Source organism: Pectinophora gossypiella, chromosome 5 (genome assembly GCF_024362695.1).
Source record: "Pectinophora gossypiella chromosome 5, ilPecGoss1.1, whole genome shotgun sequence".
Lineage (NCBI taxonomy): Eukaryota > Metazoa > Arthropoda > Insecta > Lepidoptera > Gelechiidae > Pectinophora > Pectinophora gossypiella.
Genome location: NC_065408.1, coordinates 10575448 through 10719626, shown reverse-complemented (window position 1 = coordinate 10719626; position 144179 = coordinate 10575448). Strand labels below are relative to the sequence as shown.

Below are 144179 nucleotides of genomic sequence, written 5' to 3'. Positions count from 1 at the left end.
CTTCATTATGATACCTAGCCAGAATTATGACGTGAAATTTAAATCTTGACACTTGTACGTTCTAATTTAGTACTTACCTATTTTGATGAGTAACTATTGAAGAACATTCTATGGTGATGGTTGACAGCCTGTCCATGTACCATAACTTGAGATCTTGCTGCTCATCATGCCTTAAACCTAAGTACTTACTTCAATATAGTTAGAACAAATTGTTTCCTTGTATTTTCAATTGTAAGTATTTTAGTAGCGCACGTAGTACCTATTATTGTTTATTCTATACGTATAGTAGTGGTTCCCTATAAAAAAAGGTTTAAGTAAGTACGTAATATTACAACCATGACGTTCCGCGGGGAGGCTCCCTTATCGCCCCGATAAAGTTGAAAGTGGAAAGAAAAACGCTTGTTTGCTACAAACCCCCTCCCACTTATTTGGGCAAACTACAAAATCATCTACACTGAATGGCGAATCCATTCACTAAGATGGGAAGACAAGTTCCAAACGTCATCAATATGAAGAAGAGCTATGGCGAAAAGCTTATGTGTCAAGTTAGCAAAAGAAGTACCAACTTGATAATAGTCTACTTACTTATAGGCATGTTACAGGCCATAAGTAGATGTTACTTGTTTATATGATTACACAGCTATGCGATGTTTGGAATGGTGTCGTAGCATCAAATGAAGTGAAGGGGTGCCGAAGGCTCATTAACGTTTTTATCATTGTCAGTACCTACTTATAAAAGTTCAAGGCGGCTCAGAATATTTTTACGAGCTTACAAAATGTACCTGTCCGCATTAGAATTATCTTGTTACTCGCATGCACTTTGACATCTAAATAGACTTGCCTTTTAGTTAGTGAGACAAGTAATAGGTACTTATAGATGTTAAAGTCATTACCTACTTAGAAATTTACTCAAGAAGGAAAACTTTCAAGGTTTTTTAGGGTTCCAAACCTCAAAACGGAACCCTTATTGAATCACTTTGTTGTACGTCTGTCAGTCTTTTCGGTCGCTCAAAACCGTTTTTCTTCTGAACGCGTGGAAGTATCAAGTTCAAATTAACATCTATGTAATACTTATTGTCTGCGGTTCCATGAAGCTGTAAAACTTATGTACCATCACCAATTCGTGTCGGGCGCGGACCTCTTCCCCTCTGAGTATTACTTTAGCCAAAAATTGTCTTAAGCCGTTAAGGAGTAAAGGGGAGAGCGCGCGGACAGGAATGTAGACGGACTTCAGAAGGGGGAGTTGCTCACCACTTCAAATTTCATGACAGACAAAACAACCTCAAACGCAGATAGCTCAGGTGGAAGCGCAAGCAGAATCGCAACTCCGACTGCCCAAAACAAAAGCACACGCCGGACACTTCATACAAAAAACCTCCTTTTACAGAGACAGTACAGATTGACGTCATCGTACACGCGCATCTGTGTGCGTGTGTCGTGTGAGGTAAACCTAGCTCAGCCGCTGGTGGGGAGCGGAGAGTTGCCGTTCTATACGTATTATTCCTTAGTCTATGACAAAATCAAAACGCATAGCGCCTGAGAAAAACATTCCCTTCTCTATTTCTGATACGCTTCGCTTAAAAGGTGTTAAGCCGGTAAGCGCAACAAGCGATCTCGATTCCCTAATGAGGCAGATAAAAAAGCATTTTCACTAAGCTTCTAAATATCTATATGCGCAACATAACAAAACAGCCTGTAACGCCCGACTGCTGTGTACAGGCCTCCCCTCAATCAAACGGAAGGGGATATGGTATACTGACAATCCACAATTATATCGATTACGTGCACACAGCACGTGGGGGCGCGCCTTAGCGTGCTTTAGCATGCGTAAGGCTTACCCTGCCGTAAACAAGCTATTGCCTCGTCGAGTTTGCTACATGCGGTCGCCGCCGGTTGAATCACCTGTATTGAGTGTAGAAAAAGAAAACAAAGCTGTTAGTTATTTTTAACCTTTTATTTACAATATATTATTATTCTCTTTTTATCTGTTTTCACGTCGCTTCAATCAGTCCAGGCACTGTATAGTCATCCCTATAGATAGCAGTCAGACCCCACTTTTTATAAATAATAATAAAAAAATAAACGAACGAATGAAGCCCGATTGCACTGAGACGAAATAGAATTTTGTCACAATTAAATATTTCATAGTAAACAATGTTTAAGACGCTTTACGAGTCTTCAGTCATTATGGCAAGATTCCGACGAGTCCAAATACCATAAATGTACCTAAACGAAAATAAATTTATTTTAATTTTATTATAACTAGAATCGTGAAAACCGTAAGCTTAATATTTTAAACGTAATAATAATAATTAATAGTTTTTTTGACACCGATTACTATGATTATTTTTATCGATATTGGTTGCATTTACATCAGTACGACCGGACTTAAATCTGTCTCTACTAAATACTTCTGCAATAAAGATACGCCTTTGGCGACAAGAGATCTTCCGCTCAGTAATCTCATTAACATATGGCTTAACTAAACAGTTAGTCTAGAATTATAACTAGAATATTCCATTGATCTACAGTTATTGCACAACAAAACAATGTAAGAATAATTTAGGGAAGTCAAAAGCGTTACTTTATAAGTAAGTTATCTCCATAAACCACTGCGCTCTCGCATTGGCTTATACAGGGTGTTAGTGACATCGTAACGAAAACTGAGAGGGATGATTCAGACCATGATTCTGAGTTGTCATCAAGTGGAATTTCCTGTCGCAAAAGTATGGATAGGAAAATAATTAAATAAAAACACAAAAATGAATTTTTTGACAGGAAATTCGACTTGATATCAACTCAGAATCATGGTCCGAATCATCCCCCTCAACATTCGTTACGATGTCACTAACATTCATACCTACTTGTATGGCTACCGTATGTACTTGTACGGGGTGTAAGTGACATCGTAACGAATACTGAGAGGGATGATTCAGCTGATTATTCTGAGTTAATATCAAGTGGAATTTTCCATCGCAAAAGTATAGAATTGAAAATAATTAAAAAAAACTAAAAAAAATACATGATTTTTGCGACGGAAAAATCCACTTGATATCGACTCAGAATCATGGTCTGAATCATCCCTCAAAGTTTTCGTTACGATGTTACTAACACCCTGTATAGTTATAAAAAAGTGCCTCCTAGGCACTGTATAAATAAGGGAATAGAAGAAAGAGGTTTGAAAGGTCCTAACGCGCATTTTGTATAAGAACCGCTGTCGCCGGTTCAACCCCATTCTCTTTTACTACTCATACAAATTAGGTTACTCGTCATCTGGAAAAGATGTATGAGGCCTGATGATCTCCATAAAATCGTCATGAGAGTACTAAATGGATGCTCTCACATACTAGCCGCGTTCAATACCGTTATAAATAAATATGTTTTCTTTCTTTCTTTCTTATAGAGATAACTTACTTTTCTTGTTTTAGTAGGTATGTTTCGTTCTACACACTACTCTGTAAACCTACGTCACATAAGCCGAGATTGACTCGCAAATACTTGAACATCAGTCTATTATTACTACAACTGGAAGATAAGTAGAGTGTTTCTGTAAACAACTATGTAAAAGCATGTGAAATATCCACGTATTTGAAAGTCAAGGTGTTCATCGCTCATAAAATCAACTGATTTATATTTTATTTCCACAACTAACATAGAGATTTTGAAACAAAACTATAGTCTAGTTTAAATGTTTATTCTATACTAAATATACAATAATTTCATCAAATTATATTTACTATAAAACGTAGCATTTGTAAAAAGTGAGGTCTATGCTGAGATGGATAGATAACTGATTATTATAATAGCCTTTAGGTTTCCCGTGAAAGTAATGCCATTGTCCTATTTTGACAATTCTAAGTTATGTCTCTATTCAGGTGGCAGGAATTTCTTAGTGCAACTACTTTGTTGATGTCGGTAGAAAAATATTGTACTGAAAACAGTGTGTCGTAACTATATATTTTGCATTAAAACACTTTAAAAAGCCGAAAGCAGAATCAGACTAAAGAAGGTAACTTTTGAATACTACCTTACTTTCAGGGATCAACGGTTCCGATACGACATTACCAAAGAAACCATAATGTCAAATCTAATTTTGCTGATTTGATGGCTCATTTTGTATCAAAATCTCAAAGATAATTCAAAAATAAAGTTTCTTGACCAATATTTTTCGGAAAAAATATTTTTAATGTACCCGACGCACTGTTTTAACATGTGCAATATTCTCTTACATAGTTTACACTAAAAACACGAACATTTTGACAATTATATAGCTTTAAACAAGACGCATATTCAAGATTGCCACAACTTGTACTTTACATTGATCTAACCACTAATTAAACAATCATATCCCAAGCGTCAAATTGCGGAAAATAACAAAGTAAGAAATATAATAGAACGAAAGTTTAGAAGAGCATCATTTTATTTTTTAGAATCAACATATTTTGTTCAATTTTCTACCATTTCAAGTTAGAAATAGGACACCTCGTGTAGAAAAATATGCTTACATTCGCAGCTCAAGTAATTTGAGAATATAATCATTCCGTTTCCGCGACATATTCAGTCCTGCATGCTTTAAATAGCTATCACAAAACAAAATATTTTATTATTATGTCTAATAATCACACTTTTAAATTGCAACGTCAACGGTATTGTCACGATCAACATTGAAACACATAAAGAACTATATAAAAATAGCTCCTTACGAATGTTATATGTATAGTGCAGAAACTAAATATTCATAAAATATGGTCTAAACAGACATAAATTATATTCTAAACAGCTATAGGACTTAAAAATGACATTAATTAATATTATTTGGCAAAATAACTGGCAACACTACGGCCAAATTAAAATAACCAATTAATTTGGAAACAAGCAACACTGAAAACATTTAATTGCAAAATCGATTAGTGTTAAAAAATCATATGCAGTATTAAGTAGTAGTTATAGTAAACCGCGACACATAATATATACAGTGATAATTTTGTTCAAAATGACATTAATTCACATCTGTCGAGGTAGTTCGGTGAGACAGCTATTCGAGAACAAATTTGTTGACACAAGGCACTCTCGGTGCCTCCTAATGTGTATTGCTTCAGGCACTTAAATGAAATATTATCTTTGTGCGTAACATACATAACAGGTACTGTATATTCCAATGCATAAACGAGAAATTGCTAGCAAAAGCTTCCTTATTCATATACTGGAACAATCACTAACTATCGGCGCAGGTTAACCTTCGAATACAAAAATCTCAATATTGCAGCTATAAGGCCCTGCCTTCTAAAGTGCCCAGCTTTCGTTGATAGACTATTATTAACAATTAACAATACATTAGTACTCAAACCGGAACCTATATATAATATTTGTTCAGCAACTAGCTTTGAATTTATTTTTAACAGATCTAGAAGATTCTATCACTTTAAACTTCAGTGTACCTGTCGTTTTATTCTCGGTGTGTAGCTATTTCTCAGAGAAGTATGATATAAATTATATATGACTAACAAAATTACAACATTCAAAGTACGCTTTCATCGAGTGTATAAAATTAATAAATGTTCTACGTAAATCATAGAATTTACATTACAATTTTCTCAAAAACGACAACCTATGTACATAAGTGACAGGTATATCAAGAAAATCTAAAGTTTAATCAATCTCGAGCATGAGCGTGAATTTCAGAGAACCACACAAACCAGTATTGTTTTGTTGTGGCACGAATTACATTGAGTTCCTGTGCTCTGAAATGAACCCATTATTGCTACGCTGTCGAAATAAAAAACTCCACTGTGATGCCATAAAAAATAACTTTGAATCCAGCCGAATTTTGTTGTTACTGTTACATAGTGGGAAGTACGTGATACCGAATGTCCGTTTGTCCAAAACCATCATGTGTGTGTGTCGCGGGCGGTGGTGGTGGCGGCGGGGCGCGCGGATCACGTGAGGCGGCACGACGGCAGGCGGCCGCACGACGAGTGCCAGCGCCGCTTGCGACGCGCAGACTCCGCGTCCGAAAGCTCGGCCGTGGACAGCGTGCGCGAACCATTGTCGCACAGCTCTGTAATATTGTGAAATACGCTACATTTATTACCCATTTATATTTTGGCTTGTAAGCACCGACATCCTATAAACAAATAGACTCACATTCGCTAAGTAGTTTTCTAAAAAACATCCAAACTCTGTTGTAACAACGTATACAATAAGTTATGTAGATAGGTAATAGTTATACATTATGTAAAAAGTTCGTTCCCTCAAATTAAAATGTTTATGCTGTTCAAATAAAGTGCAATATCGGTTGTACAGCTTGTCACAAGATGCGCCGCGGACACTTTTTTATAGAGATTGGTTGTCTATTTGTTATACGAGGTCTATGCTTGTAAGGGAATAACGATTCATAGTCTTCTGTTTCTATATATCACACATAAAACAGTCACCTAATTATTTTTTCAGCAAATCACTCGCACATAAGTACCGATACAAATACGCACCGAATGCAACCTACATTAATGCTTATTTGACATCCTAAAAAATATTTTATAACCTCCAAATTCATGCTAACGATTTCTACTTTAAAAACGTATAACAAACTATGTGTGTTATAGAAGCTTGTGTTAGTAAAATTACAGGAGTTAAAACAGAAGGAAACCAAGAAAAAAAATAAAGTTCTGGATATTGAAAACAAACGAATTAGGGGGTAAATTATTGTAGACTCATTTCTCGAGGTTAGTGAAAAAAACCAGCAGCATCTCATGCAACGAACCTAGCTCAAAGAGCATATGCGAGCACGGACGCGTCCGCACGCCCGGACCTCGACGATCTCTGCAAATATTGTAATTTAGTCAGCTGTAGGGGGAAAACCGGTGGTTTGCCTCTACAATCCTTGAGAGATACTTGAGAGATGAATAAGTGATACGCCATAAATAAATAGTGCTTCTTTGCATGATTTACAAAAACCTTGTCTACATGATCACTATATATAAACTTCTACAGAGTACACACCACGACTGAAGTCCCACAGATTTTAACGGAACTAATAGACAAGTAATAAGGCTGTACAGACACTATACCCTGTAAATATATGATTAGAATAACATAGATCTCTGTCATTCTGTTATTCTAAACATTTTACGGAGTATACGGAAACTGCGCCGCCGCGTCTATGGGTCTTGAGAGGTGGTGTGGAGTCTAATACACTACAGACGTAACACATGAAATCCAAAACTGTGGTAACTCAAAAAACACAGTTTCGAAGAAAAACGATTTTAATTGGGTGGTGTACTAGGTTCAAGATAAATTACAAAATTCTGATTACTAAAAAGCAGATCTACAAACAACTAACGAAAAACAATTTATTTTTTCTGTTTAACTTATTTATGAATTTTAATCAAGAAAAACATAATAATAAAAATAAATAAATAAAATAAAAATCTCCATTTTAAGATGATATGAATTTTAATCAAGAAAAACGTAATAACAAGTGCGACATTTTATCACGTTATTCTATGACGTCACAGTGTCCTTTTTAATACAAATTCAATTTTTAGATGTTTCGACATTTAGTAAAAAGTGACCGATTTGACTAGTTGGAAACCAGCCTATTAATTGAATTGAAATCCTTTATCATAGTTTTCCAAACGCGAAATTATTTGTTTGGATTTCATGTATATTCTTAGCCATTCTTACAAACAATAAATGACCGTACCGTGTCTTAGATCGCGCTCGGTGAAGTACTCCTGCGCGGAGGCGTAGTGTCGCTCCACGAGGTAGGGGATCACAGTGGAGCTGTGCAACTCGTCCGAGCGTCGCGACCGCACCGCTACTAACTTGTCACCCGATTCCAGTGGAGGGGTGGCCTTTACCCAACTGGAAAGCAGAAATCAAAGGTTATTAATTCATCTAGGTATCATCATCATCAGCCCATTAACGTCCCCACTGCTGGGGCACGGGCCTTCCCTATGGATGGATCGGGCCTTAAACCATCACGCGGGCCCAGTGCGGATTGATGGTTATTAACGACTGCTAATGCAGCCGGGACCAACGGCTTAACGTGCCTTCCGAAGCACGGAGGAGCTCGACATGAAAACTTGTTTTTTTGTGGTCACCCATCCTATGACCGGCCTTTCCGGAAGTTGCTTAAATTCAACAATCGTGGTGAAGATACTCGTATCCATACCTTTTATTCTAGCGGACACAAACTTAATTTTATTCTAATTTGACAGTTCTAAAAGTAGTAGTAGTAGTAGTTCTATCTCCTTCTCGCATGAAGTCAAATAATACCGTCGTTTTTCCGCTAGAATCGGCACCATTCACAGTATTTTATCAAAAGATGAGAAAAAATAAAAAAACAAGCGGTTTTTTGTTTTGAGTGGGAAAGAGATGTGATCTTATAGGTACGTGTGTCTGAGAAACCATATGATGCTCCCTTGCATTCATACTTAACTTCAGAAAATGTTATAGTATATTTACCGCCTGTGATTGGCCTAAACTCAGGGTTGGAACTCAGACCTAGACATACATACATTATAAGACAGAGGCGGATATTAACTGAGAGTGTTAGTCTAGCAAATAATGATATATCAGATACCAAAGATAAGCTAGCTAGTATCTCTTACATCATCATATCAAACGCGACGTGAAGACTAACTCGATTTTAACGACTTGCTAGCTACGATAAGCAGCATGATACATTCCAAGTTAATATATCTCAGACATTTTAATACTATTTTAATAGACACGATATTTAAACTTATTTATTCGGGTCTTTTTCTGTCATATGGGTTGTGAGGTGGATTACCAAGGTCATCAAGACTGGGCAGGGTTATTATTGAGTCACCAAAGGCCCCTGACATGCATCATGTATGGAATAAATACTTACATCAGTAACCGGTAATTCAGATCATACACCTACCTACACAATAGGTATAACTTTATTAAATATCATAGGTACGTAAACAACTTTAAAGTTTTTAAGTGCTTAGTGCAATAACATGGATAGTAAATTGTTCAGATGCAATAATAACTAATAACACACTTATCTATTCAAGTCTTTACAAGTGCGTGATAGAAATACGATATAAGTGGGCGAAATTATACCTATTCAGTTTATCAGTTTTATATGCAACCTAAACTGAAACTTGATCATTACTCATAAATCAATTATAATTTATTGTGCAACGCGTTATCGCAAGATCTAACGTTTGATGAAATAAAGTTACGAGTTACAACGCTACCTATTATAGATAGTTCATACATTAGTAAATTAACGAAAATCATACTCAATTATACAGAGTCAGCTAACAGCCTCCACGGTCTAGAGGTTGGACCGTTCGACTCACTGTCTAGAGGTCCGAATTCGATTCCCGATGGGGACATTGCAGTTGAATGAATTGTATCACTCGATTGCTGTTAAATGATCCACGTCGGGGGTTAATGGCGGCTCAATAATTCAAATTCAAAAACATCTTTATTCAGTAGGTAACATAGTTACACTTTGGATTCGTTATTTTACATGACGAACTTCTGGTCCGCCTAAAACTACTGCAGCTTCTCACAACCTGACCTAAATGTTCTTAAAAAAGTCATAAAGTATAAAAACAGAACGGTACGGTAATACAGGACGGAAGAGGCGAGTCACAGGGACTGTAACCTGAAACCTGAGAGAGAGCAGCAGTCACTGTCAGTACTACTCAGAGGCGGAAGATAGGTGTCCTAGTACGGGTTTGAAATAGACTACTCTGGGCGCCATATCTCTCGCGCCAGACAGAGTACTGAGGGGCAAGACGGAAACCACTGCCCTATTTTTCCCTAAAAAGTAGCATGAAGGATGCTATACCGACAAGAGCGTGATGAAATCAGTGATGATGATAAAAACAGAAAACCCTGACATCAAGGTTGGTGGGCTAGTACATTGATCGCGCAGCCCATCCGACAGAAGATATAATGTAGGCGCGCCGCGAATTATATCGAGGACTTCGATCAATAGCCGTACGACGTTTATCAACCTCGATAGGATTCGCTGCGTCTATTGGTCAAAGGACTCGATATAATACGCACCGGCCACCCGTTTAGGTGAATATACTGATTCGTAATCATCCATAGACAATAACAAAATAAATCTGTTTATGAATGAAACTTACAAAATTCACTGTCCGATAAAAAAACGCATTTAACAATAAAGATAAAGAAAGTAATAACCTTAAGGTAGGTATTTAACTTGTGACGTCGCAGTCATTACAGTATTGAAGCACATATACAAACATAATGAGTCACAGTTAATTTGTTTATTTATTCAGTGGAATATTTTTGAAATAAATAAAATGACGTCTGTTACGGAAAATAGGTATGTATAAATACCTAATTAAAATTAGAGCTCATAAGTTACTTTGGGTTTTGTAAACAACTCACAATGGACGCTACAGTCGTAAATGTGTATAAAATGTATTGTGTACAGAACTTTGTAGATCTTTATAGTTTATAACAATAACATTATATTCGCCCATAATCCTTCTTAAATAAAGTAGACAAAGATACAATTCGCAACAAGACCGCAGGGTTTTGTTGCAGAACCACTGCAACAAGATTTGTGCCTTGAAAATATCATACACTGTATTATACTTTTCCATGGTACGATTACCACGTTGTGCAGTGACAGAGCTGATGAGTAGAAGGTACCATTCCCAGTATTTCGTCCATACCATACCAGCACAGGACAAAGAGCCTTTAGAACAACAGCAAGTATTTTTTGTTTATAAAACATTTATTCCGCCTTAAGTCACCTTATGTAGTGGACATTCGTTGGTTTATTATTGTGTGGCAAATATTTGACTTATTATTACGAAGAAGGTTTAAAAGATTCAAAGGCTATATTTGGTTTAACAATATTTGTAGTCCAGCTGTCCTTGAGGTTGAGCGTTATCTAAGTAAATTCTAGAGTGAGACTAGAGCGATGTATATAGTGTAGATATAAACCTACTTATATCTACAATATACATCGCTCTAGTCTCACTTTACGTACCGACCTAGGTAGCTATTAAAATGCAATTTTATCATAACATAATAACACTTTATACAGTTTAGTATTCTATTTTAAAATATCTTGGAACCTATACATAGTCTATGTTTACTCCAGTGGGAAATAGGCGTATGTTACAACCTGTTTAGCCCATGCTGCTTTTCACCCTAAAGGAACACTAAAGGTACATTATGTTTAATAGGAACCTACTAATCAATTGTAATCTGGACGCACTATACCTAGTGCTTGGCGCCGTGATACAGGTCAATATTGATGCCTTTCCAAACATACAAATAAATAACTATGAGAGTTAGTTTATCTTGCGATGGATGTACTTCTGACCACTCCAAGGAATATAGTCGTGAATCTATGTTATGAACGTAATAAAGTAATACTCACGCATGTCTTCTGATTTCCTGTACATTTGGCCTAAGTTCTGGATCCCTCTTCAGCATGTGGGTTAGGAGCGCCCGTAGTGTTGGAGCTAATGATTCTGGCGGCGGCGCGGGCTCCCCCCGACCGATGGCTTCTAGAAGTCTATACACGTTGTCACCTTCAAATGGATATTTCCCTGTCGTCATATTGTATCTGCAAAAATCCACAAAGAAAAAAATCTATCTTGTATTCCATCTTTTCCAGAAACTTCACGAAATTTCGACGAAAAAGACATGACGACTCGACTGAATGACCAACACCTTGAAACATAAATTATTCAATTCAAATTTTACACTTTATATGTAAAAAGGATATAGGGCAATTGCATCATTGTATTGACTTCCCAAATTGACAATTGTTTGGTAAACATGAATCACCCACAACGAAATAATTAAATCGTGAAACTATATGAATTACACTATACTTAAACTATTATTTAACATAGAACAGTGAACAATAGCTAGAAATGTAATAGTTATTTTCCAGGCTTCTCTTCACAAATCTTGTTAACAAAGCGTTAAAAGTATCAGTTTGTAATCTTTTGCAAGGCATTATGAATAATTTATTAGCAAGAAAAATGTGTCTTTGTTGTATTCATATTGTGGGTTGAAAATCAGCTAACATGATATACAAATAAGCAGTAGGTCGGGAAATTTACAAGACTAAAATTATAATCACAATATGAGAAAGAAACTAAGGACTTACAATGTAACTCCACTGCTCCAAATGTCAACTTTGACACCGGAAAATGTTTCAGCACCATTAGCTATCTCAGGAGGCTGGAACGCAGGTGACCCTTGCCCCGTGTAACATGTATCTTCTGAAGAAAACAAATCTAGTGCCTGAAACAAATAACTTAGATGCAAGTTTCATCTAAAATAACATGTTGAGCATACAATTAAAAGGTTTTTCCTATTAGTAAAGCGCTTGCTTTTGCTTGCTTGCCAGTATTCATTTTATAGGTAAGGAATAAGTTATGTGAAAGCCACATAATTTGGAGTCAGTTCCTGTTTTTGTCCCTAGTATTTTATCTCTATACCTATCTAGTCTAGATACAAAATAATAATACTCTCACCTCGGCGACACCAAAGTCTGTAATCTTGAGTGTTTGGTCTAGTGTGAGGAGAAGGTTTCCAGGCTTTATGTCTTTGTGAACCACCCCCTGCCCATGCAGGTACTCCAAACCGTCCAGCAGCTGCGTGAAGTAATCATGGGCTTGTCTTTGTGGAAACTTCTTACCCGGACTTGCCTCTAACATATCCTGGAAATATACAAATCATTTCACACACACACTTCAACAGCCAATCCTGATCAACATATCTATGAATTTCAAATAGTCTATTCTTTAAGAGGCGTAGTAAATCTCTTTGGACTGGTGGGAGCCAAGGATATTGCTCAAAATGTTTTTGTTATACACTTAAGTACTCAATTATTACAATAATCATAACATCTACTGACACACTGTTTAAAGCCAAATGCCTAGCCAATAGAAACATCAATACTTTGAACAAAAATATCACTTCATTTCAATTGTAATTGAAAATAATATGTGGCAGGAATGCCATATTTCACTTTAGTATAAAACAACTATGTACATAATGTACTGTGAAGATATGAATTCAAATTACAAAGAGCTATAAGTCAGTAAAGATAAGAGCTGGATTGTTATTAAGAGTGTTTATAAAAAGTTGGAAGAATATCCACTGGATCCTGTGTGTTTTTAATTCATTAATAATAAATTATACCCCACACTGCCTCAAACCAGCAAAGTTTGTTTCTATTATAAATATAAAAATAGATTGTTATATTAGCACAATCTGTAGAAGTTTGGCCTTGATATAACACATGTACTAATATTAGCCAAGTGTCTAGAAGATCAATATTGTAAGTAATATATTTGTATACCATATGGTAGCCGAGAATGACTGAACTGTAAGTAGACATTCTAAGAAAAGAATATAAATAATGGAAATATGTCATGGACTTACCTGTAAGACCCCAACACAAAATTCCATAACTAGATACATTTTCTGTTTCTCATCATTATACATAACATCGACTAGTTCTATCACATTTTTATGTCTAAGTATTCGCAGCAACTGTATTTCCCGCTGAACATTTTGTTCACCATTGGGTATTCTCCTGAGTTTTCTCTTTTTGAGGATCTTGACCGCCCGCCGGCACAGTGATTCAGAGTCTAGCATTTCTTTCACCTTGCCATACGAGCCTTCGCCTAATACGTCTCCCATTACATATTTCCCTATCATTTTGCATTTTTTCTTCTTGCTCTTGTATATAATATCGGCGCTATCGACCCTCTGGAAGAAGGGTATGGTCTGGTCCAGGTCCTCGATCTGGTCGTCGTCGAGCCAGGTGACGGAGTGCAGCTCAGGGCTGCCGTCCAGCATCAGGTTCTCATCGCTCTCCTGCGGCGCGATCACCGTCGACACCTCCAATTCTAAATGGTCGGTATCTGGAAGACTTTCACTACTACTGATTTTCCTACACATTCTTGGATCCATTATCTGTCGAAACAACACATTTGGAAAACTGTCCGTGAATATTCTGCAAGGCCTTTTGTCATCAGATATTATCAACTATCACGAAAAAAATTTACTTGATTCTAAGTTGCACATTCCACAAAATTTATACAGTCCGCATATAGACAAAATAATTATATAAAATTACTCTCTTTATTTGCTAAACGAAGGTAAATAAATTAAAAATTCAAGCAATCCAACATCGCGCACCACAATACAGACAATGGATGACAGAAAGGAAAAAAAAATTATGAGATGAGCTTGACATTTATTATGCTACTATTTTTAAAATACATAATCACAGATAGCTGTTTAACCTAATTGAACAATAATGCTCATACACTAGCTCCACATAAGGTTGATTACCGTTCTTTTATAATTTGAAGGATTACAGTTGATATTCGGATACAAGCTAGTAATTGCAACATCATTATTTACTGTCAATTTGCATTAGCGTGTATCCGCACATGAAAATTCAAGTCTATGGAAAAGACAAGGCGCGCGAAAATTAAAATATTTTTAAGTTTTTATGTCGTCAACAATTAACTAATTTAATGATCCACGTATGGGGTATGAGGTCGTCATAAAGAAAAGTTAGTCGCTATATAATTGTTCTCGTATTTATTTCATATTTCATAGATTTTAACAGTACTAAGTAGTTTTTTAACATTCAAGAATGTATGTTTATTGCTTGTACTTTTGGTTCATTTCTTTCTTGAGGAGCGACAGTCGCGTTAGGCACGCGTCACGCCATGCTCTGCGTTCTTGGAGTTTATCCAAAGGCACCATTTGATTGAGTTGTTGGCAGATGGATTCGGCAGCGTTGCTTTTTGTCATACGAGGAATGGGGCCGAATGTGTTACTCACACTGTAAATTGTCTCACCATACCTGGGAAAATAATAATACTTTAGATTAATAACTTTTTAAAAGTAGACAACTTTATTTAAGAGTATAATAATAATAGTTGAATAGTGGTAGAGTATAGTAGAAATAAAGTCTCTGCGTAGCATCTGCGATGTTAAGTGATAGAGTGAGAAACAGTGTAATAAGAAAGAGATGTGGTGTAAAAGACGATAATTATTATAGTGACTGATTGAAATGGGAATGTTAAGTTGGTTTGGAAACGTAGAGCGGATGAAGGATAATAGTATTACGAAAGCGGTATGTACAACGAAGTTTGATGGTGGGACTGGCAGAGGAAGACCTAGAACGTACGTTGACCAATTTGGAGATGTTCATAGAAAAAGTTTAGTACGATCTACTCTGAACCGGCGTGCGTGTATGAAACGATTGATGATTGTGGATGAAGCAAGATAAGTGTGTCAGGATCAAAACAAATGGAATTCCATAGTCTCTGCTATAAGTAATCTGGTCGAATATAATACATATAAATTCTCGCCCGGAATCCGTAATACTGTAGGCAAAGTCTCTAGACCTTTGTTTGCAATGAGTTTTAGACCCACCTTTCAATGTACGACTTCATGCCCTCAGCGTTCAAGTGTGCAGTCTCCAAAGATCCAAGGAAGGCATACCGCATACCGAGTCCCTCCGACATGACCTTGTCAATGTCTTTGACGTCGACAATACCATCAGCTACAAGGCGCCAAGCCTCGTTCAAGATGGCGTATCTGAAAAATAAGTATATTAAAAACTAGGAAATTTAAAACATTCGCAACAGCTACTAATCCAGTAGGTATAGTATGTAAGTAGCAACTACCTAAAGTTGTTGGATATTGTAATAATGAAAGAAGGGACCAACTTTATGTGAATAACCATTTTTTAGTTTGGGGGGCAACGTGGTTATTTAGGACTCCCCGGGTGTCGCCACCCGGTATACCCACTAAAACCAACGGTGTTACGGTGTTCCTCCTTGCCGCCGTGTGGCAGGGATACGGGAACGCAATTGCACACAACCGCGTCCCCGCCGGCGGATGCCCTTTGGGGCCCAGCGCCCATGGGAGCGCGTCAAGCGACTCCCACTCCGCCGATGCCATGACCAACTCGACAGAGACAAGACTCTAAAATAAGTTGCCATTTACTTACTTATTACTGAACATTATTTTGTAACAAATTATACTATAGTTTCTGTAAGATCAACACACTCACGGTAAAAAATACTTACTGGATGCGATTAAGAACAAATCCGTCGACTTCCCTGGAAAGAGAGACAGGTTGCTGACCGATCTCCTCCATAATCTCCCTAGTCTTCTTGGCTACCTCTGGCTTTGTCCAAGGAGCAGGCACGATCTCCACCAACGGCACGTAGTATGGCGGATTTACAGGATGAGAAACGATTATCTAGAATTAATAACAACCAATGTAAATAACAGGATTTATAATATGACATTAAAAAATGTGAAAATATGTGGTGAGAGTGTCGCGAAGGATGACAAAGTCAAGAGTGAGTCGAAAACCATTCTTAATGTCAATCTTATGAATCGTAGTATGTATTCGCCTTGATAAATATGCCTTCAACAACTTTTATTTTTGATAATTACTTTGTATACTTAAATAAATTATCTGAATTTCATCATGCCATGTCATTTAGGTACTTAAGGTTTGTTTATTGTTTATATAAGTAGTGCTAAATATTCATTTCTTTAAGTAATATTTGAACTATCTAAATAGAGTCTATATTCAGGTAGGTACCTACGCTAGAGATAATTTAAAGTAACAAAAATACAGAATCATCTTTATAACATACTTTGAAGAAAACGAACATTAGTTATTCCTTAAAAAAAAAACTAAAATACTCATCTTTTATTCTGAAAGTCTTTCTAAACAGTATCTAATGTAAGTGGTTGGTGAACTAGTAACTAAACTCGGACCTAAGACCTGCTTTTGGTGGTAAATTCTTTACCTGTGACTTGTGTTTCAGTCCTTCGGAGAACAAAGAGGGTAACGTGGTACTAGTCGAACTAGACATGATGGTCTTATCGTTCACCACTTTGTCCAAATCCTGGAACACTTTCTTCTTCAGATTCAAGTCCTCTGGCACGCATTCTTGGACGAAGATGGCGTCTTTCATAGCCTCCGCAAGGTTTGTCGATCCTGTACGAAAAAAAATGATTCTCGAGTCATATCATCGTAAATGGCCAAAGCAACCGTAGTAGATGACTGTAGCAGCATTTCTAAGTCTACGGGTTACCCTAACGCCGCGGACAACTATATAGCCCTATAGCAATGCGGCATTTCTTGCCACACCCGTAGCATACAAAGTGAGTCCGCAGTCCGCAGGACCTACCTACTTTTATTTCAATTTCAATGTAAAACTTCTAGTTATGGACCCCTCAATAAATTGATAGTAAGTATGCAGCATTATTACAATACAATACAATACAAAAACTCTTTTTTGCACTTAAATCACATTAAAAATACACCACCACGTTAAAGACTTTTGATATTATCCATCATCATTATGATTTTCTTTACCGACTGCCTGACCGACCTTCCCACTCTCGAAGGGAAAACCAGCTCCCTAAACACCAAAACTCTTGATATTATTATCTTCTCGAAAATAAACTCATATACCTACGTAAACGATCAGCCTTATTGTTATAATGTTCCAGAATCAGGCACACACGTGCAAGTCCGTCGACCAAAGAGGTTGGTAGTAGTCTTTACGATACTGTCCCGCTGTTGGATTGTGAGGGTATCAGTAATAAGGGTCTATCTGCATGTCAGTTTTCAAGCTGTTGTACCATCTAAATTATGTAGAATAATTATGTCTATGATGACTATACGTTATTAATACTTATTCATTATTACACTGGACTCAGTGCATCCAGTTTTTCTTTTTTAACTAATGCTATTATAAGAAGCCGGACAAGGCGGCAAACGGTAATATTAACTCTATACGTATTATGTACTACATGTAGTTCCTATGTAGAATTTCCTATCTATACAAAGTACTTATCATATCATTAGTGTAAATACCTGTAAATTTAGTCGTAACGTAACTATTTAATTTACATTGTTTCATTTCATTCTTTACTTACATATCAGTTTTTCCTGCACATCAAATTAAATAAGCGAAATATATTATTCAAAACAGGTACCCCCTCCGGTTGATTGAGGGGAGGCCTGTGCCCAGCAGTGGGACGTAGGTATAAAGCCTGTTTATGTTAGTATGTTATTCAAAATGGATAGTGGAGATACCTATATACTTAGTCTACCACTGTAATTATAACACTATTATGTAATATAAACAAAGAATAAGTACTTGATTGTTATATACAAAAAAATCTTACATAATCTCGTAACAAGATAAATAATATAAGTAAGTACATTAAACTTTATTACATAATTTTTATCTGTTATCGGAAAGTTACCGCCATAAAAATGTAACTATTATTTATTCAAAAGTTATCTGAAATCACTATAAAAGAAAACATTGTTCGAAAACGTGCTCGAATTAATATTACTTTGTAGGCACCATTACACAGTGATAAGGAAAAACTTACTAAACTTTAGGTAGATTTCGGTCGACTTGAGACAAAAAATTCTCGTATTACTTAATACTACTACTTGTTATTATTACTGGTTGTCCGAAAAAGTAAGATGATTCCGTGCTTCGGAAGGACGTTTAGCCGTTGGTCCCGGGCTCTAGCCCAAACACCTCCACCAACCCGTAGTGCAGCAACGGAGTGACGTATGCGTATGCCCCAGTCCCGTTTCGTTTGAATGGAGGGAAGCCTATGCCCAGCAGAGTGATGCATATAGGCTATATTATATGTATGTTATGTTTTAACTTCATCATCATCAGCCCATTAACGTCGCCATTGCTGGGGCACGGGCCTTCCCTATGGATGGATAGGGAGATCGGCCCTTAAACCATCACGCGGGCCCAGTGCGGATTGATGGTTATTAACGACTGCTAATGCAGCCGGGACCAACAGCTTAACGTGCCTTCCGAAGCACGGAGGAGCTCGAGATGACAACTTTTTTTTTTGTGGTCACCCATCCTATGACCGGCCTTTGCGAAAGTTGCTTAAACTCAACAATCGCAGACCAAGCGCGTTTACCGCTGCGCCACCGAGCTCCTATGTTTTAACTTACTACCAAAATTAAATTCTATCTTGTCGCGGAGTGAATACACTCCGAAGTCTCCGGACAGTCATAATGCAAATTTTAGGGCTTATGCAACCTGTATAACATGTGAAAGGCTAAGTGCGATAATTTATAGCAACATGAACACCTAATCAATACTGGTCATGTGGCCATTCACTACTTTCTGCCAAGGTTTGCTCACGAAACCTTGCAGCTGCTAAGTAACTATACACAATTAATTAGTGGTTACTTGCGACCTTTGCATGCCTACTTTCCTTCCTTTTTTTGCTATTTATATCCCCAAGCGCTATACCGACAAACATATACATTCAGCTGCAGCTGCAAACAACACTTATGACGTAAGATCACGATTATATTCCCAACCGGGCTAGTCAGGGGTACCTACATTCATTACAAGATGAACTAAGTACCCACGCTTCACCTAGCCTTGTATTAGACTAACACCCGTGTTCTAAGATATTCGACTGATCCTCCATTCGACTCGGCATCAGCTGAGCATTTTGGTGTTTTATCCTTACTGATTGAGGCGCTGTTTAAGAATACCGATTTTGAGCTGAGTTTGAGGAAAATCTTGAGGTCGCCTTAGAAGACGAAGTGAAGGAAGGTTGGAGTTAACATCTTAGAATACGGGTGTAGCATGATGTACATCAAACGTTACCTTTAATGCACTGGAATTGCTGGTCAGCGTTCAGATGGCCACGAAGCAGACCGTCTTTCTCCAGAGTCTTCAGCTGGACTTTGATGTCGGCGAGGGCGTCGGCAACTTGTTGCGGGATGATGTCAAAGATGGTCACCTGGTACCCCACCGAGGCAAACAGCATCGCCCATGATCGCCCGATAAGTCCACTGAAATTGTGCAAATAGTTCTTATGAAAACAATGTAGCTAAAGGGTTATTCTTTATTACCTATAGGTACCTATACCTAGTCTAAAGTCTTAAGTTAACGATTCCCCTCAAACGCTTATCGCTGTCGGTCCACTACGATCAATTAATTGTTTAAAATATAAGTAATCTTATCTACACCCTGAGCCGGGGTACGTAGTATTATTCCTTATTCTATGGCCAGGGTTCGCGCCCAACTGGGCACCTTCAGGCCTGTTGTATTAAATCCTGTACCGGGTGGGAGCGCTCAGCGGTTCCCATTTTTCCTGCCATATACTTAATGCCATTTACGGTAAGCGGCTACAGTAATCACGTAAAAAAATCTAGTCTAAATAACAACGATTTTTTAATATTTAAATTCATGAAATAACTACAAACTGGAGATATAAGGCTTACAGACAAGAACATTAACATAAATTGAGAATTCCCAATTATGACTTTAAAGTAGATACAAAAAAAATGTGTATTGAGCTCTCAACATCATTAACCGCTCGTAATAAACGTTATTAATATTTTAAATCGTTTTGGAACAGGAAAATTTAAACTGATGCAGGCATGCGTTTTGCGGGTATTTCCTAGATAAATAGATACCTACTTACCTAATTTTCATAATGTTTAATTATATTATTGTTTATATTTAAAGTTTCACGGCGCATTGGCGCCTCTGCACTGTAAAGTCGTGAAATGTAAATAAATAAATAAAGGCCTCTGACATGTATGCCCGTAAAATTAACTTACCCACTCTCTTCTTTAAACTACTTACTTGTCTAAACGTTCACAACTAACTGTACTCAGATATTATATGTTATTACTCAGGAAATATTAGAAAGGTAAGCCCTCGAGCAATCGATAAAAATCATGTTTATGAGTTTTGTTGCTGTTATCAGATGATAATTAACCTCTTGTGTCTTGTTGATAACGCGTTATCTCAGTCTTCTCCATGATGTGACCATAGAAAAACAATGCGTTTCTTTACAAAACTATGTATAGTTAGATAATTATTTCGTTGTAATTATTATCTTAGTTACATAACTAATAAGTCATTTACAGGGATCATTGTAAATAGGTACCTATATCTTAATGCCTGTACAAGAAGAACTTAGATACATAATTTAAGTACGCAGGTAATACAGGTGCATTCAAGTTTTCAACTTAGGTACGTATAAGTATAGTATTATACACTATAGACTCAGACTCCGAATAATATAAGTTAAATAAAAATAAGTATATAAATATGTATTAGTTTACCTCTAAGACTTGTTGTCCAATTGTCTTAATAACAAACGTGAAAACTTTTCACTTTAAACATGCATGTAGATAAACAGAATAAATATATTTATAGGTACGAACCGGCGGCAGCCGGTCTATGTGTCAACAATCTCACTTAAATTGAATGTTAGTTCCTATAATTTTATATTTTTGAGTTGTCTAATCAAGTACACTAGTTACTGACTACGTACGAATAGTATCTATAAGTAATAATTTATTATATTTTACTTAATTATCATATTAAATTTTATCACTAACCTGCCAACGATACCAACTTTTTCTGTCTTGAAAGGTGCCATAGTGTTTCGAGCTCGCCGGCGTCCTACTGAATGACACTCCCGCGCACACTACGGTATGAAGTTATAAACTAGTTATCATTGTACCGATTGTACGTGACTGTACTCAGATCACAGATACACTATGCTAATGAAAATGCAGAGACACGGTCAAATAAATAAGGTCGAGTATTGGTCTCACCCTGTCAGAGAGTCGTGGTTGTTTACCTTAGAAGTGTATCAATAGCTGGTTTCATTGCGTCTTTAATCACTATGTCACTTTTTGACTTTTATATGTAGTAAGTACCTAAACTACTAATTATTATACTCTTGTGAATATACCTAATTTTCACGTTCAGTATTCACTTTCACTCTTTAAACCTCATTCTAAAGATTGACACACACGCAAACTTACGACCAAAAAAAACCGAAATTACCTACCCATTTTGAACTTCATGGGCTCGACCTACGAATAAATTCGTAGGGCTCGACAAAGCTCATTTTCGGCCATTACACGCTATATACTATTTTGCTTTTGGATGCAATGCAACGCCAGTTGGTCCGTAAATACAAAGCTCTTATTTTTTTTCTCACTTATCTACGCTCTTAACCCTGGGCAGGTAGAGCGACAAGCTATAGACATAGGTAGCTGCAGTTACTTTTAGTACCTACGTGTACTTTAAGATGATTAGTATTAACAACATCCATACTTACAGTAACAACTCCAAGAAGTAAGTAGGGTAAGTAGTTGGGCGAAGAGAAAATTTACAATTCAACATTTTATTATTCTTTAGAAGTAGGTATGTCTTATACAGAGCGTTAGTAACATCGTAACGAATACGGAGGATTCCTGTTAGAAAATACATGAAAATTATAGTTTATTTTAATTATTATCAGTTCCATACTTTTGCGACGGAAAATTCCACTTGATATCAAATCAGAATCATGCTCTAAATCATCCCTCAAAGTTTCCTCTAACACCCTGTATAAGACATACTTCTAAAGAATAATAAAATGTTGAATTGTAAGTTTTCTCTTCGCCCAAGCCAAATAATTAACGAAATGAATATATAAATAATTTCAAGATAAAAGCTAACGTAAAGAATGGGTCCCGCAAGCTACCTGCTTACTTCTTATTTTTGGATATAACTAAGTAGACATACCTACCTACGCTCAGTTAAATCGGGGAATAAGCCAAAAATACAACATTTATGTAATCTTTATTTATTTAAATCGTATTCTAACTTAGACAATTTATTTGTACTCTTATGTAAGTAATAACAAATGAAATCGTATAATATAGTTGCATACCTATAATATGCATAGGTAATTGTGTACATACGTAGTGTTTGTTAACTCTTATCTTAGTCAAGTCTGTTAATGTTACGGTCGATAAACAAAATATTATTATCGTAAGTACATTCTAATAATGGCTTGTACTTATTATGCAAATATAGTGTGTTATATGAACTTATATGTCGTTAGTTATAAATCACAATTACTTAACACAAATTCAGCTTCAAGAATTACTTGTTTATACATTTTTCGAGATCATTGTAGTCATGGATTAATATGAAATAATATAAGGAAATAAATGTAATTTCTCGTCGGCTTTTCATGGAATAAGTCAGGTTTCCTTTAGGAAGGCTACGCTGCATGATATATTTTAAAATTTTACAACAAAATTTAACAGTATATGCATACATTATATGTCTTTGTTTCGAAAGCTACAACTACCTACGTGCATTTAGTACGTGGACCGTACCATGAACCTTCTGCACGTGATAAGACAGACTACAAATTGCAAATTGGGGCTAATCGATAATCGTGTCCGGACAAACCTAACTAGATCGTTTTCATCACAAACTAGTTATGGTGAAACAACTACTACATCCTAGTTCAATGACATTGCATCACTGGTGCTTCAATGGCCCAGATTAATGTGGTAAATGTATCAATCCACTTTGCAAAAATATAACTCGTATCAGACTTCATATTACGTTAATGCGTAGATAAACAGAACAATGCCCCATAGTCCGCGACTGAAAAGAGTCTTTGTTAGACTCAAAAAATGCGCAATATCATGTTAGTACTCGATGATTAATGTAAAAGGACGGGTTTGACATAATACTATCAATCAAGGAAGTTACATAATATTTCAGCCATTGAGGGCTGCAATCGGTGCAAATCAGATTGAAGTGGTTTTTCGACTTTTCAATGCACACAGAGACGGTAGAATAGGGGGAAGTTTGTAATAGTTTGTATAAAACCGCGCCACATATCGTACGAACTTGTAAAAATACCGGCCGCCCCCAGAACCGCCTCTATGTGCATTTAGATTTGCTGTAGCATGCTTATTATTTGTATGTCGTTTCCATATCTCGGGCCTATGAAGTCCCGGACTTTTGGAAAGCGTGCGTGGGGCCGAAGCCAACACGCAGAGGCCCTTTAAGACAATGCTTATTATTATTTGTATGTTGTTTCCATATCTCGGGCCTATGGAGTCCCGGACTTTTGAAAGGCGTGCGAGGGGTTATTATTATTATTGTTGTACTATTGTATACATAGTAGCATACATAGTTGTGTGGGCTAGGACCCACACTCCCAACCAGGGTTTAGTCAGTAGAAAGAAATCTTACTGTTGTGATTGTACTGTAATTTGGTTGACTATTTAAGCTGGTATAAGAGATTAAATTAGGCCTGGCAAGCACTGCCGGCAATGGCATCAGTGGTGCTTATGCTGTATATCCTGTAGTTGACCTCGTTAGCGTCCAGGCCTTTGTAGATGAACCGAGGAAGCTTGTCTATCAGCAGCCACAGGGTGCCTTCGCTGTCCACCTGGAAATGAGAATAAAAACCATTGTATAAACCGTTAGAATTAAGTAGACACCTCGCGTCAAAGGGGCTACATACTATCGAGATGACTAGTCAATTCGCAATAGTTATCATTGGACTGACATTTCAGCTTTGGGGTTAAAATGGCCACATCGAAGCAATTCATCTAAGAAAGCAAAATTGCAATTTGACATTTTAACCCCTCTGTTCAATATCAGAGATATAGGTACTCAATAATAAACTTAGATATACAATACTAGTTATTCGCTCGCAACTTCATTGGCATCAACGCAACGTCATTCGGTTATTAAATTTTGCACTTAGGGATAATGTAGGTTTCGACTGGCAAAATAATTTTCAAAATCGGTTCAATAGTTCCTGAGATTGTCGTCTACAAACAAACTTACAAACTATACCTCTTTTAATATTAGTAAGATAACTTGTTTGACTTGATCTAATTTTTTTGCTTCATTTCCATTTCAAGTTTGTGACTTCGACGAAGCCGGTATGTAAAACACTAAAGCCAATAAACATGACAAACTTTTTTTAAATTATTTTAAATACTTATTAGTAATTATGTCGATATTTCATTGACACAACGTAAAAATATAAAAATATTGTGTTGATATCTCGACAGACGAGAAAGAATAGACAAATCGAGACAAAGTGCTAAAAATATATAAATTAAAGTGCAATTCGATTGCCAAACATTGAAATGTACTAAATTATAACACCAACAGTTTATTTTTTTAAATTTTATATTGAGAGTGCTTTATATCCACTAAGTCTAAGTAGTGAAATACTTGACATAGGAATCATTTATAAGAATAATTATAAACTTTATAATAACATAACATCATAAGCATCACGCCTGTATCTCAGACGTGGTAGTAATTTTTCGCCAGCTTTGTCTAAGTACCATAACAGGGGGCGAGCCTTATTGTCATTAACTGGCCAAAATGCCAAATTACATTTTATATTATCGTGCGTAATATGACACCTAAGTTAATAAAATGTTTATTTAAATCAAGAGATAAACAATAAATACAAGTACTTTGAACAGATAAAAGACACGTGTCTCTATATTTAGTTTAGATACTTACAGGGTACTTAGGTTAGAAGCTATTGTCAATAGAACAATTATTTACCTTCAAGTCGTTAGGGAACTCATAGAGCGATGCATCGCTGAACAGCAGGGCGTTGTTCTCCACAGTGAATGGTTTGTTCGTGTTCCAACACCCGACCCCGTCACGGTTGACCTTAGCAAAAACGACAATGTTTTAAACACGCACCAAAAAACGACAGTTTTAATTAGGTACTGCCTTCCAAAATGCAATTTTCTGCTTTAAATAAACGCGGATGCAATTTTTGGCGATGGCGGAAGTCTCTTGTGATTCAAATTGTTTTTTTTTTTATAAATTACCTACCTTAATTCAAGAATATTTTTTAAAACTTTTTTTAACTTTATTACGTATATATATTTTAACTTTTTATATTTGTACTAGTAATCGATTAAAAAGTTAGCTGTGTGAATTAAAATAATGACGAATTTTCATCAATATAATGATTGAGCACTTCGTCACTATCTACGTCTACTTTTTGACAACACGTCTTTTGTCCACTTCTTTAAATTGTTACGTAACATAAGCTCACAACTGTATCCCAAATGAGGTAGGCAGAGGTACATCTATCGAAAGATGAATCACATACCCAGACCTCACCGAGTTTTCTGTTATCGTATCGACGTCTATAATGTTAAAAATGTTATATATTTCAAATATATTTAAATACCTACCTGTGTGTAGAAAAGAACTTGAGTCTTCGGGTCGTAGTAGCTCGCAGATGCCTGGGTGCGTTCACCTTTGTCGCCCAACAACTGAAACACGTTTAACGGTTTAAGGGACCTCCATTAAGTATGAGGAAAAATAATTTAAAAAATCATCGATATTTTATGCACAGGAAAGATATCCAGGGGATCCGTTATCGACATCCAATATGTTATGTCCTCTAAAGAACGAGATTTTTTATTAACTTTTTTGGGGTACAATAAGCAGTAAATCAATAGTTTAAATGTATTTTTACATAAATCAACATGTAATGGAATAAGAGAGATAAAGAGGTCTTTCGTTATCGTAAGTTTAAGTAAGTAAATTTCCTAATGAGGAAAAACCCAAAAAGGACGCCAACCTTAAATGGGCATCTATCTAAGCTTCTTAATTTTTCTGTAAGTAGGTATAAAATAAACCCAAAAATGGCTCCACGAATTTTGTATTTTAAATTTTATTGGAACTTTTCTTTTCTTTGAATCTGGATTTTCAAATTCGATTCGATTTTCAACTCATTCGCTTTACAAGTTTAACTTATTATGCAACAAGAGTAATAATTTTTACAGTCCTAAGCGCAATAGTTGCTATGCAAATCAGATAGCAACGGTGTTAGTGTAACGAGATGCAATTCAAACCTTGAAGTCATGGAATGCCTCGTCTTTGTCGAGGTGAGTGTAGTTGCGTAGGAGTTCCGTGGATACGCAGAACTCTTTGGTGCTTGAGAATGCGTGGAAGAACATCGTCTTGTATCTGAAAAAAACATTTACTTAAATTAAAAAATAATATAATATTATAAAAGACATTTTATAAAAGTAGTACTTCGTAATGACCAATCAATCCTATCCACCCATCCCAAGTTAAATTCGTATATTTAGAATAGAATAGAATAACTTTAGCAAAAAACTTAAGCAATAAAAATAATAAACTCACAAGGACTCTACATTAAATTATACGTCAAATTAACTTGTTCTACATAATCTGACAAACATTACTTTTATAATACATAATTATAACTTCCAAAATTGCACAATACCTAGACTAATTAAACTTAAGGCCTATAAAATGCAATTGGTTTTATTAAAGCCTATCAAAGCAGTTCTTTGGCCTCGAGTACGATCTTTGCGGTACAGATCGTTGAACGTCTTGCTTTCGTTTACTACAGTAAAAAAGACGAGAGCATAACAACACTTAATGGGTACGCAGAGGATCACAAGAGCATGGAAGTATAATCCACAATGTTTCAATGCGCGAGAACAGTCTTTTTTGACGTTTTGAAGGTAAATTGAGCTATTGGGCAATGGTTGGCAGACCTATGTCAATGTGCAGATTTTCATTGCGAAGGAAACACGGAGCTCCCATGGCTTTCCGCATGAAACGATTTTGAGTTAAGTACCTGCAAACGATGGATTTGAGAGGGACGAGAAAAAGTCTATTCTGACGTTTTCGTAACGTTTTTCTTAACATCTTAGCTATACCCTGTAAAACTTTGCATTTTACTCAATGCATAGTACAATGGGATTGCGCTGTCAATAAAATGTTGGATACTCCTATGCATTGTATGTACATAAGTACCCAATATACACTGCCGGGCACACCCTCAATTAACCGGACGGGAAATTTATGGAAGCGACTGCGGGCAGATGGAGCTGTTTTATGGGTAATAGCCGAGACCAACGACTTAACGTGTCTTCCGGCAGAAACTTGTTATATATTTGGACTATTCGATTCTGTATGCAATGCTAAGCTTTTACATAAAATATTATGTATTATATTCTTTGACCATCGAAGATTGACCTCGGGTGCGATTGTGTGATGAAGTGTTGTTTGTTTTCGGGTCAGTGTCGTCAATAACTTGTATGCATTTGCATAAAGTTGTTGACCATTTAACATAATCATTCTCTAATCTTATATAGATAGTGTACATCAAATAAAGGATAATAAGGTGGATTTTCAATATGTGGTGAACGTAATATAGAACATGTTATTATTATTATTGTGTATGGCAAAAAATATCCTGCGTGGTTTATACCTCTATATCTAGTTTAAGCTCCACTCAACCAAGTCTCTAACACTTCCGTCACACAATGTAGCTGCTTATTACTCTCATCATCTGCGCAGAAATACTACTCAGATAATAACCAGACTTTATTTGCGTAATCATTTTTAATAAAATATTTTCTTTAAGAATTGATGGATACAATCTACACAATACAATTTACTTATATAAATAATCGTAACTCGAACATATACACATATTGATTATTGTTTATTTATGTATGTAATTCCGAATCGGAAGTGTCGGTGAATGCCCAAAAATACCATTTTTGTTTTATTCTTCTTCATTAGAGCTTGCATCTTCATAATGAAATGTAACATGAATGTTTAGTTAGTTCAGGGTTTGGTTTCGTTATGTGATGTGACAGAATCAAAGGCAATGGAATTCCGTGGTCTCTATTTACCCCAATGAGAAATAGCTTAGGCGTATAGTGAAAACCATATAAGCGCCTTTTTGAACGCCTTTGTTAACAAAACCTCGCAATAGAGACACTAGTTTCAATCCAAGAAATTAAGGATTAATTGAAGAAAATCACATTAGAATTGAGGGCCCGGTAGTGCTACAGCCAAGACAAGCAAAGCGAAACGCAAAGCAGGGCACTACCTTTTCCCGAAAAGTTTCGCCGATTTTTCGAACCCTCATGACCCCATATTTTTCCTAATGTGTAGAGTTTGGGAACTTAGGTTTGTATAGTTAGAGCGTATAGAATTATAAGCTTGGCTCTACATGAGATCTGATAACTTTTTGATATTGTGGCATGATCTCGTTTTGGTATAATTTTACATAAAATGTTTTTGTGGGGATGTGATTTTTCAAAAAGACGCTGCTCACCTGTGTTTCACTATATTACTATTAGATTACATATGAAACAATATTCATAACGAAACTCTTTATTACAGTTTAATTGCAATGTTACGTACGGAACTAAAAGTAACTTTTGTTCATTCATATGCATACCCCTACTAATGGTAAAGTTTATTGTCCATTACAACCTATATTTAAGTTTGTAGAGCTAGTGGAGAATGTCCCGGTTCAATATCAGATTGCGACATGACAAGGCTAAAATTCGTACGTGAGATATTCTCGTGTATACTTGTAGCAAACGCAAGAAAAAACTGTAAAAAAACGTTCGTATATTTTACGAATGTATATTCATCTAAAAAAGTTTTTTCCATATGAGAGCATTTTTTTTCAACTAGTAATTATCTTCTATCTATTATCTTGCATAATACGTATCTACGCTACGTTGGGAAAATTAGGTACGAGTAACAACTTTAATATATGATAAATTCAAGATAACTTATATTAACCTTGACCTTATTAAGATGAGAGAATCGATCGTCATCAAACATTGCACCTTGTCCCTTTATGGGTAAAGTGAAACATGAATTGGTAATTTATGAGCATCTGACCCTAATGTGTAAAGTGAGAAAAGGAAACTCAGGTTCTTCTCGAACATACTTAGAATTTACTCGCGATATTTTCAGTTCAATTCGATATACTTAATTCATAGAAGAACAATATAAAATAAAATAAACAGTTCAGACATCAATTTGAGAGATGATCTGCTTACGAGTATTCTACACATTATGTTTATTGATTTTGGGATAGAGACACATAATAGAAACCTTAGGTAATGTATTTATTACGAATTTATATAATGTTTGGACTTATTTATAATATTTGGAATAATTTGATCCAAATTAGATTAGAGGGCAAATGGTGTAGAGGAAAGCCAAGACGAAGTTACTTAGACCAGATTGAAAATAAAAAATAAAAAACCGACATCTCGTCATACAAGGTCAAAAAACTTCCAAAGGATCGACCAATCCAGAAAGAGCTCGAAGCTAAAATAAAAAAATAAATTGAATAGATGAATAACAACTTACCCATTCTCCCTAGGTTCGGACAACGCCAGTCCGAAGACTCCATCGGTCCACTGGAATTTGATACCGCCCACGTCGTACTGACCCGCTAGAGGATCGAAGTGGAAGTAATGGTGGGAAACACGCCAGGAGTCGTCTTTCTTCAAACTGTACACCACCACGCCATAACCACCCAGATCAGGGATGTATGCAAAAGCGTTGTCGCAGGTATCCTTGTCTACGTCTACCACCTGAAAGAAGAAGCGATGTGATGTGCTTATCCGTCTATCATTCGTACAAATACAATACACTTATATAGGTATATGGTGGTTGCTGGCCTTATCGCTTGGAGCGGTCTCTTCCATTAATAACTAAGTCATAACAAGACGGAATTTTCCAAGAAGGTTGGTAACTATCACTGAGTTGTGGCTGTCTGCAAAACTAGAGGATTTTACACTGTGATTGTACAATACAAATAAATACCTAGATTTTCATTTATTATGCTTGTCATTTTCGTCTTATCTGCTCTTATCAAAGTTTTCATACAGGCTCGTTGATTTAGAATACTCTTGACCAGGTTTTAATTGCAATACTCTCTTGCAATATTAGGAATCTTGTGAACATTTTAGCGCTGCTCGAGACTTCGATAGCAATATCTATTTTTTATGCTGCTTAACTTTACTTAGTTAATTACTAGACACGTGGCTCATCTAGCTGGAGGCATGAATAAACTTTTAAAGTCAGAACAAGGCGATTCACAGATTTTACGAAAACATTTTTAGCTAAACTTTCATTAAACACTTTTAACACGATCCAAGGATAAACTTGTCCAAATTCTCAACAATATTTTTTTCCTCGTGGATATACTTGGTCTTTTTTTGCAAAATACTTACTACTTAGTTGTTTTGGAAATGTCATCGGTCATGTAGTGAATGCTATCCAAGGCAAATACACAACAAACATTTAAAAGGAAGGCCTGAACTGGAAAATAATTTTACCTTGACTTCTTGTTTTGTTACGAAAAGATGCCAATAGCCGCTTATAATATTATGAAGCGAAGAAGATTCAATCACGGTTTTGATCGATATTATGACAATAGTGGAAGTAATACTTACGACATTGGCGAAGAATGAGTCTTCTTTCATGTCATCGACTTTGAAGAAATATCTGTGCACCAGCTGATCAGTGTTCAGATCGAAGATGGCTAGAGACGGTCCGGCCACTTGGTTGGGCGACCCTGAAGCAAAGAGAAGCCATTGACATTGAAACGTAAGTACCGTTGTGTAACGAACTTAGCCCTATACACCTGTTGCTGAGTTTTCGACTTGCGTATCAACATTTTTTTTATTAATAACTCGATTGGTAACTAAATTGCATACCCTAGTAAAACTTAAAAATACCCTAAAAGCATAATTTTACGAGTATTAATGAAGAAGTAAGATCTACTGCGTTTCAATAATTTCACTCAAAATTGTAACTAATTATAATTCTGTTTTGAACTATACAAACAAATGACAGACGTAGAGCCACTCGCCGTAAAGAGACTCGCCGTTCGCCGAAGCGGGAATCGTCATTTAGGGAGTCACTATCAACGCCATAATTCGACTGAAAGGAGTTAGTTACCTATACATTCTCTTCGCTAATAATAGGATGAACATGTTGATGAAAGTTCATCACGAGACATTTCGTTAGCTTATATCAATCCGCTAGAACATCTATGATATCTTCTATTATCTCTATTTCACTTTGGTTTCCTGACAGCTTACCTGAGTCAATAACGTACAAAATTCATGATACATTCAAACAGCAATGACACGATCTTCAAACATTCGTCCCTTTCAAACCATCGAGTCCTTATTAAGTTGCATCTGATGCGTTGCGCCATAGTACGCTATCGATTTATCTAACCAACCTAGAAAGTAGATCCGCAACATATGCGAAACGCATGTAATATCAAGATTTTGCGTACATTGTACGTCGCGAAATGATTAATGAATAGGACCTACTAATGCGATGAGGTAATCAGATAGTCGTTTTTAGCGTTTCATATCGTTCTAAGATCGTGGTAATGACTTACTATAGCTGAATCAACTGCAATTCAAAGATAAGGTGGAACTGATATCTTGATCCTGCATAGAATTCCTAACTTTGAATAATTCATCACAGTCAACAATTGTATATGAATACATAAAATCTCAGTTTCAGCATACAATTGCAATTTATCAGAGTTGGCACGATTTCACCTTCTTTTTCCTTGTTCGCATGTAGAACATGTTCTACTTGACTGAGAGACTTTCTCTGCTTCTGGAAGGAATAAGTATAAATCCCTGTCAAACGCCACATTTCCTTTCAAGCCTACGTGAGATAAGCCCTATCCATTCCATGCCCTGACATAAGCTGTATCTGTATGTGAGTTCGAACATAATTTATACAGGTATACAGTTTTATAGCGGCTATGAACTGAAATGTATCGTGAATACTGAGTACAGTATACCGTTCTAAAGCAGAGAATATAAACAACCGGTTATTGGGCCATTTTGCATGTTGCTATGATAAGAATGTAACTGATTAAAGTTCAATCAACTTACCCAGAATATCAGCCAGGCCGGAGTCCATAACCCACAGTCTATCACATGCGTCCACAAACACTCTGAACACAGAGATGATAGAGTTGTTTGAGGGTAGAGACTTCTCTGTGTCAGCCACGAGGTTGTCTTTCCACGATGGATATGGTTTCAAGGGCTGGTCCTGTGGTCCGTCGACATCTACATAGTTCAATGAAGAAGCTACTCCATTCTTCCATCTTGGCACTGTAATGAAGAGCTTGTTCTTCCACCGCGCCAGACCCAACGGCAAGTTGTGAGCAGAAACGAATTTTCCATCTTTGATAGCGTTCTCTTTGTCTGCCGGGGTGTCCCATGCGTAGTCGACTTCTTTCCACGCAAATCTAAGTTGTGGTTTTGCTTGTCCCCATACTGAAGTCACTGCTAGTACACACACTAAAATTATTGCCTTCATGCTGATTCTGTAACAAAAAACGCATACGTAATTAATCTTAATTTATTTTATCTCATACGACGAATAAAAAGTGATCTAATTATCATCACACTCACGCTCGTGGCATGTTGACAGGGTAGCGAGTTGATTTACATTACATGTTACTACTAGTTTTTTTCCCAATAACTATACTAGTTTTGGTTGGTGTCAAGTTACAACACGGGGCGTTGGTACTGTATTTTTTGTAACTCTGAGTTTTGTTGAGCAGCGGAAGCACGAATATTTTGAAATTTAAATGGTGTCTGTTGGAGTCGTGTAGTCGTCATCAGAGCAGTGCCAAGTCGAGGCGATGTTGTAACTTGGTAATGACTGCATTGTGAGCCGAGCGCCTCGAGCTCCATAATAAAGATGGCTGGCTCACGTTTTTGCGGATGGTTTGATCTTATTATTTTGAAACGACAAGTTGGTGCATCATCTCTTCCTTATCCGAGCAGATCAGGCTTGTTATGTATTCGGATGGCATGGGAACTGTGACGAACATTACACAACGCGAGATGCAGTGTTATAAAGCGATAATAAAGCGGTATCAATTCAGTTTAATGTAATCGATAACTGCAGTTAACAGCTATAAATTATCTGGGGCATGTTATTATTGGATATTGCTTTGAGGTTCGAGTTGTCGTGCGGTATGGATATTTGTGTTGGGTACACATAATTTACTTCCGATTCAGGTAGTCTGCAGGTATGTGGGAGCAATGTAAGGGAAGAGAATGTAGGCAAGTCACGAGTTTTTGCGGCAATCCACTCAAGGTCGGCGGGTGTTGCTGCTTGCTGCCATGAATTAAAATATCAAGTCATTTATCTCAGGAAACACTTGTTTACTTCATTGTAGTTCAATGTAGCAGATCGCCATGCGATTGCATGTTAATTTTATGTAGTTAGATATAACGTAACGAACATAGTCTATAGGTGTAGTCGGTCAACTGAGTTGGCTATGTTCTTCTTTTATCGTGTGGGTTGTGAAGTGGATTACCAACCTCAGCAACCCTGGTGTCAGGGTTATTATTGAGCCGCCAAAGGCCCCTGACATGACTCATGTAACGATTACGTACTTACATCAGTACGTAGTAAGTGAAACCAACAGCTTAACATGCCTTCTGAAGCACGGATCATTTTACTTTTTGACAATCAGGTGATCAGTGTCTGTAATGTCCTAACCAAACTAGGGATCACAAAGTGATTTTTTGTGATATGTCCCCACCGGAATTCGAACCCAGGGCCTTTGGATCGTGAGCACAACGCTCAACCACTGGACCACGGAGGCCGTTAGTTGGCTATTGAGTACCCACATTGTAATTGCACGCGTTACTATGTAACGCACGCAGAATTATAAAAGCCATGCCAAGCTTTGTAAAGACTGTAACCACACAATAATGTTTTGTTCGTCTATTATATAGATTCTATAGTAAATGACCTTTGTATGTTTCATTACACTATAGGCAAAATGCCTTCATGGGCAAGTAATACTACCATAATTATTTTTTTTGTCTTCTATCGCCTTCATGGCTTATTGAACAATACAAAACGTCACACAGTTATTACAACTCGGTAAAAATACCCTACTACGGTAACGACATGAATGGAAAGACGATTAAGCTGCTAAATTGGTTGTATGGGTATTTACTTATGTAGGTAAATGTGTTTTCCACAAACCCATACCAAACTGCTTTTCACGTTAAATATATGACAATGCAAGTCACATCAATTATAGTTACATTAATGAATAAATAAGATTTTCCTTATATGTCGTAATAATAGGTAAGATTTTTTTTAAGTAGGTATCTCCTTTTTTGCGTAGGTACATAGCAATGAATCAGTGAACAATTTATTTAATTACTCTACTGGATTGTCTACTTCTGCAAGTACAACTGTATAAACTATAAAAGAAAAAAGATATAAGTACCTACTAGTATTAGATGATAATAAAAATGTGTTATATAAAACAAGATCGACGTCGTATTGTAGCCAAATGATCACAGACTTTCAAGCTTATTCATTTTTACAAAATTTCATTATATTGCTTGTAATTTTCACCTCATTTGTTAAACCATAATGAGTATCAGACTGATTCACATCTGAACAATAACTGCTTTATGATAATAATTGGTACCGAGTAAGTTCCCAGCTAATTTATTAGATACACAATACAATACACAGTAAAATGTGTATATTGCACTTAGTTTAAGTATATGTCAAGGGCTTTGCGTTTTGTAGAGCATTTTTTAAAACCTACATACAGTTTACTGCATCCTAATTTAAAAGCTTTTAAACAGGTGTAGATGGTATCAGAATAAACAATTTACTCGTAAATAAACGATTGTTTGAATATATAGCAGATTCAGATTCAGATTCTTTATTTGATTCTTTTTTATATATTTTATATTTTACTATCAGAATTATTAAGTATTTCAATTATTTATTATATTTATTAACAAGTAAGTTCTTAATACCTGCTTAATTCTTCGTTCTTAATCAAAATAAAACATTGTGAAAATTTAAAAATAGTGAAACCAAACTTATTAAGGACTTAAGTAAATAGAAATTGTAAACATTTAAATCACTGAAACTTTAATCAAGCTCATAACAAGATAATTCAAAATAACAGTCAAAAGGTCCAAAAACTTTTGAAATATAGCTTTGTCAATGAAACAAAATAGGTAAAATATTATAAGAGTCTCAATTGACAGTCAATTCAAGTCAGAGTACTTTCGTTTGAATCGTTAGGTCTACTTAATAGACGAATCTATCACATTTTAAGTAGATACACTTACTTATGTTCTATAACTGTATGCAACTTACGTGTATGTGAAAGAGTGTGGCAGGGTCACGCGACCGGTTCACTGCGGCCCTCGTCTCAGACTAAACAGTTCGAGGTCTCCTCACTCTATATATATACACTACAACTTCTACATACTATTGTATTTTAAGCCCAATTGTTTAAGCACTTTTTTCTATTACCTGTTGTGGAGTAAACTCTGTTCTTAGAACTGTTTTTTCGACTAGCGTGCGTGTATATACGCACGCCTATAATTCTTCTTAGAGGTAGAAACACAAATCATAAATGTCTATGTAAAGCCTATTTTAGTATTTGTGTCCTATGATTAATATAATGAACTGTACCTATATATAGAAACAAGTTAGATGTTAGACACTGGCCCATGTAAATAATTCTACGACTTGTGGCATGCCACCATCACATCATACATCAATACATCATACATAGGTACTAAGTCAAGATTTATTAATTAGTATTGCGCTGGTTGCAGACCGCAAGTTAAGCTAAGTTAGTTTAAGCTTAGTTCGCGTAGCTGACGCTCAATACACGATCCTTTGACGTTCGAGAGTTATTTGCAAACACTATGGAAAATATCGTCAGCTGTGCGAGCTAAGCTAAATTAACTTCGCTTAGGTCTCAGTCTGCATATAACGCTAACGCTTTAAAACAACGCTTAGCTGAACAAAAACGAATGAAAATTTCTGGAATTGGCATAACATTAACTAACGACATGACACGTGGTTAGGTTACGTCGTCGTTAATCCCGTACATTTTAAATCGTTTCGTTTGGTTTTTGTACGGCTAAGTGCTGCAATAACGAAAGGGAGCAGCATCTTGGCTTGATCCTCAGGATTGCAGTCTCCGCAAAATTGAGTCGTGGCGAATTTATTTTATTTCTTTCGTTATCGAATGTTTGGAGTAGTAAATTAGAAATGTGCTCCCCGAGAGTAGTGAAAATATTCGAATTCTGAATTCTGCATTCGCTTCGCTGACTGGGCCCTTTAAGAGTGTTTGTCATTGTTTATGCTCGAACGTAGACTTTTCTTCCTTTACCATCCTTTCCTTAGAGGACAAATCCTGTTAGACCTATAGATCTTAACAACCATTCAGCAATTCAATAATAAAACTATTTATGTTCAGTTGAATTCTAGGAAATATAGCTTAAGGTTTACTTGGTAATAGGTATGCAGGATTAATTTAAATGCAGGTCATTCGATTATGTACAACTTGTAAAACTTGAACAATGGTATTAATTAACATAAAATGAATATGTTTCTATAAAATAATATTTAATGTTCTTCAATTATTTTATAAACAAATGCTTTGATTTGATTAAAGTAGTGCATGTACTTAGGTTGCTCTACATCCTGCATTTTGTGCAAAAATAACTTAATAGCATGATAAGTGCAAATGACAAAATAAACGACAATCAACAACAATTCAATTCCGATTGTAATGACCGCACATGAATTGTTGAAAACATATTTTTTAGTTAAGGCTTTCAATTTTTCCAACACTACTTACATAATGGTTATTAGTAGGTACTTAAGTACAAAATGATTTTGCGATGATTTAAAACACTCACATCAAGTCACAGAATTAATATTGTTCTGTCTCCGTCCTGATTTTCCATTTCAAAAAAGACATACTTACTTACCTACTTAATTTAAAAAGAAAATTCATGTTATGAAAAACAAAACTGAATTACTCCACTATACATGAAATGCAGGTGACTAAACAAATGACAATCAACAAGTCAATTATGGCGAATGAATAAACAAAAAATTCTAGGCAACCGAAGTCTTTGTCTAATTTTTAGCCTGGTGGTTTAACACCGGTGTTGTTTACAATAAATAGTCAGCAACAATACAGCCTGTCATGTTCGAAGTGGTTGCGCAGGCGCACTTCAATTCGCTTCGGATAAACCTGATAATTCAAGGCTCACCCCGTGACAGACGCATCCGTCGCCATTCATACGTTCAAATTGACATGCCCAGCGTAATTGAACATCGGATATGTGAATAATTTTGTGTCAAAATTAACAAGCTGCGCACAATTTATGTTCCATACCTATTTAGTTAGTTGTCAACCTTACATACCTCAAATCAAATCACGCTTACATACCTAGCTGTAAATATACTACCTGCTTGTACTGTAAGCGAATAGAACCTAACAGAATATTTTCATTTACTTGGCTTAGTTCAGCATGTTAACGAACATTTTCAGCCTCTAGGAATTTGATAGGTTCTTCAAAACTATATGTACATAAAATCTTTAGAATTATGCGACAGAATTCGCCAATATGCGTGTAATGCAGCCCACATTGAGACAGACGCAAAAAGAGTATTTATTGGAAGTGTACGAAGGAACTCCGCTTATCCTAGGCAATCAAAACATCCCACGCAGATTGATAGCTCATTTCACCAACGTAGCAATCAAGTTACGACGAATATTACAAGTTATCAGTGCGAAGATGAAGGCAGTTTACTTTCTTACACCCCTTTCCTAACAATAGTATTACATGCACGTGCCCGCATAGTTAAAACCTAGTGTAATAAAGTTCATTATTAATACAAACGACCTGAGAAGATTCTTGAAATTAATGTCAACAAAAGGTGAGCTCTTTACCGACTCTTGACGAGTATAGCTTAGCTTCTACGATTGCTTTTAATCGACTTACCTCCTTTTCTAAGTCTTGAATCAATATCCAGATCTGAATCAATATCCAGATCTGAATCAATGTAAACAAGTATTTTTGTTAGCTAGACATACCCATACGGACATAAAACCCGTAATCCTGATGGGGTGAACAGGGACAAGTAATAGACCAAGTTCTTCTTGAGGGTACAGCCGCTGTGTATACCTACGAGCATTCATTCTGGAGGATTTTCGGCCGAAGGGTGTTGTGTATCATCGCTTCCAAGGTATCTATCTACGCAGACATGCATGCTCCACCGATGCAGCACAACACGTGCCAGTATAATTTAACTTGATTGAAAATTATTTTATATATTAGTAGGTTGGTCAACAGGCTCCGTGGTCTAGTGGTTAGAGCGTTAGGCTCACGATCTGGAGGTCCGGGTTCGATTCCCGATGGGGAAATTGCCGAAATCACTTTGTGAGACTGTCCTTTGTTCGGTAAGGACTTTTCAGGCTTGGATCACCTGATTGTCCGAAAAAGTAAGATGATTCCTTGCTTCGGAGGGCACGTTAAGCGGAAAATTCCACTTGGTCTGAATCATATCTTAAAGTTGTCGTTACACCACCACCCTGTTAGCACCCTGTCATATTGTATGGCCATGTTGTCCGATTTAAATAAATAATACAATAGAATACAACGAGAAGCTACTTTTGATACAAAAACCTAGGATACATAATGATAATCGATATGGTTTTAGCGACTGGTATAAATATTAAATTCATAATCAATCTATACTGGGACAAGGTGTAGAGGCATATAAAACAGATATGCGGGGTTAAAAAGGCGACATCGAAGCAATTTTAATAAAAAGCAATATTGCAATTTGACATATGTGCATATAAAAGTAAGTGTGCAATGCAAACAAATTTCAAATAGCAATATTGCTTTTTGTTGATGTGGCCTTTTTAGCCCTCAAGGTCGGTGGAGGTTTTAGATATAAAAAAAAAATCTTATAAAAATCTCAAAAACAATCATATTATTAATATTTTATGCTACAATCGATTCCAGGTTCTAACCGCAAGCGCAACATTAAATATCTCATGAATACTGATCGAAGTCTTGACGTATTGAAACAATAATGCACTCGCAGCATGACAGGCACCTAGTCCGATTCTATTGGTTCTTTCTCTTTCCTTCCTGCCTGCTTCTTCATGCTTTATCCTGATGCATGACGTCTTTAAAAAAAAGCCGTCGCAGCCCAGTTGAAAGAACACTTGACTCTCGCTATGAGGTTGCAGGTTCGAATCCCAGGACGGACCTAAACCAATGATGCATGTAGAGCTTTAGGGGTGCAGAAAAGTGCATGCGTGCTATAAATAATGCTTGGTCCCAGGATAGTTGCAAACCTCTGTTTCAAAAATATAAAGTGTTGCCTTTACCTTGCATGTACATAAAAGATGCCTGCATTTTTGTAAAATCACAAAAAAAATATTTCAAAAAATGTAGTGAAGTAAGTGCAAGACAGAATTATATATTAGAAGACAATACACGAACGTACTATACCAGCCTCCTTGTCGTGCGTATATTTATAAAAAAAAATGTTTATAACACGTGTGTCATAATTTTTAACAATTTACCTGAAAATTTAAAGGAATTAAATATGATAGAATTTAAGCATGATTTAACGAAATGGTTATTACATATGTGTTTTTATAGTGTCAACGAATTCTTTAACTATAGGAATAAGTCTTAACAATGATATAATTAAGTATATGTATAAATATTTGCACACCTGCTTGCAGGTTGAATACATGCACTGTTTTACTTAGAATAAGATCTTTAACTTTGTGTTCTTGCAAATAAATATTTGATTGATTGATTGAATGATTTTCGAATTTGTTTTCGAATTTATGTTTGGGTCATAAATTCCCGAGAAATGCGTTTCGGAGGTATGTGGCCTAACCTGTATTGGGCTGGTTTTCCCTTCGGGTTGGAAGGTCATACAGGTAGCCGCTTCTATAAAAACCGGACTTGTTAAGTCTTCAGGTTAGGTAAACGGACCCTGTGAAAACGGGATAATGCCAGGGAGATGATGATGAAGAGCGTCTGTCGATTTACTATATGTGCAAAATGAAATTGTTTTTGATACAAACTCTTAGGCACATTTTAAAACGGATATAGTTAATAGTCCTTTGTTGTCTAATGGGCGTTGGGACTACTACAGCACACAGGTTATGAAACATACTTATACTTGGATACCTACAAATATACTTATACCTAGACAAACTATCATGTTGGAGATGATAATACTCCATAGAGAAAAGTATTTACATACAATATAATAATCAGTATAAGTACATAAGATCACGCATGTTTCTTATAAGGCTAGAGAGAGATCACGGAATACGATATTTCTTAAGATTTTCACGGTAATGAATCACTTCATTAAGCTTGAATGTTATAATAAATCACGAGCAATTACTACCAAAACCTTGGCTTGGTGGGAAAGGTGCCATCTGTCAAAAGTTTGAGTCGTGCGACGAAACTCGCGACCACCAACCGCTGGCCATGACCCGAACTAATTCATGTTATTATAACGACTTATTCAAAATACCAGAACGAATTGCCCAATTTTTTTTAGTGCCTGCTGAAAAAGCAAAAGCGTTTTGAAGCTTTAGTTCACAATTTCATCAGGCACTTTTCATGCATTAATATTTGTCCCCACATAGTAAGCAGGTTGATAGACATGTCACATTAGCTAAAACAATAAATAAACTACCTAATCCTAAAATGACGTACATTGACCAAATTGGAGATGTCCTTAGAAAAGGTATAGTACAATCTACTCTGAACCGGCGTGCGTGTATGAAACTATAGATGAATGTGGAGGAAGCAAGAGTATTAGGATCGAAGCAAATGGAATTCCATTGTCTCTGCTTACCCCGGAAATAGGTGTGAGTTTATGTATGTATGTATAAATAAACTAATAAATTATCTGAAATGTCAATTTTCAGATACTGGTGCACACAACAGAGATATGATTCATTATCCTGTCGTGATTGTTATTTATATGTACCTAGTAGTGAGCACAGTCAGGGTCAGGAACGAAAAGAATCTTAAAAAGAAACGAAAAGAGTCTGAAATGGTGGAAGAAACAAATACCAAAACTGGCTGCATTTTTGCCTTGTGATGGCTTTGTTACCTATGTTTTGGACATGTTTATATAACGTATGCATGTTCTATATTTTTCGCCTTGCCTATATTAGCAATAAATAACTTTAATGATAAACACTATCAGCAAAACAAAACGCGATTATCTCCGCGACTTCGCTTTTTTCCTTAATTCATTTAGCAGATATGAAAGTCGCCGACGGGCGGCGTTTATAATGAAATACATTAGTTTACACCTGCAATGTATGGCGAGATGGCGACTTTAATGATTGGACTGCACGTGTGAATTCGTAATGAAGTAAGATGCATTCTGTTAATCGGAGCGTTGGGAAAAGCGTGCATCGAAGCGCGGCGAGCGTTGATCCCGGTGCGTGCGGTTGTTACAACTCTGTAATTGTTGGTTGATGGTGTTGTATCCGTCCGTAGTTTCATACAGAACAATGATACATTGTCCATTAATACATAGGTTTAATTTAGTTCGTTTAGAGAGCTCTTTTCAGGGAGCATGGCGGCCATCTTGTTTTCCCGCCAGAATGCAAGTACAGTAAGCGCAACGTCGCAATCAAAACATGTGCCTAGTTAAATTAGAATAGCTAAATCTATTGTGTAGGAATTTAAAAAATAATACAAGAAACTAATTTCATAATTCCTTTAATTCTAAACTCATAATCATCACTTACAACTACTATACAATATACATTAAAATGCTTCATATTAAATCAGTCGATGTGAAATTACAAAGATAAAAGGACATTGGCACGTTTCTGAATACCAATTAAAATTAAACATAACTTTAGTAAAAAAAAGGCTTAAAACTATTAAACAAGACTTCTACAATATACGTAATAAAAAGGAAGAGACTATATTTTTTTCTACAAGGGAAGGTACTGACGAGCTACAAAACAATCTTAGCAACCGTTGCAATAACATGTTCGTATTACTGATGAGTGTAACTTATTCTATCTTATATGATGGGGCTAATTTAAAAACTTAAGTATCTACTTGCGAGCGTTCGATAGTGTTAATGACTAAGTATATTAAAAATGCAGAAACCTATACTTTACAAAAATATTTTAGATTCTAAGTTTTGTAAATTAAACGCCAATGATTTATTAATTATGTTACGACTAATAAAGCCTACATTTAAAGTCCATTTTAAGAGCTACACTCACCTAACAAACTTTTCTTTCCTTACATGGTTGAAGTTTTATAGGTTCTTTTCATATACTTTTTCTGCATTCTTTCAAGAACCTGCACCACTTGATTCGTCTTGATTCGACTGATCCACTTGATTCAGTTATCGTAATGCGCAATTTGGTACTGTCGAATGACAGTAAGATATATCTTACTAATTGTAAAAATGCGCGCTATCGTAATTAAGTTAAATAAAATACAAAAAAAAAACATGTCAGTACCACCCTTAAACCATTCAACAGTTGCCAGTTCTCTTACAATGCAGGATGTATTCACTATGCGTGTGTTCGAAGTCGTCGAATTCGCTGTCGTACTGCCTGTAGGGGGAGGGGAAGTCCGGTCGGCGGTTCCGAGGGTCGGATGGTCGGCGCACGGGCCACCGCCGTCGGTTGCGCTCCGAGTGCGTGCGCGTGGGCCGGCGCGGGCGAGGCCTTGTGCTGGGGAGGAAAGATTATAAAAATGATTATCTACAGCTTCCATAGTCTAGTGTAGATAGATATCCAAAGTGGAAAATAATTTCGTACAATGTAGTAACACTGAAGTCTTTGAATTTGGAAACGCGTCATCGTCACCCAAAGTGATTCACTCGTACGCACGTCACTTGCATACTTTTACATAACTAAGCTGTGCACGCAACTGTTATTATTTTCGCAATTCAAGTGTTTTTCCGATCGGTATGCTAATAACTTTCTTTTAAAATATATCATGTTTTTATTACCTATTATAATTTTTGATACATTACCTATTAGTATAATATTGATTAATTGTATTTTTTATTGTGTGAACGATCATTTTCTCAACTAAAAATCTATACTTATAATAAATCTGTAGAGAGGTCAATTCTGTACATTAAATATTTTTTCAAAATAACTATCAGGGGGTGATAAGTGATCGATACTGATGCCAAAAATGCAATCAGTAAAATTTTTGTCTGTCTGTCTGTCTGTCTGTCTGTCTGTCTGTCTGTCTGTCTGTCTGTATGTTCCTTATAGAAACAAAAACTACTGGACGGATTTTAATGAAACTTGGTACAATTATTCTTCACACTCCTGGACAGGTCATAGTATACTTTTCATCACGCTACAATCAATAGGAGCAGAGTAGTGAAGGGAAATCCTTTTGTATGAAAAACCTAAACCACTCAAGTTAGACTTTTGAAATTTGGCATGCAGGTACCTTAGATAACGTAGAGGTGCACTAAGAAAGGAATTCCCGAAATTCCCACGGGAACGGGAATTAGCGGGAAAATCCTTTTGTATGAAAAATCTAAACCACTCAAGTTAGACTTTTGAAATTTGGCATGCAGGTACCTTAGATAACGTAGAGGTGCACTAAGAAAGGAATTCCCGAAATTCCCACGGGAACGGGAATAAGCGGAAAAATATTTTTGTATGAAAAATCTAAACCATTCAAGTTAGATGTTTGAAATTTGTCATGCAGGTACCTTAGATACCGTAGAGGTGTACTAAGAAAGGAATTCCCGAAATTCCCACGGGAACGGGAATTAGCGGGAAAATCCTTTTGTATGAAAAATCTAAACCACTCAAGTTAGACGTTTGAAATTTGGCATGCAGGTACCATAGGTACCGTAGAGGTGCACTAAGAAAGGAATTCCCAAAATTCTCACGGGAACGGGAATTAGCGGGAAATACCTTTTGTATGAAAAATCTAAACCACTCAAGTTAGACATTTGAAATTTAGCATGCAGATACCTTAGGTACCGTGGAGGTGCACTAAGAAAGGAATTCCCGAAATTCTCACGAGAACGGGAATTAGCGGGAAAATCCTTTTGTATGAAAAATCTAAACCATTCAAGTTAGACGTTTGAAATTTGTCATGCAGGTACCTTAGGTACCGTGGAGGTGCACTAAGAAAGGAATTCCCGAAATTCCCACGGGAACGGGAATTAACGGGAAAATCCTTTTGTATGAAAAATCTAAACCATTCAAGTAAGATGTTTAAAATTTGGCACGCAGGTACCTTAGACACCGTAGAGGTGTACTAAGAAATGAATTCCCGAAATTCCCACGGGAACGGGAATTAGCGGGAAAATCCTTTTTTATGAAAAATCTAAACCACTCAAGTTAGACGTTTGAAATTTGGCATGCAGGTACTTTAGTAAACTTAAAGCTTAGTTGCAACAGAATATTACAAAATTCCCACGGGAACGGTAGTTAGCGGGAAAAAACATTTGTATGAAAAAATCAAATCTAAATAAAAGGAGAAACTGACTGACTCAGTGACTGACATATCAACGCATAGCCTGAACGGCTAAATGTAGGCATTTGAAATTTGGAAGGGACATAGCTTAGGTACCGTAGAGGTGCACTAAGAAAGGAATTCCCGGAATTCCCACGGGAACGGAAATTAGCGGGAAAATCCTTTTGTATGAAAAATCTAAACCGCTTAAGTTAGACGCTTGAAATTTGGCATGCAGGTACCTTAATTAACTTAAACCTTAGTTGCAACAGGATATTGCAAAATTCCCACGGAAACGGGAGTTAGCGGGAAAAAAACATTTGTATGAAAAAATCGAAACCGCGTAAGATAGATGTTTTCAATTCAATTCAATTAAATTATTTATTGCATTCCATGTAGTACAATGGGGTGTTACATAGGCATAGGAACTAAAACATGGACCCTGTAGGGCACAGCAACGTTGAAGGGAAGAGAGGAAGTGTGTATTAAAATTAAAACTCAATGAACAATCAATTAAAAAAAAATCAATTCAATCAATTGATTCAATCTAGCATGCATGCATACCTTAGTAAATATAAAGTTTATTTTTGGCTGTATTTTGAAAAATGGGAGTTATTGGGAAAAAAATTGTATGAAAAAATCTAAACTGCATAAGTTAGATGCTTGAAATTTGATATGCACTCCCACACACACAAAGATCTCTCTCTTATATAACACGCCACGCGGACGAAGTCGCGGGCAAAAGCTAGTACAATAATATAAGTAAAAAATGTCTAACTAGGATTTCATACAAAAGACATCAACGCGTGCGTATTTGGATTTCCAAATATCAACATTCTAACTTCCAGTAAGTACAAGTATACGTAGAAAGATAATAGACTATGTCTGTGTTAGCCCTGTCCGGGAGAACGCGTGACTTACATCGTAATGTCCTGGGTTCGAGTGCCGTCTCGGATTCTAAACCACTAAATTCGACTTTATAAGTTTGAATTCATTTTTGAATCATAGACTATTGATATAACGTTGTTTCCAGGATTTGTGCACAGTTGATGGCAATAGGCTCACCCCCTACACACCTCTTCCGGGATTCAGGCGTGAATGGTATAATGGTGGTGGTGGTGTAATGGTTAACACGCTCGACCCGGCTTGAGCTGCTTGTTCAAGTCCCGTCCGAGGCAGAATTTTTTTTTTGATGGTATGTTAAAATCGACAAAATATAATTTATTCATAAACCGATGATCTGGTGAAGTTCGCGGGAAGCCGCTGGATGCGGGCAGCGCAGGGCCGATCGTCGTGGATATCCTTGGGGAAGGCCTATGCCCAGCAGTGGGCGTCGTACGGCTGATGATAATGATGATGAAACCCTTACCTTCTAGGTCTCTTAGCGTAAGGAATCCTCTTGCTGGTCTCTGGGCGGGGAAGGTAGTCATCCTCTTCTTCCTCGTCCTCCTTGGAGCGCGTGTGGTGGAACACCGGACGGATGTGCGGGACAGGCACCGGGAACGGCTTTATTACTGGCACTTGAACCTGCCGAATATAGCAGCATAACCATAGATACAATCATGAGGGCAAACAATGACAAAACTATGATGATGATGATCTCTCTCTCTCCCTCTCTCTCTGATCGAGCCGATTTCAGCTTCGGCCTCCGCTTCAACCACAGATAAGCTAATAGTGACCACGTCTTCAACTCTGATGTTCTAGCGCTCGCATGTGGGTTATATACCCAATCCTATTCGGCAAGAATCCCACAAAATAGCGGGTATGTGAACAACCCAACAATAGATAGACACGCCCACAAACTACTTTCCTTATATAAGGTTGGTAGGTTGATTCCTTATATAAGCACAATTTAATCAGACTAGAAGAAGAAGACTTTCCAAAATTCCATGTTGCTGAAATTTCCGGGAGTTTATGTCATATCTATGTTAACATAGCGTACAAAATTGTCCAGTGATTCCGATCACTGTACATAACATGCTTTGACACGCCCACTCTTACATTACTATAGAGGTAGGCAGAACCACAAATAATCAGTACTTGAAGCCACTTTTAATACGAAGTTCTAACATAATAATGATAATAAGCTGATAGTACGTTTTAATGTGGGCATAGGCCTCCCCTCATAATATAGAGTTTACTTCATTTAACTAACCTTTATATTTAAATTAATGATTCAAAAATGTACGTCCCATTGCTGGGCACTCTCTCCAGTTGATTGAGAGGAGGCCTGTTCCCAGCAGAGAGAGTTATATAAAATGTTTTAAACTAGTAAATGATATAAGTATAAGTGATGTAAGTATGGCATATATGTATTGTTAATACTAGTACAAAAATGAGTAAGATATAAAATATGTTGTAGTCAACATTGTCGTGAACCATACATAATCATGTAAGGTCACGAATTATCTGAATTCTGAATCACATTCCAAAACTGAAATGTGTCATAGTTATATGAAATACCTATGGGGCAAAATACCCACAAATGGGCAACGTGCCCATAGCTGTCTAAATATAGGGTAAAAAACCAACGATGTTAGAATATGTGATTAGAATGTTTCATAGTTATGTGAATACCTATGGGGCAAAATACCCACAAATGGACAACGTGCCCATAGCCGTCTGAATATAGGGTAAAAAACCAACGATGTTGGAATATGGGGTGAAACCCCGCGAATGGCCTCCAACCGCCCCTTACAGCCATCCCTGTCCACTCAGATTGCCTTGATAAATTCATCTGATTACCTGATAAATCACCACAACGATATTACCTACTGCAATGTTTTACTGTTTGTTTTACTATCCGTTTTACTGTTTACTGTCTGTTGTTCTCTTTATCGATTTGTATCGGATAATACAAATATAGCATAACTGATATCTAAGTAATTAGGACAAATATATAAGTATTATAAGACTTAACTGAATATTCTTCCTGTTATACCTGAAAACACACTGTTTCTTCTCTAATCTGTTTCTGAATAATCTGAATATTCACTGACCTCTGTTCTCTCCTCTTAATGCAATTTCATTTGTTCCTTTGTCGACCTATACCAAACAATACAAATACCTATAACATAACCGATATCTAAGTAAGTAGGAAAATATATAAGTATCATAAGACCAAACCGAACACTCTTCCTGCGCATCGACAGGAAGCCTGGTAAAACCGTTGTTGACTGTTATATCCGAAAACACACTGTTACTTCTGCTCTGATCTGTTTCAGAATAATCTGAATGTTCACTGATTTCTGTTCTCTGTTCTAATGCACTTTCATTTGTTCTCTGAAAATTATTTAGTTTTTTCGTAATGACAGCCCGCCAAAAGCATCAACTTTTTTCTGGCCAGTATTGTTATGACATAAATAACCTACAAATCGATTACTCACTCGAGTAAAAATAAAATCGATATGATGTATTTTAATATTATTATGAATTTGATTATTTAAATTCGAGAACTGATTACAGTTCGAGACACTGCCTCGACGCGAGAATTATGAAATACACCTGTGTTTTGATTAAGTTTAGCATTCTAAACTCTGCTGTAGGTTTTGAGTAGACTGTGCAAGTTGCTGCTTTATGTTCGGAACAACTTGAGCAACGGCAGTTTGCTGAATTAGAAACTCTGGTTCATTTCTCTGTACTGTTAATTTAGCTGAAGCTGTTGTTGATTATGAGACAGCGCACTGACTGAAAATTTGGCTGATGTTTTTGATAAAAATAAGCAGATACGTCTATTCTGGGTAACTGGAAAGTAACAGTAACATCACAACTTAATATATCTAATATGACAACTTTCTCCAGATGATGTTGGTATGTTTGCTTTGTGCTGACAACTAACAACTGAAAAAGGTCTAAAAATCGGAGGCATTCCAATTTGTTGCTACTGAAGGTACGGCTTAATAGAGGGCAATTAGACTCTCACCTGAATATCCTGATCTGCGACTGAAGAGATCGAGGCTGCTGATATCATTGACAGCTCCCTGGTATGCGTCAGCGTATGGTTTACCTCATTGAACTGCTGCTTAATCTTCTCCAACTCCCGAAGCTCGTCAACAACAAAGAACTCTTAATTGTACTGAATAATAACATGGAAGGCATCCACTAGCTCTGGATAATGACTCCCGGATTGCTTCTGCGCCACTGATAGCACGATTGTTGATTCAAGTTCTATAACTGTTGTATATGAATTGGTTAATATATGATATTTAATTGAAAACTTGGTCTTAACTCTTAGCAACTGGTTGGTATTCCTTCTAATGACAATACTTACTGACTATTTCGAACATGTTTACTCTGAATTTTTGCAATATAAATTGAAGTAAAACATAATAAATTTTCTACCCCAAAAACATAAAATCAATGAATTAGTACTTTTCGAAACTCGTAAATGAACTGACTGACAACAAACTTAACAACTCAATTCAACTGATCTGATTTCATGATCTGATTTATGATTTGTTGATATCTGGTATAGTCAATCTGATTTTATGTTGATAACTGGTATAGTCAATCTGATTTAATGTTGATAACTGGTATAGTCTATCTGATTTAATGTTGATAACTAACATGGTCAATCCGATTTGATGTTGATAACTGTTATGGTCAACAGTTACATGGTCTATCCGATTTGATGTCGATAACATTAACAACTGGCTTCGTCCTTCAGATTTATCAACTGATTTGGTTGATCTGATTCGCAAATAATCTGGTCAATCTGCTTTGACAACTGATTTGGTCCATCTCATTTAACTACTATTATTGGCCTATCTGATTTGAGTCAACTGATTTAAGAACTGTTATTGGCCCATCTGATTTGAGCTAACTGATTTAACAACTGTTATTGGCCTACCTGATTTGAGCTAACTGATTTAACAACTGAATTGGTCCATCTAATTAGGTCCATCTGATTTAACAACTGAATTGGTCCATCTAATTAGGTCCATCTGTTTTAATTTCAACTGTTCTGTATCTACTGATTTTGTACTGGGTATCATAACACTAAATTACATGTTCAAGATATCCCAGCATCTCCACCATGTCGTGAACCATACATAATCATGTAAGGTCACGAATTATCTGAATTCTGAATCACATTCCAAAACTGAAATGTGTCATAGTTATATGAAATACCTATGGGGCAAAATACCCACAAATGGGCAACGTGCCCATAGCTGTCTAAATATAGGGTAAAAAACCAACGATGTTAGAATATGTGATTAGAATGTTTCATAGTTATGTGAATACCTATGGGGCAAAATACCCACAAATGGACAACGTGCCCATAGCCGTCTGAATATAGGGTAAAAAACCAACGATGTTGGAATATGGGGTGAAACCCCGCGAATGGCCTCCAACCGCCCCTTACAGCCATCCCTGTCCACTCAGATTGCCTTGATAAATTCATCTGATTACCTGATAAATCACCACAACGATATTACCTACTGCAATGTTTTACTGTTTGTTTTACTATCCGTTTTACTGTTTACTGTCTGTTGTTCTCTTTATCGATTTGTATCGGATAATACAAATATAGCATAACTGATATCTAAGTAATTAGGACAAATATATAAGTATTATAAGACTTAACTGAATATTCTTCCTGTTATACCTGAAAACACACTGTTTCTTCTCTAATCTGTTTCTGAATAATCTGAATATTCACTGACCTCTGTTCTCTCCTCTTAATGCAATTTCATTTGTTCCTTTGTCGACCTATACCAAACAATACAAATACCTATAACATAACCGATATCTAAGTAAGTAGGAAAATATATAAGTATCATAAGACCAAACCGAACACTCTTCCTGCGCATCGACAGGAAGCCTGGTAAAACCGTTGTTGACTGTTATATCCGAAAACACACTGTTACTTCTGCTCTGATCTGTTTCAGAATAATCTGAATGTTCACTGATTTCTGTTCTCTGTTCTAATGCACTTTCATTTGTTCTCTGAAAATTATTTAGTTTTTTCGTAATGACAGCCCGCCAAAAGCATCAACTTTTTTCTGGCCAGTATTGTTATGACATAAATAACCTACAAATCGATTACTCACTCGAGTAAAAATAAAATCGATATGATGTATTTTAATATTATTATGAATTTGATTATTTAAATTCGAGAACTGATTACAGTTCGAGACAAACATTGTATGTGACTGTTTATTATTTCGTGTTGACTTTTATTCTGTCCATTTCAATACGGATGATGTGTGGTATTTGTGCGCCTGTCTGTCCGTATTTATCATTTAAGTACTTCTATTTACGACTTCTCTATCATATCCTGTAGGGATAACAGAAGTAAATCTATGCGTAACTTTGTATTTTGTTTTTAAAATAATTATTTAAAAACATTACCCATAAATCTGAATTTGTATATAATTAAACCGTTTCACGATGTTATGTTTTGGAAGAACGACAAACGAAAAAAAAATATTGTAAACAAAATACAACACTTACTTGAAGTGTAGTTAAAATGATGTATCAAGTTTCGCTCTTAATTGAATCCAATAACATCAACGTGCATTGAATACTTGAATACCTACGTAACTTTGTGGTATTTCATTGCAATTTTAACTGCAGTCACGTGCGAAGCAATCATCTTCCAGACTAAATAAATGTTATCGAAATCAAGTGAAATCGCTATAGCATCACAATCATTATTTATAGTACTTAATGATTAACTCCATTGAATCATAAACATTATTTTATGGACACTATAAAGTAAAATATAAATTGCAAGTCACGGTATATATATCATTCGTTATTTCTATTTATGATTTTAATGTTTTAAGTATATTAGTGGAGATGTATAAATTACAAAGGCGAAAGATGCTCATACAAAGTTTCAACATGATAACTCGCCGTGATCAAATGCGTGTAATAGCTTTTTGTAAACTTTTCATCGAACTAATAAAACTTATTACGTATTATTATTTATACATACTGAATTCGACTTTATGAGTTTAAATTCATGTTTGAATCATAAATAATTGATATCACGCGGTGTCAGGTTTTATGCCCGGATAATAGCAACATATTCACCCCCTATTACAAGGGAAATACTTAACTAATAACATAGCTGGCGAGGAGTGGGTGTCAATAATGTACACCCCTGCCTACCCGTTTGGGGATACATGCGTGATACTATATGACGTTACAATAAGGTGCACATACTGACTGATAAAATATCATTGTTGATTCAGAGACAATCCACTTATTGACGCGTATAAGTGACAGGTACATTTGTTATACTGTACGAAGTAACGAGGTTTATACTTTACGTAGCCAATTATCTACTGCACGCTACTATGAAATAATTAGATAAATATCTTATCGACTTATAAAGCTACACAACCGTTATATCAGTAAAGTCCCAAGTATATGTACTAAAAGTGTGTTACGTCTAGCGATAATTAAAAAATAATGCTAAATATATATTTTTTTAAATTATCTACTTATTTTTAATTAATTTATCTAAATCTAAATACCCATGACCGTGCTTGTCCCAAAAACAAATTAACTAAGCTAACTACGTAAATAAAATACCCGTAACCAAAACTAAAATATCAAGCGTAAAATAAGTTTACTGGGCGAGCCCCCAGCGTTCCCCGTTTGGCACAAACCGTCTGGGGCAATTCTACAAGCGCACAAAAGCGCACTACAAACGAAAAGCTAAGCGCTAAGCTCTACTTTTTAACACGAACCTCTTTTTCAACAGGTACAGGTACGGGCTTTTCAACGGGGTATGGGACCTTTTTGTAGACCGGGTACGGCACGGGTTTCTCAATCGGCACGGTCAACTCGCGGATCACCGGCACGGCAACCGGTTTAGGAACCGGAACGCGAACCGGGTACGGTTGCGGCACCGGCACGATCACCGGGTGCGGGATTTCGATCTGTGAAGTTAAATTTTTCAACGCTGACATGGACGTATACACTATCATCTACTGCACTAACATCTAAAACCGGGTACGCTTACAGCCTTGTTCTTATCAGGCACAGAGCAACTCTGGCGGACCGTTATCAGATACAGCCAAGTCGAACGTTTCAGAATCAGTTTTATCGTCGAGTATGATTATTCTTCTTGTAAAATCTTCACAGTTATTGATTGTTGTATCTGGTTAATTCAATTTCAAGTTATTATTTTTTTCTTTTTATCTTTGCTGATGTTTGCTTCTAAAACGCAGTGAATTAATTATAAGTACTTATTCTCTTTCTTTGCTGCGCTGCGGATATTCGTTATAACCTACAGTTTAATTTCCATATTAGCTAAGAAATATTTTTAGCACTCGCAATGGGATACAGAATTTAAATCCGTGTCATCAAATTATGCACATTGCTGACAAAACGACGCAGAAAAAGAATATTAAGCTCAATAAAGTTTTATTACTATTATTATGTACTTACAGATTAATTATTCTTTTTACAACCTATTAGTATTATAACTATTGCGTGTTATAAAATAATTACAGCTAATACACAACAAACAAAAGTTTCACTAAGTTTTATTTTGCACTAAACAACATTTAACTAATAACATAGGCATTGGCAATTTCGCAATGGTATTTTTGTTTCTAACTCTAATTATTTCATGCTTACGCCTTCACGATTAGTATGTACAAGCTGTAAGTATATATATAACAGATTACTCTATGATCAGTTAGCAAACTGTTTTGCAATATCGATATCAGATTTAGCACCCATGCGAGAAAGTTATGCTTCTAGTAAGTTTTGTTTCGTATCACATAAATTGTAAAAAATCTTTAAAATGTGCATGAAATAAGTACCTACAGGTACTCATTTAATCACAACTTTACAAGACCACTTTCAGACGCTTTTGGTAAGAGGTCCAGCTCGGTCGGCTATTGCAGTATTAACGCGATTCTTTTCATAATTATTAATAAAAGATTTACTTATAGATTACCCGTTTTCTACTATTCATCAATTCTGACACCATTCTGTTTGATAGACGATTTATCAACAACTGTTTACTTATGCAGTTATTAACGATTTAGTCAGCTATTCAATTAAACTGAAAACTATTGTAATTTATAACCGACCGTGAATGTAGGAACTTGAAAATTGCATTAACATGTACACGCAATATACTTATATCGCTTGCATAATCTACTTTATATTGTGAATGAATAATTGCTTCTTATTAACAGTATTTCTCTTTGTTCACGACACTATGTGGCACGAATATCGAATAGTACTTATGCTATAAGACAGTTCTGGTTAAAAAAGCCTAGCTATTTAAAACTGCAGACTCTTAGGTGTTTACTTTCTCTATAGACAATGAACTTGAAGCGGCTATACCTAATCTACCGTAACGGATAGGTCGACGAGCTTATTACTGACGCCCAACCACTCGCTAGCCGTTGATTTGTCCTCGCAATTTGCTTTCATGGGTTTCACTTTCTATATCTGTTACAAAACATTGCCTTAGTGAAAAATCCCATGGTATGTGGAGTAGAAGTAAAGTTTACGGTTTCATGTGTAGTGTACAGTTTCGTGATTTCTCTCAGGTGCACGGGTGCGCAACATCTTACTGACCACGTGTGCCGAGAAAATCAGTGCGCGACGTGCTACTGCTTGATTTTCCGATCCGCATTCTTTCAGTTTTTTGCTGCCAGATAATTACATAAAATTACTAACTACTACATCATGAATGGACAACTTACCGGGTATGGCTTCGGAAGAGGCACATGGTGAGGCTTCGGCTCTGAAGCGTAGCTGTCGAAATCTTGCAGTCCTACGTCCTTATACTTTGCTTTTAAATACGACTGTCTCCATTTCTCTACCAATTTTTTGTAGTCGTAATCACTTGAAAGAGAGTTGAATCCAGGTTTGTATGTAGGTAAATATGATGGGTGTGACGTGTCGTGTGTTCTAAGCCCGAGTAAATCTTCTTCGGACTTGAATCTCGTTGATGCTTCCTTATTCCAATCACTTATTGGTTTTTTAGGTTTATAAGGTCTATGGCTAGTATAAGAGGACCATTCTGTAGGCTTGCTTTCAACATATTTCCCGAAGTTGTATTTATTGCTATACGGTCTCTTGGGTATGTGAACAACGTCGTCACCTATATCTTCTCCGTATTGAGGCTTCTTTCCAAGGTGTTTATAAGAAGAAAACTCTGGTAGCTTGTACATGCTGCCCCACAAACTTGACGTAGGAGCTGTACTGTATAAACTTTTCACATAGTCTTCTGGATCATACTTATATCCTTGCGGTTTTAAAGATTCAAATACGTTTCCTATGTCGTCTGTATCATGATTCTTTAATCCCGGAACCTTTTTTAAATTTGAATAATCCGTTTCTGGAAACTGATAACTAGTTAAATCAACCAAGTTGCTGCTAGCTGGGACAATTTCATCATTATTAGTGTTCACGGGTTTCTTGCCTCCACTAAAATCAAATTCGAAATTCATATTGCTGTAGTTAGTGGAGTATTGATATCCTTTTATTGGATTCTTCCAATTTTTAAAATCATTCGAATAATTTGTTGATGCCCAGTTGTTATTATGATACTTAAACTTATCCTTAAAATCAAAATTTAATTTTGCATCTTTAAATGCGTTTTTAGGATAATTCAGATAATTTTGGGTGAATTCATTATCTGAATAGGGACTTGGTTTTGGTGTGTCCTTTTCTGTTGCCTCTTCAGCATCTTTTTCTTTGTTATATGGATTTTTGAAAGTTGGCGGGGGAATTGGATATTTAGTACTAAATTCTTCGAAATATGAATTATCATTTTGGATGTTTAATACGGGCTTGTAAGTATTAGGAGATTTTGTAGTGGTAGTGGTGAATTTGGTTTCTAATTCTGACGGATAGTACTGTTTGTATTTTGTGAAGTCTACAACTTTCGGAAAGTTCACCGTGTTTTGCGTGTTACTCGGAGCAGATTTCAAAAAATCATCGTTTTCTGTCGAGGGATGAGTTGTTGCATAGTTAAAACTAAAATGATAATTTTTATTCGGTTCAGCAAAAGATGGTGTGTTGCCTTCGAATGTCGGCTGTACTTCGTGGAAGGACGAGTATTTACTTTCTTGAGGACTTGACGCACTACTGAATAAATTAAAATCGGAATTATTAAATTGACTGAATTGCTTGTTTTTGTTATTTTTAGAACTAGTACCAGAACTTAGTTTTGTTCCATATATCGGCGCGCCACTGTCGCCGTTATTGCGTCCATAAATTTCAGGTGCGTTATTTTGACTCTGTGCTTCGTTGTCAAGACTCGGTGTGTTCATAAAACTTACGGAACTTTGAGGATATTGTAGCATACTCGCCTGCGGGCCGGTGTCGTCTCCGAGACTGAACGTGTGGCTGTCCTGAGACGGGGACGGGTAATTGTCCAGAGCGGTCGGGAAGGCTGGGGCGTAAAGTCTCGTCGCCGAATCTTGGTTATAATTGTTCAGATAACTGACATACTCCGGAGAACTGGGCATGAATCCATCGTAGGACCCAACATCGTTAAAGCCGAAGGTCGAGTAGGTGACCACATTGGGTTGCGGGGTGGAATCTTCTTCAGCTTTTGGTCGTTTCCTTCTCGTTTTCTTCGCGTCAACCACATTTAAAATTAGATACGCTATGAGAACAAAATATAGTGTTTTCTTGCACATGTTGGTAATCACTGGTGTACGCGCTATTTACATCGTTCGAGACCGTGAGCAGCAGGCGGTGTCTGTGCGGCGACTGAGCAGCGGCGCCGGCTGCGGCGGCCGGCGGGCGGTGCAGGCTCGCCGCGCCCACCACCAGCCGACGTGACTCCCGGGCGTCCTATGAAAACGAAAGCGTTCACGCTTCGACGACCCGACAAATTTCCCCAGATCAATTAATTCACAAATGGCAAGTTACGTGTATGTCCACTGCATGATAATCATTCTCATAATTTAATGTGGTAATTGGCGTCTCATGTCGGTTTAGAGCATACCTTCCGTCATTAATGTGTTAATAACATTTCGATCATGCGATGAAGTAATAGTGTAGAATCGCTAAATCCGGACGTAGAATTTTAGATTACGTTTTAACTATTTATAACTTTCTAAGTCGAAAATTGTAGTTTGAAGCATTCCTTCTTCTTTATTTTTTGCAATATTTTACGAAGTTTAAAGCGATAAAATTGAAAAACGGCCGCTTAGAAAGTACATTCGCTGCTAAGTGGGTACTTAATGTGAAGGAATAAAACCACTAAATTGCTAAAACACTTTTATTTGTCTATGCAAATATTGATTTCCGATACAGTTTTTTTCGTCAAACTTTTATTACAAAGAGTAATTACTTAAAACTATGTTATCCACGTAATATCGAACATAAATGGCCACGATACTGACAGCTTCATAAGCTGAAGCGTAATACTTAATGCCTTCGATCATGAAGGAGCCACTTTGTACTAAATACCATAAATTAACAATAACTTAACATAAATATCAAGTACAAAGTAAAGTAGGAAAAGTGAAAGAATAACGAGTGGAATGATTTACATAATTTTGGTGTTTTTTGAGAATCGTCATCCTATTTATTTCTAATTTACAACCATAAGTAACTAATACTCTGAAAGTAAATAACAACATTGAATAGGCACAATGGAGAGAAATTAGTTATTAATTATAGTATAAATTGGGTTCGTTAATGTACAGATGAAACTGAAGGCGTAGTTGTATTCAATCAAGTTATAATTTTAAATACAATATGATGTCACCGCGCAGCGACTGAGTTCCAGAGATTCTACGGTGCTATTATGAGAGGAACTCGCGCTTCATTGGCACCAAATAAGCAATCATCGCTTATAATGGTAGGTGGCGACTCTACCTAATAACCAGTGATCGTGATAGGTAGTGCCATTTCCGAGATTTGTTTTAACATAGATATGCCTCCCAAATGTTAAATCACGAAACACAATATTCAAAACTTTAATTTTGTAAATTGTTTTATTAATTTGTATGCTTTGTATCGTTTTTTTTTTGTTTACTATTATTTATTTATGTATTTTTCTCTGAACCTTTTGTCTGGATCAACAGACTGTTACATTTATAATATTAGCAGGACTGTACTTATGATATCTCAAACACTTTACTTTTATTTAATATAAGAAGAAGACAGTATTATAACGTAACGTAATCTCGCAATCTCGAAAAACTCGTGTTCATATCCGTAATAACCACAATATTAGAATAGAATAGAATAGAATTTGACCCCAAATGGCACTACCTATCCCGATCACTGCTAATAACTATCATAGACAATCTATAGAAGAATCCTACCGCATATTATTTTATATTAATTATTAAACTTTGAAAGACTGCATGTAGCTACAGAGACATACATAAAATATACAAAAATATTTCTCATCTATCACTTTTTGAACACTTCGATTCAAATGTATGGTCAACTTGACATTGGTGCGTTACATGAAACCGTAGGGTAAATCACATACTTAGCTGTCATTGTTTCTGATCACTGCGGTTATACCAATAAACATTTACAAATGTAAGAAGGGTAAATACTCGGGTAAATATATCGCTATTTGGGTTGGGTCAATATCATTCGCTACTTTTCATAAGACCGCTACTCTGTCAATAAGTTATTTGAAACATTTAAATACGCATATGAATATAATATCTCTATGTCATACATCTAAAATTGTCAACATCTATCTACTTCTATAATATTATTGTTATAAAATAATGTAAGAATTTATTATTTGAATAGTTTCTAACCAACTATGTGTGACAGATATCTACGAGAGTTTAACAAGAACAGTAAATGTTTACAAATGAACACTACGACAATGTTTGTGACTTTAAAAAGTGTAGAAAAATATGTTATCTCTCCCTTGAAGTCGACGTTTACCCTTATTTATTACACCTCGCAGTCGATTCCTCAGTCAATGGTTGTTCGATACGATACCATTACAAGGAAAATGAAATATTGAAATGGTAACAAAACACACACAAAGTAAGAAGAGTTGAACACAATATTCAAATATTAAACCCATCTGGTTTATAATAATTAATATGAACCGCCCATAATACTTTTAAACAGTACACCATTATTTAAACAATAAAGGATTCTTTTTCGATGATAAAATTATTTATAATTCTTATCTACAAAGTAAAATAAGATAACCACGCAAGCTCCGCACACAAAGCGTACCATTCACACTACACTTGCTCAATGCTCACAAAATTATCTTTAATAATTATATTCAACATTTTTCAATTGATTTTCCTTCCGCTACACAACACCATAAAATGGTAAAATTATTCACTGGATGAAATATAGATGGCTCTATAATAGTACCACAACTTTGATAAAGATGGCTCTGTATGTTCAATGTAGAGTGCAAATTGTAGTTCTTTCGCTTACTACAACATAATAAGATGACTTAGCACAGACTCACATAAAACATTATTTATTTAGTAAATAATATCCTTTATTAGATATACTCTCCAAATACACATAATTCAATATTTTTGATGGAGATACTTTTAGTATTTAATCTCTAGCGTAGAATAAGGAATAACACTACTCTAGGTATCTTATCATGCGAAACATCTCATCAATACGACGATCTTCTTATCAATTTGTTATATACGTCATCATTCAAGTAAGATTCTATCGATATTATTTCGAGTGATGTGATGACAGGCATACTTATAGATACATCCGAGATAGACATGAGCCAGATATATAAATATTCATAGTATTAATTCTCCTGTAGAAATTGTGAATGATGAATGAATATTATTTCACTGGAACGACCATCTTAATAAGATACAACTTATTGTGAATCAATTACTTGCTTACGACTATAGTAAGCAAGTAATTGTTCACGATAAACGTAATTTCAAAGTTTCGATCTCGTAATTACAATTACACGAAGAGTATACTTGCATGAAGTTTAGGATACAGGAATTGGATAATGTGATACTCGGAGCTTAGACTTCTATAACCAAATGTTTCAACCTTAAGCCTCATTAGACATTTGAATCTCTCATTCTGTTTCAAAACGTTTCAAGAAGTTCAGACTGTCTATAGTGTCTATTGAGCTCAATTTACAAATGGAACCCATTCAAGTTCATTGAAACAATGGATCCGAAATCGAAACTATTAAGATCACGTAGCCATAACTCCAATTAGATTTAGTTTAAAACAGCACAGTCTTGAATAAGGGGTTAGATGATGAAGATGACTCACAATATGAAGAAGGAAGGGAAGGGCAGATCATTGAACAAATAGGTTTCCTCAATGCGCGGAAGCGGCGGGCGAGGCGGGCGCGGCATGTCGCAGGCGCGCGCGCACCTCCGTCAGCGTGGGGTTGGTGCCTTCCTCCGCCGGTGGCGGTTGCTCCGCTTGCTCCAGCCGCTTCGCTCGCTCCGCTATGGCTCTTTCTAATTCTGAAATGAAAACAATATGCTGTTTAGTTTTTCTGTTTTTTTATTGTTGGTGACGGCAAAGAAAGCAAAAAGAAAAGAGACAAGTGAGCAACTCGTTTTCGCTCGTCCCCTGTTCTCTCCGGTTTAGTTCTCCCCTTGGGTTCTCCCTTATGTTTGACAAGTTCACAGGTATATTAGATAAAACGTTTTTGGTTAACAAATCGTGTACCAATTGTGTACAATTTACGTGAAAACCGGTAGCTCCCTTCTGCATTATCTTTAAAACAAGATGTTATTTGTGATTGTGGTCATTGTGGAAAACAAGGCAAGATAAAGAACGTTCAACGAGTTGTTTTCCTTTCTGGGAACTGAAACTATACATTCCAGACAAATGGTACTAAGTATCTAATATTAGTCACACCTACACACTTACACTTTCGGATGATCGATTCATAAAGAATTTAGCGTGGGAAGTTGTATTCAACTTCGATGATCGATGATCAATATCTACTATCTTTTTTGGATTAGCTTATAATAATATGACGTCAGAGACGTATGCCAAAATCCATATTGATGATGCGTCTATTTTGATAAGCTAGTTATAACAACTCATTTTAGCTTGTACGATTTTCAATACAATGTGTTCAGAGCATCATAATTATAAAGATTAGGTGGGTATAAAGAAGTGGGAGGTAAGACGAATAAATAAAGTGGCTCCTGTGGGTTTAAAAGGCCACAAAGCAATACAATATACTATAAACAGAAATATTGCAATTTGATGTGTGCACATAACATTCAGTGCGCAAAGAAAACAAACTTCGAATAGCAATATTGCTTTTTAGAGAAATTGCTTCAACGTGGGCTTTGTAGAACCACTGTTATCATTTATCATAGACATGTATAAAGTTAGGGACTGTGTCAAAAACGTTTCGAAACTCATTTCCTACTTTAGGAATTTTGTTTATATGTATATATCATCGATCGCCATGAATATTTCATCATCGCGTCCAAGCCGTGTCCGGCGACGGCGACTCCTAAATATCTATCCCAGGTCGTTTTTATGATAGGCTCTAATGTGGCTAGCAAAACCGAACTTCGATTTGAAGGTTCGGCCACATGGCGCACAGAATAACTGGCCAGCAGAATTAAACGTATAGTTGTAGGAGGGCTTCTGTCGAGTCTTCCGTATTTGGCGTTTTACGTCAAGATCTTCTAAACGCTTCTTTTCGTACAGGTCCACGTTTTTGTGAACAGTATAACGCCAACATGCAGGAGTCATGAATATTTATATATTTACTAAAAAAAGGAAAACCGTGAAGTAGGAAAGATTCACGTATTGATAAATATATTACTTAGTAACGACACATATCACATAAATACCCTATATACATAAGAAACTAGACCACACGAAAATTACTTTGTATGTAAGACCTTCCTTGGTTTGGCTAGGACATTGTAGGCTAAGTCACCTGGTTGTCCGAAGAAGTAAGATGATTCGGAAGTTTGGTCCTGGCTATTTGCCGTAAAAATGCCTCCACAAAGCCGCAGTCGAGCAGCATAGTGGAGTATACCCCATACCCCCTCCGATTGATTAAGGTGAGGCCTGTGCCCAGCAATGTGACGTAAGTACTCGTATATAAGTGTTAGACGCTACAAGAGCCATGTCAGTAGCTTCACCTCACAACCGACATGACAGAAAAAGTGCAATTTGATAAATTAACAATTTGTAGGTAATATTAAAGCAAAACAGTAGGTATGTCTGTCTGTCCCAATTTAGTACACATTTCCGTCAGGCGTTGAAATTGTGCTTCGCACATAGCCAACATGTTGCAAACCCGGACGCGAAAAAGACAAAAATTAAAGATAAAACTTTTTAAATAAGACAAGTCATTGTACCTTGTTATGATTTGGTTGAGCCTTTATTTATAATGCTGAAGAGTGCTTATCTTATAATCTGCCAATTAAATACCTAAGTAGTGATATGATAACAGTAAAATATTTATTACGTTACATCTGTTATCGGTCTAGGTAGGTATGTCTATGACACAGTGACTTGTTGGTATGTCCGTGAACTATATTTATAGAAATCCGCATACCTGCGAATAACCTAGCTCCTACCTATTAAATTTTTATATTTTATTCCTACGGCATTGTATGATTATACAAATTAATACAATTTTGAAACAAATGAAAAGCGATACCGAAGATTATCAGAAAGCTATAGCGGTAACAGAAGCAGAATTTGACGTGTTAGCCTACATAGGTTAACACTACTCTATTATATATACTACACATTAGAAATGCTTCCTCAAATGGTAATATTAAACGGTATAGGTATTTAAGAACGAAAACACAAAGAATAATTCCATGCACATTTTATATTTCGGAAATATTTTCCGTAACGCTAAGTCCAATAAAATCCGCTTTTATCCCTTTAATTTCGTAAATCGTCACACAACGAATTGTAAAATGTCTTCGATATAAATAAGGTCGAGAAACCTGTGTAAATTATTGCAATTAATGTAAAATGGAGTCATGTAGCCGGGTACTGCAATAAACTTTATCGGCAATTTCTCCCACGAGAGCGTTCCGACGGGAAGCGTTGCAGTTTCACTTTCTTCTATCCATGGTCGTCGACAACCACAGACACTAATTAGAGAAAATTATCCCACTACCACACCTTTTTGCAATAATTCACAAATAAGGTGACTATATAGTTTGGAATGCGCAAAACCAGTTTCAAGATTTACAACTTGCAGACGCTTTTGTGTTTTAGATTTATTACAGTTTACATCAATTCCGGCGTGTGTGTATTTATAAAACGATTGATGAATGTGGAGTACACAAGAGAAGCGTGTCGGGATCGAAGCAAATGGAATTCCATAGTCTCTGCTTACCCCTGTGGGAAATAGGCGTGAGTTTATGAACAATTTTCATCATGATCCGAGATCAAGGTTCAATACGTAATAGATACCACGTGAAGATACTCACGTCAAATGTAATCGTTTGATAAGCGTGATTATGGATTATGATTGGATTATAATAAAAATCTATAATCCGTTGTTGTATAAAATCTAAAGCACATTTATTGCTCACTTTGTGTGTTTTATATACTTTTTGCCTAGTCGTAAAATGCTGGCACGCACTTCCACCTCGTGATCTAATCAAGCATAAGTATTATATTGTGCAGGCTACATGTTTTCGATTTTTCCAATTTATTTTACCAAGGAAGTTAGTTCCGTGCGTTCAAGCAGAAAATCTTGGAATGTGGCTTATATCATCCCGAGTAACCACGACTTTAGAAGTTGACTATAAGTATACTATAGTAGTCGTATAAGTATTAGCCGTTGTTTAGGCGACGATTGTAAGTTCGTTCGATTTGTGGTTGCCTGGATGAAATTGCTACTTAACAATAAGGTCGCAATTGTTCTACTTTGGGTTTCTTACTTCTGTTGTTGTTTTGTAATTGTTCTTTATGTTGTGTTTATGTGCAATAAAGCGTTTTGTATTCTGTAATGATTCGGGCACTCGTTCCATCGTATCAAAATGATACCGCAGTCACGATGGTAACATATCCCGTAAATTCTTATCCCAACAAAAACATTTTTATTTAAAATGTACCAAGACGAAATCATATCGATTACAATGTCAAAAAGTTATCAGATATCATGTAGAGCCAAGCTTCTAACTCTACACGGGCTAACTATACAAGCCCTAAGTTTATAAACTCTACATTTTAGGCAAAATATGGGGCTTGTCCTCAGTTTCGAGAAAAGGTAGGTAGTGCCCTGCCCTTTCGCTTCGCTTTGCTCGTCTTGGCTCGGTCTTTGCTCAGATTACCCCAGTCGATCGATAGACATAAACTTTACCTTTATCTAAGAAGAATAGACAGATTACAAAGACTACGAGTATATATTTATCTAGATAAGTATAAAAGAACCATAATGATCGGTGGAGGTGAATGTCCGTTGCACCTGCACCGTACGACCGGACGACCGCATACACCCTGCCAAATATGCGAACAAAAAGACTTATACCAAACGAGTTTACTTAATTATATTTATATTTACTGTGCGGCAAAAACTTTATCGTAAAACACGTTTTATTAAATAACGTAGGTATAAAGTATATTTACTAAGCGCACTTTATTGTATAACAAGTTGTAAAGTACCTTACCTATATTTACTACGCGTAAAAACTATCATAAAACACGTAATGAATCGTGGAAGATGAGCGAAATGGGGTTATACAGGCGGAAGATGACGCTGCAATGAAGTATATTATGTAAGCCGCAGTGTATTATTTTAATACATATAACTATACCTAGAGGAGATGTACAATAACTCTTTATACGCAAAGGTCCTAATCGGACCGATCGGGTCGATCGGATCGGTTAGATCGGACCTAATTTAATCATACCACTGACATACATAAATTAACAAAATATTTACTTCTTTTGTTGGGAACAGATTTCCGCTTATCGACTTAATTGGAGGGAGTTCTGAGCCCACAACCGCGGTTTGATAATTGCAGGCTCAATTTACCTGATTGTCCGAAAAATAAGATGATACCGTACTTGGAGGCACATCAAGCCGTACCGATGTAAGTACATCTTGACAGTACATCTCAACCTGACAGAAAATCGAACTCAGGGCCTCATTAAATCTCGCCACTACTTACGCTCACTACCATCTGAAAAATCATATTTATGATCAAACAATGTTTCTGTGTGACGAATTTTTTACCATATAAAATGGATTAGATAGTTAATGAAAGAACGAAGTGTGTCGTAAGATTATAGGAAAGGCGACGACCTAGACGGCACCGGACGCGAATGGCGCGTGCCCGTGTAGTCGGCCAAACGGGGCACGAATCCAGCACAATCGATTGCCTACATACTCGGTAGCATCCGATTCGGCCGCATGTTACTGCCGTTGACACATGTTTTGATATACTCGTCGAGCTTCAATTTCATATCGTCGAATTTTTTTTACAAAAGGTATATTTTGCCACAAATCCGCTTATGCACAGAATATTATCTAGAAGAAGAAGAATAAGAATAAAATAAATTATCTCTAACAAAAGTTATCTTGTGATGAAATGACTTGTGTCAATTTTGGCTTTATGTAAGTTTTTTAAACTTTAGATTTTAATAGCTTAGATAAAAGCTATCCTGACGCAGTGCTATCAAAAATTATCATAACAGCTTTACACATCGTAGCCACGTCGTAACATCTGAACTGGTTAAACGGTAAGTTTGCTAATAACAAACTTGAATCAAACGTTCAATATGTTTGCGAATGGAACTGACGTATCTTTCAACAGCTGATTTTTCTGAAGTCGACAGCACAATAAATACGGGCATCATTATATAGAGTTTATTATACAGATTGCTAAGTACGCGTACACTACTGGCCACAATTTACGTACGTAACGTAACTATCGTCGTGTGTTTACGCAACACTACCGTGTAACGATTAGGTATTTTATAAGTAATAGGAAAGACATTAAAACTCTATTAGTGGCAACAAAGAAATGACTATAAAATGTGTGAAGAAAACAGCGATAACTTTATCGCTAAAACTATTAAAATAATTATAGGAACAACACAATTTAGTAGTTCAAACAAGTATTGGAAGCAATGATATTACATTAGAAGTCAAAGGTTAATCCAGTACAAAGTTTAGCAATTTAAGTAACGATGACATTCAAAATTTTGCAATAGAAAAATATCGTATTGAATTATTTGACTTGGGCAATACAATGATTACTCTACCGTGGTAAATTGTTTGCGAACTTTGCGATCGATGGTAGATTTACTAATGTTTAAGAAAATGGTTTACTTTTCATGTCTTTTTCTTATAGAACACGTAATAAGAAGGAAAGGAAAACAACTAGCAACGCGGTATCGTATTGCCGATGCCGTTAGAAATAATACTTCCTCCTCACACCGCACATTTTGTTCTAAATGATATATTTACCTGGTGTTTCTCTGTGCTCCTTCACTTGGTTCATAATCTGCTTCTCTTTGTGTTTTGACAGCGCTTTCTGTAGTTCGCTCTTCTGGTTTAGCACGTTCTTGCCTCTGGAATAGTCGACAGAATACATAATTAGCCAACTGTTTAAACAAAACGGACTCCGCTACTTGAACGTTTTAGTTATGTCTAGTAGGTCGGATTTGATATGATTAAAAAACCAAGCAGAGAAAGAGGCGATAATATACTATCAGGAGTTGTATAAACTCTGCACGCTTATCGCTATAAAAATCCATTTACATTACCATATAAGGTAACGAGTGTGTTCCTGATAACAGACGAATTCAATGTTAGTGTACTACGTATTAGGTATTACTGACGAATACAGATAGCTGTAAAAATACGATAAGGATAAGCAAGTGATTGAAGTGAAGCATTCTTATTTACAAGTAACATCGTGATGTATGGATTCTACCAATAATACTTGTGACCTGTTTACATAAAATGCCTATAGAGGATCTTAACAGGCTTGTACGAGTATTTGTGTAGGATGGATGACTGCAGTTCTCTCATAGGTTTCTCACGCCGCTGCATACATGTGCACTTTACAATTATTCCAAGTGACGTCAGTGAGTGATTGTTTTAATCGTTTACTCACATAGCGATGCTGTAATTCATCCGTTTCGAACTGCCTCATTATATTTTTTGACTTGTAATATAAATCGACTGATATGGGAAAACAGCAACCGTTGCTGATACAAGCATACATTATTGTGTAATTTCTAGTCTAGACTCTAGATTAAACTGGACCAGCATACATGATCTCTCAAATCAACAGAAAACTGCTATGTACCGATCTTCTTCTTATCGTGTGGATTGTGAGGTGGAATACCAGCCTCATCAACCCTGGTGTCAGGGTTTAGATTGTGCCGACAAAGATCCCTGACATGGCTCATGTAACGATTACTCACTTACATCAGTAAATAGTAACCGGGATCAACGGCTTAACGTGCCTTCCGAAGCACGGATCATCTTACTTTCGGACAATCAGGTGATCAGCCAGTAATGTCCTAACCAAATTAGGGATCACAAAATGATTTTTGTGATATGTCCATACCGGGATTCGAACCCGGGGCCTCCGGATCGTGAGTGCAAAGCTCAACCACTGGACCACAGAGGCAGTTATTTATGTACCGATAAAAAGTTTAGACACTTAGTAATAATTAATTGTTTATTAATACGGCGGTCTTGCTGCTCGAAGTACCCAGTTACGAGAATTTCAAAAGGGTTTAAATAGGTCGCAATCAGAAAATTCACCGGAGCAAAACGTTCGAAGATTAGTCCTGGCGAGACTGACGAGAGCGAGCGCTGAAATCGAGTTGGCGCGCCATTACCGGCAGGTCGTCAACGCCATTTAATTCCAACTAATTAGCAATTACAGCCGCTGCTGCCGGCTTCACGGCACTTCGCTGCATCTCGTCCTACTGATGAAATGTAACTCTATTTACATATCCGATTCAGGCCACCCGACATGCTGCATCGCGTTCTAAATCAAGTTCGCAATCACCGAACTCCCCCAAGCGAGCAATAACAAATAACTCAGCCAATAGGCCGCTGCCGACTATTTTATCAGCAAATCTTTGCTCTTCGTATCTACTGTGACTGTGAACAATTCGATTGATTGATCGACGAACGAAATCTCACGAAGGAATTTTCACGACACTGATTACAATTTATAACGAGGAATTGCGTTACGGAATTTTGTTAACAACTTGAACGAGTAGATTGCATTCGCGCAGTAATCACAGGAGGGGCTTGTATCCGCGTTTATACTTCAGCCTTCCGGCCGTGGCTACTGACTGAAATGATTGCTAAATCAACCTTGATTTAAAATGTTTCAGATATCAAACTTTCAGAAACAAATTAGGGAATTCCCTTTGTTATCAAGATCATCAGCTTTGACCTTTCGATATACATGTTAGGTTCGTATCTCACATATCATATACATACCTACTTAAATAGGTAGTATATCACTGAAAGCAATACCCAATTTTGCATATCGCTGCACAGTATAGACATGGCCATTCAGGTTCAGCCACAGGCAAAAGCAATTTTCAGATAACTATGGGAGTGTTTGCAGTCAACAACGCTTACAGAATCGCATTCCCGTTAGTGCCGTGGGAATTGCTTCCTTCCGCCGGCCGCGGCGCAGACGCGCGGAAATGACGGGACGACGGTAATCGCATTCACTGGAAATAGACTGATCAACAGGTTACTTGACAGACTATTTATTATGCCTTTATTCTGTTAAATGGGCTGTATGGCAAATCACTTACAGCCAGGCTGTTGACGGATAGATAAGGTAACTCTCGAGACAGTCTGCCCCTGCAATGTGCTATGTGCTGTACGTGGTTGGTGATTACTTTAGTTTGTCCATTGTCATATATGACAATAAATTTTTAAATATTCTCATTCTTATTGTCTTAGATTTTTTATTTATTTACTCAATAGCTACAAAAACTTCCTCATTCTTCCCAAAATATTCAATGAATTGTCCCGGTTTGTTTACAGCGTTGTTATGAAAACTTCCAATGATTCATTGCTACCATAGTGACTCAATAATTAACTCGCGTCAAACTCGCATCATTCATTGAGCACATGTAAACAAGATGTGTTCAGAGATGGTGTCGGACAGATGTGCAGCAATTATATCGGGTTCACAGCCCGGCACAGGATGTCGTGCACCTGTGCGCCATCCCAATAGCAAAAACCCGACTTGTCTCGCAGGGCAGTACCTTGCCGCGAGAAAGTGAACAAGTAACCTAACCAGTACCTGCACTCGATATAGCTATACTTTCTTAGACATTTTCAATTACTTATCACTTATTACTTATCACTTTTTAACCATAATCTTTTCCAAATTTCAAAAGCAGCGATTATAACCGAAGCATCTTCCAAATTCCTCAATTACAAAAATTTAAAACAAAATGAAGTCAACAACAAATTATAGTGGTGGGTTCCATCAAAGCATTCCCGACTGTTCATAATCGCGTAGAGAATGCTTATAAAAAGTGCACCCTTCCCATCGGTTCCCAGGAGACAAAGAAATTCCGGCGCCTTTAGTAGTGGAATACACTCGGCGGCGTGAATGGGAGTGTTCCTACAATACGCACGACATCTGCATATTAATATAATTTAATCAAAATTTTTATATTAAACATAAATTTAATTTAAAGCCAAGATCACACTGACAACATTTATAACTTAAACACAAGACTACATATCCAATCGGGCTATTTAGAGGCACTTACGCAAGATGAACTAAGTGCCCACACTGATCAAATCACGCTGATAATCTAATCAATTTAAATTATTAGATTAGAGTTAATATCTAATATGCCTATTACGACGAATCACACCGATGCATTTTAGCTTGGAATGCAAAACTTCACCCTTCTTTTAAAAACTAAGACCGTTGTTTGCTTCCTTTGTGAAAGAAAGCTTATCGAGAAAGGCTTTTTGTAGTGTAAAGTGCTTTTGAGGACTCTCCTTGAGCTAACAATGGACAAAGGTGGCTCTGCGATAGAAAAGGCAGATACTTGAATTTCTCAAGGAAAATGTTATCTTCCGTCGGGATCTTAAGTATTCCATCCGCCTGTAAAGACATCGTAATTCCATCCTATTAAAAATATGATAGTGACCTGGCATACTAATTAATTCGATGTCAAATATCGTAAACTTAAAAATGGTAAATAACCTACCTATAGGTACTATTTCTTGAATGCAGTCCCCAGGAATAATTATATTCTTTATTGTTACTAATCTGGCGTAGAAAGAGAAATCGACTGTTACTACGTATTTGACAACAGGACAAACTGTTTCAAATCGAGTTATGAATCGCTGTATAATCGCAGGTAATAATCAGTATTGAAAAGTGTCCATCCCCTAGATTCCGCCTTCATCCATCTTATTTAACATAGCATCAATAAAGTCGTCGACGTAGCTCAAAGGATTAGCACGCTAAAGTGGGGGTGGGGTGAGAAGCAACTGAACCGATAAATAGCTGGAATTAACGTGTTCTTGGGTGAAGACTGCGACTTGATGAACGTAGCGTAAGATGCCCTCCGGCCTTAATACAATTACAATGTATGCAGTCATAATATGTGGTTGTCATGATCAACTAGCTAGAAAAAGTCAAGATCGTACTGTATCTCGTTACTCGCAAGCGCTAAGTCCGCGGCAGTGAACTTATACAAACTGAGAAAGATTGAATTCAGCAGTCTTAAGAAAACAAAAAAATCTTCAAGTTCTTCGTCGTGTAGAAGTTTATATATCGATTTATATACATGAGGAGCTCGGTGGCGCAGCGGTTCACGCGCTCGGTCTGCGATTGTTGAAGTTAAGCAACTTTCGCAAAGGCCGGTCATAGGATGGGTGACCACAAAAAAAAGTCTTCATCTCGAGCTCCTCCGTGCTTCGGAAGGCACGTTAAGCCGTTGGTCCCGGCTGCATTAGCAGTCTTTAATAACCATCAATCCGCACTGGGCCCGCGTGATGGTTTAAGACCCGATCTCCCTATCCATCCATAGGGAAGGCCCGTGCCCCAGCAGTGGGGACGTTAATGGGCTGATGATGATGATATATTGACTTGCCAACGTAGTTGAAAGATCATGTCAACAAACAAGAACAATACTTACATCCTCTGGTTGAAAAGAAGTTCGCGATGTAGATCCATTCTCTGCGGGCTCTCGAGGCAGGGGTTCGGTAGGCGACGGGGCGCGATGAGCCCCTCGGCCCCCGCCTCCCCCTGCACCATCTCCACGTCTGCACCCAGGGTTGCGTCTGATACCAGCGTGGGTACCCCCACGCTGCTGCAACCGCTCAACACGTTCGCTTGCAGAACTGTCAACAAAGATGGTTAAGGTAAGGAGACGGTTGATAAATTGGTAGAAAACTCGATTTAACTCAATATACTAGTAGTTTATATTTAAATTGAACGATTTGGAATAATATTTTCTGATTAAAAATCAGTGAAAATTATTGAAAGTCGAATTGTTATTTTTTATGAGAAAAATAGAAAATCGTATGACCAACATTCGTTCCTCATTTCTTTTTAAAGTGGCACAGTATCTAATAATACACCATTTTCTCTAGGTTGTTAAGTATTATGGTGTATAAGGCGATGCACTAAAAGGTAAGTAGAACCTTAAAACACTTTGATATTTCGAAAGTTTCTTCAGATTTTACTATTACGACGAACCGAAGTCGGTTACTCAATAGCGACTGCGCACAAAAACACATTAATATTTCGCGCACACGTACCGACTGGCTAGACTACTAATACGGGTGTAATTTTAATCTGAATCTGCCACGGAACTCCTCCATTTCTTTCATCGGAAAATTATAAAATAGTTTAATAATTCTTTCAAATCAAATGCTTAATAACCTACATATATAGGTATGTATACTGGTCAGGTAAACCGCATTATCTTATGTGGTTCTAATGAATCATTCTCTTGACTCGAGTGACGATGATGTCATCAATGGCACAGTCAAGCACTACTGGCAAACCATCGCCTTATACATATATCATTGCCACGCTAATGTCAATGAAATTTTAAAATATAATTATATGTTTGTCTCGTATACAGTTATAAAATTGAGAGTAATTATTATTAAAACAAGTTAATTGATCAGTTGTATTGCTTGCTACACAACACCCTGCCTCAGTAAACACTTATTAAGTCAATTAAAGTCGTACTCTACCAACAAGATTTCATTGTAAATTTCGTCATATTATTATCAAAACAAAAATGAGAGATTAATAAAACTATAATATTCTTTGCTTTAACTCAAAATTACGTCACGACACTTATATGTATAAGTGTAATTTGAGTTAATTACTACAATAATATAATATTATTTCGAAAACTATAATGTCACAATTCAAATATGCTTCTTCTTCTATTGTGTGGGTTATGAGGTGGATGACCAACCTCATCAACCCTGGTGTGAGGGTTATTATTGAGCCGCCAAAGGCCCTTGACGTGACTCATGTAACGACTACGTGCTTACATCAGTAAGTAGTAACCGGCACCAACGCCTTAACGTGCCTTCCGAAGCACGGATCATCTTACTTTCTGACATTCAGGTGATCAGCCTGAAATGTCCTAACCAAACTAGGGATCACGAAGTGATTTTTGTAATTTGTCCCCACCGGGATTCGAACCCGGGATCTCCGGATCGTGAGCACAAACCTCAGCCACTGGACCACAGAGGCCGTTATTCAAATATGCTAAATGCATTTTTATGTTAATCAAATAGAAACAATTCACTACGTTTATATTAATTAGGAATCTTACGAATGTTAGCTGACATTACAAGCTCCTTAATCACTGTCAGGAGTTATGTCACTGTAGAGTTCATTTAAAAAGTATTCAGACTATTTCCGACCCCCGTTGGATAAAAAAAGTATTTTTTTTAATCGACCCCGTTTTGTTTTCAGAAAATCTGTCGTGATTGCGAAGTCTCCTGAGCTCAGGTTAATAACTGTGACGAGGCTCACCTCGATCCCAGCGAAGTAGGTGGGCAATATTGGCGAATTTTACTGCCGTAACTAGGTCGATGGCAAAAATCCTCCTTCTTGGATACTGTTTGACTTAAAGGTGCTCTAGGTAGTTAGCATTTATGCGCATCATTTAAATTAGGGATTACCCCCGTTGGTCACGCGAGTATACCTAGTCGCATTGTTACCTACGTCCTTGAATTAAAATATAAGTTCAGAAGCCAATAAAACTACTAAGCGTTCTTGTATTGTTTCCATTGGCGTGGAAATCTCCCATGGCCTACAATACAACAATGTTAGTGTACAAAAATGTGTATGGGTAAACAAGGATAACAATACACGGAGGAGCGGACTGTCGAGAGAGTAATTATGGTCCGTTTGTCAACAGGAGTGCAATCCCAAGTCGACCTGGAGCGTAGTGCTCCTGCTCGTTATCGCACGCCCTCATTTCTGGCACTTTACACAAACGGAAACAGCCCAGTTATGAACTTTTAAAATTCATTTTGTTCACTTGCTCGGGTGAGTTCCAACTTCAGTTATACAGATTTTTTTCCCTCATTCAGCGAGATATGAACCGATTATTTTCAATGAGCAATTCATGGATATTTCTACACGGTATTATTTAAGCAACGTTTGGAGTATTGAAACAAAAACCAGGAGCGGATGTTCGAAGGAAACTAGGCTAACGCGCGAAATCGAACCGTTTCAACAGTAGTGCCGGCTTGGTGCCGGCTGTACTGCCATTACATTTTATTATCTGCTATTGAAACTGGCGGGGAAGCTACTGGTAATGAAGCAATACCAACTTACTTATAGATAGCCGCTATCGATTCATATTCGTACTCAAGTGTAAAACGGACAAAATCATAACGGCGTAAATTCTATTGCATTAACACATCTAATATACCTATCATATAGCATATAATAACCTCAGAATTACGTATTTTTCGGTAATTAGGTATGGCTAATTATGTAAATAACAAAGTCTTCGTGTAAACCTTATAACTAGTAAAAGTACAGGGCAAACCTTAAAACCAGGAAAAGTAATAACAAATCTAAAATCGATTGCATCTTAGAATGAAGTTATGGATTTTATTGGCCTTAATTCATTTCAAGTTAAGGAGGTCAAAATTGTATCGCTCAGATCGGTGCCGCCGGTGTCTCAAGTATGATATAACATACATAGATTAGTTTACATAATGCAAATCTTTTGATCACTAACGTCATACGTACACATTATTCAAATTGCAGTTTTTGCTCAACTAAGGCGAAACGTGATTTTTAGAATCGATTTAATATTTCTTTAATATTATTAGGAGACCTTGAATATAATTTTACGTGTAAAATACAAAAATAAGAGCGTAAAATAAAAACCATGATGTTTTTATATCGTTCATACACAGCCACAGCGATAACGATAAGGCAGAAACAAGATCTATGACATGCATTTGCGTGTTTTGAAATTGAGCACAGCTTTCAGAACAAAAATACATATATCTCACGAATGAATGGAATCGAGTCCGTGTGATTGCTATTAAATCGTGTAACACTAGCGTAAAAACACCCAATCGATACCTAACATGCAAACTTACGTTAAAACGTTTCTATTGTCGTATTTACTGTCATGAAATCATGCTGACTGTTCGATTCGGGGTCAAAAACCTGTTTGGTTTGGGGTTACATCATTACATGACAAATTACCTAAATCCACCGTATGTAACTGTGTTGCAAGAATAGAGCAAACACCATCGGTTACTGCGCACACACCATTACTCATTTTACGATGTTATAGCTGTTTCGAAACAGCAAATAGATAATGGATTATTTATATCCATCGTTTATGCTTTGAAATTAAGCGTAAACTGAGACCGACAAATACGTACATACTCGTATTTAATTAAGAATACTTACTTCAATTACCGCATTGCGGTAAATATTTAATTTTTTCTAATGTTCCATAAACTTTCGCGGTGTTAAATATTTAGAGATCATTAATACTCTGAATTATACCTATTAGACGTGTCACTTTCTACAAATAAAATTGCACAAACATACTAAATATTAGATAGATATACGTGACAGAAACTTTACAAGTAACGTTAATTTATGTGATAATAAAAGTTTTAAGTTATGAACACGTATATTAATAGCAGCAAAAGTAGTTTCACCTCCAGCAGACACCACCACATAATGATTTAGTGGTGAGCATCAGCGACTGAACTCATGAAGCATAAACAAATAAGCTATAGATTAGTTATTGGCTGTTTCGCTGGGATATAATTACGGCTATAAAGCAAGAAATGTTATTATGATAGCACGAGAGGTTTCGGTCGATAAGAGTACCTTGCATACAAACGTCTGGGTGGCTGACCTTGGAAGGATATATAAAGTTCCAAGTAGGGTCGCAGTTATTGAACCGATCCTGTGAAGGCCGCCCTTGCGCGTGCGAAGGGCAGATTCTTTTCAAGGTCGCCAGGATCGTGGAAATACGCAACATATGGCTTACCTTTATTCCTTACACAAAGAACATACCTATGCATCGTATCCATGGTTTTTTGAAACTAAACATACATACATACATAAACTCACGCCCGTAATCCCTAATGGGGTGGGCAGAGCCACAAGTAATCAAAGACAACTTGCAGCCACTGTTGATACGAAGTCCAAAGATGGATATGATGAACCTTATGGTGATAAGGGATCAGCCTATCGCCCATAACATTAGTCCATCATGTTAGAGGACACAATCCCTCTGTCGGTTTTTACGACATGCCCGGGAAGAGAAGCAGCTGAACGTGTTCTATGTTTTTTATATGCTCCCAGAACAGCATAGAAGCATTTGAAACTAAAAAGTATATGTTATTCAAAGTAATTCCTAATTCATCCAGTTATCTTCATCGGACTATAGATAACACGGCGACGCGACGCGTGGAATGTTCACAAATATTTAACACGTTGTCTACGAAGATAATAAGTTAAAATATTAGTTCGTAAAAGTTTTGTAATTACACATTTAATATACATTTCCATTTCCTATTCCTCTGTGTAGAAACGAATACCTGTACTTTTCAATATCTCACAACGATTAGCAAAACGTATCTGTAAAAACCTACGCAATTCATTCTATAAAATCGATCCGTTTCCATCGACTGACCTCTGACCTACGGATATTTTTAGCTTTCCATCTAGCTCTATTGCTTCTGAAGGTCGGCCTGGTGTTCATTTGCTGAAACAATTGACGTCATTCCTCGTTCGAAGGCTGCCGGCTCGTTAAATCCAGAACTTAATCCACGGGTTTTACAGCTCGTAACGTGTTAACAAACAATAAATCCGACTACAGCTTTTTCGTGATTAAGACACAATTTTACGATTGCGAAAATTCTCACGTCCTTCCTCAGAGCTGAAAGGCAAAATGTGCACGTGAGGTTCAGAAGCATGCACTTGTCGCTACCAGAGAAGGAGATTTCTTTGAATAGTTTGCCGGCAAGATTTCCTTTAGTTTTCTTGGCAGCGAGTTGTTGTGACGCATTTTCTATTCAGAACGAGGCTCTACGCCTCAGCTCTTCACTTCGTATTAAGTGTATTGCGCCTAGTAAGAGAACTATTGAAATCCGTTTTTTTGCATGCTTATTGCCCAAGCCAAGAGATAAAACGAATAATAGGTTATTTTATTCGGTTCATAATTTCGTTTTTCGTAAAACATCTCACATGCAGAATTTGTAAATACAAGTTGCAACGAACAATACATTTGCTAAGCCCATTGTTCTAACATTAATGATTTCCGACGAGTACCTCGTGTTTATTTATTGATACAAAGGAATAGTACAAAGTATAAATCGACACAATACCTTTTAAATTCTGACCTTAGTCAATGCGCAAACAAACACGTCACTGTATTATTCTCACAGGTGAAAAATCCGATGTAAAAATTGAGTAGGTACCTACATCCCCGCAAAGTTCATTAGCAAACACCCATGAACATGACACGGATTGGCTGCTCATCAGTCTTTCCAAACGAGATTACTAACTGCCCGGCTTTTAATTTTATTAACGACTCAACTGCGACGCTACGTGTACCCGTAATTTATTAAATCAGGCATCAACCTCGACATGTGTTGGAAAAAGCCATATAAAACACTACAAACTAGAAAAGTGACAGTTCAAACTCGATGATGTTTAGATAAAGCTTATGGATATAAAGCCTTAAGATAGGAATGCTGCTGCGGTTTGCCGATGCCTTTCATGTAGTGGTTTGCAATTAAGATAGAGCCGCAAGCCTTTAAGAGCTGCCTTCCTAATTAAGTATGCAGCTGAATTAAGAGTCCACTCAAACCTCTTTGATCTTAGCGGGAAACGAAAATAGAAAGCTGCTACTAGTAGAGTTCCTCATAAGACTGAAAGAAGCACTATTTCATTAGTAGAGGCTCTGTCAAAGTAGTCTGATGATTTTCCAGCCATTGGCATCGCTTGAATAGACTATTCATGCATACCTTTACATACCTACTGGTACAGCTTTGGCACCCGTCTATTCATTTTATCAACTAGGTGCAGTAATGAATTGTTAACATTCTTTAAAAAGTTACCGCGTCATTTCGAAATTAATCAGTTTGAGAGCTTTATTGTATTCAACAATCTACTGTAGTATTGTAAATTTTTCTATTAGTAATTAGACAACAGTAAACAAGCAGTGTACTAGGTACTTTATTATAAAGTAATTCGTAAGTACAAAAAGTACGTAAGTACATGAGCTACTTAAGCAACTTGCGCAAGAACCATGTGTCCATAAGCGAATGTCTTTTCTCGATGAGTCTCTAATTGAAGGCACATAAACCCACTCTCTTGCAATATCAGATTTTACCTACAAACATCGTTAGCCCATCGTTGTAAGAGATTGAATATTTCTTACGAAGTAAGCTAACATGCTTATTTTCTAAGAACATTTCATACGATGTGAAAATAAAATAAAAATATGTCCAAACACGCCATAATTTTAAAAGCAAAATTTAGATAGATAGATAGAATCTTTATTCTTTTAGCATGTTCGCAAATATTGTTAACATTAAAAAGAGGTTAAGCTTCAATCACTTTAGTACAGTAGTTAATATATTTAATGGGTATTCGGCTATCTAGTTTACGATTTCGGCAATGATTACGAAACAGGCGTGACTATTAGACAATAAACCAACGGGTTTATGTTCCTACAAAGAAAATGGTGCGAGAAATAAATGCTACAGTTATGTGATTCCCTAGACGCGTGTGGTAGTGGGGTCGGATGTTTATATCCCATAAATTATAAATGGATGGGGAGTGTTTTAGAAAATCACTTTGGAAATTTTAAACTAAAAGCATAGCGGCAGCTATATCGTTCCGGGCACGTATTTAAGTATCACGAAAGATTAGTTGAGGTGGAGAGAAAATGCTCGATGATGTACCTAATCTTACGCCATGAAATTATTCAGTAAACTGTACATTGTTTTAAGACAATGAACATAAACCCTATTTTAACTAACACAAAATATGAAAACACAACGACGGACCGAATAAAGCGGCAAAACATCCAAGAACAGGACACAAACAGTAAGATACGACAAAAATAACCAACATCAAGTTGTTATGTAACAGTTTTAGTTCTATGAAAGTCGTTGTCATATCTAAATCTGTAACCAGAAGTACTCAAGTGTTGACGTCCACAATCGTTTGAATGAAATCCCCTGCTGACGGGTCCCTCAATCAATAAACCACTTCCTCATGCGGGCGTGCACCGATCACTTATTATACATGATGACAGTTATGACTAGGATACATTTTCCCGTGTGCCTCGTTGCTGGAGGTTAAATAATTCGACCAAAGAGATGCAAGCAGCGGCTGCATTCATAGGCTTAATGAGACCAATAAAACTAATAGAACTTCATTGTTTTAATAGTTGGGCGCTGCGGTGTAGTTTTTGGGAACGTTGGCGCCGTTTGTCAAAAGCACAGATCATATAAAAGTAAGGGTAAGTATACTTTACTGTTATAAATCATACTGAGTCTGTACTCAAGTACCTATTTGATTTAAAAGTGTATGACTCACGCTTTTAATATGCAGATACAAGTGTGGTCTTTTCGTAGTTCCAATTATAGCGTGTCAGAACAGATTATCGTCCGGTTCAAAGTTACTGGGGTGTGACTAGAAGGGTTGACGAGGATTTAGGGGACCTCCCTGTGTTTGATTGCAAGGACGCTAATTGCAATTACTGACTGACAACGATATGATACGCAATGTCCTCTATCAGAAGGATCAAAAACTAGACTAGTGGACAGTGCACAGGATTAAAAAAGATTAAAAAACGTCCCCTTCGGACATCAAAGTGATTTGCATATATTAAATTTATCAAGATTTGAATTTGAATAAACCCATTTATCGGTAAATGCATGCAAAGCACAATGGCAAAAACTGGATGTCTTGTTAGCTACCTCTTCTGTCACACTTCACTTACTGCACTCATATATAAGAACCATATTAAACTACTTACTCCAGTTTATGAATATAAGTACTGCACAGTGCGTAGGTACTTTGCCATGTTGCCTACGTTCTTATTTTTTGCTCAAGAGGACAGGTGCGCGTTAATCCGTCAGCCCCTTGTGTTGTTATGAATGGTCCTTGGGTAGGAATATTACCTGGGCACTGAGCAGCAAGTAAGTACCCTTATGCTAATCATGGAATTCAGCGTTTTGGTATTCAAATGGCACAGCGGGACTAGTCGAACTGGTTGCCTGTCAATCCAGTGGGCTGCGATCGAGGCCAGCGAGTACCGGCGGTAGGGCTCATACTGATATGGTGTGACCATACCCATAAATACTTAATACAAGTACGACCTAAATGCCTTAGACGCTAAACTAGGCTAGGTAGTACCTATTAATGGAAATGCCAACGCATGATAGAAACACGAGATTGTTAAATTAGTTTCTTAATATCTTGGATATTGCAAGATATTAATGCATCTAACTCATTATATTGCCGAGTGGAATTTGAAAACCAAACACTAAACAAATGCGGCTTGACTCTTAGTAAAAGTTAAACTATGTACCCAGTAACACTTTTTACTCACTTGTGATAAGGCACTATCGGTACAAATATTGGTCTTATATCGCGCTTAAGCAAACGTATGATATCAATTCAATTCAATCTACCATAATTCCATATGATTCACTTACTTATTCCGGAATGAGAATTTCATCCATTTCCATTAAATTAATAAGTGTTCATATGTATTAATTTCATTTAAAAAATTCATAGATATTAATGAGGGATGTGAATAATCCTGTCATCTATCGACATATCGAATATTATGACAAAGAAATAGAGGCCCACACCTAAAACCAATTAGTAAAAACCCCAACCTTAATTGTTGACATTATCATTAGAGGATATAATGGACGGCAAACAAAAACTATACGGATATGAAACTGAGTAAAATACAGCAAAATAATAATTTCCGAAATGAAGGCGACACTGAGCATGTTTTGTTAGGAAGTGTATTCATTCAGTTGTACTCCAGCACCGGCGCCGTGTTTCGCCAGTTCCCGTTGCGTGACGAACTAGGGTGGTAATGTTCTAGAATATCGTTATGGTAAAACAGACACTTTTTTGACGTGGCCGGACAAATGGGGAGCGCTGAGGGTTCTCACGCGGTATAAAATTTTACGACAACAGACCTGAGAGTGCCGAGTTGGGCGCGAACCTCGGCTCAGGGCGTCGTCTGAGAGGAAGAATATTTGAAAAAATTAATCTACCCTAGTGGGCCGATAATGATAAGATAATGATAAGGTATCGGGGTTCTGAAGTATTTGGTGTCGCGAGATGATTAGCCGCCTCTATGGCTAGAGTAATCGAGTAATCGGTAAAACAGACACCAAACATAACATAGATAAAAATATATATAAAAAAAATATATCTGACTGATTTTTATAGTCCAACTCCCCGGACCTCTCCCAGCAGCTTTTCCAGACATCATGCCGGAACATGAGTGTCTTCGCTTGGCGGCAACCATCGGTAAATGTGTCATTCGATTAGCACCACCGAAGGGTCACAAGGAGAGTCTCGAGAATAAACCTACGGACATGGGCGACTTGAACCCCTAATGAGTAAATAAGGTAATTTGGAGTTTGATTTTAAATATGAATTCATCATGCAACCTCTGGTAGAGTTAATCTATACCTACAGGTGCGAAGTATAAGATTGTTACGTAAAAAATAAACGAGTAGGTACAGAGTCAAATGCAACTGCGCACTTATGCTTATAAGTCATTGGATCTTTTGAATGAACATTTTATATGCATGCGATTGTTACACCGAAATCATAAAACATTCAGGCGCTCAATGGTGGCCTTATCAACGCTGAGAGTATCGTTTGTCCTACATTTTGTTCTTTTTACGAGCTATGTTTTTGCGATTGTGTAAAGTATAGTTAGTTCGTTATTTTTTCATACATTATTCATAAGCTGACGCCCGGAATGCTCATTGGGGTTGCCAGAGATACAAGTTCGATAACTTGCAGTCAGTATTGATACAAATAGTATTTTATTTCACTTAAAACAAACATTTAAAATACACAGTTATAAACAATTAGGTAGTACAACAGGCGGCTATTGCTAAGGTAGCAATCTCTTCCAGGCAACCTTTAGATATAGAAAATGAATTTAATAAAAACGTAGCGGGATAGACTGAGCAAACTTAAAAGTTAAGAAATATAAGTACCTATACCTAGATAACCTATACTAAAAACTATACATAGAAGACGATAAATAATGATTATAATATAATAGTATATAAATACGTATTATATATATATATAATATATACACATTACTATGAAAGAGGAAACCATGACAGTACTATACCTACTTTATAAAGAAGAAGATGTAAGAAAAATGGAGTAGAAGAAGACGTTATAAAGAAGAGGAGAGAGGTTGATATATCTAATTATGACTTAATAGAGATATGATTGGTTTTTTTTATTATCGATTTAATAACCAATTATTTGTTTTCGATGGAGTGATTAGCAATATGCAATTACCGAGACAGATTGCTTTAATTTTATCGTTCAATTAATTAATGGAAAATTAAATAGATGGGAATGTATACAATGAAGAATTAAACGTCCTTGTCAATCATAAAACGTCCGTGAATAAAGGATTACATTGTGTTAAGTAGCACATAATTACTATTTACCGCTGTACCTTAACAAAATGGAAAACTATTTACCCAACCCACTTTAAGATTAATTTTACTCATTAACTTGTACCTGTAGAATAATGAAAATAAAACCAGTTACCTTGCATGCATTAAGTACCCACCTACTATTTTTATGCCGATAATCATGACAATCGTATCTTATTTTAGAAGCAATCCATCAAGTTAGCAAATAACAGGTTAGGGGTGAACCTTGCCGATCGCGACCCAGATTTCGGCAAAAGAGCAAGTAGTTTTCGCAAACGATATCGATAACTTCAGTAGGGACATCCCTTAGGGTGCGTTCAGGGGCAGGGCTCCGAGGGCGTTGACCCCTCGCGGCAGACGGAGCTTTCCCGTCGCGCCCTACTTGCTGCCGCCCGCCCAAGCTCGCTACACATAACTCCATTGCAATACTACCAAAATGTAGGCCTAATTCTATGGTCTTACAAACTTTAACAATTGTATGTGCGATATTATTTCACTTAAGACACTCGAGATTTCGGGTACTTAAGTACCTACCTATCACGGGCCGTGCTCAAGGACTTTTTCGTGGCCTACCGTCGTCACACCCTTAATTTTTGAGTGCCTCTTATAAAAAAGATACTTACTCGGTTTTATTCGTGGCAAATATAATAGTCTTTTTTAAACTGTGATTTTACACGTGCGTGGACGACTATCTTGAAAGCAGGAAGTGCTAAAATTCGCTGTTAAGTATCGAGTGTTAAATTAATATATTTGATCTAATAATTGCTTGAGCGGCTATAAACTAGTTGTAGAATTCCTCGGGCTCACAATACTGACTGCAGGTATTATTCCCGGACAAAGCGTCCAGGAGACAGAAGCATACGGATCAAAGCGCTGGCGCCGCACTCAATTGCACTTTCGCTTTCGACGCATCGACCGCAGCGCACTACTGTTTACGTTTGAGCCACGAGTAACACGGGGGCAGAATGCCAATACCATATTAGTTAGTGGACAAAAGAGCAAGCAAATGAGACGTGCATGTTACTCGCAGCACTGACAATAGGTTTTTTTTTAACTGGAAAGTGAATTTAATGCAACACACGCTTCATTTATGTTAGTACTATATTAATTGTATTTTAAAATACAGATCACTGTATTCAGATCCATATTGGTATCAAAAATTTCACACATAACCAGCAGGTGTAAAACATACCTATTTAAAGGATTACCTAGTCTGATCTAGTCTAGCCTAAAAAGTTCCACAATTGGACAGAGTCCTCCCCTTCCTCTTTACATTTTCCAGCCAGTCCCCAGCCTACTTAGGCTAAACGTTATTTTTTTCTAAGATGTGTAGGAATATATAGTAATAAACACACGCTCCAGTTGGCTATACTTACGTGACACAAGTAAGAAACTAAGAATAATATCGACATTAGCTGCCCCGCAGTAAATCATAAGAAATGGCAAGTTGAAATGTGTTTATGTCGGGTAGCAGGTTTGCTTCGCTCTCGTAAGGAATTACGACAAATGCGTAATGGCCGTGTCGCAAGGCGAGACGACAATTCCGCCACTTTCTTAAGAAGATGCTATTTGTACACATTGTCTCCTCGGTCCTAACTTTCTTTATGTTATACTCTATACTCATGTCATTACTGAGATAAAACGTTTGTTTAACTTTTGCTTACACGACAACTCAGCAGAAATAATAATGAACTCTACAGTAAAATATTACTTATAATTCCTGTGGTAGATATTTGTTACAAGTATTTACTATTAATTATACTCAATAATATTGTGTAGGTTAGTGCAAAAAATGATCGATATTTTCATCCCTTTGTCTAAAAGACAGTTTATAAATATTCATAGGGATATTCATAGATCTACGCAGTACGCATGCTCTTTCATACATGGAACCGAGTGACAGTCATGCATAAATTAAATACTAAAATAGAAACTGACCACCATTATCACATTTTCATCGAAGCCATAAATCAAAGGACATTTGGGAAAGTCGGTTTACAGTTACGGCACGCAAAAATAGCATCCTTGTATGCATACGGTACACGAACTATTTAGGTAATCGGATATCTTTATGTACATTCAACAATACCATTTTCAACGCGGCCACGTGTGGAAATAAACCTCCACAAATCGAACAATTGCATGGCGAACTATTTCTGTAGGGAACTTCCTTACTCTCCAATAACATGGGAGTGTAAGGTAAACTGTTGAACGTTACTAATAAATCATGCTTTACCAGCTGGCGTTTTGTTATCACCTCTGGCTAGTTTATGTGAAAGATTTAACACGAACTGTGGACTTTGAAATATGAATCATCGATACTCATTATACATACTATCCTGAGCTATTATGCCTTAAAAGTTAATGATCACGTAATTTTACGTCAGCTCTATATTTTATATCTTCCATTATCTAAGACATGGGTGCTTTTTAACTTTGATCCACATTCCCTAGCCATCTTCACACTATGATCTATCAGGAAACTCATCGCGCATACTAAAAGATAGTCGTATAATGATGTTATGGCAAGTTTGTTTGTCAGGAGCTCGCCACCCATGGCGCGGGCAGCTTATCCTCGCTCCCGATCCCCTTTGTCCGACTCCCGTGCCAAATGTCCCGCGCTGCATACCAAATGCACTCACATATTGTCATGCGATGCACAAAAGATAACTGTAGTGTCCGCATAGGCGCACGTTAACTATATTCCATGTTTACAACAAAATGTAAGGTGTATTAACGAGTCTTATTACACAAATGTGCATGTGCTAATGACGGTCTCATTGCATTGTAGACGTGCAGACAAATTATGCGGTGCAACACATCGGCCTTTTTTCTTTTAGTTTTTGCAATGCTTCGCCGTTATGCAATGCTTCTCTCAATGTCACAAAGTGGAGTGGCACACGGTTTTAAGAAAATGTATGCGGCTGTAACTATTGCGACGGAGCGCGTGTTCTTTGAATGATAAACGCTGTCGAGATAAAGAACTTAGTGTGATGGCCTGCCTGTATAGCACAAAGCGGGGCTAATCTCCTAGTTCATATTCAAACACCGACCTGAGAACAACGCGTCATTGTGTACAAACAACAACAAGACACTGACCGAGCGCACGTGGAATGAAAAATATTTTGAATAATTAACCTTCGTCAAAGGTCCGACGAAACAAATAACCCTTTTTGGAAGACAAAAAACAACGGAAGACTTCATAATCACACACTTGTTTCATAAATTGACATTCCAAACAGATAGTACGAGTATGGCACTTGATGTAGGTATTATATTATAAACTACCTACTTATTAGAGATTAACTCAAAAGTAATAAAATAAACATAATAGAACTATATTGCGTATTATCTCAGACTACTATTGCGCAATTGCTATGCAAACTGCAGACAAACGAAAAAAATACCCTAACAAAGGGATATCGGGTGACCAGCCCACAATCTCGCAGTATGTCACTGCGATCGGATATCGCAATCATGAGGCGTGAAAGCGGTGAACAGGTACAAGTGCTTTTGTCTAACCTGTGCTATTACTACGTGTGCCAAATGACAACAAGCCGTGGTGAAACATGAGGTACTACGCGTGGGGACATTATAAAATGCCCACTCCCAACAAAAAGTAGAGTTACTACGTAATGTTACGATTCTCAGTCATGAACCGTAAACTCTAATTGGTAATCGATTGATGTTACGGTGTTCATGCTTGGTGAAATGGTATACCGTTTTCATAAATGTCGAGCTTCTCCTGTATGGCGGGTGCTGTCTTGCGAGGTCTCGCGTCGCACATCATCGCGGGCACGGATGCGAGGCTACTGACGCTCTACACGAGCTAACTCGCCCAGAAGCCGGGCAACGTGTCACGGCCATCTAACAGGATTACCTGCCCTACTACGCAGGTAAACTGAACTACTGATACCGCCAACGTCTTACTTAACCCGCTTATAACCATATTGGACGGCTTTTGAACAGAGTCGAGCATGATCCTCCGACCTTTGAACAGGCTTAGCGTCAAATTACAAAACCACAATCAAGCAAGCCAGGATTGGATTCAAATGAATAATAATACCAGATTATGTTTGGTAACATGTTTGGTTTACGAAAGAAAGAAAAACAGCAAGGATGTCGTTAAGAAACCGACAGTAAACAAATGTGTTTTGGAATTCGGGCATTTGCCCGACATTCCTCCTGCTCCGATTTCATTCTGGAAAACAATGGCGGTTTCCACAATAAGTGTCACGTTTGTCATGACACATTCATGTTCACATTCATCAGAGTGGTTCATACATGCTTTTTGTTTTGTTTTCGTAATCATTCGAACTTGTTTGAATATTTCTCGAGGCATTCTTAATAAATTGCGTTATCAGTACAGGTATAAGTAAAGTACGCGTACCTATAGTTTTATGTATTCATAAATGTATGTACCCATCAGTTATGTACTGCTACGCTGGGTAGAGGTAAAATGTATGGTATTAAACATGAGCAACGTGAGTAAAGAATGTTGTTACTGGAGTATCGTGGAAGTATAATATTAGTTTACACATGCAATGCAGAAGTGTTCGACAAGATAAATACCATGTTACAGGTAACAAAGTGTATATTTACGTGTTAGTACATAGATATAGTGTAGGTAAGCAATAAACCCTCAAAGGAATTATATATTCCCTACAACGGTAGAAAGCTCTCCGTTGGTAATTTCAAGGATTTCTATTCCGAGGTAGACAGCTTAGTTTGCTAAACGAATTATGATTCTAAAACACGCAATTCAATTTATAACTAACAAGCATAGCGTGTGATCTATACAATGTGATGATAGTTACTGCCGTATAGGTACATTTCTTAATCTTAAAGATAATAGGTAGGTACCTACCTACCTACTTGCAAATACGAAATAATAGAGAATATTTGAATGCGCGTTTTTTGCGTCGAGTGGGTAGGTAATTAACAGACAATTCATCATTACTTCAGCCTGTCATACGATAAAAAAGTTGCTTAGTGTGTTTTGGGTTTCCCATGTAGATAATTATAAAATCATTGACCGTTGACGAATGCGTATATTTTATTTATTCAATACTTGTACGTTTTTTTTTGAGAAACACTTGACTAACACTACCTAGGTAAGTAATTAAGGACCTTATTAATATTCCCTCATTCAGCGCTTATCGCTATCGACCCACTAGAGTCGATTAATTCTTTCAAATATTTTTCCTCTCAGACGACGCCCTGAGCCGAGGTTCGCGCCCAACTGGGCACCCTCAGGCCTGTTGTCTTAAACGTTGTACCGGGTGAGAGTCTTCAGCGCTCCCCATTTGTCCGGCCAAGTAGTTAATGCCATCTGCGGCAAATCTACAATAAGTCACGTCAAAAAAAAAAAAAAAACCTTATTATTATAGGTAGGACAACCTACTAACAAACAATGACATAAAATTTCTCAAATCAATAAGTATTATACAATCAATAAGATATACGTACCTACTTACCTATAGGTAGATAAGTATAGGTAAGCAGGTTACTTAATCGCAAATAATTTGCCAGTAAACTTAGCTGCCTATACTCACGTTATGGTAGTCCTGAGAGTTGCATAGGCCAGTAAAGAACCTACCTAGTTGACTTGCGGAGAACATTATCTACTTACATACGTAAGATCACGCCTATTACCTGTGGGGGTAGGCAGAGACCGCGGTATTCCACTCCCTACTGACCCCGACACATCTAGTTAACTATGTACCTATACAGTGATTTTTGGACAGCTCCAAAGACAGTGTACAACCTACTTTTCCCGAAGATTTTTATTTACATAAGTACTCGTATTAGGTATAGGTACCTATCTACGTAATTTTAACATTATTGTAAAAATATTATCTTTTTGAATTAAATATCGAAAAGTAGTATTTAATGTGCTCCAAACTTTTCTATAGGTATTTAATTTTTTGCGACTAGAATGAAATAAAAACAGTACCTACCTATTGTCATATGAAACAAATTTGATTAAAGCATATTTATGCAAATTTCAAAGATAGGTATAATCGTACACAATAAAATATAACAAATTAACGAATGTTATGAAATAAATAAGGAATACCTACCTATAGGTACCTAAATAAAATACGTCTTACCTTTAAACAGAATTAGTATCTTCCAACGGCGTAACTCGATTACTGTGGGTCCTTCCTTGCCGGCTGATAAAAAACACGTGAGAGCAATTTTTTATTGATAAATGTTTGTAAATAAATATTTTGGCTGATTTTATTTCACATCGATTTACGTCGCGTGTTCGACAAGCACTATTCGGTACCGTCCGCGGCGCTACTCTGCTTCATTTGATTGGTGTAAACAAAACTTCCGCTTTTCGCAGCGCGCGCATTTTAATATTGCCATTTCAAAAAAAAAATGCACACAAATATTTTTTAGACAATGCTACTATAATAAATCTCCTTTCTCCTCGCTCGCTACTTTAGCCAAGGGCAAAGTATCCTTTCAAGCGATATATTTTTTGGCAAAAATCTTTTTTAATGCAAATAATACTTTTTCATTAAACTATTTCATTAAATTAGTCTTTGGTATAGTAACCCTGTCATAAAAAAGTAAAAAGTCATTGATGTCAATGTCAAATCTGACATTCGGTCGGCCGCCGATCTCGAGGGTTCTGATTTTGTAATAATTCCACTATTCCTAGCAATCGGTATATTTAGAACTAATAAGAATGAGTTACAAATTTGTAAAACTTGCCTCGACGCCGCTAATGGTAAGTGTATTCCTCTATTTTAGGTTACCCTGTTTAGACCCTAAATACGGTTCTAATTGTTATGCAATAGATGTCTGCCTTATACTGTACTGTGTCAATAAATTACAATTCGGCTCGCTTTCACCATTAATAAAACACTTTTGACTTAATTTATAACCAAACATTTCAACTATTCCACACCAAAATTAATTTATAAATATGCTGTATGAGTATTTTCTATTTGACCTTCAAGCATGTGACCAGCAGCTGTCAAATCAGTGCAAAAACTTATCAATAAAACTCACGAAATACATACAGCAATCTGCATGTATTAGCAGTTTAATTTGATTATAAGTCAATTATTATCATTTTTATTAGCATTATTTATTGGCAGCATTAAAGATACCTATCCTACTTTGGATACCGAAATGTACAACCTAACATTCTATGTAGGAAGTCTTCTCCTACAGTAAAAGTATGTAGTTTATAGTCAGATATGTTATAGACCTAATGCAACATAATAAAATGATGAAATTGAATCATCATCATTCAAATGATAACCTTTTGGTGTCAGAAATAATAAGTAGGTGTATAATAATATTGAAGAATTAATATACCTAATTGTTACGTTCCATGCATGATCATGATCAACAATAAAAAGTTATCTAAATAGAGATTGTCATACCAATCCTTTGTTTGTTTTATTATTTGTGTTTTATAAGATCTACCTATAACAATGTTATGTTATGTTTTATTAGCAGCTATATTTCATTATTTTCTATAGCTTTTGTAGATTCTTGTAAATTCTTCTCCTCAGTGATAACACCTTGCGAAATGATAGATTCAAAAATGTTGAATTGAACTTCAATAAGCTTATCTATGATTCATTCAATAAATGGTTCTGATTTGTGCATTGGGCGACAAATCGTCAGGCAAACTACATTTTCTGTTTTGTAAAGCAATCTGTTGTTTAACACAACTAATTTTACACAAGAATTTACACAGTAAACATACTTGTGACTTTACAATCTGTTATCTTAATTTCCAGAGTAGCAGTCTTCGGCTGACGTCCCGTGCTTATGCGACAACACATGATGCCGACCTTGTAGTCATAGGCTCGGGCCCTGGGGGTTACGTTGCTGCTATCAAGGCGGCTCAACTAGGTTTGAAGGTAAAACAGAATCTGTCTCTTAATAAGAAAATATAGAATTTTACAAAATGAAGTGTTGCTAAAGTGTCAGTGAAATGTGATTCAAATTTTTTCATAAAATAATGTTTCTTTTCCTTGACAGACAATTTCAGTAGAGAAGGACCCAACCCTCGGTGGAACATGTCTGAACGTCGGCTGCATCCCCTCCAAAGCGCTGCTTCACAACTCCCATCTGTACCATATGGCAAAACACGATTTCAAGAACCGAGGCATTGAAACTGGCCCGGTTAATTTTAACTTCCAAAAAATGATGGAATATAAGGTTAATGCTGTAAAACAGTTGACTGGAGGCATTGCCATGCTCTTCAACAAAAATAAGGTAATAATATTTTACAATGTCATCTCATAATGAAGAGAAAGACATACAGAAGATATGATTCATAGTTGAAATAAATTATTAAGTTTACATGCATAATTATTGCTTTTAGCATTAATTTAGTATATTTAATGCAATGCAATTGTTGTATTCTGAAATAATAAAATGTCCAGATAAATTATTTATATTCCATTAAACACTATTTACTCTAATGCTTACGTATTTACGGTTAGCAACATTCGTTTTCAAAAATTCTTGATCATTGGGCCATGGTTGGTCATAAAGTAAAGAAATATACTTAGATTTGTTCTTTCTCTTCCACTGAGACGTTGTTTATGGTAACAGGTGAAACTAGTAAAAGGCGTGGGGTCGATAGCAGCGCCAAACAAGGTGGAAGTGAAGGGTGAGAAGGGTGTGGAAACCATCAACACCAAGAACATTCTTATTGCGACCGGATCAGAAGTTACCCCGTTCCCTGGAGTCACGGTTAGTCAAATTAAGAATATTTTTTAAAGAATTGTATGGCATCAACTAAGCTTTTTCAGTCACATACAATTCCTAAGATTATTAATAGAATGCAGTTTTACCTTAGCAAAAAAATGTATTTGTTTAAGCAGAATGTTTCAAGATCTGCCTGAAATAAGTATTTGGGTTTTCTATTAACAGTAAATATTTTCTACAAACCAATACCAGTATTGCTAATTTATCAAAAACATACATTTCATACTGTTTACTTTAAAACTAAACAAGAATATAAAAAAGTAGACCATAAAAATATTGTTAATAAAATATATTTTTACCCCTAGTTTGACGAGAAGCAAATCATTACGTCAACGGGCGCTCTATCTTTGGAATCCGTGCCGAAGAAAATGTTGGTGATCGGTGCTGGAGTCATCGGTCTTGAACTTGGCTCAGTCTACTCAAGGCTGGGGGCCACCGTCACTTGCATCGAATTCCTAGGATCCATTGGAGGTATGTGCTAAATACATGTCATATGAGTCATGCTAATTACTGAACACTTTTCTTGTATCCAAAGCCTTTGGCACTACTAATGTATATAGTAGGCGTACGCCTAATTCTTGTCAGGGGCGAACCATAAGTCGTCAAAAGTCGTGTAAAAAATCATATAGGTTTAGCAACACTTAGTGTGAGAGTGTTGAATGTTTTCAAATCTACAAGAAAACTCACGTCGAAACCACGAATTAAAAGTCACAATAACATAAAAAGCAATTTTCAGTTGATATAATAATAACTATCTAATAAATAATATTTTTCAGGTGTGGGTATTGATCAGGAAGTGGCGAAGACACTTCAAAAGATACTGGTTAAGGAGGGAATGCAGTTTAAATTGAACACTAAGGTGATTAGTGTCAAGAAAGAGGGCGCCAACGTAAAAGTCGAAGTCGAAGCTTCTAAGGGAGGCTCCAAGGAGACTGTAAGTTTACACTTTTTTCTATTTTAATGGTATCTCTATATTGGTGTCGATTTTAGCAAGCATGTGATAGTCATAAATTAGTCATAAAATTTGACCCTTTTTAAACTACCGAAAAGGAAAGGGACGGAAAATCGTCATCCAACAAGTAAATAAAATTGTATGCAGAATTCATCACCATTCTCTTTATAATTTTATATTTATGGACTTCTTTATAATCCGTGCAAATCGCGTACCAAAAGCACTTCGCGACAAACGAGTTACATGTCATCGTGATATCTATATGTATACCTTTTAAAATTAACAGCTTTAATCACATACCCCTTTCATTGTGTTCATCAACTCAAAAAGGTATCAACTATTACTGTCCACTGTAGCTCATATCAGTCTGTTTATGTTTATACGTCTACTTAAAGTGATAACATGACAACTTGCAGTTGGAAGCGGACGTAGTACTTATCTCTATCGGTCGTCGACCGTACACCAAGGACCTTGGCCACGAGAAGGTCGGCATCGCGCTGGACGACCGCGGACGAGTGCCCGTCAATAACAAGTTCCAGACCACTGTTCCTGGGTGAGCAAAACGTACATACATAAACGTACCACTGCAATCTGTAATGGGGTGAACCATTGGTAAGAAGACAACTTGCAGCCACTCTGTACTGTCCTAAAGTAAACCGTTCTATAGCCCATTACTGTGGTCTATCACGTTAAAAATGTCGCAATCCCTCTTGTCAGTTATTACGACATGCACGGGAAAATTAGCAGCTAAACGTGTTATATGGTTTTGTTCGCCCCCGTCCAGCAGAGAAGCATAATCATCAAAGACAAATATGACTTTTGCTTCTTTCCTGTGGATTCAAATTACGAACCGCCCCCGCCAACCCTGACGTCAGTTATTTTGTTACTGAGCTGCCAAAGGCCTCTGACACGGGTCATGTAACAACTGCGTACTTATTTAACATCACAATCATCATCACTAATTTAAGAGCCACACTCTTGTCGGTGTAGCATTCTCCATGCTATTTTTTAGGGCACAATAGGGCAGTGGTTTCCCTCTTGCCTTCCGCTCTGCTCTCTGACGCGAGTGGGATAGCGACCAGAGTAGTCTATATCAAAGCCGTACTAGGACGCCTGTCCCATTACACACACATTACAAATAATAAAACACAAAACCATGTTTCCATTACAGAATTTACGCTATTGGTGATGTTATTCACGGGCCCATGTTGGCGCATAAAGCTGAAGACGAAGGCATTGTTTGCGTCGAAGGCATCAAGGTAACGTTTCAGATGTGGAACTATTATATTTTTGTCATCATTCTATATTAAGTACATTTAATTGAAATCGAAGGTTGGTATGAACCCACGCACTAATGCTTAGAGCAACGAAGACGTGGAATTGGTCGATCACATCGTGCGAGGAATCGTTAGAGTAGACATTCTGTCACTTTCTTCCTCGCGATGATTGGTCGATTCCTGCACAGATTAGATACAGAATAATGTAACAAGAACCGCCACCACCACCACCACCTAACAGAAAGCTCGGTGAGGTTTGGGTACTTAGTTCATCTTGCGATGGAAGAACCTCTGGTTACCCCAATTAGGATATAGTCGTGTGCTTATGTTATGTTGTTATGTAACAAGAACGTAACTGAATAAAATATCACCAGGGCTTACCAGTACACTTCAACTACGACGCCATTCCCTCCGTCATCTACACGAGTCCTGAAGTCGGCTGGGTGGGCAAATCAGAAGAGGACCTCAAGAAGGAGGTTAGTATTATCTAATACAACTCCATCGAGTAAGATATTTCTGAAAGCAGAGGTTAAAAAAGACAATAGTGAAGCATCGAACAGAGGGCTAAAAAGGTCACATTGTTACAATTCATATAAAAAAGCAATATTGCTATTTGACATATAAAAGTAAGTGCGCAATGTCAACAAATGTCAAATACGTATAGCAATATTGCTTTTTTAGATGAGTTGCAACATTGTGACCTTTTTAGCCTCCCACTAATTCATGATCTAATGTGAACTTACCTTGAAAAATTGCCCTCGTAATTTACTAAAATCTCCTAATCAGTTTGACGAATCCTTTTGCCACGATAGCAATAAGTGTCATCGACGTGAAGTAGATGAGTTCACACAATTGTACAACACCCATTCCCACATTTTGATATTCTTCTTCTCTCGTGTGCATCGTCAACCCTCTCATCTGACATTATTAATGTGGTATTAATTATTTTCCAGGGCATAGCATACAAAGTGGGCAAATTCCCCTTCCTGGCCAACTCGAGAGCGAAAACGAACGGCGAGCCGGAAGGCTTCGTCAAAGTACTAGCTGACAAAAAGACAGACGTTATTCTCGGCACACATATCATTGGACCCGTGAGTACATCATAAAGTTGTAAAGTAGTATTTACAGTTTATACCCTGTAAAACGTAACTTGATGGCATATCTCTTGTATCTAAGCTATATACCGTTAGCGCGAAAGAGATCTCTCAAAGAGACATCTTTCGTCTCTTTCGCACCAGACGATGTATTATAACTCTGTCCTGTTGTCATTCTAATCATACTATTTTTTAATAGGTATAAGCTTATATGCCTTCCAGGATCGTCCTTAAACTAGCTATACCTATTTCATTTCTTGCACGTATAGTAAGCGAAAGAATAGACTACAGAATTAGTACTACTATTAAAAAAATTGGACTATTTATTAATTTTTGAACAGGCAAGCTGCCGGAAAGAGTAACCTTGAACTTGACCGTCGGCTATTTATACACACAAACTCTTGCACAAAATTAATTTGGATAGCAATTTGAACTGTATGAATGTGTTTTATCAGGGTGGTGGTGAGCTGATCAACGAAGCTGTGTTGGCGCAAGAGTACGGCGCAGCGGCCGAGGATGTCGCGCGAGTGTGCCATGCACATCCCGTATGTTCTTCTATTTTTTTTAACATAAACATAACATAGTATCACACCTGTTTCCCCGAAAGGGTAGGCAAAGGTGCATAGTATATACACCTACTCCTCGCTAGCTATGTTTAATAGGGGGCAAGCTTGTCACCCGGACCCAAATCCGGCAAACCACGTGATATCAATTATCACTTATAACATCAAATTTAGTGGTTTAGAGCCCAGTAGTTTTCAATATTAGCTAAAAAAAAATATAAGTTACAATTGTTTTTTTGTAGTTTGCTTTGTTTACATTCGTTTTAACAGATACGCTAACGCTCATTAACGAACGTATAACCCGCACGAATCGAAATGCCTCGGCAATGCGTATTGTCCTTGACGCAAGGTGTTCATTTAAATCAGACGGATTATGGGTTACCCAGCGTAAGCGTTAGGAAATTTATTGTCTAGGACCTCAAGGGTGATAGACGGTGGAGTTTTGTACATAATACTAATAATTTATTTTTCAGACATGCGCGGAAGCCCTGCGTGAAGCGAATCTGGCGGCGTACTGTGGGAAACCCATCAACTTCTAAGACATCTAGGCTAGGCTTAACGCAGGTCCGACGTAAGGAATCTTGTATGAATCTGAAGCGAATTTTATTCGATAATTCATTAATGTCGTGTTGTAATTATCATTGACTCGTTCATAAAACAGTGTATTTGAGCAGAAAAGAATGTGGAACATTATTTATTACTAGTTTGTGATACGCATGTTTCTTTATAGCAAATTTATTTCTTAACAATGTTTTTTGTTATCGCAATTTCATTCCGTTCGTAAGGAGACCTAACAGCTCTTGCATTTACTGCAAGTTGTATACTCAATGTTCTTGGGATATTTATTTTCTTTTGTAAATAGATTTACATAATACAATTTCGTTATGTATAAAACTTATCGGGTGGTTTCATTTTTGGTATTATAAAGTATTTACACAGGAGGGCTTTATTATCAAAAACAGTAATTGAGTTTGTGATAATTGATTTATTATTATTATTAGCTCAGATTATTAGTGTGATGAATTTATAGGATTTCACAAAGGTTAATATCACAGCAAATAAAACGTTAACTTTGAATAATATTAATTCTTACATATTTCAACAAAATAACAGCATAAAACTAATGACTAGATTGACGTACAACAATATGACACTCGTAAAAAACAAAGAACAAGTTTCACAAAGCGAGAAGTTAAAACACCCGAAGACTAACCAATTGCAACAATCGTGCCGAATTTGCCGGCCTGATAGCACTAAAAATAGTGTCGTCCTTCACTTACGATAACTGTAAGACAGAGATAGAGCTAGCTTTAAAAGTCAAATTAATTTTGAGCTTCCATATTCGGCACCATTGCATTGTTAGTATTAATAAAAAAAAAAAAAACAGGAAACAACAGTAAAGTATATAGGTAAATAGCACGATATATCATAGGAAAATATGCTAAAGTTAAGAGAGAAATGGTCGGAAACAAAGTAAGCGTAAATCGTTGCGTAGTATTTAAGACTTGTAATGCTATGAGTAGGTGCAGTAGCAGATGAATATATGAATATTCAACTCTTGAGTCTCGATGAGTATTATAATTAACAGTAGCCCAATGAGATACTTTTTACGATATGTCCAGAGATACGCACTTATGACGTCATCAATAAACGTAGCCAAAAGTCATGCTCTGTTATAGAACTCTTAAATCATTCCAAAAGAAAAAGTTCACTGATTTATTAATTTCTAGATTATCATTTTATAATTATTGACCCAGTCATCTAGTTATTGATCATGTTCATGTAAGTTCTTTCCAATTTTCAGAGATAAGATCTCAATCAGTCACTAATTTTCTTAGGGTCTCCTACTCAACGGCTGGGATGAATTTAGGGCATTAGGGGCCACTACTTTGAAAATCCTAAGCCAATCTCAATGTTCTTACATCCCTTTAAAGACTAACTTTTTCAACCCCAAGTATCCATCACCTGACTGCACATATTCAGGTAAAATTTCGGCGAAAGTATTTCACTGTACTGCGCGCAGTCGTTAGAAAACATGATCGCCCCGGCCATAGTCGTCGCGTTCGACTCCATGTATTTACGTAGTACTGTTTCCAGTTCTAAAACAGACAAATTGTTTTCCAAGTAAAAGTTCTTGGACAGACGGAAACATATCTCCCACAATTCTGTGTCTACTGGAAAGATGCTGATGCATTTATCAATCAAATTCGCTGCCTTTAGAGAAAGGTTACACTCAGTTATGTTTGTCACAGACTTTAGAGAAGTATTAGGCAAGTACTCGAGTTCGTTACAACAACAAGGTAGTGTTCCATACGTCGCCGAATCGATCACAGGGTATGGCTCCTCATTCAGAATAGACAAAGACACGTCTTTGATTCTCTTGGACATAATATTCGTTATAACAATCTTCAGTTCATCCTTCTTCGAGGTGTAACTCTTGTTTTTGCCTATTTCTTCACAGTCTGCTACTTCAGTGTGTCGAAGATAAAGCTGCTCGTCTTCAGGTCCGGTTTTCAAATTGTCAAGGAGTAGTTTCAGGCATTCAGCGTGTTGTTTGTTGTGGTACGCGAGTTTGGCTGCCATATTGCGATTCGCGGAAAGATTATCGTCGTTTATCCAGGGCTTAAGCAGAAGAATCATATCATCGGCCCAGCTCTTCTTGTCAAAGTCCTCTAGAGAGTTCAGAGGATTAAGGCGAGGTTCAATGGGCTTTCGTTCAAAGCCCTCTATGTCGAATGGGAACATTATTTCAACTCTATCAATAGGCTGGAATAGGAACTTGTTGTTGTTCCTACTGGCCGGTATTTTGATGACACGTTTAGTAGTTTTCATCATTATGATACGATTGTTGGCCTTTTCCTTTTCGTTCGCAACCTGCAAGGCAAAGTTTATTGAAAATCTAGGTTAATTTTACATAATAAGGTCACGCCTATTTTCAGTTGGAAAAGGCATTAATTTACATGACTAAACTTCTTGTGCTGTAGAATGGCACGTAAGGCAGCTGTCAGAATAGTATATTTTCTTGCTATGTCTCTTTTGCACTACACTACACTCTATCTTTCTGTCCTGCCCTCATACACACCATGGTAGAGCGCAAAAACTGTAAATAGTTCCTTTATCGATTCGATCACAAGGGAAGAATGTTTTGTTATTGAATATACTTGTCATTTCTGAGTATAATTTTACTTACGGGTAGATGCATGTTCCCAGTGGTATAAACCCGTCCTTCGTCGTCTATGAAAACGGTAAAGTCGCCGCCACAAGCGACCAGCGCTCGCGTCTTCATACTCTCGATCTCTTTGTCTGGCGTCTTTGCGCTTTTATCGTTGTCCGGCTGAGAATTGTTGCGCAGACGTACCTCTGTCGGTATGTGTATCTGTTTTCTATCGCCACTTCCTATTTACGAAAAATAATAGGTATGTTTTATTTCGTACAGGATTGTTAAACTATTTAAAATTATATTCACAAAGTGCAAAGTAAATTACCGAGCTGTCCATCGAAGTTTAATCCCCAAGAGTATAAGATACCCAGATTGCTAACAATGCAGGAGTGATGCCAACCGGCTGCTAACTGTAAAAAGAATTAAATTGTTTACAATAAAATTTTGCTGCCGACCTATCATGTTAGAAAAGCCGGCCAAATAATTTGCTAGTATACAATAATCTGCTACAAACGCAACACCAGAGCTAGACGGCTCACGTCACGTTAACACGGCGTAATTATTGCTGGCCATACGTAAAAATAGACGCGTATGGGGTGTGCGTACCTGCAGGATGGTGCCGCGCACGTTGTGTGTGTCGAGGGTGTGCGGCGCCAGGTGCGGGTCGGGCGCGGCGTGCGGCGCGGGCGGCTCGCCGCGCCGCGCGTGCGCCGCGCGCACCTGCTGCGGGCTGGCGCCCCAGCACCACACCTGCGCCTTGCTGGACAGCGCCAGCTGCCGGTGCACGCGGTTGACAAACAACAGATTACAAACACCATCAAAGACTAAATGCAATATTTGAGCTAGAAAAAGAAATCGAGGATAATTTAAAGAAAGACCAGACCAAGAGTACTCTAAACCGGCGATCGTGCATTTAGTCTTTGATGAGAGTGGAACGAAAGTGGTGTGTCAGGATAATTGTAAGTGGAATTCCGTGGTATCTACCTACCCCAACGGGAAGTAGGCATGATCTTATGATTTTATTATTTATGTAAAAGAAAATCCATATAAACTTTTGCTAGTTGTGATACTACCAATAGATTGGTGTTTAACCAAAATGTATATCAGTGGACATAGCGTTTTTATTTTATTCTTATTCTTAATATTGTTAGGTTTTCTGTAATTTTGTGCGAATTTGTGTTGCCTTCATATGGCAACACTAGGAGAAAGGGTATAAAAAGGCGTGTTTGTCTTTCATTGGGGTTTTCTTTTAATTCGAGCACGCATCGAAGGCAGACGTACCGTTTTGAACACGTGTACACTTGTGTTTGAGCACGCGTGCGTTTTGGAAATTTAGAGTAAGTAACCAATATACTTATTATTTATTATTTCAATGGTTGTTTTATTTATAGAGCATGTACCTGAGGCAGCTTTATGTATATCCAGGTATCCGTATGTTAGTTAATGATCATGTTACCGTGGTCTTACTACATTTCAGAAGTGGGATCGTATCCATATGTGTTAATCAGGATACACCGTTTTTGAGATATTTTACTTTGGAAATATATCTGTATAAATATATACATACATATATATTCATCACATTCCAAAATAATATAGGGTTATCTGAAGAATATTTACATGTTCCAATGTTTTCGAGTTCCAGATTATGCCTCTTGAAGACGAGATCGTTCCACGAAGACGAGCCGAGCCGAGCCGAGCCGAGCCGAGCCGAGCCGAGCCGAGCCGAGCCGAGCCGAGCCGAGACGAGCCGAGACGAGCCGAGACGAGCCGAGACGAGCCGAGCCGAGCCGAGACGAGCCGAGACGTGCCGAGATGAGCCGAGACGAGCCGAGACGAGCCGAGCCGAGCCGAGACGAGCCGAGACGAGCCGAAACGAGCCGAGACGAGCCGAGCCGAGCCGAGCCGAGCCGAGCCGAGCCGAGCCGAGCCGAGCGCAGCCGAGCCGAGCCGATACAAGCCGGGAGCGCAGCCGAGCCGAGCTGATACAAGCCGGGAGCGCAGCCGGAGAGAGAGCCGGGAGTGCAGCCGGAGAGAGACGTCGCTTCACGCGTCGGCACAACGAGCGACACAGCCAACGACGTCGCGGCGAAGGGCAGGAGGTGCGACGTTCGTCGGCAGCTAAGGGAATAGAAAGGTCAGATAGCCCTACATTTTCATCTAAAGATGTTCTTAATATTGTTGAATCATTAGTTAACTTAAGATCTTAACCTAATCCGACAGCAGTCGCCACATCACATCCTTCCAGTAGTATTATGAACCATGTTACCCGAATTTGGACCCTCATCGAAAATTCAAAAGATTGATACTTGGTTAAAGAAAGTTAATGAGTGTGCCACTGTTTACGGATGGGATGAGAACAACCGTTATCCACTTCGCAATGCAGAAACTGCAGGAGTTGGCCAAAGTTTGGTATGAAAGCTTCAATTCTATTTTGTACAGCTGGGCAGAATGGCAGCAAAAGTGGTTAGACGCATTTCCTTTTGAACATGATTATGGCCAATCCCTGGAGGATACGCTTAGGCGAAAGAGTAGGTTTGGTGAACCGCTAGAGGTTTATTATTATGAAGAATTAGCCATCGTGAACCGGTGTGACATCGAAGGGAAACGAGCCGTGGACTGCATTATCCACGGATTAAGTGACAAGACAATTAGATCCAGCGATAAGCGTTACGATGTACGCAGCCTGATCAACTCCATTTTCTGATGAGTAATAAGGAGAACCAACCGCCGCCCGATCGCTTTCATTTTAATAAAACAAAGTAGTCGACTGAATCCACAGCGGGAAGTAATAATGACAATAGGGATAAATCAGTTAAGACTTCAAAAAAAATTCAAGTTACAAATTATTTTGTTTTAACTGTAGGGAAAAAGGTTACCCGTATCTTAAATGCCCCAAACCTCTGGTCCAATGTACAGGATGTCGTAGGTTCGGTCATAAAATGGAAACTTGCAGAGTCCCTTTTTTTTTGAAAACCGTGATAATCTAGGTAACATTCCTAAAATCATGCACATACTTACCTCTAAGTCGGGCTCAAAATATTTCAATACAGTTAGGGTAAATGACACCTCTATGATATCGTTTATAGATTTCGGTAGCGAAGTTTCGCTCATAAAACAAACAACGACACTGATTTTGGGGTAGACTTGTGATCAACCCCCGACTCCACTAAAAGTTTTGGTAGTGATTTTATTTTGTCCATGGGCAGGACACAGGTTAATTTATGCATCGACGGTGTTAGTGCGGATGTTTTGTGTCACGTGGTTGACAGTAATCTGCTCAATTGTCCGATATTAGTAGGACAGTCCTTCACCGAACAGAAGCAGGTGCTGGTATTCAAGAATGCCAACGAATTGAGGTTTTATTATGATGATGAATTCCCTTTTGCTAACGGTGGTAGTGGTGATACTGCGAGTGTAAAGGTCGTCTCCGCTTCATGCGCAAGATTGAGTGGAGAGGCGATTATCAGAGCTCGTACTGATGTTGTGATTAATTGATATGTTAGGCTTAGCGGAAGAGTCGTGGGGAAGCCAAACCGAGAATTCACGATAGCCGGCGGGTTATACAAAGTAGAGGAAGGTCAGCTCTTTGTTCATATTACCCCATTGTCAGCTTTTGTTATATTGATGAAGGTGATATTATAGGTAGATGAAATAGAGTTCAGATTGTCAATCATATTTGTACATCACCCACAGACCTCGTTGGCGAGCATTTAGGTATAGAACCTAAAGATGTTAACTTTAGCAAAAACGCTTGAAGAGCCACATAAACGACGTCTATTTTAACATTTTGAACGAATACAAGCATTGCTTCGCGCAATCATTAGAGGAGTTGGGATGTACAAATATGACTGAAATGAAAATTGAATTGAATATTGAGCGTCCTGTGGTTTACCGGCCTTACATATTGTCGCACAAGGAACGACAACAAGTAAGAGAAATGGTTGGTGAGATGATGAATGCGGGGATTGTACGAGAAATTGTATCGGAATATGCGAGTCCAATTATGTTGGTTCGTAAGAAGGACGGTAAACAGAGGCTCTGTGTTGATTATAGGTTTCTGAATTCAATGACAGTTAAGATAAGGTACCTGATGGCAGTGATTGAAGACGAGATTGCTCGATTAGTGGGGCAGGCCTACTTTATAACTTTGGATCTGGCATCTGGATACTACCAGGTGCCTATTGCAGAAGAATCGAAACCCTTAACTTCCTTTATCACCCCAGACGACCAATATGAATTTAATCGTATGCCGTTTGGGTTGGCTAACGAACCAGCTGTATTTCAAAGGCTGATGAATAAGGTATTGGTTTCCGCTAGGTTCTCAGAAGCTACCGCTTACATCGATGACGTATTAACTTACGAAAAGGATGTAGAAGAGTGTTTGGATAGGTAAGAAAGGGCTTTACAGTTGATAGAAAAGGCAAGCCTAACTCTGAATTTGGCAAAATGTAATTTCTTACAGCAGAATTATTAACTATTTGGGTTATGATATTAGCGCTGCTGGGGTGCGGCCGGCTGACAAAAAGACACAGTCAGTGTTTGATGTTCCTCGTCCCACCAGTCCACATTCCGTCCGCCAATTTCTGGGACTAGTAGGATATTTTCGGAAAATTTATAAGGAATTACGCGTCTTTATCACATCCGTTGAATAAGTTGCTCAAGAAGGATGTGGAATGGTGTTGGACTGAGGAACAAGAAGCCGCATTTGTTGATCTCAAGAGTAGTCTGATAGATAGGCCAATCTTAGCCATTTACGACCCGACCGCCGAAACACAGTTGCACACTGACGCCAGTGAAGTGGGCGTCAGTGGAATATTGATGCAGCGACGTAATGGAAACGACACCTACCATCCCGTAGCGTACTATAGTCGCCAGACATCTCCAGAAGAGAAAAGGTTTATAAACTTGAGACTCTTGCTATAGTAAGTTCGCTCAAAAGTTTCGGGTTTATCTTCTGGGTCAGAATTTCAAAATCATGACCGATTGTAGTGCGTTGCGCTCCATGCTTTCCAAACGTGATTTGGTTAGACGTATTGCCCGCTGGTGGCTGTTTTTGCTTTTTGAATATCGTGCTGGCACGAAAATGTCGCACGTGGACCTTCTATTTCGGAACCCAATTGAGGATCTTAGTTCAATGGAAATTGACGCTGGTCTTTACCCGACGGTTATGTCAATCAATGAGGGGGACAGGTTGTAGACTCTTCAATTAGGTGATAGTGAACTGGGTCGCATTCGGGAATTTCTTACCACTGATATTGATGCAGATGGGTTAAAGTACATAACAGAAAACTAATTCAAATGAGGGCCTATTCCACGTAAACGAAAAGTCGAGGTGCCTTTTCACACCCTGTACATCAATCACCTTGGACCTTTTTGTGCGATCAAAGAGAGGAAAACTCTTACCTATTGGTAGTCGTAGATGCCTTTACGAAATCTAAATTTATCAGGCCAGTCAGAAATACCAAAAACAGTTACAACAACGCGAGAATTAGAAGATATTTTCTATACATTCAGAAACCCAGATCGAATGATTAGCGACCGCAGTACTTGCTTCACATCGTACGTGTTCAAACGTTTTGCTCGGATAAAGGTATTAGACACGTGTTGAACGCAGTTGCAAGTCCTAGGTCCAATGGACAAGTAGAGCAGTGTAATCGCACGATGTTAGGGTCGTTAACTGCGCAAAATCTTAATTTTGACAAGAACGTCTGGGATGACAAGATAGGTAGAGTCCAATGGGGCATGAACAACACCCGTCGGAAGACAACGGGACGGACTGAGGTAATGTTTGGACTTCAGATGGATGCGGAAATTAATCCTATGTTGAACGAAATAGTATGCGAAACGCAAAATTATACTTTATTGTCAGTTCGGGAATCCCTTAAAGATGTAAAAATTGACGATTCAAAGTGTAACAATGTTACCTACTGAATAAACATATTTTTGAGTTTGAATTTGTTGGGATTGATGACTACTTCACTTAACAAATCGAATGTCACCCTGGATTCACGTTAATGATGATAAAGAAAGTAGTGATGAAGATGACTGATTGTGTCATTATTATATACAATCAAAAGAAAGTAAGTAGAGGTACTGTTTGTTGGATGAAACTGTAAGATGTGTATTTAGTAATAGCTTGAGAAGGAGGGCTCATAGCTATTTAATTAAGGTAACTTTCAATTTTGTGAGGAGGGTTCACAATTATTTTAATTATCGTATATAAGAAGGAAGGGTTTGTATACGATAGTTACAAGTGTGAGAAAGAAGGTTCACACTTAATTGCTTTGCAATAGTTCGTGAGAAAGAAGGGTTTGCGAACTATTGCCAACTTGAATAGCTTTATAATGTTATGATTATTTTAATTATCGTATATAAGAAGGAAGGGTTTGTATACGATAGTTACAAGTGTGAGAAAGAAGGTTCACACTCAATTGCTTTGCAATAGTTCGTGAGAAAGAAGGGTTTGCGAACTATTGCCAACTTGAATAGCTTTATAATATTATGATTATTTTAATTATCGTATATAAGAAGGAAGGGTTTGTATACGATAGTTACAAGTGTGAGAAAGAAGGTTCACACTCAATTGCTTTGCAATAGTTCGTGAGAAAGAAAGGTTTGCGAACTATTGCCAACTTGAATAGCTTTGTAATATTATGATTATTTCAATTATCGTATATAAGAAGAAAAGGTTTGTATACGATAGTTACAAGTGTGAGAAAGAAGGTTCACACTCAATTGCTTTGCAATAGTTCGTGAGAAGGAAGGGTTTGCGAACTATTGACAACTTGAGTAGCTTTATATTATGATTATTTTAATTATCGTATATAAGAAGGAAGGTTTGTATACGATAATTACAAGTGTGAGAAAGAAGGTTCACACTCAATTGCTTTGCAATAGTTCGTGAGAAGAAAGGGTTTGCGAACTATTGACAACTTGAATAGCTTTATATTATGATTAGAAAGAAGAGCTGATGTTTCACCCCGTAAATGTGATTATATGTCGTTGTACTTTTAGATTTTAAGTGAAGCTTTGTAACTGTTCTCGATGAGTGTGGAATCACTTGGCCCGCCGAATGTTAGGTTTGAACATTAGACGTTTTGTCTACGTGCATGAGGACATGCACGACGTCAGGATGGTCGAATGTTAGGTTTTCTGTAATTTTGTGCGAATTTGTGTTGCCTTCATATGGCAACACTAGGAGAAAGGGTATAAAAAGGCGTGTTTGTCTTTCATTGGGGTTTTCTTTTAATTCGAGCACGCATCGAAGGCAGACGTACCGTTTTGAACACGTGTACACTTGTGTTTGAGCACGCGTGCGTTTTGGAAATTTAGAGTAAGTAACCAATATACTTATTATTTATTATTTCAATGGTTGTTTTATTTATAGAGCATGTACCTGAGGCAGCTTTATGTATATCCAGGTATCCGTATGTTAGTTAATGATCATGTTACCGTGGTCTTACTACATTATCTACACTAGATCTAACCATACTGAATCATAATAGATCAGTTGGAAACCCATCTGATGGCATATAGAACTTTAGTACTAAACATATGAACGTGATATAAAGTCATCATCATCCTTCATCATCCCACTAGGTGTGGTGTGCACAACTTGTATTCCTCTTTCATTCATTCCTGTCAGTCATCATCTCAGTACTCACACCAGAACATGGTATATAGCATGGCATAAGAAAACCAGGTTAGCCCAGCTGACGTCATCCCACCCTGCGTTGCCATTTCGTAACGACCAATGTTTTTATATTCATTTTGCAAAGCAATTTTGAACTTTTAGTAAAAGATTTAATTACAGTTTTGACGATTTTTATATATGTGAAAAGTAATAGTACTCGTAATTACCTAGTAATTCACTTAATTTTCAATAACAAAATTTACGTCCTTGAAATGTTGGAGATACCAATTTTTTGGTAACACAGTGGTACCACTTACGTCATCAAACGCCTAGCAATGGCGGCTTCTCATAGGGTTGAGCATACCTGGTTTTCTTATACTATGGTATAAAGTATACGTACAATTAACAAAACCTGCATTGCAACACTTACATTATGAAAATATCCAACGGCAATCATATCAATAGGGTCGGGTAGAGCGACTCGTACGGGCACCGAACTCTTCTCCCGCGTGCCGACGCCGAGTTGTCCAAACACCCCGGCGCCACAAGCCCACACCTCCCCGTTCTTCATTAGTACCACAGTATGACAGGCGCCGCAACCCACGCTTAACACCTGCATACATCAACAGTATTCAAAACACATACTTAATGCGCCAATAAAATTGCAGAGGTACACTCAAAGCAGGCATCATCGGCATTCCCGATCGTCAAATCAAAAAATTGGCGTAAATTCATTTATTTATTTTCATAGGCATTAGCCAAACAATTTATACATGATATATGTTAATAATAGGTGTAGGATATTTTCACGTACTTAAGTACATGTACAACTCCATTATCCACGTATTAACCGGAGCTATTATTCGAAATTTTTAGCAAGGATAGGTTCTGGCGTTACGGCTTTTTTCAGTTGTTAACAATTTACGGTTACGGTTCATGTTTACAAAGTGATTAGCTAAATGAATATTGGATATACAAATACAACACACAAGGGACTCGGGAATAAGTATCACGACACTCCTGTTGGTATAAAGTAGCATGACCAACGACCATTTTTAAAAGAAATCATAAGTTTTCGAACTTACATCGGTTCGCTGTTAGGAATACAAACAATTTATTATCTCCCATACGATATTTAAATTATATTTTTAAATAAACTAGCACAATTAATAAATTGTTTCATCTTTGGGAACTTACATTGCGTCTCCGCTGAGAATAACAAAAACAAAAATAGTTTATAATCTGTTATTACAATACAATACAAAAACTCTTCACTGTACTTCAAATATTAAAAAATAAACAATTGGGTAGTCTCCTAGGTCAAAAATAAATTATGAAATTCTGATGACTAAATAAAGACAGATCTAAAAGGTGACAAAAAAAAGTTGTACTTTTTCTATTTAACTAATTTATGAATTTTAATAAAGAAAAATGTAATAATGAGTGCGACATTTTGTCACATTTTTCTATGATGTCACAGGTTGCTTTTTCATACAAATTCCATAGTAATTTAGTGTTTTGACGTAAAAAGTTACTGATTTGACTATTGTCATTTCGATAATTTATCCTTCATCGGTCCATTTTTGCACCAAAGACCTTTCAGTAATGAAATATTCCCTTACTTTTCTGCCTTGAAACTTGGTGACCAACTGCGGGGACCACTGGTCGTCGATGCTTCCAAGACCGAGTTGACCGTGAACGCCCCAACTGATAAACACAATATAACATCATTATCATACAAACTTGTTATTTGCAGTATATATTATGTGATGGAGCAATAAAAACCAGGAGTGTATGAATATCCTGTTACAAAGGAGCCAGGCTGAGGCACTTCTCTATTCTGATTTGCTAGTATTATCCCAAAATAACGGCGGTGGTACAGTGGTTGACTTGTTTCGGGAGTTCCATGTTCAATATATCATAAACATTACTTTGTGATCTCTAGTTTGGTTAGGACATTACAGGCTGATTACTATTTAAAATGATTCGTGCGTCTTTATTTACTGATGTAATCCGTAGTCGGTTACATGAGCCATGTCAGGGGGCTTTTGACGGCTCAATAATAACCCTGTCACCAGGGTTACTGAGGTTGGTAATCCACCTCACAATCCAAACTATAGAAGTCATAATACATTAACGAAATAAAAAAAATAAGGTCGCCTATTGAGCTTATTTTATTCGTTTGTACATGTCCTTTACTTATGTCTTCGTGCAATAAAGAATTATTGATTGATTTGATTAACACCTTCATTGTCTTCAGAGGAACAACATTATCTATATCTCTCTCTTTCTCTCTCTATCTCTCTCAATCTCACCCCCACGTGTAGAGTCGTCCGCCGGCGTCGAGCGCCGCGCTGTGGTAGTGTCCGGCAGCCACGGCCACGAGCGGCGCGGTCCACGCGGCCGCCACGTACATCAACGCGCCTGACGCCTTCGCCGCGTCCCCTATAGCGCCCGCCCAGCATGAGCCCACACCCAGCTGACCGTAGCTGTTGTCGCCCGCTGAGTATATCTACAAGATAGATAGATTTATTAGACACATTCAAAACGCAACAATCCCCCTTTTCATGAATTGACATGATATGGCGACGAATCCGGCGAAAATAACAAATGTTTGTTGTTGTTCCTTTATGTTTCTTTTGTGTGCAATAAAACACGTTATAATGGTAGCGATTTCTGTAAACACCCATCTAATTTTATAATGAATAAACAGTCATGGATGTAAATCATCCAGTCTCTTTTCTTTTCGACGAATAAGAAAACGACAGGTATAATTTAAAATAGAATAACTTAATTTTATTTTACTTTGACAGTTTTCAAAGTTCTTCCCTTACAATAAGTGCATGAACGAAATGCAGTTAATTTTAGAATCGTCAAAATATCCAGAATAAAAATAAGTTCTAGAATAAAACAACAAGGTGGTCAGAATTTTTCTGTAAGCAATGAACTCTAACTCGAAATGACACATGAACATTTTTACACTTAATAATAAAGATCTTAGTAAACTTACTCCATTTTCCGTCAAAACCAAAGTGTGATGTCTTCCGCAGGCCACGTCTGTGACTCTGCCTATAACTTCAGTATTGACCGGTGTGTCCGTCATTATTATCTTGGCATTTCCGTCGTCGACTACTGCCCAATGCGCGAGACCACAACTCAGAGCCCTTTTCGGTACAAACTGGCTCTTCCAAGTTTCAGCTGTTTGCGTTATATTCAGATGTATTTCTGGACATGGCTCTCTCGCTTCTATTTCACTTGCTACGTGTATGAATGTCGTTATAAGGTTGAGCATTCGTGTCGTCTAAAATAAGAGAAAAATATAAACTACATCTCTGTGTATTGAACGAAGTCAAAAATTAAGTTTGGGAACTAAAGTCACTTGTATGTTGGTGGACGTCTACCATAAGTTGGCAGAACATGGCGGGCTGGCTGGCGGCCCCACTTATTGTCATGACAATTTTAGTTCGGCTTTCAGCAATTGGCAAAAAGACACGCCATATTAAACTTTACCTTCACTATGAATAAACCATCACAAAAACGATCTCATACTTACATAGAGTGTCGTCATTCCCTGTTTCAAATCGCGCATCACAGGCCGTAACTGATCTTGTAGAGGATTCATCCATATACACAAATTCTGTAAAAAAAGTAACTCATTACTTTTTAAACAAGTTCGCACGTACAAGTTGGTAACCCATAATTACATTTCTAAACTAAAGAACTCACCTTTAAAACAGTCGTATCAAATTTCCCACAATTTCCAGTAACGAAATGGAACAACCACTGAGCGTTTTCCTCCAGCAACAGCGGTATAAGACAACTTTGCGTCAATAGGCAGCTCACGGCACCCCGGCAGATCTCTTTGCGAGACTTTATTGCCGATAGCAGTAAACTGGGGTGACCACGGTGTGTGCTGAACACAGGCAATACATCCCAAAGTCCAATAGCTGCTGATATCGAAGACAACTCTGACAGTTCCACCGACGACATTGTCGTGAACTTTACGTCCCTAAAAAGTTTTACATTGTTAGGCGTTTCGGAATAGTGTGGTCTGGCGAATAAATATACAACTTTTCGCTTACAATTGCTTTTTTAAAGGTATATAATGGTGCCGATTCCAGCAGACGACGATGAATTATTTTATTTTGTCTGTTCTAAAAATCAGGCATGTTAATGATATGAAGTTTCTGATCTGGCAATATTTTACCAAATTCCACCAAATATAGTTTGTGTCTACCAGAATCGGTTACTTTTCCAAAATATTATCTAAAAATTAAGACTCACATATCAAACTTCTCTTCGCTATTGGTGCCCATTTTGAGTAAAGTTGCCAACAGTTTGATAGTAATAGCTGCATTGCCGAGACTGCCTATGTTTCCTGTTTGTTTATACATTGACAGTTCATGGAGTCTCCCGAATACGCCCAGACGCGCAACCCAGCCGTCTGGTTGACTCTGAAATGATGACGATAATAATTAATGAAGTAAAAACAGTTACCTAACAAATGTAATTTTCCGTTTGATCACAATGATACCAGATTATGACGGTAAATGACGACGTGGCTGAAGATGAACCACGCTTACCTAGCAAATGCCTAAATCTAGCTTGCTAGAGTAAGTAGTAGTCTAATGACAACTAGAAAAAAACTAGCTAACGTGAGAGCTACGCTCTTGTCGGTAAAACATTTTCCATCTACCTCTATCCAAAGCCACTTTGTTGATTTCTAAAACTCCACGACCTCATAGTGTGTACAATGTATCTCGTATCTATACCTATTTATACCTAGATAGTACCACAAAAACTAATACTAAGGTATCATAAGCATAGTCAGCATTGAATATCAAACCTGCGATAAAGAGTAGAGGTACTGGGCCGGCGCGATCTTGCCGCGTGACATCAGCATATCGGCGGCGGCGCGTAGCAGGGTGGGCACAGGCGCGCCCAGCGCTGCGGCCGATTGCTCCGCACCCACGCCACCGCGCATTATCAGGCCCACCAGCCATTCACACGGTTCGCAGCTGGGGTACGATGAAATAGAGAGTATTATCATTCATGTTACTGCTAAATATCTCAGAATTTATTCGCAAATATTCAGATACAACTTGCATTTTAGATTTTTAAGAATAAGAAATACCCGTATATGTTGTATTCATTGCTATTTCGGTTTGAAATAAGCACCGATGGTGATTCAATAAAGAAGACATATTAACAATTAGCCTATAAGTAAAATCCAGTTAAAAAAAACTAACTTACACAGTATTCAAAACATAAGCCCCATGGGATGTAACAATAAGACAAGACTCGAGGTTAAACCGTGGCAGTTGCAGGTCACACAGGAAGGTAGGTTCGCGCCATCCGCCGGCCAGGGCTGGAGGCTCCTTGGTAGACATTACGTACGCTCGCCGGACCTCGCCTATGAGCTCCGCGGACCACAGTTCTGAGAACTCTCTCTTAGCGCCAAGAAGACCATCGCCCTGGAATAAAAAAATCATTTGCATTTATCGCGTGACTAAAGCTACTTTAGTGGCGTCTGTATGGTTACGTTTTCGCTTGCGGCGCGACTTATATCGCAGACTTTAGCGGTATTCACCTCACCGCGCGCAACAGCGCGAACCCGTACAGACCCCGCTGTTACTAACCTTGTTTCGCCATGCTGCGAAACTGTCTGATAACTGCTGAATAAGTATCTGACATGCCTGCTGGTTAAGTTCTGCTTAGACTACCAGAGAGTTATCTGCACATGGTGAGAGACCAATAAAGGTCAATTAAGTCTCTTTGAGAACCCAGTTGACTTAACTTCATAGAAGTCTTAGTTCGGTCAATGCTTTGCATTGCATTTCTAGGTAAATCATACATACAAATTAGCTTCATACCCACTTGTGAAATTCATTAGTCATTATACATTTTTCAAATGCTTACTCACCTGTATAACAGAAAAACTTGCACTATGCACTTCCAACTCATTTTTCCTCAATAAATACACAAGTCTCTGTGACCACAGACCTTGGATATAAAGTCCATCTTTCTTTATCCGAGGCCTTAGAGTTCGAGAGGGAGTGTCTTCATCCGGGCTTTCAAGCTGAAACAGAAGTAACATTTATAGCAGACTTTTCATATTGACAATTATCAACATTCTGTACTAACTTGTCCAAAGATACTTAAATGTTTTAATTATTATTCCAAAAGTATGTATTTCACTCACAATAACTTCTTAGCATAAAAAATGTTGCAATAACTTTACTCACTATTAAAGTACCCTCATTTAACTCAAAAGCAGTAAGAAAATGTCGTCCATTCACATACTGAGAAGTCAAAGCCCAGTTATTTGAGCCTTTTCTGAACATTGGCAGATAGTCAATTGGTTTTAGCATATATTCCACAGTGCACTTGTTGTCATCTGTAATTAAAAATTAAATTATAATAATTATTTTTTGCTATGATATAGGGAATAGAGAGAATTTATACATTAATACAACCAATACTTATTAGGTACAAAGAGCCAGAAATCTATCTACCTGCTCTATCCTATTGTATTTTTCATCCATCCTCTTCTCTTCTAATTGTATTTTTTACTATGCTGACTGAATGTCAAAAAAGTAATGAATCATAGGTAGGTACAATAGGTACCTACCCAATTTTCTGGTCTGTGTTTAATCAAGTATAACACTGTACGTAAAGGTCACAATCTCGTCACAATGAATGAACATTGTGATCATTAACATTGTGAAACTGCTAAAGCTAACTGAATTCAAACATTCTTAATAAAGATTAAACAGATAAATATATGAACAACATAGAAATAAGTGATGTGATAAAATAGCTACCTCAGCACTAATGCTGCTTGTGATTTTTAAATAATAATCATTATTATTAGTAGATACAGTTTAACTTTTGCAATTCAGTAAATTAAAAGGCCTAAGGTAAGTCTGAAGTAAATGAATACTCAAATAAATAAATACCTTTTGATCCTTGTGCAAAAAGGGTAATTTTGTCTTTAGAGAGTTGTTTTATATAGGACATGAAACCATCTCTCTTGTTGTCTGTTTGTGATCTTGTTTGCTGCAGCCAGTTGTAGCCTACTGATCGGTGCTCCAGGACTAACTTCCATTGCTGGGTTTTACTACTAGAAATCTAGAAAACATCATTTAGAAACAATTGTACTCTACTACCTAACTTAACACCAAGATGATTTGAATGGACGGGAAGGTTATATAATATGTTTGTAGACAAATATATTATAGTGCTAATTAAATAATTCAAAATCAATTAGATTTACTAATAAAGTATAAGAAAGCTTACCAAAAGTGTAAGTAGATCTAAAGAATCATCAAAACATATTTGTAATTCAGATATTTCTCCAGAAACTTTAGTTTCCCCAACTATACTTTGTGACTCTAGACAGTAGAAAGTAATTACACCACTCTGAAAAAGAATAACATAAACTTACATCGAAAAAACTGTAGTTTTGTTCCAAAAACTGAAAAAAAATATTAACTTACCTTTGATCCAATGATTAATATATTATCCGATTCTTTTGTCAACCACCATACTACGGAAGAAGGCTTTGGTATATTCCCTAGTGGGAGGACAGTCACACCAGTAAGTGACCACTTGAGGTCGAATTTGCTTTTTGAGTCAAATAAAGGAAGATATGGCACAAGTAACAATTTCTGCTCACTCACAATGAGTAACCAAGTTCCGCTTGGTTCAAAGCACATGCAGTAAATAGGATTATCCAGAAAATCCCAATCATAATTGTGATCAAATCGTTCTGACTGAGGGTCTATGTAAATGAATACCAATTCCTTGTCACTGGAAAAAGCCAAGAACTTTTTCAAGCCTACTTCGTAAAAACTGTAAGTTACAATGTCAAGATGAACTAAAACATCTAATTTTAATAAACCAGAAAAATCTAAATTTTCACTTTGTTGAGCCATTTTCCTGTTTTGGTTTCGGGTTATGTTTGTGTATTAATTTTTTTTTTGACTTTTCGTGAAATGTTTGCCATATAATAAATTAAATTATCTACCATCCTTTTTTCATTTGTTTTTTCACTACACTCCTTACTTAGTGCTTATCATGTGCTTATTCGTCTGTGTTATTCGTGGAAGGCGTGCAAGGTGCGTGCAAGCCGCTCAGTCAATAAGTGAGCTAAAGATGTATAAAAAAAATTTGGGGAGCTGAGTTTTATACTCATGAGGTATCTACTGAAAGGTTAATGTTACTCATTATTGTGATAGAAACAGCACCAAAATTAAAATATGACCTAGGTCTTTGCATCCAGACCAAAATATTAAAAAAAAAATTGTCAGTGTGACTGTCACCTGACCTGTCACGTTGACAGTGTCACCGTAATTAATTTTTCGTCAGATTTGTCAGCTAAATGTGGATCATGTGGGGAGGGTGCGCGCAAATTTTATGATATGGATAAAATGATAACCGTATATTTAACAAGCTTTTCTTGAAATCTATAGAATAAGATATTCCTATAGGTACTATTTTTCATATTTATATTATTTCTTGAATTTTATTTACGCTTGGGTTGGGTTGAAATGGAAAGTAAATAGAATTCAGAAAATAACCTGAAAATATGTCTTTTCAGGTTTACATCATGTTTTCCTTACACTGCAGGAACGCAAGGAAAACTTCCTATATGTTTTTTCAAAGGATGAAATCGATGTCCCTGTACAGACGTAGTATTAACTACTTTTTTAAAGAAAACTTATTACTTACGAACAGTTTATCATCAGGAGGATTCATGGCCCTTGGAGACATGATTCAGCAAGAATATGAGTATCGACAGAATCAAATACCTAAGAGATATGATTGGGCACGTATGAGTAAGTAAACAATTATAATAGACAAATATCTACACATAAGAAGTACATTATCACAGCAGTATCTATATATAAATGCAAACCAAAATGTACACAACATCACCAAACTGTATTAAATAAGTAATTATAAATATATATTTAACATTTTTTCATGTTTTTTTTATTCACAGAGAGAATGTTTATCGTAGGATCGTTACTTGGTTGGGGACATCACCACTATTATTTACATTTAGATGTGTTACTGCCAAAAACAAATATGAAGACAGTATTCTTAAAAGTTGCAGCTGATCAATTTTTTTGTGCACCTATTACTATTGTATGTTTCTTTTATGGAATGGGATATTTAGAAAATAAGTCAGTGACTCAATGTACTGATGAATTGACAAAAAAATTCAAGTATGTTTACTTGGTAAGTTGCTTTTAATTTTGTTTGATTAACCCATGACTTTAAAGGATATTCATTGCATCAGTAAAATGTTTACATATTACGATCAGTCTATAGACCAATCTTTTTGTATATTTTGTGTGATCATGACTTGTAACATTTGTAACCAAACCTAAAAAAGGTTTATAGGTAGGTGGAGTACCTACTTATAAGAATGTATAATGCAATATTGGCCCAACTCTTTAGTTGCATTCTCACTCACCTCTATCCTGCAAAGAAAATATTATTAAAATATAAATATTATGAAAACTATAATAAAAACAATAATAATGATTAATATTTGTCTTTTTTATTTCAGGGTGACTGGATATTTTGGCCTCCTGTACAATGTATAAATTTTTATTTTTTACCATCTAAATATAGAGTGTTTTACATAAATATTGCAACAATGATATTTGATGTGTATTTATCTTTAATGAAACATTATGATCAAAATGACTAATGTTTCTAGATATAGGGTAGCTTAAATTGCAAAATTGTGTGCAATATAGTTTTATTTAGTCAGCTTCATAGTGCAACTGCATAACAAACTTATAAATGATAAATATTGCATTTATTAGTTTTGAGTCCAATTTTACAGAAGGTGGAAACATATTTTTTAATTATGTTACTAAATGGTGATATTATATTATGACAAATCTTCACCTTTTGTAAAACTTCATTCAAGCTAACTATACTTGGTGTAACTAAATACCTGTGCTTCTTATATAGTGTAGTTAATTAAATATTTTCTTCTTCATTTGTGTTACTATAACAGCTTATTGTACCCATTACATAAGATTTTAAAGCCCTTAAAGCAGGCTAGGAAAAGATGCAAATGGTAATGATTTAATGGTCTTCAGATTTACCAAAAATAGAATATTTGGTAAAGCTAAAATACGTGATAATATATAAGCAGCATCATTTGCAATTTTGCTGTAGTTCTCAAAAATTAGGGATCCAGAACAGTCCTTTCTAAATCTTAACAATTATCACTAGCTTTTATGGTAACATAAGTTTTAATGTGATCTGTGATGTTTTTGTAGTGCAATGATTTTGTTAAAACTGGTATACTTCAAAGTACCTAAACTAAGTAAAACACGATATTTAAATAACAAGAGTTTTATTTAACTTCTAAATGATAATAAAATACAATCGAGGGTTGAAAGGCAAATGGGTTTAAGCGACATTTTGTGAACTTTACAGGAGAGCCATTTAAAGTTTTATTTTTTCGAAAAAAATTCATATAAAAAAAACTACTGAATCAAAAGTGTTCAAAATGCTAAGAATTATTTTAAATTAAACGTTGCACAATTCTGTATTTATTTGATTCGAAAAACACATCAGTTATAGATTTTAGAAGTCGCTTAATACAAAATGGCTCAATTGAACTAAATTACAGTTGAAGGAAAAACGGTTGATATCCACTAGAGCCAAATATTGGCTAAAAGCAAAATGCTTTAAGAGACCTCTCACTTATTAGTTTCACTAAAGCTAAATGAGTTAAACGACTTCTTAAAAAAAGAAGACTAGAGGCAAATCAGCTTAACCTCCATAAAAGGTTATATGACAGGGAAGGAAAATATCTTAAGTGACCATCCGCTACTAATTTCAATTGTATGAAATCCAAATATTAGTAAGATCGGAAATAAAGTCGGTCGTTAAGCCGTTTTTCCTGGGAGAGATTTTAGTCGGGCAAGGCATTTACAGATATTTGTACCTTACAATATTAGGAAAAATCACGGCGGATATAATGAGTAAATCGATTTAATTAAGAAACAGGATCTAGAATATAACCATAAAGATTGTTACACATGCTTAATTCGACTTTTTAAGTATATGGTAAACCGCGTATGATGGCGGATGACAGATGCCTGTCACCAACTGAATGCGGGCAATAAAAGAAACAAATAGCTTTGAAAAAGACTTAATATGCTTATACTCTGTGCTGAGTTTAATCTCACTATCACAACCTGTTTCCGATTTACTGTATGAAAAATTTTATATGAAAAATTTAAGACCACGTGGCTGGATGCAAGTTTCAAGCACTGGCTCCTACTAGATGGTACGCGGTACTAGGACAGACTGCAGTGAAGTACTGATTGCTCTCATATTAAGAGGCGGCCAGGGGTGGGTAGATCAGCGACTTGTTTGATCAAAATTTCTGTTACATTTGCGCCTAAAACCTCCACTTCGAGCTGGCCATAAGATACCGTCGAAGTTGACAAACAATAACAGAACTCGATCATGCTTTTAAAGCCGAGATACGTCAGACATCGCAGCAGACACATCTGTCGATGAGATAATATATAGTTGATAATAATAATAAATAGATGGTGTTCCTTTGCCGAGCATTTTTATAGTTGTGCTCTGCTCTACCGAAGTTATTGGTTGGTAAACCAGACCGCAAAACTAAGATTGGTGCGATGGTTCTAACGTGAAAATCAGCTCGTGGGGAACTACAGGCGGGCTTTTCTGTCACCATATGTCTCAAAAACAAATGCCAGGTGGAATAAAAATTCAGCTCTATGCTGATTCCTATCAATCCAGTTCCGGTAGATTTTCGACAGCTTCAAGACTGTTTTCGGCCACAAACTTTGAAGAGAGTTTCAATCTACAACAAGGAAAAGACCCAACGCCTCACTGATCAGAAAGACTTATTAGCAGCGCTTTGGACACATTTTAACGATGTCTTAAATCCCAATAGTAATCCCAATAGTGACTTGTTTGTTACAACATATCGGTCGAGTTTGTTACAACAAGGTCGGGGGTTTCGCTTAAGATCTAGCGGCACCCCCGACCTTTGAAGAACTTCTTACCGCGCTAAGAAGGATGACGAATACCAACACATCAAAAATACCATCTGAACTGTATAATATGCCTACACATTAATAACTGGTTATACAAACTCATCCTGAAGATATGGGAGTCAGCTGCTGGAATGATTTTAGCCTTCTTCCTCTTTGCGAGTCGATGGCGATCGATATTAAATTTTAGCCTTAACGTTATTCTATCCCGTGATGCAGAAATGGTACTTCCGGAAACCCAATGATGATTTTGTCCGGACAGAGATATGGGGGTACGGTTTTGTTATTAAACAGATTCAGGCCAAAAGGCTTGAACAACATCGGCCTTTGTTATCAAATCAAATCAAATCAAATATACTTTATTGCACACAACACACACACTACATATACTTTGTTATGTGCTGCGTGAGGCTTCACGCGGCTTGTGGATTGCTCTAAAGAAAACAGATTGTCCTGAAAAGTTATGACTTATCCTGATACGACAATATCATGACGACATGATGACGACAGTTTGATTTCAGAACAGAACTTTCAGAACTTTTCAGAGCTATTCGTCGTTACCTACGGCGCGAAACAAGGCTATGTCATAACACATGGAGCCATGGTTCCTAGTCTATTTTCTTTATATATCGCTTCTGTATCACGCATAAGTGGGATAGTCTGTGGAATTGTTATTTATAGCTTAATTGAAATTAAGGCTAAAATGAATAAGATCATTTTTGATCTCTCACGTCTCACATCTATGCGTCAGTTAACCAAACTGGCCGAGGAATGGCCGATTCAATTAAGTCATACACCAGAATATTTATAGTTTTGTGCAAAACCCTTTTAAAATAACCATCCAGAGGATGCTTCGGGGATGTAGCTACTTCCAATGTTGCTTTAAATGGCGCTGAGCTGGAGGAAGTTTCAAAATTAAAATATTTGGGTTCTCAAATATGAAATGACTCCAAAGTCATCGAAGTTGCCAGCCCGGATAACAGGTGCGGTTGCAGCCTTTGGAAAACTTAAAATATTAGTGTACAAAGTCTCAGCGGCGTACTTGATACGTAACACTTTAAATGTCCATCCTTCGCATAAAGCGGCAAGATGGTTTTCCAATAACAGAAGTATTACGTCGTTCTGGCATATTCGGAATAGAAGCTCTCATCATAAAAGATCACCTACGATGGTGCGATCACGTCATGCGAATGGATGACAGAAAGGTTTTCTATTTCGAGGTGTCTAGAAGGAACTGTAAACAAGGTGGACAATACCTGCGGTACAAAGACGTACTCAAGCGCAAACATGTGGCTTTCAACATGCCAACTGATAGTTGGGATGAGTGTGTCTGAACCTGGAATAGCGCGTGATATAGTCCTCGAAAATCTTATTCCAAGACGCCAAATACGGAAAACTCAACGGAAACCTTCCTACAATTACACGGTAAACTCGGCTGGCCAGCTTGATTGTATGCCATGTTACCAGATCTTCAATTCGAAGTTCGGTTCCGCTAGCCACGTCAAAGTCTACCACAACAACGACTTGGGATAGACACAAATAGAAGTCACCATCAACGAATACGGCTTGGGTGACATGATGACACGCACACTCCCGGTCTTCCCAATCGTAATTTTTAGCTGTGTGAACCGCCCAACCAGGACCTGCCCATACTTATTTTGATATGTTGAAGTGATGCGGGCACAAGGTTTCATACAAAATTGCGATGACTGAAATGTTAACATTATTTATTTTTCGTTTTGGAAAAACGTTTTAAGTCCTTTCAAAAGAAAATAATAGTTGTTTTATACGACAAAAAATTTAAAAAAATGTAGCATAAATAGCTGAAGTCAAATTCTATGAATATTTTCGGTAAAGGCAAAACAGTTCAAGTGCCAATTTTACTTTTAAACTGTCGAAGGCAAAACGGTTGAAGCGACAATATTTATAAAATCTGGATTAAAGCAAAAAGATTTAAGCGCCAAATCTATTTTCGTTTCGTCTAAGGACAAATGATTTAACCGACTTATCTATAACAAAACACTGTCAGGGAAAACGCTTTAACAGACTTCAAATCATGAAAATGAAAAGACATAACAACTTATGTGACCGACTCATATCCCGGAATACGACTGATTTGCCACCCGCCCAGAATTTTGTGCATTTTTTTGTCGGTTGAAACACGGGTTTTTAAAAATGTACCCAAAGTGCTAATTGGTTGAAGCGCCAAAAAGTAGCTTCGATTGATCTGAAACCAAGATCAGTCGACGCGGAAAAAATCGCTGATTCCGAATATATATATAAGTCAATTTCGCCCAAAATGTCGCTTAAACCCATTTGGCTTTCAACCCTCGAAATATTGAGATGCAAAACCTAAAGTAAATAGCACTGTTATTAGAAATAACCACTAGCAAAATGTTTACATTTTTAATCTAGGGACGTTGTGTAAAAATCTTACTTTTTATTGACACAATAGTTCATAATAAGCAAAAATTATCTCTTAACTGAATCACACTGAAACAACTTTCTGCAAACTTTCAATACAATACAAATGTGCTTTATTGCACCAAAATAAAGGAAAATTGTTACAAAAGAGACTTAAGTAGGTACATGACACATGGTGGTCTTATAGCGATTTCTTCCAGACAACCATAAGGCGAGGAAATATGTAATATTCCAAAGATTGCGGGTGCAAACTAAGTACAACTACTTACCAACAAAATATATGGAATATATGGTTGTAAGGCCCAAATGCCTTTTAAAATCCAAATCCCATTGTTTAACTATTGTGTCTGGAAATCCGGGCGTTACGAGGATATAATATATACACTTATAAATACATACATACAAAAATAAATAATATTGGTACCTATATGAATAATACATATAAAATACTTAATAATAAGCAAGTCAAGATCCACAGAATATAAACAACACCACCACACACTTCATTACAAAAACAGAACCATCTACAATTTAAAAAAGTGATGAGTAGCCATACGGACTTTAGTAATAAAGATTACGAAAATGATGCAAGGATTTGGCTTGCCTAATAGAGGGTTGGTAGAGAATTCCACAGTCTCACAGAGTACCCATGTACTCTGGCATGTAATTCCATGTAATTCTCTTAATCTTTTAATGAAATACTTACTTTTACTCCATAGTAAAAGATTAAAAGATTTGGTGTAAAAATCAAACTTTCAATGTTGTTTTCAACCCCAACACATTGTCCAGTCATCTTTCTGTGTTTGTAGTTTTACTACAATTCTGTACAAAGCCAGTGCTGGTCCTAGAGGGAGTCCCAATCCTCTAACAATATCTGCTCTCCGTGCCATTGCTATTGCTTGTCCATCAAATTCCTGAAAATAACAAAATATATCTCATATAACTTTGCAAAGTGTTTGACTATGTGAGACTTACTTTATAAATGGTAAACAATGTTTTTATTGGGAAATGGAACATTTACCTGTTCTTTCAATATAGGAGCAGCTTCAGGATGATGTTCTTTGAAATATTCATATACATCATCAGCAGACCAATCTGATATGTCGGGTATACTGGGATCTATAGGTGTGTCCTCTCCTAGTTTTGATGGTGCCCTGTCTAACTCATGTGGCTTTAAGAATGGGTCCTCAACAGGGTTACTTGGAGTTGGAGATTTCTGGGAACTATATTCCATGTTGCTGGGAATGATGGCAGGTGATCCTACAACAGTAGGGCGTGACTCGAGACAATTATTACATTCCCATTGGTCCCATGCCTTTAATCTCTCAGGTATGCGCGGCGCGTGACATAGCGCATGATACGCATCTGAACAAATACTGCAAACTGTTAAAATACCCTGAAAAATAATAGATAAATGAATAATCTACACCAAAAAGAGTTGAAGTATTTAAAACAGTTTTAAAATTTAACTTACAGCATCATTGGTTTCACAGCAAACAACACATGTTTTACAATGTGGACACTGCCATGTATTATCAGGTCGTGGTTTAAGAATTCCAGATCCTGATTGAAGACAACTAAGATGAGCTTTGTTGCTACAATCACGACATTCCACTAGTCTGTCATTAGATCCTCTTGGTTTTTGCACAAGGCATACAGAACACACTCCTCCTGAAGTCTCATGTGGGACAGGCTCGTCTTGTTCCATTTCATCTGCGCTACCATCAGAGACTTGGCCCTCAGATCCAGAGCCATCTTTTTCAGACTTGCTTAAAGTAGTACTTATTAATCTTTTCTTAAGAGTGCTTTTATTCAAGGACCCAACTGGGCGACCTCTTTTTCTTTTACTCGGCATGTTGTTGTCAGAGGGGTCAAATACTTTTTTTGCCATTTTGCGTCTCTCACCAACACGTACCCCTGCATTACGGACTGTGTTACTGCTGGAGTTGTTAACGGCTCCACCTCTTTTCTTTGGACGCCCTCGGGTCCTTTGTGGAGATGATCTACACGATGAATTTGCTGAAGATGTCATCTAAAAAATAGTTTAATAAAGGATGAATATTTTTTAAATAAAAGCATTTTTTGAAATATGCTGTCATCTAGATAGTTATCAAAAGTTGCATTACATTGTTTCAAATTAGTATTTAGCACTACTAAAGATGAGAAGGTATTACAGAACATATTAAGTTGGTATTTAAATACTTACCTTTGTATTTGAGTCAGCATTATCAAATTTGAAACTGTCAGAACTATCTCCGTCATGATCAGCGGGTCCTAAGGCCAAATTCCCATTTGGCAACTTCACAAGGCTTCCTGATGCCAACTCTTTGTTAATAATTGTTTCTAACTGTTTTTTTGAATATTTAGACTCCTGTGCAGCTGCTGCCTTTACAAGTTCCTCAAAGGCTATCCCATTTTCAAGGAAAGTTTGATCTTGGTAAATAAGTGTTGCAATAGCAGATGTAATTATTCTTCTTTCACCAGACGCAACCGACGAAGCCATCTCTGTAAATAGCACAGCAAGAGAAATTAACTTAATCCTAACAGTGTTTATGTTTATCTAATGAATGGAATAATTAAACTCACTGTTATTCATAGATGATTTTTTTCTCCACGTAGCAGCGTTTCTGTAACTTACATTATCTTTATAATCAACTTTGTATATGCTCTTCTCATTCAAACAACGTTTTAGGTCAGCTTTCGTGTCTTTCGGTGCGACTTTGTAACACTTTAGCATAAACTTACAAATTCTGTTTATGTCTGGTCTAGATTTTCTAGCGCGTAAATGATCTATGGCAGCCAATATTTGATTTTTATGCTTTATCTCTGACATTTCTGAAAAATAATTGTGCTAATCATACTTTAAAATTATCAACAAAACTCTAAGGAAAATGAAAGAAAAACTTACCTGGGTAAAATCATGCCGGTGAATTTTTAATCACTCAGCCTTTTAAACTTAAGAATTGCATAAATACATAGCTTTTGGTCTTTATATTGTTATATCGCATTAATTTATATTTAACAAATATTTTTTTGTGAAAATAAAATATACTCGACGCGGGGATCACCGAATTCGTCTCCGAGTGAGTCGCATTGTTCGTTTCATTAATAAATTATATGCTACATAAAAATTTTGATATGGGAACATTCGTTTCATTCATCATTGTTAAATGTAAAATTTCGTCAAACCTGTATCCGAACATAGTAGAAAGATTTTTTTTTTATTTTTGGCCTGGTTTCTATACCTTTAGGCCAAGAAAGAAACAAAATATTTTTGTAAGCGTGTCTTACACGGAGCAATTTTAATTTCCTGGGAATGTGTTTTTTTTCAAATAATATAGCAACTTACTTTTTTTAATGAAATCACGCGAGGCCGCTTAGCGAGGGATGGTACCACGAGATTGTGACTTATTGTAAACTTCCCGCAAATAACATTAACTACTTGCTACTTGACTAGACAAGGGGAGCACTGAGGGTTCTAAGCACAGAACACTATTACTCCTAAGCGTTGTGAGCGATTCCTATAAGGGCAAAGACCAAGTATAGAACTTTATTTAATTTTAGTATTTGTATAAGGGACTTAAGACTTACCAGGCGACGTTCCCCAAAAAATTGGTAGCGCTGTAGGTATACCTTTAACGTGATAATTACCTATCTTCTCATTGCTCGGGTACTTAGTTATTCAAAAATATACTGTAATGGCAGAAGCGCACCTAATTACATAAAATAATTATTGCTTGATATTTGGATCAGTTATGTATGTGTTGTGTGTTATGTTACTATCTATATTGCTTCTATATTTCTTAATAATGAGTGGAAGACAAGTGGAAGATGTGTTGTGACTGGGTGTCAAACCAAAGGTCATCATATTTTATACCTTTAAGTATGTTTTCCATGAAATGAGAAAGTTAAACTATGACAACGATGTATAGCGCCATCTATATATTTTTGGGGAACGTGGCCTAAAAGGTCCCTCTATCAACCCTCAATGAAACGTATAGGCGGTGCCACAAAGGAAATCGGTCAGTAATTTGATTGATCTGAGTATACGGCCCAAAGACCAAGTATTAGATTGATAAGGCAAGGCCCTAGGAAATTATGCACTGCTTGCCTACTATAAAACCAGGCCAAAAACTTTGACACGAACACCCTAAAAAAATACTTTGAAGTTGACATTGTGACATTTGTACATGCACGCATGTATTTGTTATTGTTTTATTTTGCAAATTAATTGAAATAACATGTTTTATTTATTCTTGTTCTAGCCTTGAATGTTTCTTATATTCTTAGGACACCATGTTGACTTTAATATCCTTTTCAAATCGGATACCCCTTTGCAAAACACAACTTTTACGAGCAGTGTTCTTGTCTTCTCAACCAGAACAAGCACCTAAAAAGAATCTAGGAAAATTAGTAAACGTGGCTATTATTGGGGCGCCGAATTCTGGAAAAAGTACTCTTATTAATAAGATCGTAGAAAGAAAAGTAAGTATAATGCTGCGAGATTTTTTATTTTATAAACATAACCCCAAATGTGATTTCTTACTGATGGTTTCAGACTTGTGCCGCTTCTAATAAAGTGCATACTACAACGAGGCTTGCAAGAGCTATATGTTATTCGAATGACACACAAATAGTTTTCCTGGATACACCTGGTGTCGTTAGTAGTAAAGAGCAGAAAAAGTGAGTACACAATGCCCATTTCCATTTGTAATATTTTGGTTCTATCCTTGTTTTTTACGAATATAAATCTTTCAGATACAAACTTCCGGATTCTATGCTAGCAGCATGCCATAAAAGCCTCAGATGTGCCGATGTGATAGGTGTTCTGCATGATGTGTCAAATCGCTACACCAAAGATAGTCTCCACCAGAATGTTGTTACGATGTTGAACTTAGCTGAGGGAATACCTAGCTTCCTTGTACTGAATAAGGTAAGCTTGAGGAGGATTGTGTTGGGCAATGTCTAGATAGAGAAAGGGGATTCTTTTCCTCAGCAGTGAAGCACATAGCTATGAAATAATAAATCAAAGTGAAGGACGGATATTATTGCTTTTGATTGTAAAAGTTATCCTTGCACTTACATTACAGGACATATAAATTAACCTCTCATATGCCGAGATACCAGACACAATAGATTTTACATTGTGTCTGGTCGAGATCCGCGTTCCGGCGTTCGAAAGGTTAAGTCTGTTAGCTATAGATACAGGAGTAATAATAATATGTTAGGTCCACCATTCCATCCATTCCATCCATCCATCCAAATCCATTTCCATTTCCTTTTTAGGACTACTTATCAAAGTTTTCTGACTACTTGTGGCACTGCCTCCTCCTTTCTGATAAATCTATGTAAATTCTTGTTTACTTCAGTAAATACATTTAGTTTAAAACATATTTTTTTAGAATATATTATAATGATAATAATAATTTGTGTTATTTTAGGTGGATAAATTAAATTCAAAAAAACAATTGTTGGCCATAATTAGGAATATAACAAATGGTTTTATTGCTGGCAATCCAATACCTGGAGCTGAGAAAAACATTAAGAAAAAGCAGGAGAGAGGATATAGTCACTTTTCTGATGTCTTTATAATTTCTGCTTTAAATGGTGATGGTGTTAAGGAAATCAAGGTATGTGCACTATTTATGTATCAATAATAGTAACATTAATTACTTATTAAATTAACGGAAATACTAGTTAGTTACAATCATACACCTTAGAGCTGCCTGAAAGGAATTGTTTGTCAAGAAATTAGTACACCATCCTTTTTGTCTACCTTTACAAATTGACAGACATCTACACAGACATACACATGTTTTGGCGTCACTGTTTATATGTATACTTATTGGTATTTTTGAGGTTGATGTAAGTATAACACATCACCACCGCCACCTCTATCGCGATTCACCAATTTACGTGTGAATTTGCTTGTTTTCGTAGATTAGGGTGCGCGGACGTAAAGTAGGTCACTATAAATTGAGTAACGTATCAATAAAACTACTACTATATTAAAATAATGCCATTAATAAACCTAACTTTATTTTAGGATTACCTAATCACAAATGCCAAACCGGCCGCCCTGCACTTCCAGCCAACAGAGTTTACTGATCAATCTCATAAGACTCTTATAGAAGAGGCAGTGAGAGCGAAATTCCTCGATTTCTTAGCACAGGAGATTCCCTATAATTTAAATATCCTTTTGGAATATTATGAGGAGGATGAAGAAGATAAAATTATCTGCTCAGTGATTGTGGAATGTCCTACGGAGAGAATAATGAGGTTAATAAGCGGCGCGGGAGGCGGTCGCTTGCAGCAAATCAAATCGAGCGCAAGAAACGATCTAATGGAGCTATTCAAAAAAACAGTAATAATGGATTTGCAGTTGAAAGTAAAATCGAAACCAGTGTCTGATATGATCTAGTTTTAAATTAGTTATATGTAATTGTAGATAAACTGTATTTATAACCGAAATTGTATAATAAAAATCGTAATTTTACTTTTTTGTTTATTGAACACCACCGCATTTTTTTATCTTTACGAAATATTAGGTATTTTTATTATATAAGTTTTTGTTTTAAAATTAAAATTGCAAGTCCTGCACAAAAGTACATTACTTACGTTAACTTTCAAGTTTTTATCAATTGCCTACATCTCCATTTTAAAAAGTTTAATAAATTAAGGCACATTATTTCGTCGCTAAGCTATTCATGTTTAACAATAGAATTGTACGGAACACTAAGAGACTGTCTACAACTTCACCGCACAACTTTGTTAAGACTTGTTTACGGACAGTTACAGTTTCAGTTTATGTGACGGTGGTTCCTAACTTGCTTAGTAGTAAGTACCTACATTAAATAGTTTCACATGTATACGATTTAAACGATCTTAGTTTCAGACAGAATTGCTACAATTATATTGATATACTTATGTGTGTACACGGGTTTGCTCAGTCCTAATGACGGGAATGTACCTATGTCGAAGTTGCCAAACAAACCGGACATAGTGTTATGTAGGAAATGCACTTCTTTAATTAAAATTCATTTTCTAACGATGGTTGCCTCTAGTTTTTTGCATTCTATTTTCAGTTAGAGTCACGTCTATCTTTTAAAAAGAAACTATTCTTTAACGTTTTTCGTTGTTTTCGCAAACTTCCTAGAGACCATTGAATTCAAAATACCTAGCGTGTTGATTTCTTTGTTTGGCGAGCGATAATGGTTCTTATATAGCCGCCTGAAGGTTTCAAGTAACGGAGATTATCTTTCAGTGGAATAGCACGAGTTTTCAGGCAATAAATAAGGTGGAGAGTCGCGGCGGTACTTTGCTCTCCCCTTATACCGTTTTCTTTGTCGTCACTTCCTTATTCTTTCATTGTGTCACGACGAGCGTTTAGTTAAATCTTCATAATTTGGCTGATTTAGTGCCTCTTTCAAATGCTAATACGAAAGAATAATGTAGCCACACCGTTATTTTTTCAACTTTTATTTGCTAATTCAGTGAGCGCTGTTTCGTACGGAATTAATGTCTCCTGGTGGAGGAAGTGCTGTTCGAGAAAAACAGGAAGGGAGTTAAATAAAACACATTTGTCAAAGCTCAGTTATTAATTCTTTTCGACAAAATGATATCTCAATTGGGGACTTACTTATTTCTAAGATGTTTTTGTCTGTGTAAGAATTTAATTAAAGAATATACCTACTTAAATAACTGGTCACAGAACAAGTGAGTTACCTACATCATGGTTTCATGGGTTCTAAACCACGGAATAGAAGAAAGAGGTTGGAAAGGCCCTAACGCGCATTTTGTATGAGAACTGTGTCGCCGGTTCAACCCCAGTCTCTTTTACTACTACTCCTGCAAACAGATAACTACAATAGCTCTTCTGCTACTCAAATTCTATATCTAGCCACTTTACCGGCAATGTATATATTGTATATGATATGCTGCAATTTTATCATTTTCGTAAGCAAAATTTCATAGCAAAGTATTTTTTTGATAAATAGCCGAACATTATTAAGGTTTTTAGCTTTCCTGTGCTCAGGAGGGATCTCTTTGCATGATAGTCGATAGGTATTTATTTTTTTGCCCTGCAGGTAATAATGCACAAGACGACTCTTTAATATACGATCGCGGTGCTCCGTGTGTCGTAAAGTTTGCGGACGAATGGAGTGCAAAGTTGAAGTATGAACTATTTGCTCATACTTGCATGGCGCGCGTTTCATGCTCAGTTGGCCCTTCCAACCTCTTTCTTGTATTCCGTGGTGTAAACCACTGAATTCGACTATTATGAGTTTGAATTCATGTTTAAATCATAAATGATTACAAGTGACTCGAAATCATTTAGTTTCCAGAATTTGTGCCCAGGCAATAGGCTCGCCCCCTGTTACAATGGAACTTAAAATAACGAGGAGTGGGAGTATTATTTCATCACTACTTTGTCTACCCTTTCGTAGATATAAGCGTGACGCTATCTTATAATATATACTTAGCTATTTTCGTACCCTGAACTATAATGTTTAGGAGTAGGAAGTATGATTGACAGATCTTTTATTTCATTTTAGACAGATTCCTTGTTGGGCGACAATAAGTTATGTAAGTATTTGAACTATTGTGTGGGCGAAGTGAAGACACAAAGGGATTCAACATACACATGTCATAGCCGTTTGGCATTTGTTCATTGTTGTTCTGACTGTTCACTCGAGTTGCTATGGGAAAACATTTGGAGGGCGTGTCGACAACAATCCGAGACGAAAGCTCTTATACGATTGTATTGTAACGTTAGTATCGATGAGGGACCCTCGAGAGACCCCAGTTTCGAGGACGCCCAACAAACCGCCCCGCAAATTTTGGCGTTGGAAATAATGCGCTTTTATACTCTGCCTAAGTAGAGTTGTTTGTTTCTTGCCGAGTATTGATATGACTTTAGATTAGATAAGTAAGTATTCCTAAATGGAAAGCAGATACCTACATTTTATCTTTTACCTGTTCAGTGGTCGCGTGACTTGCATCGCAGTGTCACGGGTTCTCACCCGGTACAACGTTTAAGACAACAGGCCTGAGGGTGCCCAGTTGGGCGCGAACCTCCGCTCAGAGCGTCGTCTGAGAGGAAAAATATTTGAAAGAATTAATCGACCCTAGTGGGCGATAAGCGCTGATTGAGGGAAAAAGAGAACTAAACCACTGTTTAGATAATTGATATCACGTGGTTTCCAGGATTTGTGCCAGGTTATAGGTTAGGTTTGCTTCTATGCTGTTCTGGGAGCATATAAAAAACATAGAACACGTTCAGCTGCTTCTCTTCCCGGGCATGTCGTAAAAACCGACAGAGGGATTGTGTCCTCTAACATGATGGACTAATGTTATGGGCGATAGGCTGATCCCTTATCACCATAAGGTTCATCATATCCATCTTTGGACTTCGTATCAACAGTGGCTGCAAGTTGTCTTTGATTACTTGTGGCTCTGCCCACCCCATTAGGGATTACGGGCGTGAGTTTATGTATGTATGTATGTGCCAGGTTATTGGACATGGTTCATGGGACTTAAACATAACTGGCGAGGAGTCTGCTTACCCCTTTGGGTATAAGTACAGGCGTTTTACGTTATGTGTACAATTACATTTTAGGTACAATTCGGAGTTCGTGTGGAGGTTGAACATAAATATTTTGTAGCTTCATAGTAGCGGCGCAATGAAAAGCTAAATGTAATTGTATTTTAAAATTTTACATGAATAGTGACTACATAGTAGCTACTGGTCCATCTATCAAGTCACTAAACTTAGCGAAGGTGGTGCATATAAAAGAAGCGATATTTTACACTAAAGTTTCAGTTAGCTTTCCGACCGCTTACATTCAATGTGATATCGAGCTCCATTTTCTTTGTTCTCGTGCTAGGTTCATTAGGTTTGCAATGCGAGTCCACCTCAATTTCTGAGTATCTACGTAAATGCACAATGCATTTAGTTACAGACTATTAAACCATAATGGCTTTGAATGTTGCAAGCAGGTGCCTTCGTGTATACCTACGGAGTATATGTATAGAGCACTGCATCTATCAAGTTGTAGCTCGGTCAAAGTTTACAAGCTAAGTGGGTTTGTACATAACTATAATCGTTTAAACCCAAGTCTGCTCCTCCGGATATGTTGAAATCGTTCCAAAGTAAAGCTTTTAAGCACTCGAGCCACAATTACTCGCGTGCCTCTAAAAATTCACGCCGACCGCATTTTAGTCGAGGGAGTTCAAACGGACAAAAGTTTCATCCGCGTATGTAGATGAGGTTCGCGTTCGATTGGCACAACTGAATTGCTTTGGAATTATAAAGGGTCGGCTTGTGCATAAATTGCATCGGGGAGATGGTTCGCTTCGTTTAAGGCGTAGGTCCTTCTTTATTCCACCTTTTCCATTCTTCGCCTTGCTACACACTGAGCGCATTACCTTTTGAGCGTCTAATCTAAAACGAGAAAACCAATTTCGCACTGATTGAGTGGCGTTACGGGAAGTTCTACGAAGGGAAATGTATTATTTTGGAGAAAATGCGTGGCGGAGTAACACTTGTATTGTAGTAAACTCAAGGCGTGTCATTATGGTTGTCTCGCGTTTGTATATAGGTGCATCTACGTAGTTCCATGCAATGCAGTGCACTTAGCTGAGCGAGCCGAAAATTCGGGCGCTTGTGCGCAGGCACGCTTGCCAACTTAAGGTATACTTAGCGACGTGTTAAAGCTCCTCAACTTTATCGCTATCAGCCTGAGGAATCGTCAGGAACATGTTGCACTCTCGCCTACATAATTCAGAGCGTTTTGTGGCACGTTTTTCTATTGGTCTTACTCGTCGTCGTAGACCTTTATTGCTAATGTATGGACTTTTAAGTATTTAAACTAAGATATCTCTTAACTATTTATGGCAAAGCTGCCTATATTGGAAAAATATGTAGGTAGTGCATTTAGGTTGGTGAGGTAGCGGTCTGTTGGTTATTAAACTGTGGTAACATATTATCCACCAAAGTTATTAATACTTGAATTAATTATTTAGTACGTAAGTTAGTTAGTCAGTGGTATATTCAGAGACGCAACATTAACAAACTAATATAATAATACTCGTACAGCTACTACTAATTATATCATTGGCTACAAAATAAGCGTCATCTATTTTATGACAGTAGGTATCTAGTAATTGTATTGGAACAGAATCCTAGACAAGTAATATTTATTTTATAGGAACTCCGCATTTGACGCTATTGTTCGATTTTGTATCCTGAAAGAGATTTATCGCCGAAGAACTTTCGATAGCGAACATTCAGCGAACACTCCCTCAGAACTTGTATAATCAAAACTTTGGATTTGATTCCCACAAACGTACTTATCTACTTGTGGACGATACCTAATAAAAACTTAAGAATGGCAATCGTAAAAATGCGAAATATAAGTGAAGCGTGGTCGAAATAATAATTTCGTATTTTAAAATGAGTTTGAGAAGTTCGTAAAACCGAAGATGCGAAAACGTGGGTAATTGGATAGCGGAGCTGCATTACCGGCTTGAATATGCTGCAATTCCTAACTGTAAACATCCGTAGTTTGCCGACGGGCGATTCAGCTGAATTAGTGAAATAAAAAACCGCCGAATGCCAGTTCAAATGGCTTGCCATTTCATACTGCAAAAATATTTTCGTAGTTCTTATTATAAGATATTGTATAACCGGACACAATCTTCCAACTATCTGTAAACTTGACGTTATGCCGTCGTGAGTTTTGAAATACTTAAGTAAGATTCCACTTTCGCAGTGATGAGATGTAAATTTTCGTGACTTGTTCAGATTACCATTGATCAAAAACATCAAATCATTAATCATTTACTTTGATTGTCCTCAAAAGCCACCTCGATGTGTAGGTAAAGTACCCACTTAAATAAGACACATAATACCGGGTTCTTACCGTGTTAAAATAAGGGATACGAGACTTCCGATACGTATTATCCCGTTTTATTGGAAGGCACTGGTGTTGTTTCCAGTACATACCATCTAAGTTTATAAGTACTGTTAAGTTATACCTGTCATTTTCTTATTCGCCGAAAAGGAACGGGACGGGTAATCGACGGCCATACAATTTTTGTAAAACACGTCAAATTTAGGCAGAAATTTAAAAAAACCCTTCCAAAATTTTATATTAGCCAATAACCCGACAGAATTAAGTAGACAGCACAGGTCAAACGGAATGCATATGAGCGAGATGCCTATTTTATTTGCCGGGGTTATCATTTTCGGCGAATAAGAAAATGACGGGTATAACTTAAAATAAAATTAAATGGTGTCTACAGGAATCAGCACCTTCATGTCTTTTAATTAAGTATTTATTATAATAACCGCGTAAACCTCAAACAATGTAGAAATACGAGTACTTATTAGAAAATGGGATGTTGAAAATAGTTGTTGAATCATTGGGTTTTCTAGGAATAACTATGTAACATTAGGTACATAATTTAAGTTCACGATAATATACCCAATTGGGCTAATCAGAGTACCTATATCCATCTCAAAATAAACTGAGTGCCCATAGAGTACCTAATTTCAATTATAATTAAACCGATATAGATACCAAGAAAGTATGTGGGACTTTCGTAACCTATTTGTTCTGGTTAAGTCCCCCTTTATTTTCATATTTTTTTGCTTAGGCTTTGCCATGTGTGCTGTTTAATATTGCTGTACGATATCTCATTGCTATTCCGTCTGGTTCCCAGTACTTGCGGAGCAGTTAGCATGGTGCGTGTTAAAGGGTATGCCGTGTACATAAGTATTTAGGGTCGCAATATTGTACGACATTTATTTCTTCTTCTCGTACTTACGCTACTGGCCACTGATACCTGTAGACTCTAGAGTACTTATAATAAAACAAAACATAAACTTAGTCTTAGGTATATCCATCGCAAGATGTAGGTACTAAGTACCCACACCAGATAGGTCGAGCCAATTAGGTGTTAGTGAATATTCAACTGTTTTAAGATAGTGGTTAAACAGAAACTTTGCAATAAAGGTTATTATAAAGTTAGTGATTATTTAGAAAATATGAATGCATGGGATTAACTGTCTGAGAACTGATATTAGGCAGCTAAATTACTCAATTGTATAACAGTATTTTATGTTTTTTTTTAAAGAACGTCTAGGGCTCTGTACCGAGGTTTTTCTTGCAGCTTCGTTTCCCCGGCTATACAGGTTGTGAGATGCTGCAGTAGTTTTAGGCGGATGAGACTTTGGTTATGTAAAAATTTACGATTCAAAGTGTAACTACGAGTATGTTACCTACTGAATAAAGATATTTTTGAATTTGAATAAGTCTAAATATATCAAGGTGAGCAGGTACAGTGTGTACTGTTCTTGAAAGTCATAATTAAGTCATAAAGATCGTCAAATTCGATTACGCCGTATTTAGTAAGAAAAAAGGAAACTCGGGAGTCGGGAAATATTTGAATATCCACTACGAGTGGGCGCGTGCGCTGACATAAAGACTTCTTGCTTCAAAATTCTTGTGCACTATTACGAAAGACAATAAAGTCGGAGCCTTCTAACTAACATCTAGTTTGCCAGGAACACGTCCGATTTTGATGATTTTTTCTTTTGCAGAGTTGGTTTTTTTTAATTTAAAATCAGAAACATCTTGAGTGGCACAAATAAATATTTAGGACAAATTAAAAAAAAAATAAAGTTTTTTATTCGTACAAAAATTGATTTAAAGTACCTACTTTTCTATTTAAGGTACTTTTAAGCTTCCGATTAGTAGCCCTAAACCGTATTTTCGTCTGTCCGTTTGTCTGTCAAAAGGTCTCTCGGGTCTGATTTTAATGATAATAAAAAACTACCCCTGCAAAAGAAAAAACATCAACATCGGTCCTGTCCCTGGAAAGTAAGATGGGAAACCCCTTCATTGAGTCCACTAATAGAATTCACACCATTTCATGAGAAGATTTAAATTCTACACCAGCTCATTTAAAAAAAAAATAAGTAGGTAAGTATATTCTAGATTTCTAACCTATATATTCTATCAGTCGAATAAAGATGAAGCTATGTCATAGTGATAAATATTTGATGGAATATTGGTATAACGCGCGTCGATCTCCGCGAATGACGATTGATATCGCTACGACAATAAATTACGCTCGAACAGAAACACATGAGCTCATTTTCACGATCACCCGACGATATTTTCACATAATGTGCTCCCGAGGACCTCTATCTACAAGATTTATCTTGATGGCCGAGACCTGGAGAGGAACATTTTTACACTGCCTTATGTTAACATACATACATCCATATTAGGTGACTATATTCATACGCGGTTGAGTGCGAACGTAAATTATTCCGGAACGTACCAGTAAGGTGATTAGTTCACCGCTGTTTTACGATTACGATGGCAGTGTGATGTTCCGCACATGTTTCTTACAAAACTATATGGTTTTAAACAGGTAAGATACATTATACCACGTTTCAAGTTTTATCCAGCACCTCGAAAGTTTCGATTGATTTACTCGACACTTTTCGAAAAAGTCTCAAAGTAGGGGCACGGGAAAGTTTAAGCATGAGTAAAGGGTATTCAATTTCTTTAACGACCATCATTTTTGCCGGGGCTCGCCATGAATCTTGAAGATAAGCGTTTTAATGGAAATAACAGCTCGCTGGAGAACATAATGGTCATACATGAAACTATCGCCAGGCCATAACCTCAAAGGGGAAATGCTTCTGCATAAATATTAAACTTTTTGTTTCACGTAACTGCTTTTTAGATGACGGGAATAAAATTTGTTTCATGAAATTGTTTGCATCGTATGATATATTATGGTAAACGACCCACAACAATTTTTAAACTGAAGTGGCACCTACATTGGGTTTTTATTTGTGACAGCGTATACGTATAGATAGATAATTTGATTTTATTATATAACAGTTACAAAAATATAGTGAATAATTATAACGAACTACCTAGTTGGTAAATTCAAATTCAAAAATATCTTTATTCAGTAGGTAACATAGTTACACTTTGCATCGTCAATTTTTACATAACGAACGTCTCATGCGCCTAAGACTACTGCAGCTTCTTACAACTTGTATAGCCGGGGAAAAGAAGCTGCAAGAAAACCTCGGCACAGGTTCTTTGAAATACAATATATACATATATATTGTTATACAATTGAGTAATTTAGCTGCCTAATATCAGTTCTCAGACAGTTAATCCCATGCATTCATATCTTCTAAATAATCACTAACTTTATAATAACCTTTATTGCAAAGTTTCTGTTTAAGCACTGTCTTAAAACAGTTGAATATTCACTAACACCTAATTGGCTCGACCTCGACCTATCTGGTGTGGGTACTTAGTACATCTTGCGATGGATGTACCTAAGACTATGTTTATGTTTTTTTTATTACACTCTAGAGTCTAGAGTTATCGGTGGCCAGTATCGTAGGTACGAGAAGACGAAATAAATGTCGTACAATATTGCGACCCTAAATACTTATGTAGACGGCACCCGTTAACATGCACCATGCTAACTGCTCCGCAAGTACTGGGAACCAGACGGAATAATCACAAAAAAATCCATAGGTACCTACAGGACATGATATTATTATCTGATCTCATTATTATTGGATCGTGTCTTGAGGCTTGCTGGACCAGATACACAGCTGTCTTGCAGATGATGTACTAGAAGTCTAACCCTGGTCGACTAGACCCAAATTGTATAGTAATGGTATCAAATAACCGGGATTGAGCAATATCGATTGATGTGAGCTTTAAGTCTATTAGACTGTCTATTCCAAACGTTATAACAGTTACTCAGATAACGTGTTGAATTTGGATGTGGCTCTATCCAGATTGCACATGCGTAGGTAATAAAATCAGACAGGTTATAAACTTATCCTGGTATGTATGTCGGAGGCGATACGTTTTCATTGGCAGTATAATAGCAAAGATTAGGTAGGCACTACGATCATCACTAACTTAAAAGCCAGGCTCTTGTCGGCGTAGCATCCTCCATTCTTATTCATCAAAGACCAATTCCTTCACTTCCTTATAAGACACGACGTTCGCCTTCTCTTTAATCTGTTCCATGTAAGCTCTTCTTGGTCTTCCCCTTCCTCTCTTTCCTTGTAGCTTCCCTTCTATAATGTTTTAATAAATTCGTCGTGTCTTATTAAGCGTCCAATCATCTTGCCTCTTCTGTCCTCAATAACTCTCAATATTTGCCTCTTTTCCTTTACTCTTACTAGCACTTCCTCATTAGTAACTCTTTCAGTCCAAGTTATTCTTTCCATCTTCCTCCAACACCACATTGCAAAGGCCTCGAGTCTCTCTCTGTCTTTCTAAGTCAGTGTCCACGTTACTACGATAATATTCCTTAAAGGGAACATTTTTGTACACACACAATTCTTTAATTGGCGGACATCAATGACGCTTTGTATATCTCATTCTTATTGTAATAAGATTTATTCTAAATAATATTAATAATATTTGATATGAATATAATATCATAAGTAATTATATTAATTCTTACTTGATTAAGAATTCTAAAAATTAATATATAAGTGTTTCTAGGTAGAGCTACAGCGTGGTATCGCGCTTGAGAATGTTTATTTATATTCTTAAGTAACTGTTTCAACGCCCCCCTAGTTTCATTAATGCGAGAGCATGTAGGATCTACTGTTTCTTTTATTTATTAAATTTAAATCTGTAGGGGCGTCGATCCAATAATAAAACGGAAGAACTAAGGTAAACGCTCCTATTACCGCCAGGTTAAGCTATGCTCTGATTACCGCTCAGAAATTAAGTACTTCTGTATTTGCTAGTGCAGCTTATTTATTTTATTTGTATTGTTATGACTGTCTTCTGCTAAATACATCAAGAATTTTTAATTTTGAGTGAATATTTTGGATAAAAAATAATTTTATGTCCGAAAACTCACTTTCCTCTATTACCGCCACATAAATTGCGGTTTCTTTCTATTACCGCCTTTGCTGCATCGAATACCGCCAACGAGATATCTAACCAACTATTCAGGTACAATAAAATACTTTATTTTAAAAAAAAGTTGTTTTTACCACTGTTAATGTAGTTAATAGATACATAAATTGGGAAGGCACTGTCTATTAAAATACAGGTTCACCTAGTTTGAAAGACAGCGTTCCAACAAAAACTGTAAACGAATTGTTTTCAATAATCATCATCATCAACAGCCGTATGACGCCCACTGCTGGACATAGGCCTCCCCCAAGGATCTCCACAACGATCGGTCCTGCGCTGCCCGCATCCAGCGGCTTCCCGCCACCTTCACCAGATCGTCGGTCCACCTTGTAGCGGGCCTACCCACTGAGCGTCGTCCGACACGTGGTCGCCACTCCAGAACCTTACCGCCCCAGCGGCCATCGGTTCTCCTCGCTATGTGTCCTGCCCACTGCCACTTGAGTTTTGCAATTTTCCGAGCTATGTCGGTGACTTTAGTTCTCCTGCGGATCTCCTCATTTCTGATTCGATCAAGCAGGGAAATACCGAGCATAGCTCTCTCCATTGCCCGCTGAGCGACACCGAGCCTCCTCACGAGACCCATAGTATGCGGCCACGTCTCACTGCCGTAGGTCATCACTGGCAACACGCGCTGGTCAAAGACTTTCGTCTTGAGACACTGGTATTTTGGACGAGAAGATGTTCCGCAGCTTCCCGAACGCTGCCCATCCGAGTTGGATCCGACGAGAGATCTCTTTCTCGAAGTTGGACTTACCTAACTGGATTATTTGTCCTAGGTAAATGTACTGGTCTACAACCTCGAGTGTAACGTTCCCAACCTGAACTGGAGTGGGTGCGACATGGTCGTTGGACATAATTTTTGTTTTTGCCATGTTCATGCTAAGACCCACTCGTTGGGATGCGTTACTGAGATGCTCGAGCATGGTGTTCAGTTCTTCCAGGGTCTCAGCCATTAGGACTATATCATCGGCAAATCGAAGGTGCGTCGGGAACTCACCGTTGATGTTGTTGCCAAATCCTTTCCAGTCCAGAAGCTTAAAAATATCCTCCAATGCAGCAGTGAACAGTTTCGGAGAGATGACATCTCCCTGTCTCACTCCTCGCTGCAGTTGGATCGGATTAGAGCTCTGGTTCTGTACTCGAACTGACATAGTGGCATTTTGGTAGAGGTTCCTTAGCTTTTCGATATACCTATGGTCCACTTGGCACCTCTGAAGAGACTGCAACACCGCTCAGGTCTCGATCGAATCAAAGGCTTTCTCATAGTCCACAAACGCCAAGCAAAGTGGCAGATTATACTCTTCGGTCTTCTGTATAACCTGCCGCAGCGTATGGATGTGGGCTATGGTGCTAAAGCCTTTTCAGAAACCGGCTTGTTCGGGAAGTCGTCAAATCTGCAAGCGAGACGATTCGTAATGACCTTCGAAAACAACTTGTAGACATGGCTCAGAAGCGAGATAGGTCTGTAGTTCTTCAGTAGGGCTTTATCACCTTTCTTGAAGAACAGGATCACCTCGCTTCCGCTCTATGCCCTCTGCGTTTTGCCCTGAAATTTGACGGAATTGAAGAGCCTCTGGAGGGCTTTGAGTATTGGCGTTCCGCCCGCTCTCAGAAGTTCTGCTGTGATTCTGTCATCTCCTGCCGCTTTGTTGTTTTTGAGCTGTTTGAGGGCCATCCTAATCTCGTACAGGCTGACGTCCGGGATATCTTCAGTGTAGTGTCGGGTAAGCTTGGCTCGAGGGTCTCGAGCCATGCTTTCGCCTGATGTTTTCGTGGAATATAGCTGTCTATAGAAACTCCCAATCTCCCTCAGGATTTCGGGAGTCGAGGAAATGATTCTGTATGAGGAGTTTTCAATAAACTTTATTATTATTGTTATTTTTTTATTAAATGAATTATGACATAAACTACAGAAAAATCTTTTGGTTTCATAGATTTATATACATAATTGACGTCTGTCTCTGTCCATCCGTCTGTCTCTGTCCGTCCGTCTGTCCATCCGTCTGTCTCTGCCGGTCCGTCTGTCTCTGTCTATCCGTCTGTCTCTGCCGGTCCGTCTGTCTCTGTCTATCCGTCTGTCTCTGTCCGTCCGTCTGTCCATCCGTCTGTCTCTGTCCGTCCGTCTCTGTCCGTCCGTCTGTCTCTGTCCGTCCGCCTGTCTCTGTCTGTCCTTCTGTCTCTGTCTATCCGTCTGTCTCTGTCCGTCCGTCTGTCTCTGCCTGTCCTTCTGTCTCTGTCTGTTCTTCTGTCTCTATCTGTCCGTCCGTTTCGGTCTGTCCGTCCGTCTGTCTCTATCTGACCGTCCGTTTCGGTCTGTCCGTCCGTCTCTGTCAGTACGAAGAATAATGCATCACCCTGTCTATAAATCATAAGAGGAAATCTATGGTGGCGGTAATAGATACATGTATGTAATTTCTGTGTTTCAATTTCCGCCACATAAAAATTAGCCTTAAGAAAACAAATAAATATTCAAAATGAGAGCTACGTATGTAATAACCAGTTTCAAAGCATATTTTAATAAATATCTAAAGTATTTAAATTAGAAATTCATAATTACTTCAACTACTTGTTCATACATTTCTTAAAAAAATACATTAACTTATATGCAGCACAGGATACTTGAATTCCACCAAATGTGTGGCGTTAATAGATTTTAATATAGTTCATGAACCATACTATAAAATAAGATGATAACATTATGAATGATTGGGCATGTTACCTTAAATAACTAAAAAATACAAATATCATACAAATATCGATCGCCGCCATAGGTGGCGGTAATAGTAACCAAACTGCAAATGTATGCTTCTATCACCGCCACATTTTAAAACTCAAATTAATCATTTAAAACTAACACAAATATCAAATATAGCATGCTTTCTCAGTTCTTAAACGTATTAACAAGTAGTTATAATTACTAAAATGAAGAAAAATTATGTTTCATCGGACACAAAACCTTAAGAAAAAAATGTTGTATGCTTATGCATTTCAGTAGTGGCTTGTATGGAGCGCGTTGCTTGCGCGGACACTGCACACTTACAGACCAATCACAAATTAGACTGTTGTTGCCCACGCTCAGGGGTATGTTCGTTTCATAGTCAATTAATACATGTATCTTTTGACATTTGAATCAATTTTCTATCTCGGACACAATTCAAAATATCCGCAATTTAAAAAAGGTGGCGGTAAACGATGTCGATTTTTGGGTGGCGTTAATAGGAGCGTTTACCTTAAGATACCTACATAAGAACAAAGTTCAAAAGCACCAATGTAAACAATGTCGAATCAATACGATGAATTTATCTGAAGGGAAATCTCCCAGACGAAATCAAACACGCTTCAAGCAAAGACTACTGAGGGATGAGTGATTCACTGGGTTAGAAAATGTTACTTGATTTTTGAATTTCACCCGTGAGCGCACGCTTTAACACGAGGGCGGGCCAACTGCCGATTGTGTTTACTTGTATCTAATCATATACCTATGGATGTTTACTTAGGAGTATAGGGAAGAAAAGTAACAAATTGTTTATATATTTGCTTCTATGCTGGACGGAAGGGAGCGAATAAAATACTTACATACAGGGTGTTAGTGACATCGCAACGAATACTGAGGGGAATGATTCAGACGATGATTTTGAGCTAATATCAAGTGCAATTTTCCGTCGCAAAATTCATGATTTTGTGTGTTTTTTTAATTATTTTAAATTCTATTCTTTTGCGATGGACAATTCCACGTGATAATAATTCAGAATAATGAGCTAAATTATCTCTTTCAGTACTCGTTACGATGTCACTTCACCTCCTAAAAATACGTACATGTAGCCATACAAGTACGTATGGGTGTAAGTGACATCGTAACGAATACTGAGGGGAATCATTCAGTCCATAATTCTGAGTTGATAACAAGTGAAATTTTCGGTCGGAAAATTCATGAAAAATGTAGTGCTTTTTAATATTATTTTCAGTTGCATACTTTTGCGACGGAAAATTCCACTTGATATTAATTCAGAGTCATGGTCTGAATCACCCCTCAAAGTTTTCGTTACAGTCTCACTAACATTCTCTAGAACCAAACCGGCGAGCATGTATGAAGTTTTTAATGACAGTGGCAGAAGTGAAATAGTGGTGTGTCAGAATCGCAGTAAGTGGAATTCCGTGGTCTTTGCCTTCAGAACATCTTCAGTTGATATTGTCTTTCCAGGCACGACTTGATGGTTATATAAAAACTGACAACGAGATTGTGTCCTCTCAAACACGATGAACCGTATATGGGATAATTACCATACGTTTCAGCATTCCATTATCCAATTTTGAATGAAAACTGACTGTAAGTTGTCTTCTGGGGAGTTAAAAACGCCACATCAAAGCAATTCATCTAAAAAAGCAATATTCCTATTTGACATTTGTTTGCATTGCGCACTTTTATATGCGTAAATGTCAAATTGTAATATTGCTTTTTCTAGATGAGTTACGTCGATGTGGTCTTTTAACCCCCCTGATTTCTTGAGCTTGCTAGCTTATTAGGGATTGCAGACGTTAGTTTATTATATATGTGATTATATAATAATAATAATCTTTATTGCATAAACTTACCTTATATATTTACTTACTTTTAAATGTATGTCAATAAACGTATCTAATAAGCGCTGCTATTCCTGGGCACAGGCTATTTCATGGAACAAGTTCTGCATCACTGCTTACTGCGGATTGGTCGTAAAATTCCTAATATTAGACAATTTATAAAAAGTCAGTTTTGCTTTAACAGGAATTCAACTCAGCATACTCGTAAGTAAGTACTTTGAATTAGTCTTCGAGGTGTTTAATCGCTATATTGTTATAAGGACGTGTTCGTTATATAAACTATACAGGACACTAACGCAACAATGTTGTGCCAATGTACTAAGTATTTATGAACTAAATAACGTAATATAATATTGCTAGCTGCCGCTATAAAATAACTACTATAAAACTATAATCTGTCCCTACTTCAGTCACTTAACTGCGACGTAACTAACTTTACTGCAGTCATAAGCTTCCTCATCAATCTTTAACAAAAATAAACTGGCAAGCATTATGTTAAAAATGGGGTTTTAACAAAAGCCAAATGCCTACATTGTTGGTAACCATCACCGCTTAAACTCTCAAAGAAAAAAAAAGCGAAGAATTGAAGTGGAGCCAATTTGTGCGGACGACAGGAAACTTTGTTAAATGTTATAACAGTGGAATTTATAATTACAAGTAGCCGGTGTAGTGCAGTCGGCTTCAACTTCGGAATTCAATTACCATCGGTTATCAAATGCTCCTACTTTTTCTTTTGAGCATGAGCTCAACCAATTATAGTTTAACGTTTTAGATTCACTTTTGTTTCATACTTTAAAGCACCTATTCGGATTACCACACAATATATTTTTAATATAGAATTATTACTATTCAACCAAATCAAATCAGTATTTTCACATTAGTAGAATGTTTGGCTAAACAAGATTTACGAGAGAGGCGAACATATTTTTTCTTCTCCAGTGAAAGTTAGGGGAGTCTTTCTAATTTCAGTTCCTATCGGCGTCGTATCGGGCGCTAATTGAATTAAAGTAGGACGAATGTTCCCACTACGTAGTTTGTGTTGGTAATCTGTCTATTTCTCTTTGTCACATGTTCGTACCATTTGCTTGATTAGTTGTGGAATCTAACAGAAATTTTGATTCCAAAACAAGACGTAGGTACTTACTTAATTTTTATAAAAGGTTTGTTTGTGGCGAATCTAGGACTCTGTTGACCCAATATCAATTCGGGGTGATAATCTAAAGAGAGAATGTCTAGTGGTCGAATATTTACTTCCAATTTTCTGTAATTTTAAGTATACTGAAAGACAAGCTAATGTGACGCGATGAGCTGGTAATCAATCATCGTGCAGTTCAGCATCTCCATCTTAGGATTACTTAAACATCAAGGTTGTATGTTGTCTACTGGTGACCTTGTGGCTTTTTTCACTCTAGCACTGGTTGTGTTATTTCCCTGTAAGCACAAAGATACAAATAAGTATGATATGAAACTACCGTTCACATAAAAGTCCCAAGCAATCGAACTACAATCAACATGCCCATTCAAGCACTTGACCGCTGCCAAATATCCTAAAGATTGAGGCAGGAAACCCTAAATTGAAGTGAAGTTTTCTCATTAATTTGATTACGTCGATCCCAGGGCCCGACCCGTGTCACAAGTTACTTCATTAGTTACGCAACTTGCTGAAAGTAATCCTAGGGAATTGCGCTCTGTAAGACACGAATCACCGAAATTATACTGGCATTTGTTACTACACCTTCTTACGCGGTCGCCTTGCGAAATTAGTTTTACGTACCTATTGAAATAGATTGTTATCGCGTCGTAACTGTCTGCAGGTACTGTTTACTAATTTTATACGTGTTCGTCCTACGTATGATCGGAAATAAAAGGAAAATCTTATAATGTTTCTGCTTATAATCCCTAGAGGGTCGTCGTAGACGGCGCCTTAAGGATCACGTCGTTTACAACATAATTGTCACTTTCATACGTAAACGCCGGGGCTCATAATCTTTCAATACTTATACATATCATATTTGCCTTTGTGGCTTTGCTTGCATCTTAATTAATTGGGGATCACGCCTGAATTTATTTATGTATGTGTACCAAGTCCATTCCATCTGAGGACATCCAGACGTACGGCGGGTTACCATCCTTACTTGGTTGACATACCACTAATCCGCTCCAAGCGCTTCGCTTCATCCTTCATTATGCGCACAGCCAAGGAATGGAATGGGCTGCCATGAATCTTATAACCTGGGGTCCTTTAAATCACGGGTGAATAGGCATTATCTGGGTAAGCTCGTTCCAACGTCGATCTCTTCTTCTCCTCGTGGAAGAACGAAGTCAAGAGCAAACCCATCTTAATTAAAAAAAAGTATTCATAATTTAACTATTCGTAGTTTCTGAGATTCACTTATTAAGTAATTTGTGTGAGAAAAAGGTATCTTCTTACCTTATCTAGCCTAAAGTGT

At 37.1% G+C, this 144179-nt stretch overlaps 10 protein-coding genes across 13 annotated transcripts; 3 read left to right on the top strand and 7 right to left on the bottom strand.

The window, feature by feature from the left end:
- Positions 1-1935: 1935 nt before the first annotated feature.
- LOC126367163 (serine/threonine-protein kinase STK11) lies at positions 1936-14209 on the bottom strand. Of its 2 annotated transcripts, XM_050010575.1 has the most exons (7): positions 13435-14209; positions 12522-12707; positions 12152-12288; positions 11411-11599; positions 7703-7863; positions 6761-6819; positions 5931-6058 (listed from the first exon to the last, which is right to left on the bottom strand). In XM_050010575.1, exons 1-6 carry the CDS (start codon positions 13966-13968, stop codon positions 6761-6763), a joined length of 1266 nt encoding a protein of 421 aa, XP_049866532.1. In that variant the 5' UTR covers positions 13969-14209; the 3' UTR covers positions 5931-6058. The 2 variants fall into 2 exon arrangements, with proteins under 2 accessions (XP_049866531.1, XP_049866532.1); XM_050010574.1 differs by lacking the exon at positions 6761-6819 and having other exon boundaries at positions 1936-6058.
- Positions 14210-14592: 383 nt separating this feature from the next.
- LOC126367175 (lambda-crystallin homolog) lies at positions 14593-21623 on the bottom strand. Its single transcript, XM_050010591.1, has 6 exons — positions 21467-21623; positions 19716-19903; positions 16848-17038; positions 16110-16285; positions 15451-15615; positions 14593-14875 (listed from the first exon to the last, which is right to left on the bottom strand). Exons 1-6 carry the CDS (start codon positions 21505-21507, stop codon positions 14671-14673), a joined length of 966 nt encoding a protein of 321 aa, XP_049866548.1. The 5' UTR covers positions 21508-21623; the 3' UTR covers positions 14593-14670.
- A 1068-nt stretch (positions 21624-22691) lies between these two features.
- Positions 22692-36079, bottom strand: LOC126367165 (protein yellow-like). Its single transcript, XM_050010578.1, has 8 exons — positions 35922-36079; positions 32654-33090; positions 31181-31302; positions 30090-30316; positions 26780-26894; positions 26114-26194; positions 25467-25577; positions 22692-24321 (listed from the first exon to the last, which is right to left on the bottom strand). The coding sequence occupies exons 2-8, from the start codon at positions 33081-33083 to the stop codon at positions 24178-24180; spliced, it is 1230 nt and encodes a 409-aa protein (XP_049866535.1). The 5' UTR covers positions 33084-33090; positions 35922-36079; the 3' UTR covers positions 22692-24177.
- Positions 36080-42346: 6267 nt separating this feature from the next.
- LOC126367151 (uncharacterized) lies at positions 42347-56870 on the bottom strand. Of its 2 annotated transcripts, XM_050010557.1 has the most exons (4): positions 54787-56870; positions 52807-52998; positions 46473-46630; positions 42424-43341 (listed from the first exon to the last, which is right to left on the bottom strand). In XM_050010557.1, the coding sequence occupies exons 1-4, from the start codon at positions 56731-56733 to the stop codon at positions 43140-43142; spliced, it is 2499 nt and encodes an 832-aa protein (XP_049866514.1). In that variant the 5' UTR covers positions 56734-56870; the 3' UTR covers positions 42424-43139. The 2 variants fall into 2 exon arrangements, with proteins under 2 accessions (XP_049866513.1, XP_049866514.1); XM_050010556.1 differs by lacking the exon at positions 52807-52998 and having other exon boundaries at positions 42347-43341.
- Positions 56871-57306: 436 nt separating this feature from the next.
- LOC126367190 (actin-associated protein FAM107A) lies at positions 57307-88557 on the bottom strand. The gene is made up of 4 exons (XM_050010611.1): positions 88343-88557; positions 71162-71366; positions 66471-66574; positions 57307-60510 (listed from the first exon to the last, which is right to left on the bottom strand). The coding sequence occupies exons 2-4, from the start codon at positions 71278-71280 to the stop codon at positions 60359-60361; spliced, it is 375 nt and encodes a 124-aa protein (XP_049866568.1). The 5' UTR covers positions 71281-71366; positions 88343-88557; the 3' UTR covers positions 57307-60358.
- A 264-nt stretch (positions 88558-88821) lies between these two features.
- On the top strand, positions 88822-95761 carry LOC126367161 (dihydrolipoyl dehydrogenase). The gene is made up of 12 exons (XM_050010572.1): positions 88822-88971; positions 89999-90121; positions 90243-90479; positions 90822-90962; positions 91283-91448; positions 91754-91911; positions 92346-92482; positions 93101-93188; positions 93581-93682; positions 94160-94297; positions 94756-94845; positions 95337-95761. The coding sequence occupies exons 1-12, from the start codon at positions 88930-88932 to the stop codon at positions 95400-95402; spliced, it is 1488 nt and encodes a 495-aa protein (XP_049866529.1). The 5' UTR covers positions 88822-88929; the 3' UTR covers positions 95403-95761.
- A 717-nt stretch (positions 95762-96478) lies between these two features.
- LOC126367149 (uncharacterized) lies at positions 96479-113624 on the bottom strand. The gene is made up of 18 exons (XM_050010552.1): positions 113159-113624; positions 112959-113081; positions 112619-112790; positions 111905-112056; positions 111583-111738; positions 110913-111133; positions 110506-110677; positions 109944-110113; positions 109386-109668; positions 109213-109296; positions 108670-108960; positions 107975-108171; positions 107282-107366; positions 106090-106272; positions 98630-98797; positions 98349-98433; positions 98054-98259; positions 96479-97737 (listed from the first exon to the last, which is right to left on the bottom strand). The coding sequence occupies exons 1-18, from the start codon at positions 113594-113596 to the stop codon at positions 96808-96810; spliced, it is 4116 nt and encodes a 1371-aa protein (XP_049866509.1). The 5' UTR covers positions 113597-113624; the 3' UTR covers positions 96479-96807.
- Positions 113625-114003: 379 nt separating this feature from the next.
- Positions 114004-116003, top strand: LOC126367186 (mpv17-like protein 2). The gene is made up of 4 exons (XM_050010608.1): positions 114004-114151; positions 114262-114499; positions 114667-114905; positions 115240-116003. The coding sequence occupies exons 2-4, from the start codon at positions 114271-114273 to the stop codon at positions 115381-115383; spliced, it is 612 nt and encodes a 203-aa protein (XP_049866565.1). The 5' UTR covers positions 114004-114151; positions 114262-114270; the 3' UTR covers positions 115384-116003.
- A 4865-nt stretch (positions 116004-120868) lies between these two features.
- Positions 120869-123234, bottom strand: LOC126367156 (histone-lysine N-methyltransferase 2C-like). 2 transcript variants are annotated; one of them, XM_050010566.1, is made up of 6 exons: positions 123060-123234; positions 122738-122986; positions 122358-122656; positions 121626-122183; positions 121173-121547; positions 120869-121065 (listed from the first exon to the last, which is right to left on the bottom strand). In XM_050010566.1, the coding sequence occupies exons 2-6, from the start codon at positions 122982-122984 to the stop codon at positions 120919-120921; spliced, it is 1626 nt and encodes a 541-aa protein (XP_049866523.1). In that variant the 5' UTR covers positions 122985-122986; positions 123060-123234; the 3' UTR covers positions 120869-120918. The 2 variants fall into 2 exon arrangements, with proteins under 2 accessions (XP_049866523.1, XP_049866524.1); XM_050010567.1 differs by lacking the exon at positions 123060-123234 and having other exon boundaries at positions 122738-122778; positions 122897-122985.
- Positions 123235-124335: 1101 nt separating this feature from the next.
- On the top strand, positions 124336-126647 carry LOC126367172 (GTPase Era, mitochondrial). The gene is made up of 5 exons (XM_050010585.1): positions 124336-124636; positions 124710-124834; positions 124910-125084; positions 125593-125781; positions 126198-126647. Exons 1-5 carry the CDS (start codon positions 124448-124450, stop codon positions 126570-126572), a joined length of 1053 nt encoding a protein of 350 aa, XP_049866542.1. The 5' UTR covers positions 124336-124447; the 3' UTR covers positions 126573-126647.
- The last annotated feature ends 17532 nt before the right edge of the window (positions 126648-144179 follow it).

Coding starts and splice junctions, on each gene's coding strand:
- LOC126367151 (XM_050010557.1), bottom strand. CDS start 56,733: ATGTGCAAGAAAACACTATATTTTGTTCTCATAGCGTATCTAATTTTA. Junction 46,631..52,806: donor CTGTACCTGTTGAAAAAGAG/GTTCGTGTTAAA, acceptor TATATTCGGCAG/GTTCAAGTGCCAGTAATAAA. Junction 43,342..46,472: donor TACGCTAAGAGACCTAGAAG/GTAAGGGTTTCA, acceptor TTTCCTCCCCAG/CACAAGGCCTCGCCCGCGCC.
- LOC126367175 (XM_050010591.1), bottom strand. CDS start 21,507: ATGGCACCTTTCAAGACAGAAAAAGTTGGTATCGTTGGCAG. Junction 17,039..19,715: donor GCAATTCCAGTGCATTAAAG/GTAACGTTTGAT, acceptor TTTTTCGTACAG/GATCGACAAACCTTGCGGAG. Junction 15,616..16,109: donor TTTGTTCTTAATCGCATCCA/GTAAGTATTTTT, acceptor CTTATTTTTCAG/ATACGCCATCTTGAACGAGG.
- LOC126367156 (XM_050010566.1), bottom strand. CDS start 122,984: ATGTCAGAGATAAAGCATAAAAATCAAATATTGGCTGCCATAGATCAT. Junction 122,657..122,737: donor AAAATCATCTATGAATAACA/GTGAGTTTAATT, acceptor TGCTATTTACAG/AGATGGCTTCGTCGGTTGCG. Junction 121,548..121,625: donor GCTGTGAAACCAATGATGCT/GTAAGTTAAATT, acceptor ATTATTTTTCAG/GGTATTTTAACAGTTTGCAG.
- LOC126367186 (XM_050010608.1), top strand. CDS start 114,271: ATGTTTTCCTTACACTGCAGGAACGCAAGGAAAACTTCCTATATGTTT. Junction 114,500..114,666: donor ATATGATTGGGCACGTATGA/GTAAGTAAACAA, acceptor TTTTATTCACAG/AGAGAATGTTTATCGTAGGA. Junction 114,906..115,239: donor AATTCAAGTATGTTTACTTG/GTAAGTTGCTTT, acceptor TTTTTATTTCAG/GGTGACTGGATATTTTGGCC.
- LOC126367190 (XM_050010611.1), bottom strand. CDS start 71,280: ATGGTGCAGGGGGAGGCGGGGGCCGAGGGGCTCATCGCGCCCCGTCGC. Junction 66,575..71,161: donor CTTCTTTTCAACCAGAGGAT/GTAAGTATTGTT, acceptor CGACTATTCCAG/AGGCAAGAACGTGCTAAACC. Junction 60,511..66,470: donor GGAGCACAGAGAAACACCAG/GTAAATATATCA, acceptor TTTTCATTTCAG/AATTAGAAAGAGCCATAGCG.
- LOC126367165 (XM_050010578.1), bottom strand. CDS start 33,083: ATGAAGGCAATAATTTTAGTGTGTGTACTAGCAGTGACTTCAGTATGG. Junction 31,303..32,653: donor CGGCCTGGCTGATATTCTGG/GTAAGTTGATTG, acceptor TCTTTGCTTCAG/GGTCGCCCAACCAAGTGGCC. Junction 26,195..26,779: donor AGGCATTCCATGACTTCAAG/GTTTGAATTGCA, acceptor AACGTGTTTCAG/TTGTTGGGCGACAAAGGTGA.
- LOC126367172 (XM_050010585.1), top strand. CDS start 124,448: ATGTTGACTTTAATATCCTTTTCAAATCGGATACCCCTTTGCAAAACA. Junction 124,637..124,709: donor ATAAGATCGTAGAAAGAAAA/GTAAGTATAATG, acceptor TGATGGTTTCAG/ACTTGTGCCGCTTCTAATAA. Junction 125,085..125,592: donor GCTTCCTTGTACTGAATAAG/GTAAGCTTGAGG, acceptor GTGTTATTTTAG/GTGGATAAATTAAATTCAAA.
- LOC126367149 (XM_050010552.1), bottom strand. CDS start 113,596: ATGGCTCAACAAAGTGAAAATTTAGATTTTTCTGGTTTATTAAAATTA. Junction 111,739..111,904: donor TAAATGAGGGTACTTTAATA/GTGAGTAAAGTT, acceptor CTTCTGTTTCAG/CTTGAAAGCCCGGATGAAGA. Junction 110,678..110,912: donor GCTTATGTTTTGAATACTGT/GTAAGTTAGTTT, acceptor ATCGTACCCCAG/CTGCGAACCGTGTGAATGGC.
- LOC126367163 (XM_050010574.1), bottom strand. CDS start 13,968: ATGGATCCAAGAATGTGTAGGAAAATCAGTAGTAGTGAAAGTCTTCCA. Junction 12,289..12,521: donor CAGACTTTGGTGTCGCCGAG/GTGAGAGTATTA, acceptor TATTTGTTTCAG/GCACTAGATTTGTTTTCTTC. Junction 11,600..12,151: donor TGGAGCAGTGGAGTTACATT/GTAAGTCCTTAG, acceptor GGATTTTTGCAG/ATACAATATGACGACAGGGA.
- LOC126367161 (XM_050010572.1), top strand. CDS start 88,930: ATGAGTTACAAATTTGTAAAACTTGCCTCGACGCCGCTAATG. Junction 91,912..92,345: donor AGGGAGGCTCCAAGGAGACT/GTAAGTTTACAC, acceptor GACAACTTGCAG/TTGGAAGCGGACGTAGTACT. Junction 92,483..93,100: donor TTCCAGACCACTGTTCCTGG/GTGAGCAAAACG, acceptor TTTCCATTACAG/AATTTACGCTATTGGTGATG.